Raw genomic sequence first — 114,823 nt, forward strand, 5'->3', positions numbered from 1 at the left:
GAGCACGGACGGACAGCAACACGAGTCAGGATTAACCCGAGGCATGCAGCGACTCAGAAGCGCTGCAGACATCATGCAGGAGGCTAAGGGGTGCAAACAGCAGGCTTGGGTAGTAAGACGAGGTTGGCTGGTTGAAGCCACCCCAGGTTGCTACGGTAGAAAGATCCGGTGACCTTTGGCAACAGTCAACCACTGGAATGCCTACTCTGACACACATGGGGTTGATACGATGGGATGTGGCTTGGTTTGTGTTTGTTTGTTACAAAGTAGCCCAGAGCCCCTAACTGCTGCTCAGGATTCCACAGGATGCACGTTGCTGCTTCGCCTCTGTGGAGCCAGAGATGGGCCTCAAGAGCATCTCCAGAATCCCTTGCCCACATCACACGGGGCTGAAAGTCCTCACATGCCAGTGTTTCCCTGAGAGATGCCACCAGATACGGTGCTGCTGGCTGGCCAAACAAACCCCTTCTGAATGAAACTAAGTATTGACCCCGACTGTCTACAAACCGCCATGCAGACACTCATCTGCTGACCCAGAAAGAGAAGCTGACTTCATGGTTTCTCCCTCCCCGTTGCAGGACTGGTAAGAGTCCGGGCCATGGCCCTCCCGGAACAGGCCCAGCATGCTGAACTCAATGAAGCAAATCCCATTATCTTCTGAATTGGAACACAGCCTTGCTAGGGAGCTGTAAGAGGGGGAACCCCCCAAAACAAACAAACATAAAAAAGGTCCACCCAGTGCATTCCCTCCCCCCACCCCACCCCAGCAACATGCTCTCAGTTAGTGCATCCAGTGGAATCACCTGGGAAGGTTCACAGTGAATTTTTTTCTCTTAAAAGCAATTTCGCTTGAACCTCATTTTGTGATGACAGTTTTAAGAGAACAGCGTGCACCTGGGAAATTTTGTTTCCTGCCCGGGGAAAAATGTTGCAGAAACTGTTGTGATGTTGAATACAGCTTACAAGGACAGCGCTGTGGGAAAAACTCAAGTGTACAAGTGGCTTTCTCATTTCAAAAAGGTAAAACGTAGACTAATGACAAACCTTGCTCTGGACGTCCCTTAACTTCACAAAGGGACAAAAATGTCCACTTGGAGTGTGCACTTGGAGTTCGTCCCAACTGGTCAGACTGTTCATCACGCTTTCTGTTTAGAGGTTCTTGAAAAATTTTGCAACAGTGTGCAACAAAAAAAAGACCTGATTTGTTGCAGATGGGGGCTGGTTTTGCACAATTACAATGCACCTGCTCACACAGCCATCTCCACGCACCAGTTTGGGACACAAAATAGCAATGCCTCTCTTACACCACACACCTTACTCTGTGCGACTTCTCTTTGTCTCTGCAAATGGAGAGGGACGTGATCGGACAGTGGTTTGCCGATGTAGAAGAGGTGAAGAACAACACAAGGGAGGTGCTGTCAGCCATCCCAACAAATGAGTTTGAAATATGTTTCCAAGAATGGAATTGCACATTTGACAAATGGATTAAGTGTAATGGAGTGTACTTTGAAGGTGATAAGGTTGTTTTGTAAAAAAAAAAAAAATCAAATACATAGCTTTGGGAAAACATTCTGGGTTTTGGGGGGCCACCCCCTCATGTCTGAGTCAGCATTTTCCATGTGGCATGAAAGAGGTTGGTAAAAAAGTAAATCCTAGCTGCATGCACGTTAGCTGTTGAAAAACTAAAGTGTACACTGGGCTGACACTCAAGCCCGTGAGCGAAAGAGCATTTTGATATAGACTGCGATGTGGAGGGGGCTTGAAGGTATCACACAGAGTGAAATAAATCCATCACAAAAGGGCAAGTACTGTTTGACTTTGATTATATAAAATGACAAGAAAGGACAAATCTATGGAAAACAGAGGGTTAGCAGGAGTAGCAGGGGAGTTGAAGGGCGGCTTCTTGCTTATGGAATGCCGAGTGGCGGCTCCCAGTGATGGAGACTTGCACTGATTAAGGTGGTTTGCACAGCTGTAAGAAATCGAATTGGCCTACTTGATAGATGCATTGTGATAGACGTAGTGTGATTGATGTATTGGTACTGACATACTTTTAAAGGCAATCGCTGAGGCTGAGGTTGCCCAAACATCTCACGGGATTTTTGGTTCCCTGGTTGGGGTTTTAAGGTCATGGTTTCATGGGACATCACCATTTGGTCTAAGAAGATGTTAAGTGTTTCTATTTTACTTTCTAGGTCACTGTGTAGTTCCTGGGGTCTTGAAAGCTTGCAAAAGGCAGTCAAGACACACCAATTGGTCTCTAGTTGCCTGGACAACGTAGGATGAAGGAGAGTGAGAAACTGGAGGGAGAAATTAATTGTACGACTAAATGCCTCCATGAATAACTTTTCCAGGAGACCGAACCAAAAGACAGGAGAGCTGCCGGGCAGAAATTTACATTCCATTGAAATCCAGGCTTTCTGGAGTCGTGGAGGCTAACTGAACCCTGGAATGATTGTCCTGAGACCACCTCTAACCCTTCAACCCTGAAGTCTACTTAAAACCAAACCACAGTTTAGCTTAACTAGTAAAAAGTAAGGTCTGCCTTGAGTATTGTGCTCATTTAAGAACGATCAATATGGAATAAAAATAACCACAGCACTTGGAATATTAGACAGGAACCTGTGGGGGCCGTGAGGGTATGCTCCCGGGGGAGGGACAGCTTGGAGAATAAGGGTGAAAGGACTAGCTAACAGCAAGAACGGGCTCAGCGTCCTGAATTGCTCAAGCAGACAGAGTTGGAGTTGGTGTGTGCTTTGCTCTACATTCTCTTAACAAAATAAACATTTGAAAAAACAAAATGTACTCACCTATTCCTGGCTCCAGGGCAGGATCGTGCAGGAGGAAGATGAGGCTGTCTGCTCCTCTGAGAAGCCCTGGTGGTGCAGTGGGTGACACGCTGAGCAGCTAACTGCAAGGTCAGCAGTTTGAACCCACCAGCTGCTCCGTGGGAAAAAGATGAGGCTGTCTGCTCCAGTAAAGATGGACGGTTTCAGAAACCCACAGGGGCAGTTCTATCCTGTCCATTAGGGTCAGGAGGAGTTGGAACCAACTCGGCGGCAGTGGCTTCATTGTTAGGGGGTCAGGTTTAGGGAGAAATGGAGAAAATGTTGCATTCAAAAGGACATTTTTGAGATGTGAGACTTTGGTGTGCTCCCCCCGCCCCTGGAATGAACCAAAATGTTGCTGCCACCATTAAGTTCTGGAAAGGGTCCTGGCAGTGAGAACAAAGAACAGGGCAGGAATTTTAAAAACGTCTCCAAGGCTGTGAGCGACGGCAAGGCTGATCCTCCGTGTGGGTCAGACCTTTCTGAGTCTAGAAGATCCTTTAAGCATCTAAGGCCTGGGCAGGCAGGGGAAATCTTACCATTTTTAAGTTTGGGGGGTGGGGGGTTGTTTTGTTTTGTTGTATTTTGAAATGTTTTCCTGTGCCTTGACATGCCCTTGCAGAACTTGCTCTTCAAGAGACAAACAGAAACTTTATCCCCATCTCCGGATAAAAACCACGTGGAAGTTGGTGAATTGATGCAGCCCCTCACTCATCAACTCTCTCATGATCCCATATCCCACACGTACAACAAGAATAAAAAGCTGACTATGCGGCGCTCTTGTGCATTCCCTGCACACGCCTGGCAGTAAGGATGCTGAGTAACTCCGGCCATGATAGTTGTATGTCAACTCGGCTGGCCCATGCTGCTCATTGGTTTGGCAGGTCTGTAATCAGTCTTGTGCAGCAGCTCTGCCCACGACGCCATTTGATCTGACTGCTGGATCCACTTCCACCTGTTGTTCTCTTCAATCACCATGTCGCCTTTTGGTTCTGCTGTGAGGACTTTCGCTTTATGTTGAGTTGTACACCATCAGTAAGTACTTCCAAGTCCTCTTCACTTTCAGTCAGCAAGGTTATGTCATCTGCACACGACAGGTTGTGAATGAGTCTTCCGTCAATCCCACTTTTTTTTCTTCAGGATTATTTACTCAGTATAAACAAGTATGGCTAAAACCCTGACACGTTCCCTAATTTTACACAGCTGTGTCCCCTTATTCTGTTGAAACCATTGCCATGGAACATTCAGCATGAACACCAAGTGCCCTGGGATTCCCACCGCCCCAATGTGACCCACAGTTGCCATCCACAGAACCAAATGCCTTTGCACGGTCAGTAAAACATGCAGACGCCCTCGGCTTTCACCAATGTCCATTTGGTGTCAGCAACGATGTCACAAGGACACCATCAGGGCGAGTGAAGGTGGCTTTGTTATCTCCCTTGCTTTTGCTAATCTCTGTTTTGACCAGGAAAGGTAGGGCAGAAAGGTGAAGACTAGTGGACTTTTTAAAGATCTTCTCATTAAGTTTGAATGTTGCTTTTTTTAAACTTTGTTGCTGTTGAGAATGCCATCGAGTCGATTCTGACCCTAAGCACAACAGAATTACTGCCAGTCATGCACCACGGTCTTTGGGTTGAGCCCCTGGAGCGCCTGGTAGCAAGTGCTGTGTCACACCATTGCCTGGAGGGCTTCCTCTTGCTCGCTGCCTCTCTACTGACCATGATGTCCTTCTCAGGGACTGGTCTCTCCTGACAAATAGCCCAAGTATGTGAGATGGACGAAGGCTTACCATCCTCGCCTCTAAAGAATGTTCCAGCAGTATTTATTCCAGACGGATGTATTTGTTCTTTTGGCAGTCCATGTTGCTTTCCGTATTCTTTGCCAGCCCCATTTATTTTATTTACTCTGGGTCTGGGTATCGAATTTGCCTCCCAAAGAACAGAGGCTTCAAAACAGTTCATCCAGGTGCGACACCTGCCACTGCAGAGAACTTGCATTCCCACCCCAGACAAACCGGATCCAAATCTACATGCCAACCAGTGATTCTTACAGACTGTGTACCTAAGAATTACCTGGGGATCATCTTTTTTAGAATACTTTTATTGGGGGCTCTTACATCTCTTATCACAATCCATATGTTCATCCAGTGTGTCAAGCACATTTGCACTTAAAAGTTAAGTTCTGACTCAGAGCATCTGGAGGTGGGAGCGCACGTTCTCGGCAGAGTGGGGAGGGCAAAACGGAATGAACTGGTTCAAAGTCCTGAGAGGAGACCAGCAAATCGAGCATCTCGGAGCCGTGAAGGCTCCGTGACTGTGACCAGGTCAGGGCACCCTTAGCCTCCTCTTCCTCTCACAGCTGTGGGAGGCTCACAGAGGATGGGCTCTTTCTGGAAGCCTCTCAGTAGGCCCCACTCCCCTACTGCTCTTCACAGATAGCCTCACTCACAAGGTAGAAATGCTGTTTGTTTGGGGGTTGAGGAGCTCAACCCGCACTTGTGCTGAAATGCAGCAACGCTATCTTAGCCTTTAAACCATTCTTTAAGACAATGGCAACACTTCCTTGCACAATGCCAGCGTCACGGCACGTTGACGGAAAGGGCTTCCGCAGCCCCTTGTCACAGAATCGTGGCTCTGCACAGACCCAGTGCAGACACAGCCCCTCGGCCCCAGCAGCTTTGGAACCAGCCAACCGGACCTGTGAGTTTTCAAGACACAGCAATTCATGCTGCACTTTGGCACGAGGACAACAAATAATAGTTTAACCACACAAAGGAGGCCACCTAGCTTGACTCTAGGCTGTACGTGTTCCGGGCTCTAGCAGGGCAACTCTACACCCAAACTCACTCAAGTGGACAGAGGGGTGTGGCGCAGCTTCTTGGCAGAAGAAAGGCACTGGGTAAACAGACTGTGGTCCAAGAGCAACAGAAATACTTTATGAATCTAATTACCAAAGCCTCGCTTTTCTTGCATTGTTTCTTGTTTTCTGCCTTCAGCTGCACTTGGCAGCCACTAAGTGGAAGGGAGGAAAGGCGGCTAAGAAATGCCAGCAATGGTTCAAGTTTGACTTCGTGGCCCATCAGTGTGGAGGCTGTGGGTGTGGGGCCAGCCCCGACTTCCACAGAGGCCTCGGCTTTGGGGGGAGCTCCCCCATTTACGATCAATCACAGCATGTCAACCAACCTGTGAGGGGCTTGGCTTGAGTGCTACTTGTTTCATCTCCGGTGCTTGGTTGCTCGTTTTCTGTAGTGTCTTTTGTTGTTCCTTTTTTCTTGGGGCTCACAAATGACTAAGCAAACCTAAACATGCAGGAGAAGTAACTCTAGGGAGACAGTAACTGGGTGGTTTCTTGGGGTGTGGCCGCAGAGGTTTGTAGGAAATGGGGAGCTAACAATGAGGAGTCCAGGAAGGCAGGCAATATCCTAAAAACTGATTATGGGATGCCAGCACATCTCTGCTCGGTGTCACTGAGCAACTGCATTGTCTGATGTGAGTTATCTGCCAATAAACCCATTTCAAGATGAACCAAAGTCAGTGCTGTCCAGTTGCTGCAACTTCCAGTGACCCTGCAGGGCAGAGTATGGCTGCTCCACTAGAGTTTCCGGGGCTGCCAATCGTTAAGGAAAACAGCCTCATCTTTCTCTCTTGGAGTGGTGGGCAGGTTCCAACTGTCCACCTGTGCCACCAGGACTGGCCCTTGAGATGGTATGAGCTGTCATTTTCTCATGGCAGCGTCCTGGACTGCGAAGCCCTCATTGCTTATTCCAGAATGCATCTGTTCCTGGTGCTTGCACTCCTCTAAGTCGGTGGTTTTCCCCGTGGTTGCAACCCCTTTGGGGGTCGAATGACTCTTCCACAGGGGTCACCCGATTCATAACAGTAGCAAAATGACAGTGATGAAGTAGCAAAGAAAATATTGTTATGGTTAGGGGGGTCACCACCACATGAGGAACTGTCTTAAAGGGTCGCAGCATTAGGAAGGTTGAGAACCACTGCTCTAAGTAGTGGGGGAGGAGGGGAGGATCACCCCACACACGCCACTTCATTTCCTGGAGGAGGACAGACAGGCAGTGCCCCCTCCCCACAAGGAGCGGGAAGAGCAGCGCCTTCCGGGTTCACATCTTAGCATAAGAAAGCGCCCCGCGTCATGAAAGAAATGAGGAGGAGGTCTTGCTTTGACACCAACTCATAGCATTTATTGACATTTCTGTTGAAAAGTCTAGGAAAGCGGTATAAACTGTAAACATGGAAATCAAGCACTCGCCTCAATTATCTTCAAAACTACAGCACATTAAAAAGGGAGTGCAGCTAACCAAAGGGGAGAGACGTAACCCACAGGTGGGGGGAAGGACTGACTGCTAAGTCATACGCCCCAAACTGAGACCTAAGTGCCCGTCTAAGACCAGCAAACCATGATTGTCAAGTTCAAGTTGCAGCATGGATGCCACTCTGAGCGCCATTTCCTGCGGTCACACTCATCAACCAAGGATGAGAGCTCAGGAGGAGTCAGAAGCCCAGGGACCTTGCTGGGGTCATGTCCAAGGGCAGGGTTTGCAGAGCAGCCTCCCCTGCGGGAGTCGTGCCTGACCAGTCCATGGCCCCCAGATGGTGGGCAGAGAGCAATGGATGAGAGAGCATCTATTTTCTTTCCTGAAACAAGTTCTCTGATGCAGGGAGCGAATGAGCAAGTGGAAGGTGGGGAACCCAAGCACCTTGCCCTCTTTACTCAGAACCACAGGAGCGGGAATGTCCCTGTGCTGTTCCAAGCTTGTACACTTTGGGAATTTGAGATGTGATGGGCATGAGGGAAGGTGATTTGGTCTGCTCCCCAGCCACCCACGAAGGTTCCCTGTAAGCAGGGACTGTGCAACTCCAGTCACTTGGCGCTTCTCTCTGCCCTCCAGCCCTCTCACTGTCTCAGTGACGAGCCCCGGCAGAGAACACTGAGAACCCTGCAAACTTACATACCCCGTGGGAAACAAACCTGGAAACCTCATCAAATGAAGACATTTGTGCCTCAACCTTTCTCACGGGTACTTATCTCGGTTTCACATTTCCAGAAGCACATACTACCCTGCTCTACAAACTTGGCTGCAGGCTGTTGTCAAGTGTCCTGTTACACACATACACACACACACACACACAAGTGCGCGTGGAATTGGGATTCGTACCGTGAAGTTTAGGGTTTCAAGTCTTTAAATACCGAGATGAGGAACAGTTTAAACAAAAATCACCTCCAGGAATGTTAGCAGAAGTCTGAAATGTGCCCACGTCCTCTTGAGTTTCACAAACACGTAACACCAGTGTCTCGTAGCAACGCCTCCCCGAGGCCCGGCGATCAGTTAGCATCTGGGGTGAAAGGGCTGTCCCACGGGAAGGAGCTTTGCTTCGGGCCGTCTGTCTGCGGGTGCAGAGCATTGTTGGCCCAACTGCAAATGGGACAGGTCTTGACAGCAGGCTCTGGGGCTTGACTTTGGAGACCTGTTCTAGAGGTAGATGTGATAGTGGAATCACTGCTTGGACTAATGTCAGTGCAGTAATGAAGGCCAGCAGCCTCCTGACCCCTGCCTGGAACAATCATCAGTTTGCATTCCAGCCAAGTCATATGGGCTGCGCCCAAGACTGGTCCAAAAGCGATTTTAAGAGAAGTGGATGTAATGATTAACTCCCACATGACTGCAAATGCAAATGCCGGTGCAGTGGCCCCTGGGACATCACTAAGAAAGCCCAGAGCCTGGACCCACCCAGGAAACAAAAGCTTGTTAAGCTTGAGCTTTTTATGCCCAAAGCCTCTGAGCTGTACCTGTGCTTAAATCACAGGCCTCCTGGCCTGAAGGCTCTAGGTGACAAGAACCCACACCTCACCACTGCCACCCAAACCCACACACACTAGAATTGGGCACACTCTGAGGAAAAAAACCCCAAAACATGGTGACTGTAGAGATGTGGAATGTGTTTACTTACAACTCACTATGGTCCACAAGAATGGGACGAGACCCAAGGCTGAGCTGACCACAGGCATGCTTGTCGTCAACTTCCAGACTCAACACTTGGTCCTTCGTCAGTCAGAGGCTCATCCCTTCCCTCCTCAGCTGGGACCTCTTCCTCACTGAACCTTCCTCACAGGCCTAATTGCCATCTCACTACTCACGGCCGTGTCTCCCCCCCTAGAAATCCCAGTGTGGTTTGGGACTCTGTCCCCAGATTGTGGCAGATCAGAAGCATGTCCACTTAGTGACAGTATCACCCAATCCCTTAATTGTCCTGGGTCTGTTCCCTGCCCCAACACCTGCTCCACCCAGTGTTCCCATCACTACTCAGGCAACTCCCATCTTCACTCAAGTAGCTTCTGAGGTTGACGTACCCCCAGCTTACCACTTCCCGATGTGCAATTTCCATCACTTTCTCTCACCAAGGACCCTACACGCTTGTGTCCGTTCAATAAATGCTACTGATGTTTACGTCTCTAGTTCCCTTCCTCGGCCACCTTTTTAAATACCCAGCTGTGCTATCTACTTAGATCCTGCACTCTGCTCTCCGAAAGCAATATCTGGGCTTGCTGATTTGTTTGGTTTCAGAAACAGCAGGTGATCAGCTTCAGGCAGATGCTGAGAAAAGGACGCTTTACAGGTAATAATGGGGACAGAAATGACTTCAAAGCAAAATGGGCAGGGGAGGGGGAGTCACACTGGGGTTTGCGTCCTACTCCAATGGCCTATAAGTGACCCTCTTCACTGGTAGATCACCATTCATCAGATCATCTGCCTCCGGGCATCAGCACAGATAATGCACTTCACTGAGCTTTCTGCTCTTCCAGTGTCTGTCCCACACACACTTACCCCATACTCTCACCCCTGTGGTACTGTGAGGCAGGCAGGCAGGCAGGCAGGTAGGTCCTCAGCCGGCTGATGGGAGAATGTAGCTCAGAAAGGGACCTAACATGCCAAACATCTTTCTCCAAAACCTCAACTCCAACACTTGGCTCATATTACCATGAGAACTTGTAAGGTGGGAGAAAGCATTACAGGCGATGTGGGCTCCAGGGCCACCCAAAATCAACACCCAGTCCTTTTTCTCGGCAGGCCATATTGCTAGTTTCTGGAGCCCTGCTTTGGTCTGGTGCTGTTCACCACACTGGCTGGGCCTGAGTTGGAGCAGGTAAAATGGCTTCAGAGGAAGCCAGGTGTGTCTGAGGGGCAGCAGGATTGTGGTGTTGGCAAGCTGGTGGACCGGCCCCCACCAAACCACCTGCTACCGGGGCTTTATCCCTGGGGGTCTTTGGTCTCGACAGCCTCTCTTCAGGTGTGTCTGTTCAGGTTCTCAAAGAACAAAGGCACAAGTAGAAGAGTAGAAGGCCTTCTCGCTCGCTGGGAAAGCATCAGCTGCCGTTGCTCTTAGACGTCCAAGAGAGGTCGCTCCTGCCGCACAGAGCAGGCTGTCGTGTACTCACTGTGCAGGGGGCGCTGAGCAGAGCGGGATGGGGAAGGGCTTTCACTGGGCCCACTGGTTGTGCCAGGATCTGGATTCACTGCAAGACGTTGGTGAGGCAATGCTGCTCGGGTGTCTGGAATTCTTGAGAGCATGTCCTGGTGTCTGCAACAGGCAGAGAGAATCCCACACATGGAGGAAGCTCTGGCGTTCAACCAAGAGCAAGAGAGGTCAGAAGTTCAACCCACATGGGCCTTTCCACCACCCTTTTTGGGGGACCCCTGAAGAGGACCTGAAAAAGCTTTATTCTTCAGTGGCCAGCATCCCTGGCTTTTAGGGACACAGAGGTGACAAATGGGTATGTTTTCATTCCCAGGGTCCGGCTCCCAAGAGCGGGAGACCATAACCCCAAAGAGTAGGCTTCATGGAGAAAGGGCTGCGGTGTGACTCTGGCACCCAGTGGTCCCACTTGGGTACCCAGTTTATCTGTGCCAGGGTTTTGTGCAACTTGATACAGACATACATGTCCTGGTGAATCTCAGCCTGGGGCTATCTCTGAATTCAAAGTGTGGTTTTAATGCATATAGTGCAGGGCTGGTTATGGAAATCTGGTAACTCACACGGCTACTCTTCTGGGTTAAAACTGAATGGTCTGCGGACAGGACACCCTCACTGTGATCTGGGCAGCGGGAGCACGTGCACTTTACACAGACCTGGCTATGGGTGGTCTCAGAGTCCCTATTCCATATCTCTCAATTCCCCCAGAGAGGCTGACCTTGACACACACACCCTCCCCCCACCCCACCGACAGAACTGAGCCCAGGGCCTGTGGCAACTGGAGCTGGTGTACTCAGACAAATCTCTGGGGACCTGGAGAAGGGTGACAAGTGTGAGGGCTCTTTGTAATTTTCCTCACCCTAGACTGTTCACTCCAGCCTCATTCATCCATGAGCAATTCCTCAGCAATACACAGAGATCGCTAGGCCCCGAGAAAGCCACACTCTCCAGCGCCGGCCGTGACATGAGATGCACCTGGAGGAGGTGCCATCTGTCCATGCCCAGTTCGTACACAGAAGATACAGTGAAGAACAGAAACCTAAACTCCAATATGTATTTTGAATAACCAAATAAATAGTCAGTTGCCCCCCCCCCCCAAAACCACCCAACCACATCTGGCATTTCCTTTCTGCTTTCCAGACCTCCCACAGAAAAAGCCGAAGCTCTGTTGTGAGGATGTGGCGATGGGCGGAAGGGCGACGGGCGGGGCCCGGGGAGCCGTAGCACCAGAAGAGAGGAGGAAGGAGAGAGGCTCCATGTGGGTGTCTCAGGCTCGCACAACCTATTGTTTTGGTTTCTCACTAGTAGCTTTTTTTAAAAAAAGGCCCAACAGTCTCAGGATTCTTCCTGTCGTGAATGTGACTATTAAAATAAGCTCCTACGGAGGAGTCAGGAGAGATCAAGCTGTTTATAAAACGTCGTTGATTCTCTTCTCAGAACACCGAGCAGCAGGTCAACACACACGCTGCCTGAGTCCCATCCTCCTGCGGACGCTCCACTCTCCCAGCCGACACCGTGGACACGGAGACCACACACTTGGCCGCAGTGCCAGCTCCGCAGTGACTCATTGCCTGGGAAGGGCCTGCTGGCCATGGGCCAAGCGTGCACTCATTTCCATGGAGCCCAAATGGCCCCCCACACGCCGACCTAGTCCCCAAGGTGCCACGAGCTGACACGATCCATGGTGTCCCCTGAAACGCGTGCTCTTCCTGGCAAACGGCCCGCAGGGACTGCCCCTCTCGGTCCTGCTTCCACAGGAAGCGGATATGCAGTGCGGCGCTCAGCCATGGAAGTTGTGCACGGCTGTCTGCTTCTGCGAGAGCCGCAGCAGCTCCTCGCGGATGGCTCTGATGAGGGAGGTGGAGGAGTGGCCGGGCTGCAGGTCCTCGGCGGAGCTGGTGGCGTAAGGCAGCCCGGGGCCCTGCAGGGTCCGGTGGGGCAGGTTCCCAGGTGGGGCAGAGGGCTCCCGGCCCGCAGTCCTTGGCACCTGAAAGAGTGGCGGAGAAGAATGTTCTTGGTATCCACGCACGTGAGTCCGAAAGATACTGCTTACGTGACTGTGCTTCTGTCTTAGGAGAAGGCAGGAGCATCAAGCTAAAGGAGCCCGCCAGCTCTCTCAACAGCTCTGCTCCCCCAGGGGCCCGAGATGGGTGTGTTTCTTGGGCTGGGGCGGGGGCTTGTTCAAGAGCATTAAACGAGCAGGAACCCTGGCGGCACGGTGGCTAAGTGCGTGGACACTAAGCATGAAGGTCAGAGGGTCTCTGAGGGGCAAAGATGAGGCAGTCTGCTTCGTAGTGCCAACTGTGGACAATCCTCTGGGTCATTCTCTCGGACCTCTGGGGTTACGAGGGGCTGGTCTGGGGGGCAACAATGGCTGGGCCGGGCCTTGTCTGTGTGTGTGCAGCAGAACCGTGATCTACAGACTTGTCAGCCTGTGGCTCTGCGAAGTCAACCACCAGGCTGTTTCAGATGCGCTTCTGATGGGTTTGAACTGCCAACCCTGGAGCAAGCCATCAAGCACTCAACCGCATCCAATGCCCACAGACAGAAAATGTGTGGAAAAGTGAAACTAAAAGATAATGGGATTTCCCCAGGAACTTTCTGAAGTCTGCTTGCTTTTGGTAAAGGCAGACGGACGGATGAAAGATCGAGTCACTGCATGGGGGGGGGGGGGGGATTTCTGGTCTTGGTACAACTGGCAAGCCCCTGTCTGCTGTGGGAAGTGGGGAGGGGCTGGGGCTCCCAGTCTTGTGGGAGAACAGGAAAGGGCTCCAAACTGGGAGAAGAGAGGCTGGGAGAAGAGGGCATGTGGGAGCTGGGTGAGGTGAGCGGTCATGACTCAGAGCCCCCAGAAAGACCAGCCCTGCCAGGACTCAGCATCAGGCCCCTCCCATGCCGGATGGGACGGGAGGGGATCTGTCACCAGCCCAGGGGAAGGAAACAGGGACAGAGTGCCCACCTTTCCTTGTGGAGGTTTTGAAGAGGGACAATACTCACAGCCTCTCTCCGTCCCGTGTCATCCTCTCCATACGCCATCCAGCCTGGTCCCCCGTACTGGCCGCTCCGGCCTGGCGGGACCTCCCCGGGCGGGGCACCAATCCTGCTGGCGAGTCCCACCTGCGTGAGCTGCTGGATCTGGGAGCCTGGAGGGGGACAGTGCAGGTTACATGGTCAGGAAAACCACCAGGTTGCCACTTCAGTCTGACCCCAAGTGCCATGCGCACCCTTCAAGCATGGTCCCCATTCTAACTGACCTGTCGACCAAGCAATTCCGAGTGTGTCTGAGTCCTGACCTATGGGGAACGGATCACCAGGCCAGTCTCTGGGGCCTGGAACTGACAACCTTTTGACTGGTAGCCAAGCTTCTCACTCAATTCATGCTACAGAGTGGATCTGACTCAGAGAAGAACTGTCCCTGTGGGTGTTTGAGTCTGGAACTCTTTATAGAAGCAGACAGTCTCATCGTTCTCCGAGGAGCTGCTCAAGGTTTGAACTTCTCACACTGTAGTTAGCAGGCCAGCTCCTCAATACAACACTCGCTCACTGCCATAAAGTTGATGGGACTCATAGTGACCCTACAGGACAGAATAGAACTGGCCCTGTAGGTTTCTGAGATTGCCCTTCTGTGAAGGAGTAGAAAGCCCTGTCTTTCTCCCATGGAGTGCTAGGTAATTTTGAACCAACAACCTTTCGGTTGGAAGCCCAACTTGTAATCACTGTGCCACCAGGCCTCCTTCACTACACCATTTGGGCTCCTGAGAATGCTAGCAGGGTCACCGAGCCTGGCGCTCCCAACGTCTAGACTGGGTATGGGGAACCTTTTCCCTTACCAAGAGCCATCTGGAAACTTGTAACATCATTTGTGGGTCACATAAAATCATCAACTTAAAAAGTAGCCTATTGTATTTGGTCAGATGTTTAGCTGAATCACCCCAAATGTGATGGCTGGAGCTGCTGCTCCTTGGTGAGGCGTGCTGTTAGGTGGTACTGATGATTTCTTGGGATGACATTCCCCACGCTGCCCTGGACCTCCACAGAAGTCCAGCCTGGCATAAGTCCACCATGTCAAACTGCCACAGAAGTCCACCCTGCCCTACACGGCTACAGAAGCCCACCCCCACAGAAGCCCATCCCACCCGGGACTGCCGCAGAAACCTAGCTCTAGCAGTCTAAAGAACAGCCTCCATCAATCAATCGGACACAGCCCAATCAGGAAGAGAGAAAACTCCCAACTCTGCCTCCATTTCCCTCTGTGGCTCCGTGTCCACCTCTTCTCTTCTCACAAGGACTCAAGTCACACCTGCTGATTAAGGCCCCGTCTACTCCAGCATGACCTCCCCTGAACCAGCTCCCTCTGCAGAGACCCTCTATCCAGCAAGGTGACCATGGCCACTAGTACTGGGGTGTGTCCTTGAACAGCTCAACACACAGCAGATGCAGCAGTGACTCAAGGGCAGCAACACCAGCCAGGGTCTCTGGCCAGAGCCATGAGCGCACTGGAGCCCACCAGTCACAGAAAACCAACCACTCTAAGGCTCCTCCGACTCACAGGGGCTGCCAGCCTGCTGGGCACAGGCAGAGCCCATCTTTGCAAAGCACAACATGTCAGTACAGCACCCCACCATCTACCCGGTCGGGGTCGCAGGCAAGGGCTGCACGCAGTGATGTGTCGTGCTCCGTTCCCCTCTCAACACAGGACAGCCTCCCCGGACATAGCCAAGGGCCCTAGCCAGTGGCCCCAGCTAAGTCCAGCTGAGCCCCACAGAACCCGCAATGTCAATCCGATTATTCCTGTGTTGCTGTAAATCATTACACTTTGGGGAAGAAGTCTAGCTACGTGACTTATGAGCCTTTGGTTTGGCCATGGAACTTCTGGGAACCTTTTCTCTCTGTCCCACCCAGAGAACAGCAGGATGGTGATAAATTAAGAAGACCTGCTGCTCCTACTCTGCCAAGTCCCGGCCCCTCATTCCTCCAGGGTGATGGGACAGTCCACCCCACGGGATGGATATTCCAGGATTGTGAGAAAGCCGGTCCATTCCAAGCTCACAGGAGGCACCGGGAAAACCCTCAAGCCACTATCTTCAACCACCCACAGGCCCTTTCTTTCACTTTTTAAATGTTTCAAGTTTTATTTAATATATTATTGCCATCCACTCATAATTTGGAATAGTTGTACAATTCACTCACTCATGTTTGGGATACTGCGCGCGCGCGCCTGTGTGTGTGTGTGTGTGTGTGTGTGTGTGTGTGTGTGTGTGTGTGTGAGAGAGAGAGAGAGAGAGAGAGAGAGACTACTGCTTCAATAAATGTCAACGCTTGATTTTCCACCATTATTCTGGGTTTCTCCGGAAAGGAAGGAGATGAGCTTCTGAGACGTGTCATCACCAAACCAAAGGCTCATAAACCAGGACGCCACCCTGCTTTCCAGAAGTGTAATGATTTACACCCACAAGGTCCAGCGTACCCTGAACCCATCGCCGTCGACTCCCCTCTGACCTACAGCAACCCTCTAGGGCAGAGTGGAACTGTCCCCGGGGGGTTCCGAGGCTGTACATCTTTATGGGCACAGGCTGCCTCATCTTTCTCCCATGAAGCATCTTGGGGATTCCAACCACTGACCTTTCAGACAGCAGCCCATCGCTTAGCCCATCAGCGTTGACACTGTAACAACACTGGCAGCTAATCCATCCTGGGGTTTCACCGTTACGTTCTCCCATGAAGAGCTGCACTGGTTACCCGCCAGTAAAAATGACCTTATTGTAATGCTGGGTGGGGGGAGGGGGTGTCTCAAATGGCCTCCCCTAGACAGGGGGGTGGGGGTGGGGGCAGGGCCTGGCCTGAGGGCCGTATAAGGCTTGTGGAATCAGCAATATCAGTTCACATCGCAGCCTTCACCAAAGAGCAGCGTTCCAGCTGTCATACTGCTAGATCACATTCACTCCCATCTAGGGGAAGCCGACTCACAGCGACCCTGCAGGACAGAGCGGGTCTTGCCATGTGTGCGTTTCTGTTCACGGAAGTGGAAAGCCCGTTTTCTCCCGAGGAGCGGCTGGTAGCTTCGCCCCAGGGCTCCAGCGAACGCCTTGGGAGTGCGTGCATTAAATGTGGGACCAGCATGGCCCGAGAATGAGGTTATACACATTGACATGGTTCTTCGCAGATAAAAAGGTTCCCCATGCTTGTCCAAGACCTCCACCACCAACCCTGCTCAGAAGGGACAACAGATTCAGGAGCATGAGGAAAGGGCAAGGGCAGACAAGCGGGAGACTTGACCCTGCGGGGTACAGTAGGGGGCGTGTCCTTGAGGTTCAGAAGCGGGAGGCTGGGTAAGACACAACAGTGGCACTGGCCTGAAGTGACAACACAAACCCCCATCCCCCTCCGGTCTGGGTCAGCCCCTGTGGGTTTCTCAGAAACCCAGAGGCCCGTTTACCCTGCCCTACAGGGTCGCGGTGAGTTGGCATGGACTCGATGGTAGTGGGTTTGGTTGGAGAACGACCAAAATGGGATGGACAAACTCGAAGTGAGCCCATGCTGGTGGGAAAATGGTGTGGTGGGCTCAGCGCCTGGGTCATCCCCTGACTGGGTCGGCCTGGGTCAGCCCTTGCAAGAGGCGCTCTTGGAAGCCAGCAGAGGACCTTTATAGACACTTGTCTAGAGGCCTCTGATGGGCTGATAAGGAGCCCTGGTGGAGTCGTGACTACGCAAGGCCAGCGGTTCCACAGCACTAACTGATCCACGGGAGAGACATGGTTTTCCACTCCCTTGAAGAGTGACAGTCTCGGAACCCTCCAAGGGCAGTTCTGCCCTGTCCTCTAGGCTCGCTGTGAGTTGGAATACAAGGAATTTAGTTTTTTTATGAATTGAATAGTGGGTCAACCCCCTGCCCCTCCCCCCAAGTTCACGTTCGCATGTCATCTTAGAAGTGACATACTAAGGAACAGTGTCACTGCAGATACGGTCGGCTGAGAAGAGCGCCTTCTGGAGGAGGGTGGCCCCGAAATCCAAGGACTGGTGTCTCTTAAGGAGATGTGCTCTGGGGAAAAGGCTGCGTGAAGGTGGCGGTAGGGGTGAAGCCATGGACGACTGGCCATCAGCCCCATGGCTGGCTCTGGGGGGTGAGCTGTGGCTGTGGCTCCAATCTGAAGCCTTCTAGTCTCCATGTAGCTCATCTCCTCTGCTGCCCAGTGAGTGGCACTTCGTCACGGCTGTCCCAAGGATCAAAGGATGCCTCATCAAGACACAGCCCCTCCAAGGGCCCGGGGGTCAGGTAGAGGCACACCTTGTGCTACAGCCCTTGGAATTACAGCACTTCCTAGGTGTGGCACTTTTCTCTCTCTCTCTGTTAACACATAGGAGTTTCTTGGCAACCCTGTGCCAAGCTGAGCCCACCACACCATTTTTCTACCAGCATGGGCTCACTTCAAGTTTGCCCATCCAATTTTGGTCATTCTCCAACCAAACTCACTGCCAACTCACCGCGACCCTGTAGGGCAGGGTAAACGGGCCTCTGTGGGTTTCTGAGAAACTGGAACTTCTCCAGGAGTAGTAAGCCTCATCATTCCCCCTAGGGCTGGCTGCTGGCTTTGAACTGCCGGCCTTGCAGTTAGCAGTCCAATGAATAACCACTCGCCACCAGGGTTCCTTCCAGGAGTCTACAGGGTCGTGCCAGTATCACAACAAAGAATGTTCTCCTTTTCCTAGTGGACAGTGGGTTTACACTGAATCCAAGATACCTTCAAGACTCACCTGTCACTGTGCCAGAAGTTGCCTTGGGGGTCTCAGCCATTACCAACCCTGTATCTCCATCCTAATCTCCACAGACACTGGGGTGCCTGCAGCGTCCTCCCTCAGACTGTAGACAAGACCACCAAGCCCCAGTCCATGTACCTGCAGTGCCCCCGACCGGCCGGGGCCGGGCCACTGAGGCTGCCTCCTCCGAGTAGATCCGAGCGGTGAAGGGCGCCTCAGCCTGGGGCTGTGAGGGCTCCGGGGGCCCCAGATCTGAGGGCGGCAGCAAACCAGGGCCAAAGCTCGGCCTGTGGACAGAGCATACCCACGTCAGCACTGCCCTGGACCTACCTTGGAGTTCATCAGGTTCTCAGCAACCCACAGAGGGGAAATAACGTGGGGCTGCCCTGCCTCAATTTCCCTCTTCTTCAGGACGCATGGATTACGTCTGGTCAACATGAGATCCTAGCATTCATGGAGCAACACTGCGCAGAGCTCTGCGGGATGGCAGATATGTGATTCCATTAAAGAGAAAGGAGCTGCTTTCATTTGCAGACTGAGCAGAGGCACGGGTGAAGTCTGCAGTTGCCATTGGATCGGTTCCGGCTCATAGCAACCTGATGCATGGCAGGAGGAAACACTGACCGGCCCTGCGTGATGCTTCCTAAGGCTGGCATTTCTGAGTCCACCCTTGAAGCTCCGTGTCAAGAGTCCACCTCCTTCTCACAAGAGAAAGTATGCTTGAGACCCCGGCTGCCGCCCCATCTTCTGAGGGGCTTCCTCTGTGTCTCGCACTGTCTACTTGACAACTTGCCAGTATGTCTTTTTCCAGATCGCTCTGATGGCACAGTGCTTAAGTACGTGGCTGCCAGCTGAAAGGTCATGGTTCAACCCTGCCAGATGCTGTGGGACAAGAGATGTGGCAGCCTGCCGCCTTAAAGATAGCAGCCTTGGAAACCCCATGGGCCCGTTCTATCGGCCCTCACGGGGTCACGATGAGTTGAAATTGGCTAGACAGTCACAAAGCATCTTCATGGTATTATCAGAATAGCTCTGACAGTACTCACTTGCTCAATGTCACTGCCACACCGTCGATGACAACCCACCATGTAATTCACTATGCCCAGCAGGGCTCCTTCTGACCATGCGACCCCGAAAAGGGTCTCAGGGAGCTTCGGGGATCTGGGGACTCTGCTTTTAAGAGCTGCCCTTTTAAAAGAATTAAAAAAAAAAAAAAGACACAGACTAGAGCCTATCACGGCTCTATGTCCATGAAAGTGAACCAGTAACTGAATGACTCGATCAGTTTGACATGAACATGGCTGGGCTTGCTATAGCGCCAAACTGATTTGACCGACCACCACTCCCTTTTCAGGAAAACTAGACTCTGTGCCCCTGGCGATGAAAAGCGATGGAGTGTACGCCATCATCCAGCATACAGTGTAGGCATCTTACAGGTCCCCCATCACTCCATGCCTCCCCCCAACAGGGGCGCTACCTCGGACTTTGGGAAGCACTGGCCTATCATGTCACTTTCTCTCTCGTATCTTTATATTTTGATGTGTCTCTTTGTAAACTAAATACAGCTTTGTTTTGTTTTAAATTCAACCTTTGTCTATTAGTTGGAATCTTGGATGGCTTACATTTAAGATGAGTACGTACACCATGGGACTTCAATCTCACCCATCTGTATGGATGTGCCTGTCCTCCCAATTCCTCTTCTCATTCCTTGCCTTCGTTTGGATGGATTATTTTTAAGCGTTATGAGGGATGTATATACGCAGAGGGATGCCAAAAATCCCTCATGGAAGCCAAGCACCACAAGTGCCCTGGGCAGAGGCCTGGGGGTTTCTCACAGTGATGCAGGGAGAGGAACATGCCTACGTGGAGGAAGTCTAAACAATGAAGGATGGCAGTGCTTTTGTCCCCTTCATGGGTTTCCATGGGGTCACTATGAAGGTGTTTGGTGTTTTCTCCCTTGGCTCAGTAAGGTCCTCCACCTCTTCATCAGAACCCTTTGTGGGCCTTCTTGGGGTCTGTCCCCAAGTCTCAGGCATCAGGAGAGACAGATGTTGATGCTTCTTTACCACAGAGGTTTCTCATGTCCCAGAGTCCCCTGGGGTCCAGCACAAATGTCGGGGCACCCATCAGTGATGTGGCCTCTGTTCTTGAGAGCCAGGGCTACACACTAAGGAAGTTTTCTTCAGTTCCTCAATTTCTTTCCTTTTTTTTTTTTTTTTGTAATATATTGTGTATTTGGTGGCAGTTGGGAGAGTAAACTAGTTTCCCAACCAACAGTTTGTACAAACAGGATCCGTGATGGGGATTGCTTTCCCCCAGAGAGTCAGTACTCTCCTCACTGCTGCTCTGGGCACCCCACTTCTGTTTGTCTGTATTCTCTGCCCCTTCCAGCTTTCTCATCTTTGCTTTTTAGGGAAATGTGTCCTCATGACCTTGTGCAATAAGCTGTTCTAAGGAATACGTTTCTCCGGGGTGTTATCTTATGGCCTCTCCTCTTGTTTGGCTCAAAGATGGTCCCCTGGAATGGCTTCAGTTCCGGTCAGAATGGCATCTTCGGGCCAGTCTTGGGGAGTCCTTCAGTCTCTTGTCAGAAAAGTAATTGTGGTTATTTTGGTGAATTTATTTACTTTTCGGTTTGACATTTTCCTCCCACGCTACCCAGGGCCCTCCGTCATGAGCCCAGTCTCACAGTGGAAGGTAGGGGTAGCCGGGCACCCTCTAGTTCTTCTAGTCTTGGGTCGTGGAGGCTGTGTGTGGTCATGTGGTCCATTAGTCCTCAGGATCAGGTACTCCCTGGGACTCCCTTCAGTCTTTGTTTTCCCTTCACTTTCTTTTTTTCCAGACAAGAGGAGACCAATTAGTATCTGAGGGGGCTTCAAAGTGTTCATGGAAAAATTCCATTACCTTTTCATTCAATTACTCCACTAACTTTTTGAAGCCTCCCTGTAATCTTAGATGGCCAGATGCACGCGTTGGAGACCCAGATGCTACTCTGCAGACTAGAATGTGGAACACTCTGCAGTGCCAATTGACATAGGTGCCCACTCTGCTCCAGGTGTGCTCTATTGTCTGCGGTGATGAGTGCACAGAACCTGCAACTGTGGATGTACACAGATCCTTAACCAACCCTCGATCTGCACCTGGGTGGCTCCCTTATAGCCTCCCACATCTCTTTAGAGTGTCTTCATCCACATGTGAGTTACTGCATGTTAAATACTATTGTTGTGGGCTGTCTACTGCAACAACAATTAAAACAGAGGGAGGGCGGGTGGAGCCGTCACCTGGCCACCTGACTTCACAAAGGGGAAGGAGAATCAAACTTCACATCCACCGAGGGCTGGTTCCTATGAGGCAGGGGTCAGATAAGCCTTCACCCTCCAGCCTTACCAATCATACACCAGCTGTCCCTCCCACAGCGTTGGACTTCTCAGCTGGGATCAATAATTCATTGTCATGGCCACACAGACCTTCCAGATCACACTCAAATTAGGGACGCTAGCAGCTTACAGGTCAGGATCAGAAGTACTCAGGACACAGTTCTTTGGTCAGGACAGCATCGGTCTGGCCTTTCCCAGCAATGTGACGAAGCTCTTCTAGCACTGCTGCTACCTGCTCAAAGGGCATTCCATCCACCATAAGCATCCCTCCAAAGGCTCGCAGCTCTGACTACAGCAAACCTAACTTCCCCATTAAGTGCCTAGAGGCGGCCCCCTCCAAAAACACCGCATGTACTCATGTATAAGCCATTTCCCAACACATTTTTAATGCAGGTTTTGCGGTAAAATTAGGTGTCTTGGCTGATATTCAGGTCGGCTTACACCCAGGTATATAAGCTAAGCTTCCTGGCTGGGGGGACTCAGTCTTACTTCCTGGGCCTCCTGGCTCTGGCTCTGGATTTTGCTGCTGCCTCTCCTCTGCTGCTTGTCTGCTGTCACCTGTTTCTGTCCCTGCATCAAGGAGGGTCAACGAGCGGGGATCTCGGAGTCCAAAGGACACATTCCACTCCTGGCTCTTCTTTCTCGATGCTAATGGGATTCTGCCTTCTGCTGCCAGCAGGGTGGCAATGAGCTAACACTCTAGATCTATTAGAATGGTTAGGAGGTACAACACTCACTGCACCAAGTCCCCCTTCTGCCACACTCCAGACTCCATTCCTGGCTTGTCATTCTTGATGGCCGTGAGCATCTCCCATTCAGCAGAGACAGTTCATTTTATAACCAGCAGGACGGTTAACTTGGCCGATCCACACATTAGAGCACCATTTTTACAAACATAAAACTGTTAACAGTCATTCACAACTGAATCGTATCATCCTATCAGCATCTTCCCCTGCCTTTTCTTACCCAGACCCATCAAGAGGAGCGGAAATACACCCAATCTGCACAGCCATACCCAGAGACTGGCTAAGAGAGCTACAGAACGTAATTCACTGCATTACAGCTACACTGTAACTACGTGGTAGTTACCCTAGCTTGCTGCTAGCAGCGGATTCCAACTCCAGGGCAGAGTAGAACTGCTCCCTAGGATTTGGGGAGTCCTGAATCTGTTGGTCACTATGTGTCGGCTCTGACTCCATGGCACTTAACAACAACAGTGTTCCCCACTGTGCATGTGCCCATTTGTTTACCCTCCATCCACTGAGAGGCGCTTAGGTTGTTGCCTCTGCCTTTTTGCTACTGCAAATAATGTGACCAAGAACACGGGTATGCATCTGTCTACGTGTGTGATGCCTCTTACTTCTTGAGGGTGTAGATCTAGGAGTGGATTGCTGGGCCATGCTATTCCCACCAGCAGTGTGTGCAAGTTCCAGTCTCCCCAATAGCCTTGCCAACATTTGTTATTTTCTGGTTTAGTTTGTTTGACTGCCATCATTGTCTGGGTGCCTATCTCTGTAACTTTGACTTGCATCTCTCTGCTGATGAAGGACCGGGAGCACCCCTTCATGTGTTCTGAGTGGCCTGCATGTCTTCCTTGGGGAAATGTCCATTCATTTCCTTGGCCCCCTTCTTTTGCTTCGCCCATTTATAAATTGGACTGTCGCTTGGCTGTTGAGTTTTGCTGTAATTTTTTAGAGATTAGACTCTCGTTGGATAAGTCACAGTCACTGTTCCACAAGCTACAAGTCCTCTCTCTTCACTCGTTGGAGAAGTCTTTTTGGTTCCGGGGGTCCCACTCGCCTGCTGCTGTCTGTGCATTTTAGTTATGTTTGGTCTTCTATCTGTGCCATGCCTCAAGGTCTCTAGCATTGTCCCTAGTTCCTTCTCTGAGATTTTTACATTTAGGTCTTTGCTTCATTTGAGTTGTTTTGTATATATGGTGTGAGGTATGGGTCCTGTATAGATAGTTTTTTTTTATTATTCTACCAATTGAGATTTAAATAGTCGTGTTGGGTTTATCCTATAAGTGACACCAGATCCTTAACTTATTATGGTCTAGCATAAAATAGTTCTCTGCACAGGACTCTTCACAGTCCACTGATGGGTAGTAGGGCAGCTCCACTCCACTGGCCTGCTCCTGATGACATACGTGCATGTGTTTGATAATTGCATGAGGAGATTATTTCCCCACACTGCTGCTCTTGGTGCTCTCGCGCGTCTCCACACTCCTCTCTGGGATCTCTTGCCTGCCCTTCGTCACTTTTGAGTGTGGTTGCAATTGGCCCTCTTGTGGAGATATCTCTACTTCAACCTCCTTCTTTTAAGACATTCCCACTGAATCCGCTGGATGTGGAATTCTAGATTGGCAGTATTTTCACTCGGCCTTACCAAGCCCGCCAGGGAAGCTCTGTAGGCTCAACTACCCCCAGGCATCTGCCTCTAGAGGAGGACTTATACCAGAAACTACATCAGACAGTGCCACAGTGGTGGCCACAAGAAGCAGTGAGGTGTGAGGGCACGATCCACAGCAGAGTGGGCACAGCTCATGTCTTCTGTCCCACACGAGTTCTGCTATCTCTTTTTTGTTCTCTTTTACGATTTACTTGGTGGTGGTGGCAGTGGTGTGAAAACACACGGCCAAGCCAACACACACCAATCCAGAGTTTCTGCAGGTACAAATCAGTGTGAGCAGCGGCAGTCTGAGTTGTGCCACCATGTCCAGCCTTCTTTTCTGGGCTGTTCCTTCTCCAGAACCAAACACGCACGGCTCCCCAGGCCCCTGGTGTTCTAACTGCTGTTTTAGTCTAATGTTCTGATTGCCATTGTTGCTTTGATGGCCCATCAAGATAGAGCTTAGGAAAGCACATGGCTCGGGGCTGACATTCTTTACTAGTTAAGTCAAACTATGGTTTGGTTTTAAGAAGACTTCATAGGGTACATTTTTGGGCTAAGGCTTAAATATTATCAGAGAAAAATCCTTTTTCTTAGCGGGGGGGTGGGGTGGATAATATCTTTGGTAACAACTCCACAGACGTAGCTTTCAGGGGTTCTGGAAGCAACACGTTCAGCCAAAGGGCTCACTGTGCTCAAGAAAGCCCAGACAATAGTTTTTATCAGGTGCAGAGCCCCCAGCAAGGTGGGCACTGCCAGTGAGGGATCCTGGTTGTCATTAGGGAAACCACCTGGTGACGTAGCTGACAGTCTTCTGGCTTATTGTACAGTGAACCAACCAAAGGGAAGAGGGCTGGTTTGTTAACCCTTGACTGCTCTGTGGAAATACTGGTTGGCTTCTCCTCTTGGTTTCTATCGACATATCTGTTCTTACTCTTCAAGGCCCCAGATTCCTGAATCTTGGCCCCAAATGCTTCACTACCCTGTTAGCACTCACTCACTTGCTCGCTCTCTCTCCACTTCTTTTCACAACTCCTCGGTTAGATCAGTGGTTCCCAAGTTTTCTTGGCCTAACGTCCCCTTTTCCAGGGGTGGGGGAAAGGTAGCTATTTAGCACCCTCCTGAAATGAATGATTTTTTCACTACAGCCTATAGTCCAGGATAAAGTGTAGGTATCTGCTTTTGCAGCTACCTCCCCCAACCCCCACATTGATCCAGCATCCTCCAGGAGCAGTATCACCCACTTTGGGAAACAGTGGTTCGATCAAGAGAACGAACATACAGCTCAGAAATGGTACCCAATTTGGACTAAGAAATGAGTCCACAGCTAGAACCAAGAGCAGCCCAGGGAAGGAAAAAGATAGAGCACATTTACACAGCAAAGCTTTACCTTGGCAGTGGACCTGACGGGGGAGTCATTCCATAGTCCTCATATCTCTGGAAGAAAAGAAGATTAATATTTAATATTGATTTGAAAGTGACAACAGCAAAATGGCAAAGTTGGGTTAGTAGGATCAGCTTTCCGGAGAGTTATTTTCTCATAAAACAAAATGAGCATGCGAGCAGGACAGTCTGTCATCGCGTAATACTAGAAGTTTCAGCTGAAAACACAAATGCACACAACTAATTTCTATACCTTCCTATCTTTTGGGTAATATAACAGAGCATGAATGGTAGACAGGTTTTCCCGCCTCCTCTGGCCTGCAGCCTCAGGGGTCTCTGCTAACAGGCAAGGCCTGGGTGCCCACTCTGACTCTGAATGCCGCTGCCAGCAGGCCCACAAGACCCAGGGAGTATCCCACAATGATTCAGGTCTTCAGGTTCAAGAGTCTCAACTATGCAAATGTGGTACCACGCTGAAGCAAAGAGAACTAGAGGCTCCAAGACACCATCAAGGTGAAGTGAGCGCCCTTACTCACTGAAGTTCTTCTGTTTCCAAAGAATCAAGCTCAAACTACTTCCTGTCCTGTTCCACAAGGTGTCCCCATATCCTCAACCAGCTCTTCTGACAGGAGCTAACTGAGTGGGTTTCTGTTCCCTGGTTGTAAAACAATATGGCACAAGACTTAAATCCATGGATTCTCCCCCAAACACACAAGGGATTCCTATTTCAGCATTTCTTTTCAGTGACCCAGAGTCATGACCTTGGCCTCAGACACACCAGCAGAACACTGCATCTAGGTGATTACTATCCAGATCCACCTGGGTTGGACCCATTGGGTGTCTGGGAGGGGTTCCCAGTTAAGATTGAAGTCTTCCTTGTTTCTTGGCCTGCTCTGATACCAGACCACTGGTTTCACAGCTGTCTGTGGACCAGCTGTTCCAAAGAAGAAAGACGAAGTTGTCCACGCCCATCAAGAGTTAGGGTCTCAGAGAGCCTATACAGGGTCATCATTGAGTGGAATCAACTCAGTGGCAGCAGGTTTGGTTTGGGTCTGAGGATGGGCTGAAGCAGTCCTTTGCGGGTACATCAACCCAGACCCACAAGGACACTCAAGAACAGGATTCACCACCTTAGTTTCATAGATGAAACGGACCCATAGGGTCATTTTCTCCCCCGAGCCTGCTCTGCCCCACTCAAATACCCACCGCAGGCTTGACCCTGCAAACTCAGCTCCGTGTGAGTGGAAAAGCACAGGCTTTGCAGTTAGACGCTGGCCACGCTACTTAGCATCCTGGGCTGATGTCCTTATGCCAGGGAGGAAACAGGACTCTCTGCCTCAGAGTCCTGACAGGTTTATAGGTAGGTAGGAAACCAGTCTCTGGTTACCTCACCTTCTGGCCAGCTCCTGGCCTGCTGGCCTCGGCAGAGCTGAGCTCCGTCAGGGAAGGGAAGTGAGCAGATGGGAGCAGGGCGTAGGAGGAAGAGGCCTTTGGGAACCTTCCCCCAGAAGAGAAATCTGAGACTGGATAAAGATTATTCACGATGGCTTCTGTGCTTTCTGTACAGGTGGGGTTACGGAAACGCATTCATATGCAGTCAAGCTAACCAAGCACACACAATCCAGGTGGTTTGGCTTTGCCCATAAGGGTTTTACCAGGCCCTTGGAGGCACAGTGGTTTGCCCGAAATGCCCCCGGTTCTGGCCCACCAGCTGCTCCAGGCATCTGCGCCTGTAAAGCAACAGCCTCGGAAACCCCACAGGGTGGCGAGGTGTTGGAATCGGCTCGATGGTAGTGTGTTTAGTAAGGGACCAGGTTAGCCTTTTGGATCTGCCTCAGAGGCACCACACAAGAAAGGCCTGGTGATCCATTTCCAAAAATTACAGCCATGAAACCAGCAGATGGGATGCGGTTCCACTGTCAGACGCAGGGGTCACCTGGAGTCTGAGTTAACTTGAGGACAAGTTTGGTTTGTGATTGTGTTTGAGCAAAGGATAAGCTAAAGTAGAACATGAACAACTGGCTGACCGCTCCTTTTTTTGTTACTCCTTTGCTAGAGATGAAGCACTGGGTTGAAGTACAGTTATTTACTGAGGGATCATTTTTCCATTTCTCTGTGACTCCAACTACACTAATCAGTTGGGTGTTGTTGTTGTAGTTGTTGTTAGGTGACAGAGATTCGATTCGGACTCACTGTGACCCTAGGTACAACAGAAACAACGTCTAGTCCCGCACCATCGTCACAATTGTTCCTGTGCTTGAGCCCACTGTTGCAGCCACCGGGTCAATCCAGCTCCTTGAGGGTCTCCTCTCTTTTGCTGCCCCTCCTCTTTACAGAGCACAATGTCCTCCACTAGGGACTGGTCTCTCCTAACAACATGTCCAAAGTATGTAAGATGAAGGAGCGCTCTGGCCGAACTTCTTCCAGACAGACCCGTTTATCTTTTGGCAGTCCACGGTAGCCTCAATATTCTTCTCCAGCACTGCAATTCAGATACATCAGTTCCTGTGTGGTCTTCCTTATTTTCACGTGCATGTGAGTCGGTGGAAAATACCACGGCTTGGTCAGGAGCACCTTAGTCCTCCAAGTAACATCCTTGCTTTCCAATCCTCTAAAGAGGTCTTGTGCAGCAGATACACCTAATGCAATGCATCCTTTGGTCTCTTGACTGCTGCTTCCGTGAGCACTGATTGTGGATCCAAGCAAGGCACAATCCTTGACAACTTCCACCTTTCCTCTGTTATCATCATGTTTGTTACCTATGGGTCCTGATCCTCATTATGTAGGTTTAGGTGGGTGGGACGGTGCAAAGCAGGTGTAAAAGGCTCTGAGGAGGGGCTGGTCAGCTTTGTCTTTCCTCTGAGTATAAGGGAGCCGTGCCAGAAGCAGAAACAGAGAGGATCCCGGGTCTATCACCAGCTGAAAATCCGTGAGATCCCTGTCTCAGGCAGCAGAGACAGCAGAGCAGAGGCCACGGCACGGAGAGCATGAGGCAGAGCACAGCAGCCACGCTGTGGAGATCAGGCGATGTTAAGACAGAACAGCAGGGTGGCTTCCTGGCCCACAAAGGCAGAGGACAAGGGACTGCATGACCCAGAAGCTGAGAACGAGAGAGGCCTAGCTGCTGGCTGAAAAGAGGTGCTGCTGTGGACCAGAGCGCATTACCCACCCTGACTTATGGTGACCCGCCGACCACCCTAACTGACCCGCAGTTGTGTGCACTGTCTGTGAGTTGGGTGGCCATTCCAGCACCGAGGAGCCCAGCAGAGAAGGAGAGTGCCGTGGGAGAACAGCTGGTGTCCAAAGAGCGTCAAGGAAGGATGGAGGGCGGAGGCATGCCTGACCTCTGCCTCGGGGCTGCAGGCCTTGGGCTGGTGTGGAGCTGGATTTCCTGTCTCCCTGTGGAAGCCGGGGTAGCTCAGAGCTGGCCCCACTCCAGTTCCTCGGTGACCCAGGGAAAGGACGAGGAGAATCAAAAAGAGAAAAGCAGGCACTTGCTTTCAACAGGTCACCGTTACGAAAGCGTTGGGGCAAAAGGCAACTGTAAGGACTGGGTCAGCTACACCCATGAAAAGCCCTTCTTAAGGTACCTGTCTTCCCAGTCAATCCAGATCTCGAGGCAGCAGAGAGAGAAGGACAAACCAGGTGGCTGCTGGGGCCTATTAGTCGGCCTGCAGGGAAGCTGCCAGACAGGAAGTTCTGCTTGCCACCTTGAGCGGGCCAAGGAGAACATGAGTGTCAACAAACCCTAAACAGCAGCTCACATGGTAGCAAGGACACCGCCTTCCTGTCCTCAGAGGAGGCAGAGCAGGGTGACAGGTTCCTCCCAGCCACAGCAGTTAAGTTTGCGGTCAACTCTCCCGCAGGCTTCGATGGCTGCAGAAAGGCCCAGACAGAAGCAAGGGTGCTGCTCTTCCACAGGCCAAAGTGTGACCGTGACCGTCACACCAGAGGGACGGCACGCACAAAGGCTGGCTCACAAGGCCGCCTACCCACCAGGGAACCGCTAGACCGTGGTGCTCACGGAAACCTCACTCTAACTTGAACGTGAGGCTAAGAGGCTTGTGGTCATGTGGCCTCTAGGACAGGGCAGTGGCCCACGGTGTTCCCCAGGCTGGCATCCTCACTCAAAGAGTCCACACGTCTTTCTTCCGTGGGGCTGCTGGGTGGGGTCACACCTCTGACCAGATTCTGGTGAGCCGTCAGCACTTGACCACTGTATCACCAGTTCAGGTGCTGGGTTTACCCACCTTCTCACAGAATCCTCTTCAACACCTGTGAACAGTGTTGTAACCAACCAGTGACTGCAACAGTGACACAACCTGTCCACGGCTCCTGCCCCAGTGACTGTGTCGTCAGCCCAGCGAGGAGGCGGAGCCACAGGAGGGCTCGTTCATTGCTGACGGCTCTTTCCGAAGCTAAACCTACAACCCAGCCAGTCCCCAAATGCAACGAGCAGCCGCAGCAGGTACCCCCGCTGCACCGCAGTCAGAGCAAAGCCTGCACCTTCTCCAGAGATGAAGCACTGTGGTGACGGCCCATTTCTCCATGATTCCCGCCAAATGATTGCGTGGTGGTGGTGATATTAGGTGCCCAGAGTGGGTTCCGACCCATAGTGACCTTATCTACAACAGAACAAAACACTGCCCGGTCCTGTGCAATCCTCAGAATTGAGCCTATGCCTGAGCCCATTGATGCAGCCACGGTGCCAATCCATCTCGAGAGCCTTCCTCTTTTTACCTGTGCCTCCACTTTACGGGGCACGATGTCCTTCTCCAGGCACTCCTGACAATATGTCCAAAGAACGGTGTGGCCAAGTCTTGCCATCTTGGCCTTAAGGAGCATTCTGCTGTCCTGGGTAAAGACAAATTAGAGTGAGTTCGTTGCCAGGAGTTCGAAGGGGGGCAGAAGGGAGGTGTGGTTTAGAGAGACTTAATCTGGAATTAGGAGAAAATAATGCTCGTGCTTCTTCTTGGGTTTGTTTGTTTGTTCTTTTCACATCTTAAGAAGGTACATCTGATGGGCGAGAACGGCCCGTTAAAATAAAGAAGAAAAGGATGGTGAAGGCAGATGAAATGCTAACACATCCCCTTCACAGGATGGCAATGTGGTCTCTGGACAGGGCGGTCCCTGCCCGGTGTGGTCCCCGGGGATCCATCCAGCTCCCAGGTGGCCCAGTCTGGGGCGTTGACGCCTTGGGCACAGCGTGTGCTGCACAGTCCTTGGGACATCGATGAGGTGTGGTTTGGCGGTTCCTCCAAGGTGCTCGCCCTGAGCCAGCCCGAGCCCCTAGTTCTTCCTCTAAGAAAAGATTCGAGCTGCACGAGAGGACTGCTTCCCGCACTCAGAAGTCACTTTTTGCCCAGGATTGCAGGTCACCCAGAGACTGCTGGAATCCAGAGCCTGTCTGGAAATGACTCACCCCACCCCTCGATTTTCAGCCAGACAATCGGGTCATGATGAGTCAGAATCCACTAGAAGGGCAACGCTCTTGGTTAGGTTTGGGGGTAAGAGGCAAGATAACGCTGGGAGGCACGCACACCTAAGAATCACCAAGCCCTTGAGATCCACAGGGCAGCATTCACCCAAGGGCAGAGTTCACAAAGGTCAGAAAGGAGGAGGAAGGGAAACAGAGGAGAGGAGGTGGGCACACACTCAACGACATGGACGAATGGCTCAATGGTCAACTCATCTGTTCTGTACACCTTCAGCAATTCCCAACACTGGGGTGTTTAAAGAGTGCGCTTGTTTTTCTAGGCGCCATCAGTGACACTTGAAATCACAGAGGCTCATCCAGCACGGTGAACCATGCTCCACAGGGTTTAGGAATAGGCTGCCAGGGCTTACTTTGGAGGCTTCTCAGGGCAGACTGGAACCTCCCACCTTTGCTCGCGGCAGCTGGGGGCCTTGGCTGTTTGCGCCACCAGGGCCTCCAGGAATCCACTTAGAAGAAGACCCTACAAACTAGTGCTTCATCAAGCCTTCGTTCTTATCACATGAGCCCTGGTGCGGCTCCACTCAGCAACAACACCCCACTCCCCCACCTGCCCAGCCTTGCCCCGGGAGGACTCACGCTGCACGCGTTGCTGGTCGTCTGGGCCGGGCTGTAGAAGGACCCCCACTGGGCAGCTCTCCTCTCTTCCCGGGAAGGGGTGCTGTTGGTGGGCAGCCCAGCGGGGGGCGCAGGGCATGGGCCCGCAGCACTGGCCGGCTGGCTGCTGGGGGCCACGAGGGCAAAGGCGTCATCCAGGAGGGAGTGCATGGTCTGGCGGGCCTCCTCGATGGACGGCCGGGGCGGGACGTACTGCGGGGCCAGGAAGGGGGGGCCGGGGTACCGCCCCAGCTCGGTCGAGGACGGAGTCTGGACTTCTGCCGGGAGGTCGGGATCAGACTGAGGGGACAACAGCAGAGGGAAGAGGCGTCAGGCACATGCTTCCCCAAACCCTGAGGATCAGAGCGGCTCTGAGCACACCTCACAGACATGGGGGAAAACAAAAAAGTACACTGTCTGGAAAAATGCAGCCACCTGGGATGCAGCAAGGCACCGGACACGCGTGTTTTTACCAAGCAGCCACGCAGACGTCTCACACGACAGACACGAAGACAACCTCGCTTTCCTTAGACTCGGGCCCCAGAAGGTAAGGCAGTCTGCAGGCTGCTTCAGTACAAGACATCACAGACCCCATGGCGTGCATGGGCACTGTGGCCTTACAGCTCTGTCAGAACTGTGGGCAGCAGAGGGGAACCCCACCCCAAACTGCCAGACTTACCAGCAGGACCCACTCTGCAGAAAAGAGCACTCCACCACTTAAACCTCAAGAAACTTCCTTGAGAATTCCAACACCACCGTTCTCTAGACAGAGCCTGCTCAGCAGCAGTGAGCGACCACCCTGAAGGGGTGGGGCAGGGGGACTGCTGCAAACCGCAGATCCCCCACCTAACAGCTCACTCCTGTGTACACGCCTTCCTGCCTGCTTCTCCACCGCCCTTATCCCCCAGGAGAGGCGCTACTACGTGACATTTCTCATCTCCCAGGCCTTCAAATCCCCACCCCCGGGGCTTGGTGTGACCCTGAAGAGTGGGAAAGTCTGCGAAGGAGAGACGTTTTCCCCTTGGGGGTTTTCAACAAGGATGTAGAGGACCCCAAGGTGGGGTCTGCAGTTTATGACTAGACACCGGAAGGATCCCCACCCTCTGCGGTCCCTGGGCTCCTTCAGGACCAAAGGAGGACGGCTGTGGTGCAAAGCGCAGCACCAAGCTAACAAGTGCCCGACTGAAGGACAAGGCGCCACACTGTGCGTGACACACCAGGAGAGCCAGGCCTCGAGCTGTGGGGCCAGGTATGAAGACCACAGAGGAGAATCAGGAGACGGCCCACGTAACAGCCGGCTGCACTGTGTGACAGACTTGGGTGATCAGAAAAAGGCTCTTCCACCAGGCCTGTGCAGAAGGAGCCACAGCCGGCTGGGGAGTGACAGGGAAGAAGGGGGGTCCCTGCTTATACACATCGGACTCTGGAAGCGGCCTCATGTGAGACGAACAAAGGAAGGAGGCCACTATCCTTAGGAGTCAAGGGGACAAGGACAGCCTTCCAGGGAGCTAGGCAGCTAGAGAGCGCAGGCCAAACGCCAGCTGCAGCAGAGCGCCATCCACCGTGTGGACGCCCTATGACATGTCCGTCTGGAAAGTAACTCTCCAACCACGCCGTCACGTCTCTCCACCAACAAGGGGTCTCGTGTGCAGACCCTCCAACTCTCCAGGATCACCCCAGTGCCCTTGAGCAGGCTGGAAGCCACAGTCGGGCTTTCGAACACGAATTCCTGGGAGACTAGTCTGGCTCCTTCAGCCCCTCATGGCGGGTTGGTGGTTAGGTCCAGCGTAGATTTGGTGCTTCGGCACGTCTGAGTATTGAGATGTCCCAAGGGGGCGTCACAAGAGGAGTGGAATATCATCTCCACTCGTCCACAAATGTTCTGAAGCCCACGTACCACCCGTCCACATGTGACGAATGACCCAGGTGGTCCAGTGTTAGAAATCACGGAGGAGCACCCACGTCATCGAGGTTTGTACAGTTTAGGGGGCAAGCACAGCCCTCTAGCAAGGCATGGCCGCCCAGGCAAGCTCTACAGTAAGTCACCTAGTCTGGCATAAATCCCGTAGTAAGCGTCTCCCTGGAAGTCTCTATGCACCTAGTGGAGCACCTTTTACTAATCGCCAGAGTTCTGTCACCCACTGTGGCCTGGAGTTGCCAGGGAATCGGTCACCTGCCTTCTTATTCTCCTCACAGAAGCTTCTGCAAGCTTCTCCCAGAAGCAGGTCTCCCCTGCAGGAGGGAAATCCCTGGACTGCCTCCCCCACCCCCCGGAGGGTGTCAGTTCACCCTCTTTCCACACCATTCTGCCGTCAGCTGCTCCCTGTGTCCTGGATTCCTCACGGCCTCCCAGTGGGATGGCAAGACCCTGCTCAGTGGGGTCTGTGGCCTCAGTCCTAATGCTACCGGTTCTGCCTTCACCGTTTGGAGATGCACTGTGCCCCGTTCATCTTGACAGCTGTTGAATTCCTTATTTCTTAGTTCTCATTAAGTCCGATCTTCTCCCCATAAAGTAATAATATGTGGAGATTAGCAGATGCTGTGTATTTTTAGTGGGGTGGGGTAGTAGTCAGAGATCAAGCACCATACAGAGCCCGCCGCCCAGGCTCCTGACCACAGTGCCCACAGACGCACCGGGCAGCCGAGGTAGGCCGAGTTGTGCACACCGGGGGGCCGTCTGTAGGTGCCGTCGCTGTCCGTGGTTATGAGCCTGTCCTTCTCAGCATCGGTGGGGCAGCCGTTGACCTGGTGCTTGCGTCGAAGCTTGGGAGAACGCTTGAGCCTCGAACTGTGGGGCACAGAGGCACATGGTCACAGGCAGACCCCGTCCTGCCCCAGCTCACCTACGAAACACTGAGCTTTCCATGCGCTTGGGGTGAGGGGTGGGGAAAGGTGTCTGTGCTCAGGGAGTACTGGGTCCACCTGGGCCAACTAACCACCGAGGACACCAGGCCACCAGCCATTTCAGCGCAATTTGGCAGAGGTGTCCAGAGCAGGGAGAGGGCTGGAGGGCTGGCCAGGACCTAGGCTGGGGAGGGGCGAGGGGTGGTGACACTATGCAGAGAGTCAAGGCTGCTGGAACAGGAAGTGCCGTCTGCCCGGTGGGTGACAATCGCTTGAAGAGCAGACTCTAAGGGGCAGTCACACTTTGTGCATGCTGGCCAAGAGCTGAGAAAGGCACCGAGGGGGACAGAGAGGAAAAGTAGATGGATGGGCAGGATGCACACACAGAATTCGGGTGGGGGCGGGGAGGACAGGGATAAAGAAGAGGGATCTGGGGAGGGGACTAGAAAGAAGGGGAGGGGAGAGGAAGAGTGGGCCCTGCTGACTTGAAGGAAGTGAAACACAGGAGACATGTCAGTGACCAGAAGCCTTGTTCCCCATCTTCTTCACCGGCCAACGGCCAGTGCCCCAGGAGCCAAGCAGTGCAGGGTGAGGGGTCTCCAAGCCTCAGGACCGTGGACCTACCTCTTCCTGGGCTCAATGAACACAGAAGGCACACTGGCTGTGGGGTCCAGGATCTTGTCGATCTGCATCTGCGCTCGCCGGTACACGCGGTGACGCTCCCGCGTGTCGCCCGAGGACAGGTCATCCACAGTGGGGAACTCGTAGTGCCCTCGGCGCTTGGCACGGAGCCGGATCTTGTTCCGGTGGTGCTCGATCTCTGATTTGTGCCGTAGCGCAGTCTGAATCTGCTCGGGGACGTAACAGAGGGGACCATGAGGCAGTACCTCCTCCCAACCCACCCAAAGCACACGCTCACTCCCCACATAGCATCTGTTCCAGGCCTGCTTCAGAGCTGGGCCTCCGGACACACTGGCTGCTGGGAGTTTCCCCTTCCCACTCAAGGTGACCCCAAGCCTGCAGGGTAGACCTGCAAGGCTGTGACCATTCTGAAGCAGCTCGCCAGGCCTGGCTCCCTGGGTGCCCTTGGAAGGGTTCGAACCACAAATCTTTAGGTTAAGAGGTTGGGCACAAACCATTTAAACTACCAGGAGCCCCTACCAAGAGCTCTGGTGGAGCATTAGGCTGCCAACCACAAGGTTAGTGGTTCAGACCCACCACCTGCTGCTTGGGAAAAAGATGAAACGGTCTGCTCTTCCATAAAGATTGACAGTCTCAGAGGCCCCATAAAGGATGAGTGTGAATGAACTTGATGGCAGTGGCTTTGGTTCTGGGGTGTTTCTAGGGACTCCTCAAAGGCAGGCCGGTCCGTTAGACATTAACAATGGCGTCTGCACAGTCAGGAAGCCACTCTGAACAGTTAGAGGCAGGACCCTCCTGAATGGAAGGTTCTCAGGCTAGCAGACCCAGAAGGGTCATCTCTGGCGACCCAGTGCAACCTCTAAGGTGGGAACAATTGTCCCTAGCTCCACCCTGGGCCCTTGTGTTTCCATCCTGAGCAGGCCAGGCATGGCTTCTCACAGAGACAGGTAAGTACCTCCTTGTTGATCTTGTTGGTCTCTGCCACACGGTCACCCGGCTTGGGAGGCTGGGCAGGGGGGGCTGGGATGGGCTGCATGGCAATCAGCTGGATCTTGCTGGGAACCCGGCGGCTGGGTTCTGCAGCATGGGCAATCCTGTCCACGTGCTCAAAGATGGACGCGGAGGAGTGCTGCTCAGGGGCCAGGGCTGGTGGGGGCGGCCCTGCTCAGGACAAGAAGCAGGAGAGTCATCAACAGAGGATTGTTCTTGACAGGATCCTTGGGGGATCGGGGAGACCCTACAAGGACACCCTACTGTGGGGACAGAGTACTGAAATCTCACTGGAAAAAAAGCCATCCAGACGACTCCAATTTAGAGTGATCTGTGTGTCCACAAAGAACTGTGCTTGCAATTTCTCTAGTGATTGAAATATCTTGAAGCCTCCAGAAGGTTTATGCAAATGAAGTGGCTCACAGAGGCGAGGGCCTAGATAGGGAGGGCAGCCCCTACCCCAGAAAGTGCCTCTTTAAGTCTGGATGCCAGTGAGGGCCCTGGGCAATGAGCTCTAGGGGCTTCCTCTTTCCCACATCCTTTGTGTGTGTGGCCCTACATCCAGCCCTCTCCTGCCTTCTCTGACTTGTCCTAGAGAAACTCGGGCATAGAGAGCAGTGGCGGCCAGCTGGTCAGAAGTGGGGGTGTCGTAGGGGCTCCTCAGCTTGCCAGGAGTCAGAGGAGGAGGGTCTTGTGTGCAGATGGTGTCAGAGGGGAATGGCGTTGACACTAAATTGATCTGAACTATCATGACATATACTGGAGCCCTGGTGGTGTAGGGGTTACGCACTGGCCCGCTAACCACAAGGCTGGCAGTTTGAAACCACTAGCTTGGGGTGAGAGACATGGGTTTCTGCTCTAGTAGAGTTATATTCTCAGAAACCCACAGGGGCAGCTCTACCCTGTACTACTGCTATTGGGGGGTCATGAGTCAGAATCAAGTCAATGGCAGTGAGTTTGGTTTGAGTTATCATATTTGGTATCAAAATAACTGGATCCCGTACCCTAACACGCCCTACCCACCCTCCCAGCCTCTGGTCGCCAAGGGAGGCCTGTGGTCTCAGAGCACGCGCCTCTCCTGGACACTTCAAAGCACAGAGGTTCATACACGACAAGGGGCTCCAGAGAGTTGGTGGGAAAATGAGATTATAAAATCACGGTGTCTTTTCACCAGCTTTTCAAAAGCTACCTCATATGTGTCCTCTGGAATCGAAAATTCTGCTGCACAAGATGTGCAAGATTCACCCACTGTAGCATGCCTCCAGAGACCACTTCTTTTATGGCTGAGCAAGGCCCCACACGTTGGCGAGAACACGCTGTGTCTATCCATTCAGCAGGCGGCGGGCGCTGGGGTTGTCCCCACCTTGCAGAGGCTGAGTTTGCTGCTGCTGCTGCTGCTGCACATGGTGGGCTTGGGCCTGCTTGAGTCCCCACTCCCAATGGCTCGGGGCACAGGTAGGCATCGCTTTTAAAGGAAGCCCAAAGCTTCATAACTTCAAATGTACGTGAGAAATAAGGGAGATAGGAGGGGGACTCAAACAGTTGTGTGAGTATGTAATATGTGGTAGTCACATAATCCGTTGTCAATTTGAGACTTAAGAGTGAAGGGGTGGAGTTGAGCCTGTCAATCAGGTTGCAGCTTGATGACCTCATTTGAAGGCACTAAGGAGATAAACAGCTCGCTGGAGGTGGAGCACACTGACTTCCTGGGGAAGGCATTCCTGTTGACAAGACACACGGAGCTACGCTAGGGCTCTAGAGCTGAGGAGCCACATGGAGACCCCCTGCCAAGGCTGAGATGCTTCTACCGCCACTGGATCCACAAGACTTTCCACCCACTGGCCTGTGATCTTCCTGCATTAAGCATCATTGCATGTGTTGCATGAGTCTGAAGAGGGCTTTGTAGATTGGTATCAGACATATAGGCTAATATCAGACTTATGGACTTGATCTGGACTAGACTGAAGTGTTTTCTCAATATTCAATTGCTCTTGTATATAAAGCTCTTTCTTATACACATATGAATGTCTGGATTTGTTTCTCTAGTCCACCCAGACTAACACAAAAGGCATGAATTTTTTTAAGCCCCCCTCACTGTATAAAGGGTTCTCCTCAGAGTAAAAAATATATACAATATATATGTGTGTGAGTAAGAACAATGTGAGGCCAAGCAATAGGAAATTTTTATGGACTATAAGTCAGTGATATTTAAGTTTACGTAGTTCCTGGTAACTGGCTCTGCCCTGAGTCAGTTCCATGTTCTCTATAGAAGGACGGTTAGGAGCTACGGCCATCTGAGGCCGGCTCTTCCTGGGCATCTCTCCCTGACCATGCCTTGGCACCGCACACTTTAGGCACTGTGCCTGAGGAGAGATCATTAGCTTCCACAGATAGGCTGGCCTTACAGAGTAACGGCAAGTGTCACAAAGGGTCACCCATTAAGCCACTGATACCTTGGGGGACATGGGAGGGGGGAGGATCATGTCCCGCTGAGGAGCAGCAACCTGGTGCCTGGCTGGCACATGACATGATGCCCTGCAAGGGTGACTGAGGGGCAGTCTATGGACTACGGGTGTCATAGTGCATCCATGCCAGGACATCCGTGATGACAGAGTACCCCAGGCTTCAAGATGCATGAGAGACAGACACTGTGCATGGGAACACAGAACCAGCTGCCCGAGTCTTCTGTGGTCCTAGCCCCACCCTCAGAAGTGCGGCTGTTGCTATGCCACCAGGCTGATTCCGACTCCCATCACCCTGTGTGGCAGAGCAGAACGGCTCCACAGGGTTTCTTAGCTTGTCATCCCTACGGAGAAGGACATCATGCTTGGTAAAGCACAGCATCAGCAGCAACGAAGAAGGCCCTCCGTGAGATGGGCTGACACAGTGGCTGCAAAGATGGGCTTGATCACAGCAAGGGCGTGAAGATGGCACAGGGCCAGACTGGGTTTCCTTCCGCTGGGGCGACCCCTATGAGTTGGCACACCGGTGTTTCCAGGAGCAGACCCCCAGGTCTTTCCTGAGGAGCTGCTAGGGGGTTCAAGTGGCCTACACTTCATTTCACAGCCGAGCGCTTAACCACTGTGTCATCAGGGCTCTTTTGCTCAAAGTGAACGTCTATTAAAAGAAGAAGGGGAACAGGTGGCAGATGTAAGAGTGGCTAGAATGTGAAGGCAGCCCAGAAAGAAAGACACCCCCCACCCCCACATTGTGTTGTCCGTCCTGGGAGTGAGGCCACCCAAGCTGCAGCCTGGGATGGGATGGCCCTGTCCTATCTCATCACCCCACTTGGTGGCTGTGGTAGTTGGAGGATTTTATGTCAAGCTGAATTTGTATGAAAGGGTATGGGTGGGGTGCAACCTGTCAATCAAGCTATAGCCTGATGATGCCAATTTGGGGGTGTGGCCTTCTTATAAGGAAGAGACTGGGAATCTCCTACTCTCTCTGCCCTCAACCTTCCAGCTTGTTGGCACTCTGCCTGCCTCCAGGGGTGGCCCCATGTGGATCGCCTGGCCCTGAGAGCTGCTGGCACCCGTCATGTTTCCACCGCTCTCGGATCCACACCAGCCATGATCTTCCTCATCCCACTTCGCCTTTCTGCATCACTGGGCTGCAGCTTCGTGAGACTGAAGAGGGACTTATGGGCTAGTACCAGACTTATAGACTTCAGTTGGACTTAGCTGGGATAGCCTCTGCTTTCTTAACAGAAAGCTCTTTCTTATAAATACATGAGTGCCGCTGGATTTCTCTAGATAACCCAGTGTAACACAGTGGCCACAGGCCCCCATTCGGTCATTCACCTGAGAAGCAGGGTACTCAGGCCCTTGGATGGCTTCCACTGAACAAAGGAGCTGAGTAAGGAGGGAGAGGGAGACGCTGGACAGAGGACGCCGACTCGATGTGCTGCTCGGTCATACAGGCATAGAAAGTCGGGCTGTTCCGACTTTCTGTTGCGCCTCGCACAAACACTGACAAAAGCTGGGTGAACACAGCCTCGGAAATCACGGGGACAGATGGATGAACTCTATGTAAGCGACGGCCATGGGGCTCACCTTCCCGCATTCTCACTCTTCTGTGGTGATGCGTGGAATCTGTCAGAGGTACATTGCCAGGCCTTTCTGCCTAATCTGTCTTAGTCCACCCTGGGGGACTTCTGCTTGGGAAAGAATCATGGGAGATAAAAGACTGGAGAACTCAGAGAATCCCAGGCGAGGTGATACTTGGGGAGAGTGGCAGGGAGGGGTGTGTGGGCAGCCTCACAGGGGGTGTTTCAAGAAGAGGAATCATGGATTCAGCACTGGGAGCTGTGTACACATCCACAATTTTTTTAAATTAAAACCCATGGAGCACAGCTGTGCTTTGACAGACGTGGGGGCACCGTGGGTTATTGTCGACAGAGGTCCTGGTGCTGTGTTGTCCGCAGCTAAAGCATCAGACATGAATGACGTCACCTGGCCACAGTCACGTGGGCTCAGAGCTCTGAGAAGCATGTCAGAAGCTCACTGACAAGGTCAGTGGTAAACTACTAAGGGGCTTCCTAAGGAGGTGGGCGCTGACCCCCCAGAGGGGCCTCTGAGACGCAGTGCCAGAGCAACTCTCAGCATAACCACAGAACACACCTGCAAGAGGGGGCACCTTGCAAGGCCTTCCCCCACGCAGACCACACTGGGCCGTGACCTGGGACCATCAACACACAACCAGTGGTCCAGCTCACAGAGGTCTGAGAAACGGTTCAGCACGTGAGTGATGTGGACCCTGAATGTCAGGAACGACGATGTCCACGGGGAGGTGGGAAAGAACCACTGACCGTTCTGGAGGCCTCGTGGGGGCCTGCTGTCGACGACCGCCACCGGGGGCTTGTCACCCACATCCCGCTCACTGGACTCCTCGCTGACAGTCGAGTCGGCATCCGAGGGAGAAATTCTGCAGGCACAAAGCAGGTTCCACGTGAGGGAGGAGGAAGGGCCGCATCCCGACGTTCACCACAGCCGTCTTCACCACGGCCCAAGGGGGAAGCCACCCACAGATCCCTCAACAGGCAAAATGCATGGCGCAGACACACCTGGAACAGCAGTTGGCCAGAAAGAGCAAGGAAGCCCTCATGCGTGCCACAACACGGGCCAATCCTGAAAACCTCCTGCCCCCAAGGGACGCACACTTTGTCATCTCATTGATAGGAAACAGGCAAATCCCCGGAAACCAGAGATGACTAGTGGTCACCCGGCGTCGGGAGAGGGCGGTCACTGCTCAGGGGGCAGTGAGCGCATGTGACACGAGTGGGGGTAGGATGCTTTGGAGGAAGGATGGCAAGAACGGAGCATGGCTTGGAGAACGCCCGACATCGCTCTGGAAAAAGCATGGGTTCAGTTCCAGACCACGGCAACTCCGCCAAGATCACATCCAAGTGGTCAAAGCATCAAATAGAGCTACCCTGGGCCAAAAAGAGTTACATTTACACTGTAGCCTGTTACTGAGCGCCCCGGTGGTGTCGAGGGGTTCACGCTGAGCTGCTAACTCTTCACGGAAGTAGAAAGCTTCATGTGAAACTCGTTAACGAGACAGTCTCAGAAACCCCAGATGAGGCAGAATCGACTCAGTGGAAGTGAGTTTGGAGGAGCCTGTTACATGAGCAACTGCAGAGACGGAAATGTTATCAGAATGGCCAAAATGTGGCAGAGACATAAATTGAGCCAACACACTGCTAGAAACTTCTAGGCACAGGGTGGCCACCAACCTTCAGTGTCTACAATGACGCGTAAAAAAGCGATGTATACCTGTCTTCCGGTCACTGATTGCTGAGTTGGCGTATTTTAGAATGCGTGCTGGCACCACCACCACTGAAAATTAACTTCTATTTTAAAAGAGAGAGACGAGAAGGCAGGAGGAAAGTCAGTCTGACTTAGAAGTGGAGGTCAGGTCCAGGCAGCAGTGAGCAAACAGCCCAGAACAAATCCTTTCACGACCCCTCCCAGGATCCCAATGACACCACAGGGTGCCCCCTGGAAGATCCACCCTATGGCCCCTAGGGAAAAGGCCCCACAGAATGCTAGCAGCACCTCCACGGGTCATGGGGGAGCAGCAGTCGGGAGCATGAGGAGCTGGGCAGAGAGGATGGGGTGCCAGGCCTGGCACAGGGTTGTCTGGGGCTGCAGGATCTTTGAAGGAGGGGCAAGTTGGGTCCAGTAATCATCCCAAGAGCTCCCTCCAAAGTTGCACCCCCAAACCACCTGCAGCCTTGGGGAGAAGCCTGTGCCCACAGGTCTAAGACAGTGACTACCCCCTAGATGGGCTGCCTGTCTCTAAAGCGAGAGTGCAGGGGACACAGGGGTGTCTCACTGACTCAGACTCATGGTGACTGCCTGTGATGGAGGACAACTGCCCACGGGTTTGCTGGGCTGTCATCTATGGGAGCCAACGCCCAGGTCTCTCTCCCTCAGTCACTGGGTGGGTTTGAACCAACAACCATTTGGTTAGCAGCTAAGTGTTTGCACAACCCGGGTTCCTACTCAAAAAAACAAACAAATTCAAACTCACTGCCACTGAGTCAATGCCAACCCCACAGGACAGGGTAGAACTGACTACTGTTTGCTTTGGAGAATAACTCTTCACAGGAGTAGAAAGTCTCCTCCTTCTTCCCAGGAGCGGCTCATGATATCGAACTGTTAACCTCGAGATTAGCAGCCCAACGCTTAACCCACTACACCGCAAGGGTTCCATGGGCTTCTTCTAGTTGCATTAAACCCACTGCCATCAAATCAAGTCTCACTCATAGCGACCCTCCCTAGGGTTTCCAAGCCTCATCTTTCTCCCATGAAACGGCTGGTGGTTTTGAACCACTGACCTCTGGACTAGCAGTCCAACGCTTCACCTGAGTGGGGACCCAGAGCTGCAACACCTTAGTGCAGGTTCTAACTCAGCCGGCACCTCTTCCCTCGGTATCCCTTCCCTCGGAGCTTCCCCGTGAAGTGCCAAGACTGCTGGTATCCCTGAGGGATGCCAAAGGATCATATTAACCAGGCAGATCACTGAGCTTCCGTGACTGAGAGAATAAGCCAGCCAGCAGGGAGAAAATCAGTTTGTAAAACTGTGCTAGCTTATTAAATATCCTCGTGTGGTTTCGTTTATTCTTAGCCTGGCAATTAAGAAAATGCCATCTCTGTGCCGAATTCATGTTCCCTTGTTGAAAATTAGGCACCGACAGGTATTAGAATCCTAGAAGTAAGCCACGCCCCGTCAGGGGATGCTGGTGATTAAGAGCCCAGGACATGGTTCTGAGGGGAGGCGACCACAGGCTTGGGCCTTCCGGGCAGAAAGTGGCCAGGCTTCAGTGCTTAGATGCACCGAGGCTGTGGTGGAGGTGTGGTGTCCACGCTCAAAGCAGAATGGTGCTGTCATCCCAAGTCACCAAGATGAAAAAGGCATTCTGAGCCAGGGAGTCCTTCTCCTGGGGTCAGAGGGTGCCCTTGTCATCCAGGCTTCTCAGTGCACTTGATTTTTATCCAAGACAAAACCCCACTGTCGCCAAGTTCCTTCCAATGGACAGCGACACTGAAGGAAAAAGCAGAACGGCCCCACAGGGTGTCCAAGGCTGTAGTCTTCACAGGAGCAGGCTGCCTCATCTTTCTCCCCGGGAGTGGCTGGTGGGTTCGAACCGCCAGCCTTTGAGTTAGCAGCTGGGCACTCAACCACTACGTTACCACAACTCCTCTGATTGCGAGTGATGTTTGCAGGAGAGAGCAGGGCAGGTAGAACAGCAGGATGTGGCACAGCCACGAACCGTCACCCACCATCACTGCACCGTCACCCAGGCACAAGGCTACTGGGTTATGACCTACAAAGAGCCTGGAGGAGCAGAACAAAACACAAGGTGTTTCAGTCGTCATTATCCGCCTGCATTAGAGGTGACTGACTAGGCCACGGTTGGGGATCAGGTACACTCGGTCCGCAAAGTGCCATCTTTGCTCTTTCACACTTTAAAGATGCCTGTGTGGCTTCTTTACACGGCCCAATGCAATGCATTCCCACTGCTGATTTCATGGGCATTGACCGTGGCTCCAAGTCAAGTAACATCTTTGACTATTTCTCTTTCTCCCCCCATTTATCGTGATGTTACATTGGTCCAGCTGGGAAGATTTATAAACCATAAAGCGGAGATGTATTGAGATGTAAACCACACTGAAGGTCATAATCTTTGGCCTTCACCAGTAAGTGTCTCAAGTCTACTTGGCTTTCAGGAAGCAAGGTTGTGTCATCTGCATATACACAGGTTGTTAATGAATTTTCCTCCAATCCTGATGCCGTGTTCTTCAACAAAGTCTGCTCTCTCACAATTATTTGCTTAGCCGACAAGCTAAGTATAGTGAGAGGATACAACCCTGACGCACCTTCCTGATGTCAGACATACAGCATTCCCCCGCTCTGTTCAAATGTGCAGCCTCCACGTGAGCACAATTACAGGTCCTAGAATTCGCATTCTTCACGGTGCTCTCCATGATTTCTTTTGATCCACAGAACCGAACGTCTCTGCAGTCAATGAGACACATGTCACCATCTTTCTGGTGTGCTCTGCTTCCAGCCAAGATCTACCTGGTGTTGGCAATTCCCGGGCAGCTCGGATTTCTTCCTTGAGTGCCATGGCTTCTAGATCATAACCACCTCTGGCGAGGGATGAGCATCCACGGTTCTCTTTGGTACAATGACTGGTACATTCCTTCTACCTACTTTTGGTGTTGCCTGCAATGCTCTGCACATCAAACCCTTCAGTGTTGAGGCGTGAGCTTTACCCTTCAAGTCCTAAAGCATGAGCATGTTCTCTTCTGAGGGTGCCCTCTGGAATCTTTCCTGTTCGGCTCTTTTTCTTCACCATCTCTCCCACTTGCTTTAGCAACTCGACATTTAGAAACTCTACGTTTCAGAGTTCCTTCTGACACTTGGTTTGATCTTTTCAGTAACCTTTTGTTTGTTTTAAAATAACCTTTGCATCCGTCGTGTATGATGGCCATGACGTGCTGTGTTGCCATTCGTGTTCAGTGCATGACGACACCCACCGAGCTTCTCCAGCATCGCTCTGCATCGAGGGGTACGTTGATTCCCGTGTATCCCATCTGGCGGGGTCCACGTCTAAGTCACCGTTCCTGTGGTCTGAAAACGGCATTTCTGGTGAACTGGTCCTGCAGAGCTCTCTCATGTGAGCCACCCTCACGTCTATCACCCATGTCATACTCCCACCTACCAATGGTCGCATTCCAATCTCAGTGTCAATGACTCCGGGCTACATGTCTGATCCACTGCACACTTTCAGATGCAAAGACGCCTTCTGTTTCTTTGTCTTTGGCATCAGCGGTCGGTGTGTACATTTGAACAATAGCTGCAGTAGCTGGCCTTCCTCGTGGGCATATACAGAGGTTCACTGACAGGATGGGTCTGAAACGTTCTTTTTGCTAACAAATGGGAGACCATTCATTCCCTCTTCACCTTCTCGATCCTGGCAAAATAGACTATATGCTTGCTTGGTTCAAATGGCCGACACGCGTCCATTTCAACTCACTAGGCTATCGGTCTGTATGCTTCCCATTTCCTTTCCGACAACTCCCAGTTTCCCTAGGTTTGTACTTTCAGGAATAACTTTCAGGTCCCAGTTATTACTGAGTGTTTTCACCTTTCTTCTTATTTTGACTCGTCCCCATCAGCACATGAAGATCCTGAAAACCGTACTCCTTTCACGTCATGAAATCTGATGCTACTTGGAGGAGGCAGCTCTTCCTCAGTCGTGTTTTGGATGCCTGGCAACACGAGGAACGTATCTTCCAGAACCATCTGCCAGTTGTCGGATCACGGTGACTCCACGTTGCTGTGGCGCTGGAAGCTAAGCCACCAGTACTATAAACACCAGCACACTGGACAGGTTCCTGTCAAGCTTTCAGACTAAGACGGACAAGGGGAGGACGTGGTGATCAACATCTGGCCAGCGAAAACCTTATGCACAGCAAGGGGACACTGTGGCCTGGCATTTTTAAGAAGTAATCAAAGCCATTCTGTGACTCAGGGTGACTCTGGGGAACCACTATCAGGTCCAAGGCTGCAGGCTCTGGACCGTTCTTACTGCCAGTCCTCCAGCAGCTGAACGCTGAGAGAAGCGCCCTACCTTCCTCTGTGACGGAGGCTCTTGGCAGGTGCCTTGGCCTGGGGGCTAGGCACATCTCCATTCTCAGAGGGCGGGGTGTGCTCCTTCACAGGTCCTGGCGGGGGCACTGGCTCGTGGATGATCAAGATGTCGTCCTTATTGTGCTGGCCCAGGTGCTGCTTGGCAAAATCGAAGCCCTTCACACTGGGAATCTGCAACTAGAACAGACACGCACACACACACAGGGTCAGGCCCGAGTCTCAAGCCAGAGAGGACTAGGGCTATGACTACTGGCCTCACACTGTCCCTGCACCTCACTGCCACCCCTCCAGGTGCCCCCACAACACCTGCTGTGTGGAACGGATTCTTCACACCTGAGCAGGAGGAACCACAAAATAAGGGCGCCGGCTGCTGTGGAGGGATGCTAACCTCGGTGTATCAGCCTAGAACTGGCCTCCATTGGGCTCACCGTGGCTGGTTGGGGAAATGGACTGTCAAGTCTATTTTCAGAGCCACCTCTGGATGAATGTGAGACTCAACCTCTGGGTTAACAGCAAGAGCACTAGGCATTTGCTCCGCCAGAAATAACCATCCCCAGAACCTCACTAACAGCCCCGTGGGCTGTCCCCAACAGATGGAGTCCCACAAGGTCATTCCAATTCACAGTGATCCTACAGAGGAGAGCCGGGCATCCCCCAGGGGGACTTCCAAGGCTGTCACCTCAATGGAAGCAGACTACCTCATCTACCTCCCACATAGCAACTGGTGGGTTCAAACCACCCACCCCTCAGCTTGCAGCTGAGTACTTTACCCACTGCACCTCAAGGGCTCTTTCACCCAGTGTCCAGACTGCCCAAAAACAAAGAACAGACATGCCTATGGAACACGGGTCGGGGCAGAAGGGCTGGGTCGTGCTGGTGCTCATCTGATGCACAGGATGTGTGAGAGCACTGGCCAACAAGATGAGTGCTCTCAGAGAAGTCCTGGTGGGCACCAGTTAAAACGTTCAGCTGCTAAATGAAAGGCCGGTGGTTCAAACCCTCCAACCACCCCAACAGAAAGATGTTGGCAGTCTGCTTCCATAAGGATGGAATCCTTGGAAACACCCCTCTGGGGCAGTCTGGAATCCACCACTTGTCTGCCAGGTGGTGGTATTTGTGGTGGCTTGCATGTTGCTGGGCTCCTAGAAACTAAGTCACTGGTATTTCAAATGCCAGCAGGGCCACTCAAAGTGAACAGGTTTCTGTAGATCTTCCAGACTAAGAACAGACAACGAACTAAGAAAAACTCAGCTCCCCACTTGGGAAAAAGAATTCCCTGGAAGCCTTGTGCATCCCTTGGAAGCATCATCAGATACTGAAAGCCTAACCAAGGAAGCAGAACATTGTCAGAGATAGTGCCGGCTGAGGGGGCCCTCGGGTCTGAGGGCACTTGAAATGTGACTGAAGGGGGGTTGGTTTCTCGAGTGGAGTCAACCATAGTGACGTGGGTCAGGTAAAGTCTGTGGGAGTGGAGCCTTCAGGATCTTCATTTACTGAAGGGGCGTAACTCAAGGTACAGAGAAACAGCTGTAAAAATCTTCTAATGAGCAGAACTGGGAACGTGTGAGGTATGAATTTAGGAAAATTAGAACTGGAACGCATGAAGATCGATGTCCACAGCTTTAGTGAGCTGAAATGGACCGGCATTGGCCATCTCCAATCAGAAAACCATATGAATTACTATGCCGGGAATAACTCAATCGAGAGGAATGTCAGGGCATTCACTGTCAGAAAGGATATTGCTAAATCTATCATGAAGTACAATGCTAGCTGATCGGATTATATCTGTCCGCCTACTGAAGGAATTCCAATCAATACAACTATTATTCAAATGTATGCACCGGCCACAAAAGCCAGTGATGAAGAAATTGAACAATTCTACCAATGACTTCAGTCACAAATGGATCCAACAGGCAATCAAGATGAATTGATAGTTATTGGTGATTGGAATGCAAAAGTTGGAAGCAGAAAGGAAGGAACAGCTGATGGGAAATATGGATTTGGTGATAGACATGAAGTCGCATGACAGAATTTTTCAAAATCAACGACTTTGTAGAAAATACCTTTTTAAAACAACACAAAAGGCTACTATACACATGGAATACACAGATGGACACACAGAAATCAAAACAACTGCAATGCGATGGATGTCCACTGGGCCTGCACTGTGGGCTCATGCAGAAGGACAGATGTGAGGACGGCCTGGGGCCGGGCAGTGTTTCCTTCTGTTGTGCACAGGGTCCCAGTAGGTGGGCGCAAACTCGATGGCACCTAACTACAACAACATGAGTCGCAACAGATGTGACAACAGTGAGCTTCATTTGGGGAGGAGGTTGGGGTGTAAAAATCATCTTCACTTGCTCACTGCCATCAAGTCAATTCAAACTTATAATGACCCTGTAGGATACTGTGGGTTTCTGAGGCTGTAAACTTTTATGGAAGCAGAAAGCCTTGTCTACTGCAACACTAAAAATTTAAGATGCACACAAACCCGATTTCTGCCAGCAGAGGGCGGCAAAACTCACTGCAAACAGCTTATGACAGGCGTAGCTTGGAAACCAGAGGGAGAGACAGACAACGCCAGTGTCTTCCAAGTTGATGAAAAGATCATGTTACAGGAGCGGGCAGCTCGCCTCCTGGGCAGGCTGGGCATGTAGCTACCCTGGCTCCCATCAATGTAGAGCCCTCCCTGCCCCCCTGCCGTCAGCCACAGCAGCTGCCGCCAAGGAGTCAATTCCAATTCACAGTGCCCATAGGGTTTCCCAGTAACAGATCTTTACAGAAGCAGAAAGCCTCCTCTTCCTCCCGTAGATAGGTTAGAACCGCCGACCCTCTGGTTGGCAGTGAACGCTTAACCCACTGTGGCACCAGACCTCATTCAGCAGCAGGCACAGGACACCATGACCTCCCGCCCCACAAGGTTCTTGCTGGGACTCCTCATATGCCACCACCCCAAGGAAACGGTCCTCACGCAGGACAGCGCTGACGGCGGGAGCCCTGCTAGTTAAGCGCGCAGCTGCTAACTGAAAGTTGGCCGCTGGGACCCCCAGCCCCGGGGCAGGAGAAGCCCCAGGTAGCTGTCACCATCCCTGATGATTGACAGTCTGGGAACACCTGCAGGGCCGCTGCCCTCTGCCTACAGGGTCACTGTGCATCAGAATCATCTCCCAGTAAGTAGGTTTGGGTTAGTTAGTTATTACAAGGAAGATTACGCAGATTTCCTACACACACTCGGGCGTGCACATACATACGCGCACGCACGCACACACACCACCTACACATACGTGTGCGTGCACGCACATATACACACACTTACACACATGGAGGAAGAACCGGGTGTAAAGGAAAACTGGCAAAGAACACCCATTCACATACCTACATTAAAATGCTTGCGGTGTGTACAACCAATTTGCATGGTTTCACTGCTGGGCAGACTGTCTGGTTAAGTGTGCTTCCAGCATGTGCCTGTGGGCTGAGGTTAGGGATGGACTCACACAGGGCTGTGAGAGCCTCCAGTGATGCACTTGGCAGCTGACCAAAAGGTTGGAAGTTCAAACCCACCCCAGGAACCACAGAAAGAGTCATCTCGACAGCAATGGATTTATGGTTATTAGTTTTTAAACTGCTTTAGCTTTGAAAAACTATCAGAGTTCACACACAGGTCAAACAGGCAGTCTCCCAATAGGCTCTCACAAAATAAATGGCAGCAGCACCCAGAATTCCTGGGAGTGCATTTCCTAGTAAAGCAGGGGGAGGGGAGGTGGAGCGAGCTTCAGTCAGCATCCCTTCGGCCCTCATAAGGTCGGGGGGGCTTTGGGGGGCCACCCGCAGGATTCTTGACCAGCCCTCACCAGCCCCGCCGAGACCCGAGCCGCTCACCTTCTGGCGCTGCTGGAGGTTGGCCACGGTGTCGGGCTGGAAGTCCAGCTTGTCCGTGCGGCAGAGTTTCCAGTAGAGGATGACCACGATCACCATGACAACGAGCACTGGAATGACCACACCCACGATGACCCACAGGTTGTTGCTCTGGGCCTCTGGGGAAGGCCTCTTCACCCTGTCTAAAGCTACAGGCAGGGGAGAAAAGGTTCCATGAGACCTGACCTCCACCGAGGCCCTCCCCTGGGGGCCAGGACCAGCAGGCTGCTTCCTTCTGTGTCATTTTGTGTAGGGAGCTTTTCATTTCTAAAGCGGCCACTTCGCTTCAAACGTCCTGCTGTGCAGTTGCGAGGTGGTGTCCACGCCAAGCCTTTCTCGTGAAAACACTCCTAAAGGCCAACAGTCCTTGAACTAACTACAAGCTTTTCTTTCTTGTGTTTTGGGTTTGTTTTTTTTGTTGTTGGTTTGTTGCTATTGTTGTTTTGTTGTATGTTGTTGCTTGTTTTTGCACTGTCCTGTTTTTGTGCATGTTATTATCTCCGCATGTCTGTCTAAATAAAATAGGCTGGATGAACAATCTGGAGGAGAAAAGAGTTCCAGGGGGACATGGGAGAGGGGGAGGTGGGGGGAAAGGTAGTGGTGTTAACAAACCCAGGGACAAGGGAACAAGCGATCCAAATCGGTGGTGAGGAGGGTGTAGGAGGCCTGGTAGAGCGTGATCAAGGGTAATGTAACAAAGAGGAATTACTGAAACCCAAATGAAGATTGAGTATGATAGTGGGACAAGAGGAAAGTCAAAGGAAATAGAGGAAAGAGCTAGGAGGCAAAGGGCATTTATAGAGGTCTACATAAAGGCATGTACATATGTAAATATATTTATATATGAGGATGGGGAAATACATCTATGTGCATATATTTAAAGGTTTAGTATTAAGGTAGAAGGAAATTGGACGTCCACTCAAGTACTCCCTCAATGCAGAATATTTTTTTATTAAATTGGCACTCTATGATGTTCACCTTCCCGACACAATAGCTGAAGACAAAGCGGGTGAATAAGCAAATGTGGTGAAGAAAGCTGATGGTGCCTGGCTATCAAAAGATATAGTGTCTGGGGTCTTAAAGGCTTGAAGGTAAAGAAGCGGCCATCTTGCTCAGAAGCAACAAAGCCCATACGGAAGAAGCACACCAGCCTGTGTGATAACGAGGTGTCGAAGGATAAGTTATGAGGCATCAAAGAACAAAAAAATCATATCATTGTGTGCTCACCTCCCTGATATGATCGCTGAAGATAAATGGGTGAATAAGCAAATGTGGTGAAGAAAGCTGATGGTGTCCAGCTATCAAAAGATAAAGCATTTAGGGTCTTAAAGGCTTGAAGGTAAAGAAGTGGCCATCTAGCTGGGAGACAACAGGGCCCACAAGAAAGAAGCACACCAGGTGTCGAAGGGGTCAGGTATCAGGCATCATCAGAACAAAAAATCTTACCATAGTGAATGAGGAGGGGAGTGCATAGTGGAGACCCAAAGCCCATTTGTAGGTCTTGGGGAGGAGACGAGTCAATCAGGGTGCCGGGTAGCAATGATGAAACATACAACTTTCCTCTAGTTCCTAAATGCTTCCCCCACCACCACCACTACTATCATGATCCCAATTCTACCTTACAAATATCGCTAGACTAGAGGATGTGCACTGGTACAGATAGTAACTGCAACCACAGGGAATCCAGGGTGGATGATCCCTTCAGGACCAGTGGTGTGAGTGGCAATACAGGGAGGATAGAGGGAGGGTGGGTTGGAAAGGGGGAACCAATTACAAGGATCTACGTTACCTCCTCCCTGGGGGATGGACAACAGAAAAGTGGATGAAGGGAGACGTCAGACAGGGCAAGATATGACAAAATATTAATTTATAAATTATCAAGGGTTCATGAGGGAGGGGGGAAGCGGGGAGGGAAGGAAAAAAATGAGGAGCCAATGCCAGGGGCTTAGGTGGAGAGCCAATGTTTTGAGAATGATGAGGGCAATGAATGTACAAATGTGCTTTACACAATGGATGTATGTATGGATTGTGATAAGAGTTGTATGAGCCCCTAATAAAATGATTTTTCAATAAAAGAAAAGGAAACAGCCTCTGAGCTGGACTCTGATCAACAGGAGGAGAGTCGGAGAACTGGACATCAAACGCCTACGGAATACAGACTTCCTGGACACACCGAGCCCGGAGAAACCTAATGCCGGGGAATCGTTTTTAACCCAGGAACAGGAAGGGCCCTGTAAAACCAACTTTACATGAGCAAGTCCAGCCTACCTACGCAGAGCACTTGCTCTGAGTCCAGCGCAGGGGAGTATAAGCTGACAACGTCCACCTGAAGCACGGATGACCACTGGAGGGGCAGGGCGGCCTGAATGGGGATGTGACAATGCGGGAAGAGACCTCGTGAAGGGGACACCTGCGGCGAAGGATGCACCAGTATCCCTGGGCTGCTTGTGTGAGACCTGGGAATGGATTTGGCTGGGTATCGGGGCCCCCCAAAATAATACAGTGCTGTTTTTAATATCCGTTAATGGTGATTTTAGAGAAACACCCTCTTCTCTGTGATTCCTGTTTCTGACTCCTACACACTGCAGGTCTAGGAATCGAGGAAGAGGGTTACCGCAGGAAGGGGGGCAGGAGTCAGGTATCGGCCAACCACAAAAGACTATCAGAACACCTCTTTCTACATCAGGGGGCGGTGTGAGGGTCCACAGGAGAGGGTGGTCAGGGTGCGGAATGAGGGCTCTTTGTGTTAAAAGGCCTTGGAGAGGTCAATGAGTCCAAAGGATTGGATGTATGTGTGCGTGTGTCCCACTGCTTCCTGTGTGACTCACCGCTATCCCCACCATGTGTGAAGCAGGTCACACCAGATTTGGGAATAAATGCTGAGCCTACACACCATCCTTTGTACATAAAACAAAGTTTCGAGAGAAGACTAGTCTGAGAGTAGGAGAGACACTAAAACCCTCACTGTGGAAACAGGATGACTCCTGGTGACCCCACCGTGTCAAAGTAGAACTGGCCTACAGGGGCTTCATCGGCTGGATTTGCACTGCCAGGCCTTTCTTCTGAGCTATTTCCAGATCGTCTGGGACCTCCCAGTCTTCTCATTAGCAGCTAATCATTGACCCACCCTGGACTCCAAACCAAGGAGCCCTGGTGGCACAGTGGTTACAGGCTGGGCTACTAATAGGTCAGCAGTCTGAAACCACCAGCCGCTCCCACCAGAGAAAGATGGGGCTTTCTCATCCTGTGAAGAGCTACAGTCGTACAAACTCACAAGGGCAGTTCTACCCTCCCCTGTGGATTCTCTGTGAGTCGGAAGCAACTTGGCAATAGTGTGTTTGGTTTGGTTTCTGGGGAGGGGGGACCCAAAGACAGTTGCCAATGAGTCCATTCCAACTCGTGACAAGCTCACCGTGTAGGAGCATGACAGGACTCCATTAGGGGTTGTCAGAGGCTGACCTTCCCTCTGAGGTGCCCCGGGTGGGCTCACACTGCCCACCTTTGGGTGAGCAGCCTTCTAACCGACCCAGGGCCTCCCAGGGTGGCAGAGCAGGACAATCCCTCCAGCGCCTCCCGACTACACTGAGCATCACACCTTGATGGCTGCTGCATGCTTCAAGAATGACCACAGTGAAACCCCCAAGAATGAAAGTCAGTGCCACAGACTCACTCTCTCTCTCTCTCTCTCTCTCTCTCTCTCTCTGAACCCCGGGGCCCAGGTCTTGCGGGCTTACGCTGGGCGATAGCGCCTCGGATCCGGTAGCCCAGGATGATGGCGGCTCTCTGGATGTCCATCCGGTTGATCAAGTCCGCAGCCCGGGAGGCGCTGAGCCTCTCGCCGTCCCGATCTTCAATGAAGTAAAGGAGCTGCACCGGGTGGTCGTCCCCCTCCAGCCTGGACACGTTGACCACCTTGGAGGCGAGAGGCACCTCAGAGGGCAGCAGGGCCCACATGCAGCAGGGCCCCAAACCCCGCCCATCTATCAGAACTGTACCCTCCCTTGCAGCTCTATGGGGCCCTTGGGAGCCCTGGTGGTACAGCAGGATAAATGCTGGCCCGCTAACCCAAGAGTTGGCAATTCAAAACCAATAGCCACTCGGAGGGAGAAAGGTGAGGCTGGCCACTCCCACAGAGACTCAGGAGCCTGCAGTGCTATTCCCTGCTGTCCTACAGGGTTGTCATGAGTCAGAACTGACCAACTGGACAGAGAGGTAGGTTGTTTTGGGTTTTGTTTTATATTGGGATCCCTGGCCCCTTACCGCGCAGTCAGAGCTGCTACTGAAAAAAGAATTCCCAGAGAGCAGCCCACCCATCATGATGGGCATCAGCAGCAGCTGACCCTGTGTGGACAGATACATCCTCAATCTAGGTCACTCCCCTGTCAGATCAACCTGAGTTTGCCACTCACTTCTGCGGAAAGGAGGGGATGGGGCTAGATGAGGGGCCGGGGGTTTGGGGCTAGAACAGGAGGTAGAAATAGGTTCTCTTCCAGGCTCCTCCCAGCTCAAGGATTGAGGTCTGTGAGGTCACTGGTCATACTGAGCGCCCACTAAGCAGAACACCCTGTCCCTCACTAAAAGGCACTGCTCTCCGACAGGAAAGTGAAGCCAGAGCTGAACCCCATAGCTGTGTCCCCTCAGGACACTCCCTGGGGACCCAGTAAGACTCTCTAGACACCGGTGAAAATACCGGGCTGCCACACAGAGCTGATCCCTAAGCCAGGAACCCCTGCACTGGGCTTTCCCAGGCCAGCAGCATTGCCTCTCAGTTCAGCCCACTTCCTCCCTCCCTCCCCTCATCGGTCCCTGACCCCCAAGTGGGGGGCGCACCTGGAGCAGGCTGCTGCTCGTGGCCTCGGTGGCCCTTCTCCACAGGCGCTGTCGGTGAAGCACCTCGCCGAGCAGCTGGGCCAGCTTGCGCTCCATCTCAGCCTGGAAGACCTCGCTCTGCAGCCGCTTCTCAGAAACGCCCAAGAGGACTGCGATCAGCAAACAGGACACACAGCCCTCAGAGCGGAGATGTGCACGTGCACGTGAGTGCGCAGGTACGTCCACGTGTCTTGGTGTACGTGAGTCATTGTATATACACACACAAGCACATGTGTGTGCATGCATGTGTGCATCGCCTGTATGCGCATGTGTGGCTTGTGCCTACATGGACATGTGCACATGCGTGTGTATGTATATATGCATGTATGTGGAAAAGGAAACTTAATCCAGACTGACTAGGAGAGAGGAGACGTTCATGGGGGACAGAGAGCTTGGGTGGAATAAGCAGGTGCCCAGTGGGGGAAGGGGAGGGCTTTCCTGGGTCCCATCTGCAGCTCCAGCTCCAAGTGCCAGAAGCAGGTGGCCAGAGCCGCAGACTCTTAGTACTGTGACAGCTCTGGAGTCCGGCTGACCATTCCTGAGGTCCCCTCTCATCTGCCTGTCTTTAGAGCAGAGGTTCTCAACCTGTGGGTCTCAGCCCCTTTGAGGGTCGAACAACCCTTTCACAGGGGTCGCCCAATTCATAACAGTAGCAAAATTACAGTTATGAAGTAACAACAAAAGTTAATTTTATGGTTGAGTGGGTCCTAATAAAGAGTTGAGGCATTAGGAAGCTTGAGAACCACTGCTCTAGAGGCTCTGAGAGTGTGCGCCCTGGCATCAAGCCTGCCTGCAGACAGCACCAACAGGCTGGCAACGGCGGGAGAGCCTGCAGTCAGCACCTGCTCTGGACAGGAAAGTCAAGCAGTAGAGGACCCCTCAGAAAGGCCGGTGACTTCGGCCAGGATCTCCTTTGGGAAATGACCACGAGCGTGCCATTTAACTCCAGGATTGTCCTCTGGAAATGAGGCCAGTGCGTCGGGTGGGACGGTCATAAGGCTGCTGTGTGGCAGGAAAGGGACACACCAGCAGCTCCATCACCCCCTGCAGGCCTGCCCCTTCACCAGCTGCTGCTCAGTCCTGCTGGGCACAGGGGAGTGTGCGACCCGCCTTCCCACTTTCCTATCAGGCTAGGAAGCCTTTATCCGAAGGCAGCGTTGCTCTGAATAGCTGGCCCAGGCCTCTGACTCACTCACAGAGTCTCCATCCTGGTCTTTCTAAAGCCAAATGGGAGATTTTAGGAAGAAAGAGACCCTGGCTTCTGATCACCACTCCGCCCTGGGTCAGGACACGGCTGGGGCCACCCAACGCAGTCTACACGCTGCATGGACTTGAAAGCTATGCCAGTTCTTTTGATGCCACAACGAAGCGGGGTGCCACCCACAGCCGACCTGGCCCCCCTTCCCACTGCTCAATGCCAAGAATCCAAGGTACACGCTGCCCTGAATTCAGATGTTGGGGGCAGGATTGTCATTGACCTCATTCCCCGGCACAGGCTTCTTAGGCTCAAGGACCCAAAAACCGTGTGGGGAGTTCCGCATACCTGTTCTGATCCAGGACGACTTCAGCAGCTGCGATAAGTTGAGCTGCGGGTACTGGAAGGCTAGAAGGAGGGAGGAGGAGGGAAGGAGGAAAATCTGTAAAAAACATGTTGGCAAGAGTCAGACAGGCAGGGTGTCAGGCCTCTGCATAAACAGGGACAGCACAAAGTGCTGGACAGAGGCGAGGGTGCGGGCAGAGCCATTCCTCAGCCTGACTGTCTCAGGAGGAAGAGGGAGGCCAGGGCAGCGGACAGCAGCTCCTGGACAGGCGGGCCCAGCCGAGATTTCTACCCGCTCACTGTTCCAGAAATGTGACACAACAGCAGTGCTACGTGCCCGGATGAAAGGCCAAACCCCACCTTACCCACCAGCCGATGTGAACACGTCAAAACATCACAAGCCAAGGTCAACTTGCCCACAGAGGGGGCTGTGCCTGCCCAGGGCTTCTGGAGGGGGCTGTCAGCCCAGGGGCCTTCTGCATCAGGGGAGGGGCTATGCACAAGAGGGTCACAGGTCAGGTTCCAGAGTTGATAAGGCATACACGAGGTAGGGGGATTGAGGGGGCTGGACCAGGTTGCTGAGCCCTGGGCAGAGTCTGGGTCCCAGAATCCCTGGGCTCTGGACGGAGGAGCTTGGGGGGACATAAAGCCACAAACAACCCACCCACCCCCAAAAAAAGGAAGGCAAAGAAAGGGTATCCTCAGGTCATCGCATGAACCCTCTACTGCCCACCGAGAGCAATTCCCTTTGAAGCTCTGGTTTCTGAACTGACTCTCACTGGGTTGCTGAGAGCCCGGGAGCTTCCCAGCAATAACTGAAAGCAAAGGGGCTGCTTGTTCTGCCTGCCTGGTCTGTGCCTGCCATCCCAGCACCCTGAGGCAGAAGAGGGACGTTCAGCCTGACCTGGCTGTCATTTGTAAACCAGGACTTGATCCCTGGCTGCTTTTCTGTGTTGCCAAGTCATCTGGCTAGTCCAGGCTGAAAAAGAATTTGAAGCTCTTTGCCTGCCTTCAACTCTGGAATGGATTCTTTCTCAAAAGAACAGCCTTACCAAATAATAATCACGGCCTGACAGAGGATCTACTCCAGATGCCACCAAATTCACCCATGGAAGAGTACACTGCTAATTAGAACTGCCATAGGGTGGTGTCATCACCACCATGGCATGTCCCATCCCTGGCCCCTGGCAATCACAGATCCGTTCTCCACCCCTATAGGTTTGCCTTTTCCAGAACGCATACACGCACGCACGCGTGTGTGCCTGAGCATGCATAGTTTCTAACAATGTTGAGCCCTCGAGTGGGTCCCTGTGCCCACCCTCACATTCAGGGTTAAGTTTGAGCCCATTGAGGCAGACGCGTGTCAATCCACCTCATTGAGGGTCCTCCTTTTTCACCGGCCCTCGACTTCACCCAGCACGATGCCCTTCTCCAGGGAACCGGTCCCTCCTGATGACGTGTTCAAAGGACCTGAGACACAGTGTGTCACGTAGTAACCGTGCTCCTCTGCGCTCTAAAAGGATTCAAAAGGATGGGGGTGGGGGTTTCGCACAACCTGGCTGACTCTGCAAAGCTGTAATTTTACCTGATTCACTCTAGGCTGCAGCCAGGTATGCCTTTTGAGAAAAAATGGTCCTCCCCATGCCCACAGCCCGCCTCGACTCCCCCGGCACTCACGCTCAGCGATCCGCAGCGTGGGGAAGCCCAGGTAGAAGCTGAACTCCACCACACTCAGGTTCCGGAGCAGCTCGCTCACTTCGGACCCGTTCAGAAACCCTTGCGCACTTCTGACAGCAAAGACGATGGTGACTGGGCCCCGGCGGGCGGCCATCCTTGAAGGCCCCATGGTGACATTCAAGATCTGAAAGAGGAGAGGTAATGTGAACTCTCCGAAATAAATGAAAAGGCTCGGCTGAAAGCTTGATGGCTATTTCTTCCTCACAACTTCCATCATTGATTTTTTTTTCCTGAAGAGGTTAAAGCTTTAAAAGGATAAGTGACTGGTTTTAGAGCCTGGTTCCCTTCTTTAATATTGTAAGTGAACTGAAAACGTTTCATATAAAAAGGGATGGAGTGCATGTTATCCAGCCCCTCCTCCATCCCTCAGCCACTGAAGTAACAATATGCTGGACCAAAGGGGATAAATCCAACTAAGAGTACGTAGGAAGAAGATCAGCAATTGCCAGGTGTGCAGGAGCCTGGGGGAGAAGGAAGCTGAGGAGGAAGAGGGGACCAAGACCCAAAACAAAGCCTGGAAAGACTGAACAGAATTGACAGCCCTTCTCACAGGGCGGCCCAGAGACGCCATAGCGGGAAATCGGAGGACAAAGTAGGTCACATATCTGTCATCGGTAGAATTAATTAAAAGACTCCTTGCCAAAGAACTGCTCCCTGATAAAGATGAGATCCTTGCCTGACAGGGACCTACAGGGGCGTGGCCATTCTGGTGCTCACAAGAGACAAGCCCTGCAGGCTCCGTGGGAGAAAGCTGTGGCCGCCTGTTTGCAGACACCCAGCGGGGCCCCTCTACTCGGCCTGTAGGGTCCCGCTGTGTCTCAGTCCACAGGAGGCTGCAGGGTTTCCAGTCGGAGATGTCCTAGGTGAGGCAACTCTGCCCTGTATTCAGCCGTTCTTACCTGCACTGTGATGTTATAGGTGCCCGGCTGGTACTTCCTCGCTTCCAAGAGTGCGACCACCAGGCCTCTCTCAATACGCTGGGTGAAGTTGCAGAAGCCGGTGTCCACGCTCTGAGGCACAAACTGCAGGACTGCAAAGAAGGAGAGGGCTGTGAACTGTGGAGGGGAAGAGGGGAGCTCAGACCCCACTCAGCTAGCTCCCCCACAGCATGGAAGCAAGGGAGGAGGAGGCAACCTGGTGTCCCGGGGTCTCACACTTGAAAACACGTTGGCACTCAAAGGGGTGAAAACCAACTGTGATCAGAGACTTGTGGTGCCGGAGTAAAACTGCCCCATGGAGCTGTCATCTGCAGGAAGCAGAGCTCCAGGGTGTCCATCAGAGGTGCCCCCAGCTGGACTGGAACTGCCAACCTTTGGGTTTGCAGCCAAGTGCAATAACCGTTAACACCACCAAGGATCCATGGGGGTGAAAGCAATTTACACAACTCAGAGTTGGCATTGACTTGATGGCAGGGAGTTGAGGACTTTTGGAATGAGATTATTTTTAAATGAGGGGCGAAAATGAACTTGATGCCAAAAAAAATACATAAGATCACAATTCCAGCATCTTAAGATGTCCCCATTCTGAGCACCACTTTGCAAGGGCTCTGAGGGCAGTGACAGCCCAACATCCATCTGCAGAGTCCGCACAGAGACTAAGCCTCCACAGAATCCTTTCCGAGCATTGACCAAGGATGTAGGCATCTGTGCCCTCAGGCAGAGCGCCCTGGACCGTGGGTTACCTCCATGGCTCTCCCGGCAGCCCAGGGAGGGGCAGTCCCCCTCGTCTGAGGACACCATATGGCAAAGCACTGGCTGATTTGGGGATAGTAGCCCAAATTCTATTTGCAGGGTCCCCAAATAGATTAAGTCCCTGTGCTGGGGCAGTACAGGGGCTCACATAGTCATGAGTCATGCTCTACCACTCTCGCTCTGGTTAGAGGGCCCTGGACCAGTCTCGTAAGCTCCTCCACCTAAAAGAATGTACATGACCCAATCACGGTCTCGTCCCTGTTTCTATCGTCCCACATGTAACCGAGATGTGCTGATCTGCCACTAGCCATGCTTCAGTGAGTTTTCTCTGCCCTCGCATGCCCTTCTGAGAGCTTTGTATCCCAGCAAACTGTTGGGCACCATTTTACCCTTGTGCTAATGGCCCCTCATCTAGATGGTGTGCCTGTGTCTTTGTACTGTCTTTGTCTCTCTCAGGACTTAAGAAATGTTCTCCTTACGTTATATATATGATGGCAACTCGTTAATTCATAATGATATTAAAGAATCAGTAGGGGCTGGTAGCATGCGGTGGTGGGGGTAAGATGAGGGATTATCATTAACGGGGTACCGGCAGGTATCTATTTGGGAGCCCTGGTGGCACAGTGGCTGCTCGCTGGGCTGCTAACCATAAGGTCAGCTGCTCCTTGGGAGAAAGACCGGCTGTTTGTTCCCATAAAGAGTTACAGTCTCAGAAACCCCCAGCTCAGGGCCAGGGAGAGATCCATAAACGCACAGTGTCGATGACAGCACAACACGGTGAAATCAACTGATTCACTGAACTGTACGCGCAACAATGGCTCACTCTTACTACATATATTTGCCCCAATAAAGCTTTCATAAAATTCCTTCACCATCAAGGGAAGCTGCGAAGGCATCAACTTACTCCTCTGAAAAATGACTGTAAAAGGAGAGAATCGGGCACTGGTTCTGCCTACATTTCAGGGCAACCAACCAGTCGACTCTTGAGAAATCTCCTTCATGGGAGTTTCAGCTGGTAAATGCAGAACAGCATGCTGGCGTCCTGGGCTGGGGGTCCATTCGGATTCATGGCAACTCCACGTGGCAGAACAGAACCACCCCATGCGGGACTGGTTGAGCTGCCAACTTTCAAAGAGAGAGGCAGTGACAAAGAGGAAGGCCCTCCATGAGATGGGCAGCACAGCGGCTGCAACACAGGCTCGAACACGGCAACGGCTGTGAGGACGGGCAGGACCGGGAAGTACTTCCTTCTGCTGGACGTGGAGTCGCTGCCCCTGACAACACCACTATCATCACCACCACCACCACCACCACAGACCTGTGTGGGAGCAGATGGCCAGGCCTCTGTCTCTCAGAGCCACGGGAGGGGTTCAAACTACTCACCCCTCTGGGTTCCAGCCTCCAATCTTTCAGCCAGAAGCCCAGAGCTTAACCACTGCATCCACCAGGCTCCTTGGAGAATGGCCAGTTTAGCAGGCCACTGCTTTGTAACGAGCTAGACTCTGAGACCACAGAGGGAGCGTGATGGAAAACTCTGCCAGGGCGGGGCAGGCTGTTTTCATCGGAACCATTGTGGCATCTGCCACGCGCTGCCACCAGATGTACATGCCTCCTGGCGACATCCACAGAACCACCCACGAGCTGTTCTAGCAAAGGCAAGCAGGCAAATGAAAGCTGTGCCTGCTAACCAGGCGCTTGTTACACCAAACGTCCTGCAAGGCAGGAAACGGTTCTAAACCTACATGGTCCAAGACAGGAACCACGAGTCACAGGTGGCCACTGGGCACGTTTGTGGGGCTGGATTCCAGAGTGTACTTGACGGTGATGAATTTTAAATGGAAAGATACACAGGTGACAGGTGGGTATCACACTGGCCAAGGCAACGCTGGCTGCTGCCATCCTCGGTGGATTCAGGGGGAGGCACCAGGCAACTGGCACCACCATGCGGCCACCAGCCACATGCAGACTGGGGAGGTGGCCCTGAAAGTTTCTGCCATTCGGACTGGAGATGAGGGATCATTATTCAACGCATGAGACTTGGTGGTGACTTCACAGTGAGCAACAATATATGCCAATGAATGTGATTTTTTCACCCCTGGTTAAGGATATTTAAATGAGGCAACCAGCGTGGTTACACGTTTTGGTTTCTCGTGCACAAAAACATTCTCTTTATAAGACACTGGCCCAGAGTTTCCCAGGGTAGGCACTGCTGCAGCACCTCCCTCCTCTGGGGGCAGGATGGCACTGTAGGACCCAGAGGGCACAGAGGCAAAAGCAGATACCTACACTTTGTCCTGGATCATGGGCTCAGATATACAAGTTTTTCATTGCTAGAGGCAGGGGGCGGCGAGCCATTTTTTTATCTGAAAAGGGAGCAGTAGACCAAATAAGTCTGGGGACCTGTGCCCGCAGCTACAAAATAAGAAGTCACATGATGAAAACAGTTGAAATGCAGGGAGAAGGATCAACCTGGGGCACACAGGCACAAAGCAAGCATAGTGAGGAGACCACAGGCCGCCTGAGAAAACTGAAAACACATTCTCTGTAAAGCACAATGTGAGTATTCAATGGGACTCTTCTAGCCATTCTAGCCAGTCTCTAACTCCCGCCCAGACTATGCCCTTGTCCTGCCTGAGTCTGGTAAGAAAGGGGGGGGGGGGGTGGGGAGGGCAGACACTGATAGACCTCACCTGTGAGTAACAGCAAACAGGATTCATTGCCATCAGCTGTGTATAAAATGAGCCCCGCCTGAGCAGCTCCCAATCACTGCCATCAGGTTGATGTCTGCTCATGACCCTAAAGGGCAGATAGAACTGCCCCTGTGAGTTTCTGAGACTGTAACTCTTTGTGAGAATAGAGAATCTTTCTCCAATGGAGCACCTGGTGGATTTCGAACTGCTGACCTTTTGGATTGGAGCCCAGTGAAATAAATCCTAATGCACCGGGGCTCCTCACTGTCTGAGAAGCAGGAGGGGAGTCTCTCACCAGCTTTGTAGCCTACTCACTCACATCCTGACTAAACCCTGTATACGTGAGCACTGTCTGTGAGTTCTGTGTGGCTTTTGCAATGAATTAAAGACTAAACAAAAAAGGTAGAGAATGTGTGACACAATCCAACAATAAAAGGAGATATGCCTATGGTGGATTTTTGTTTTTTAAACCGCACCAAAGTTTTTAAATCAATGAAACTTAAGATTCCCTTTACCAGTCTCCACCCTCGGTCCTCTCACCTGTCTGGACCTGGAACCTGGAGTCCGGCACAGAGAAGGAGGGCCTCAGGGCCAGGATGAGCGGGGTCCGGTCCCGCACTAGCTTGCTGCCAATGAGCACGTTGATGACCGAAACTGCCGTGTAGACCACGGGGCTGGAGGTTACCAGAAAGGTGAAGTCAGGGGAAATCTCATAGACCTACGGGAAAAGACACAAAGGAAGAAATGCTTGCAAGTATGAGACCCATCACCTTGAGGTCCATTGACACCGTGGCTGCAACCATGGGCTCGGACATAGGAACACTTGAGGACAGGGTCGCTATGGGTTGGGACCAACTCGAAAGCACCGAACAACAACAGCACAAGAGGGCCAAGAAGACCACACAACAGGTGTGCTGGGTGAAAAATAAATTAACACCTGAGGTTGGTTTTCAACGAGAGAGCCGCGCTTCTCAGGGGATCCACATTTTATGTCAGCTGTCCTTGTCTATTTCTACACTTGCCAAACTGCTCAAGAGCAGACAGTTACAGCTCCGAGAGAAGCAAGTGGCAGCAGGGGCTGATGAAAGCATTACTCACACTGAGTCTTGGGGAATCGAGACGCTTATTTTACTGAAAACAAATGGAAGGGTGCGCTCATGCCCCAGAGAGGCTCAGTCGCCAGAAGTAGAGGGGGCGCCACACAGGCAGTGCTAGTCTCTAGTAGCTCTGGTGGCTTGGTGGGTTAGGCATCTGGCTGCACAGCAGGATCAGGTATTCAAACTGAGGCTGTCTGCTCCTTTGAAAGTATAGTCTCAGAAGCTCTGAATAGGGTCCCTATGAGCCAGAATTAACTCGAGGGAAATGGGTGAGGGTTTGGTTTGGTTTGGGGTTAGTTAACCATGCTACAAAAGTAAAACAAAATAGATGATATGTATTTTCCCCCAAAAATCACTTCACTAGGACATTATGCAGACATCAGCATTGATTTTAAGATCTTTTCTTTCACCTGAACTATCGATCAGCAGAAAAGGGCATGAGCTACGTCACGCTGTTTTCCCCTACCCCTACGTCTTTGAAAGCCCACGTGTATTTCAAACTCAACGCACGTCTCACTCTGAAGGGTGGCATTTGGCCAGCCCAGTAGCCCCGCCTGGTTGGTAGCTCTCATGGGGACAGAGCAGGTGTAGAATAGAGCTTTCCTGAATTGAGCAAGCTGAAGAGGCCCTGGCATGGGTGCATCACACATCTGAATCCCACCTCTCCCTCAGTGGACGCACAGGAAAACACACACACCCTGCAGCTCACACACACAACCCGAGAGAGCAGTGGGAGGAAGTAAACCGGTTGTGGGGTCAATGTGGTACTCACTCTAAATCCAAATGTCTCCTCTCTGCCCTCACGTAAAGCTAGGGAAGAGAACCATCAACCCAAACTCTGCCCCCTCTGGTCTAAGACACCCCCAAACGAAACCAGAAAACACAATGCCTCTGGGAAGTTGACACCAACTCATGACCACCTCTCAAGGGTCCCGGAGCAGAACTGCCCCCTGGGGGCTTCTTGACTGCACAGTGCTAGGACTTTGCCCCACAGGGCTGCTGGGTGGGGCTGAACCACTAACCTTTACATTGGATGCTGAGAGCAAGCACTGGGCCCCAGCCAGGCTCCTTGGTCTTGAACCTCCCCCTTGCGTGTTCCAACTCTGCCAGCATAGCCTGACTGGTGGCTGAAACCCCACCTCCCTGGTCAGTCAAAGGAGGCTTCCCTGATGAAGTGATGTCTGAGTGGGGAGGGGATGAGCAGGTGTTGACCAGGCGAGCCAACGTAAGCGAGGGAGAGCATGAGGGAAATTCTAGTGGAATCTAGTGGAGCCCGGGCCTCCATGCCCCCATCCTGTTACACATAGATTTCCAGTGCCTCAGGGACTTGAGACGCCAGCCAACCCCGACCACCTGCCTGGGGACTCACTTACCTTGAGCTCCACAGCCCGGCTGAAGTGGACACGCAGCACCTCCTTGATGGACATGATGATGTACTCGTGCACAGCTCTTCGAGCCAGCACTGCAATTCAAGCCAAGCGCAAGGACATTAGTTTATCAGGAAGAACCTGGTCATCGCTGATCTCATCCTCGGGCTGATGTCCTCTAGCAGAGGTGTGACTGAATTCAGAATTGGTTTTAAAGCAAGGCCCGGAGGGAGCATTTTAACATTAGGTTTATGGGTCACATCATTCTGATCATCAACGAAAATTACACGAACCGCTTACATTTACCTCCTACCATTTATGCTGACTTCTACCAAATATATATCCAAATTCACTTTCTTCTCGGCCTTCGAATCTCAAAATGCTGTGTGGTCTACCTATTTCTATGGATACATGTCAATTTGATGAAAACATAAATTGAGTATGAATTCCAGTAATTTGGTTTCAGTCATAAAAGCATTACTTCAGTAATAAATATACATATGGTCAAAAGGCTTTTAGAAAGTAAACATGAAATACACAGTCGATGGACCAACCCAAGAAACTCTTACGATGTCAAACCCAGTATCTCAAATGTGGTATGTTAAATATTATAAATTTTATATTAACAAAGAGTATCATATAGTTTCATTTATAAGTTAACAATGTATAATTATGTTTGTTATTCTTTAAGTTGTTTTTAAAGAAAATTTGTGGTTTCGTTCATGTGTCAATGCGACGTGTGTCTGTAGAGACAGGTGTGTAAGAATGTCTGTGAACCTAGCATTAAGGACGGAATGGCTGCTAAGGACTTCCAGAGGGCCCTCGGTGGAGATGGGGAAGTTTGGAGGGACACAGCCATGGCATCTAGTCAGTTGGGACCCACCAGGGCATAGGAGCAGTTGGTTGTCAGTTTCATCTGGGCAAAGGCCAGGTCTTCTCTCAACTCCACCTTGTGAAGGTTTGAATTGTGTGTCCCCAAGAGCCAGGCTGAAGCCCTAACTCCTATACATGTAAAAGTGACCTGGTTGGCAAACAGGTCTTTGAAGGGTTACCAGTTAGGGCAGTGGTTCTCAACCTTCCTAATGCAGCGACCCTTTAATACAGTTCCTCACGTTGTGGTGACCCCCAACCATAAAATTATTTTCGTTCCTACTTCATAAACTGAAATTTTACTACTGCTATGAATCAGGCGACACCTGTGAAAGGGTTGTTCAATCCCCAAAGGGGTCACGATCCACAGGTTGAGAACCGCTGGGTTAGGGGAACAAGAGGTCACACTGGAGCAGGGTTGAGTCCTTAGGGGGATAAAGAGAAGAGACACAGCAGGGAGACAGGAAAAAAAGCCATGGGTCACAGTTGCAGCCTGGGAACACCAGTCAGCCCAGGAGCTGGGAGAGAGGCAGGGCAGAGGTCCTCCCTCAGAGACTCAACAGGGCTAAGGCCTTGCTCCAGCTGGGAGGTGATGGGCTTTGTCCTCATGGGCCCCGGAGTGGCAAAGCCAGATAGCTCAACTCAAGTCCAGACAACCACAAGAAAGCAAACATTGTGATGAAGGGCGCGTATGCATAAAAGTCATGTATGTGCACGCTACACTGCAGTCTATAGTGTTACAATAGCATGATAAAAAAGTTGAAGTGTCATAAGAATGACCAAAATGGGACACGGAGACAAAAGGTGGGTACTGCTGGAAAAATGGTGCCCACAGACAGGCTCGACATAGGGTGGCCCTGGGCCTTCAATGTGGTACAATGACGGGAAGGAAGCACAACAGAAGGGCAGTCGGTGCCTGTGCTGTGTCACTGCTACCTCGGTAACTGGCCCTTGATGACAAAACACCAGGTGTCAAAAAGCCCTGGGCAACGATAGTTGAAGAGACTCTAAGTGGTCACTCAACCAAACTAGTTAAGGTCATTCACTAGAAAAAAAAGGGCTTTACAAAGCCCTGAGTGGAGGGTGCTCTGCACTACTTGTGGAAAACAAGCTTTCCACAATGCCTATGTGTTCAAATTCAGTGTAGGAATTACATACTCCTTACAAAGAATTCTAGCTAGGCTCAGCCATTTTTCATATCTAAAAAAACTTTAGTAAAAAAATGTGCCACTTTGTGGAAACAATGTGTCCACGAACATCAGTTTCTATCATCTTGAGGCCAGAACTGGATGGTGCCCATTTGCCACTACAACTGCTCTGAAAAGGATCACATTGGAAGGTCCTGAATAGAATGGGAGAAATGTAGGACAAAACCCACCAGGCTTGCCGGCTGGGTAGAGACAGAAGAACCCCTGAGCCTATGGCCCTTCCCCATCAGGCCTAGAACAGAACACATCGCTATGTATGCATAATCAACCATTTAAAATCAAAAAGGCAGCATTTACCCAAGAACAGAGTTAGAAGGGAACAGGGAGGAAGTGGGATAGAGCAATTGTCCACAGAGGGGCTTGCAATGGGTGAGTTCAAGCTGAATGTTATGAATGGCTGAATGTAGAGCTACAATCTGCTCTGTAAAACTGTACCGAAGTCATAATAAAAAAGCTTTTAAAGAAAGAACATATCCTAACTTCTCCGTTGGGTAAGCTTACCTCAGCTCCCTTCGTGTCCCTACTTTCATTGCTTTCCTCTTTCATGAGCATCCCATAATGCAAAATTAGAAAAGGTTTGATACTACTTACTGTTCTGCTTCCCAATTCTGCCTTAATTTTTTTTTCTGCCTTAATTTCTAAAACCAGCTACAGAGGGTGGGGTAGAGAGGGGAAGCAGATTACAAGGATCTACATATAACCTTTTCCCTGGGGGATGAACAACAGAAAAGTGGGTGATGGGAGACATTGGACAGTGTACGATATGACAAAATAATAATTTATAAATGATCAAGGGCTCATGATGGAGGGGGGAGGGGGGAGCGGGGAGGGAGGAGGGAAAAATGAGGACCTGATGCCAGGGACTTACATGGAGAGCAAATGCTTTGAGAATGAAAAGGGTAACAAATGTACAAATGTGCTTTATACAATTGATGTATGTATTATGATAAATTGTATGAGTCCCCAATAAAATTATTTAAAAACGAAATTAAAACGTAGCTACAGAAGCCCTATGCTGCTTCCTTCTTAAGGATGACCACAAAAGGGCTGTGGGTATTGACACTGGGTAGCAGGTAAGTTTTCACAAGTCACAAGCAGAGGGCCCCACCAATCCTGAGGACTGTGGGGTTGGACTTCAAAAGTTCACGGGAAAATGGAATTAGAAGGCAATGGAATTTCCCCATTAACTTTACAAAGTTCGCTCATGCTCACCCTCCAAGAACTCTGCTTCCCCCACACACTTATTACAGCCCCCAAGAAAGCACAGCCCCATGAGCTGCCTGCACTGGAATGGAGGCTCTCAGACGGACAGGACCACGTCTTACTCATGGCTGTCCCTAAAAGCTTCTGGAAGCACCTCACACATACTAAGTCCTCAATGACTAATGTCATGAAGAAGAGGGTTACCTGTGCATGCCATCACATGGACCCTGGGTTTGTTAGATAGCTTAGCCTAGGGATTGGGAAGTCCATTGACACATGTCCAGGAGAGCCAGCATAGAACAAAGCTGGATTTTCCCCGCCGGTGGTCACGGATGGGCGTTACACCTGGAGCAGCCCACCTGGGCCAGGTGATTGCAATTCAGCCAATGGGACGGGCCTGGGGTCGTTCACCACGCCTCCCCTGGGAATCCTTGAAAAGGCAGGAACCGAGAGGGAGAGGGGTCTTGGCTTGTCTGGTCTTATTTCGGAGGAAACTTGAGAGATCTTTGCATGACCCTAAGCAGTCTCTGCCAGGCCGCAAGGTCAAAAGGAATCCTATGGGTGCCGAGTAAAACCTGAAGCTTCTTTTAACTCTCATTAAATTCACTTGGATCACGAGCCCGGCTTCGGCATGAATTCTTTCTCGTGTGGAGCCAAGGACCGAGGTTGGCATTTAGCCCAAAGAGAGAGACCTTACAGGTTCAGAGGGCTAAAACAACCCACACGACTATAGGGAAAACTCCTGCCCAGCTGGCTAGAAACTCAGGCTGCAGGCCGATGGTCACAGCTGCTCTCCCATCACCCCACCTCTCTTTCCTCAGGGGTCAAGGGATGTGTTCAGGCCACCTAAAGACAGAGTGGGCTTCCTTGAAAGGGAAGTGAGACCAACAGAAGACCGCAATATTGCAGTACCCTTAAACATTTACCCAGCTCTCCACTTAGCCCAACACAAAAGCCGACTTTGCTTCCCGACTGGGGTCTAAGGATCAGGGACACAGATGCCACCAAGAACTTTTTGGGCTTCTTTTACTCCTTGGATGTGTTCTGATGCCACTAATGCTTCTATGTGGTCGTTAGCAAGCTGCTGCTTAAATGCAGGGCTAGGTAGCCAACATGTGTGAATGTATTCAAATCTTTAAAAAAAACAAAAGCAGGAACAATAAAGTTTACTGAACCATGTATTCAAACCTTGACGATAACCCAATGAAGGTGGTGCCAGCACCATCCTGAATGAATACTTGAGAGAACTGAGAACGGGAGTGGGCAGGGGGGGGGGGGTTGTCACTGCCTACAGAATAGGAGGGAGACTCGAAGGGTTGGGGACTGCTACCAGGGACTGTGTGGCTCCAAAGCCTCCACTGCTAACCACTATGCATATGAGGGTCATTCAAAAAGTACTGCTGTTGGGTTGCAGTTCATACAGGCATTAGTTCATTCCAAACCAAGCATGTTTAAGTGCGTCTCTGCAATCCGTGGGCGGCTGAAGACAAGTCCTCTGGGTAATAAAACTAAAACATAAACTCACTGCCATCAAGTCGATTCAGCCTCACAGCGACCCTACAGAACAGGGCAGAACTGCCCCTGTAGGTTTCCAAGACTGTAAATCTTTACAGTAGAAAACCTCATCTTTCTCCCTCAGCGACACTGGTGGTTTCAAACTACTGACCTTGCTGTCAGCAGCCCAACATGTACCCCACCATGCCACCAGGGCTCCCCATGAATAATACACTTGTCTTAATCTCATTAGGGTGCCTTTAAGTGGCTCCCCCGGGAGATCTGCTGGGCTGGTTCAACTCCAGCAGACTGTCTCTGGGGATGTCAATGGGTCATCTTGACAGATTTTCTTAAAGGGCACAAGGGCAAGCCGGCGCCGGCAGCCGCTTGAAAGGAAGTTTACAGAAACTGGAAAACTGCAGTGTTGAGAAAAAGGCCAGGAAAGTTTTCTCTTTTTTTTGTTTTAAATCACAACAATGCACTTGCTAGTTCCCTAAGGATGGCCAGCGCTGTCCAGGGAGAATTTCACTGGGAAACTTGACCCCACCCCCATCCACTCCAGCCCTGCTCTTGACCCCTTCAGGTTTGTGTGCCCCAAACTCAAAGGACACTTCGGAGGAGCACAGTTGAGGTCCCCCATGAAGACCGAGAGGGCTGCGGTGATGGGAAAGGTTAGGGGGCGAAGGCTGCGCCTGTGACATCTGGAGACGCAGTCAGAGGAGGTGTTGAGAAGCAACAGCTTCGATAGTTTCATTCAGCGCGGGTCTCTGTGATTTGCAGGCAATACTTTGTGACTTGCCCACCTTCACCCCCCACCCCCCCAAACATTGTAAACGAGGGAGGAGTTTAAAAAACAACAACCTGCCACGGAGCCAGCTTCCCTGCGTGGCTCCCCTCGTGGGTGAGGGCAGAACCGTGCGCTCCGCGGGGCTTTCATCCCGGAACCTGCCCGGCCTCTTTGCCAAGGTGCCTCTGGCGGGACTCCAACCTCCACCCTTTCCGTTCGCAGCCCCATGCATCAGCCGCCTGAGCACCTCAGAAAGAGCATCCCAAACAAGCTGCAGAAGCGACTTTACGCAGGTGCCCTTACCAGCCGTGATCAGGTAGGCATCGGGCACGGTGATGTCACACACGAACGGCGGCCTGGTGGCGACGGCGGCTGGCGTGCGGAGCAGGGCTTCAGGCGTGGCGCTGGTCCCCGGGGGGAGGGCCGTGGGGCCCGAGTGCGGAGGCTGACCGGCAGGCCGGCCGCTCGGCGGGCCCGTGGCGTCCACAGGCGGGAGAGCGGCAGGTTCGGCGGAGCCGTTCACCTGGAAGTCCGTGGGCGCGAAGGACGGGCCCCCAAACGATGGCTCTGTGGCGGGAGGTGAGGGGGCGGCCTCAGAAACCAGTGAGGAGGGCACGTCTGCCGCTGGTGCCGTCCGGGTGGGCGCCGTGGCGGTCAGAGAGGGGAAGGCGGACGCGCGGCCATCTGTCTCGCTGACATCAACGTCCGGAAGCGCGGGAGTCACCAACAGGGACGGCAGGGCTGACGTGGGTGCAGGATGGGAGGCAGCCGGCGCTGATGGGAAGAGGGTGCCCGCCATGCCCAGGTCGGAGAGGCCCTGGGAAGCGGCGGGCGCCAGGGTGGGGCCCACAGACCCGGCGGGGAAGCGCGACAACTCGGAACGCCAGGCAGTCAACGAGGAAGTGGATGTCCAGAGAGTGTCCGGCGGGGCTGCTTCCGAGACGTCTAAAGATGCGGGCGGGGAACTCGACGGCGCGGGCGTTTCAAAGGAAGCAGGAGGGAGAGCGGACGCGTGGGAAAGCGGGTCCGCACTTGGCCAAAGCTGGGGAACTCCGAGGGGGGTGGAATTCGGAACCGGAACCGGAAGTGACGGCCGGCGGACCGCGGCAGAGGACGTCAGCGCAGCCCCGGGCGTGGGCGACGCCTGCGAGAGGGCCGCGGACAGATCGCTCGCCGCGACCGCGGACGAAGGCGCCGGCACTTCGGAGGCTGCGGGTGCCGCGCTGCTCAAGCCCAGCGGCGGCGTCGGGGAAAAGCTGGATGCAAAATCCCACAGACTTCCGGTGCCGCGTTGGGAAAAGCCGGGGGGCTCGGGGCCAGAGAGAAGCCACGATTCCGCGGAGGGAGCCAACCCTGAGGGAGCCAACGCGCTTGGGCTTGGGCCTGCGACCGGGGACATCGTGCTCTCCTCTGCGGCGGAGAAAGAGGCGCCAAGGAATCCGCTGCTGAGAGAAACCGCCGCGGCCGCCCGCGACGACGCGACCAGGCTTTCGCCCCCCCACGGGGAGCGGAAGGACGTCGCCTCGAGTGACAGGAGGGTGGCAGGGGGGTGGTCTGGGAGGAAAGGAGCGTGTGTGGTCGCGAGGCCACTCGCGTCCGCCGCCGCCGAGACGCCGCGGCTCCGTGCCGAGATGGCCCCGGCCGGCGAGGAGAGTGACGGCACGGGTCGGCGGGGGAAAGTCGTATCCAGTTCCGGAGGCTCTTCCTCAACCTCCGAGAAGTCCGCCGTCCCAGCGCTGCCCGGGGCAGGGAGGCTGCTGGCTTCCCACCCGGGGAAGGACAAGGACGGGGTCAAGGTCTCGGGGCCGTGGCCGGAGCCCGAGTCTGTCTCCAGGAGGCTCGAGGGCGGAGCTTGAGGCGGGGTGAACGGAGGGCAAGAAGCGGAGCGCGTGGGTTTCGAGGAAGGGGTGGGGCTCGGGACCGGAGTGCCAGCCAGGTGACTGGGGGCCGCCACGTGCCCGAGCAGCGGGGACGTTTCGGGCAGAAAGGAGTGGCCAGAGGCGTCAGCTGAGGGCGCAGAGAAGGGGTCAAATGCCAGGGGAGTGGCGGACCAGGTCGAACCCGTGCTGCCGCTGGAAGGCAGAGCCGCGCTGGCACCGTGAGAGGCGGGCGGGATCTGTGCCGAAACAAGGGCGCGCTGCAGCCCCGGCCTCGAAGCGGGGGTCGCTGCTGTTGGGTCGCTGTCGGCACTTGCTTGCAGAAGCTGCGTGGCCTCGGGGAGCGCTGGCCGCGGGGTCTCGAGGACTGGCGACGGGGAACTCCACCAGAGGGGTCCCATATCTTCCAGGGCCGAAGCCGCGTCCTCGGGCAAAGTGCTGCTTGCCCGATGCCCAAACGCGTCTGTGGGAGAAAGCACCAAATTCCTGCTCGGAGTTGGGAGCAAGCCCTGGGGAGTGGGAACGGTTGGCAGGGACGGAGGCGGGCTGGGGAGACCGGCATCTGTCAGGGGGAGCTGCGCGGCCGCGTGGCTGTGCAGCGAACTCGGGGGGAAGGATGGTGTCAGCACAGCTGCTGGCGTGTGTGGCGGCAGCCCCATGGAGCTGGGTGGACTGTCATCCTGTGTGATCGGGGGGAGCGTCCATGAAGTAGCCCATTGGACATCTGGCAAAAAGTTGTCCATCTCATCGTCGTCATCCGGGACCACCTCATTGCTCCCGGCCGACACATAACTGGCCGGGAAGACACTGGGGTGGGCCGTTTCCCCGTGGGGAGGGAAGGTGGTATACAGAGAGGCAGTAAGTGGTGGGTCCGTGGCTCGGGGGGTGCTGCTTGGCGGGGGCTCCGGAGCCGGTTCTGTTAAGGCCACATGTGCGGTGCTGAGCGGGGGGCTTCTCCCCAGCAAGTGCGACAAGGTGCCATGCAGCTCAGCGGAGGGCTGGTCCACTGCGGAGACAGAAGAAGTCCGTCACAATACACCCACAGCACTGGTGACACCCAGCTTCCCGGAGACAGAAGAAGTCCGTCACAATACACCCACAGCACTGGTGACACCCAGCTTCCCAGCAACATCTGCTTAGCCCGCAGTCAGGTAATGGGTGAGCAGGAAACAGCTAGAGCTGCCACTGGGTTCGTTTGTGCAGGTCTTCATCGACTTGGGTCTCACCTTTATGTGTATGTTGTATGTGTGTGACATGCAGCGTGTTTTTTGTGGGATGTGTGTAGTGTTTTGTGGGATGTGGGTGACAGGAATGAGTGTGTGGTATAAATGTGTGTACATTTGATGTGTGTGGTAGGAATGTATGTATGTGTGCAATGTGTGTGTGGTATGCATGTGTATAGTGTGTGCTTGTGGCACGTGTATGTGGTATGTTTTAGGGGTATGTGATGTGCTATGCAAATGCGGCATGTTTGTGGTATATGGGTCTATGGCTTGTGTGGTATGTGTTTGAGGGTGGGTATTTGTGCGTGTATGGTGTGTGCACACATGCATGTGTACATACTGACATACGTTTTTCTCTGTCTTCCTAATGACTCACACTAATGCTCACCGAACATGAGATACTAAAAAAAGCAGAGGCGCCTTGAGCCGTTTAGTCTAGCCTCATTTACCACCAGAGGTAAGAGAGGCTCAGAGGAGGACAACAGACCCATGACAGGGCCAGCCTGTCCAAGGTGAAGATGGACCAGGAAATGGGCTTCCCTTGATCTGAAGCAACTTTCAGTGGTCAAGAATAGCTGTCCTCTAGAAGAAACGCACTACTGCCCCCACCCAATTTACAACTAAAAATTGTCATTAAAAAAAGAAAGAAAAATAAACGTACAACCAGCAAAGAGTATTCTTAGACCCAGCATTAGAGGCCATCCACCCATGGGCATCAATCCAGTTCTTAACTCTCCTTGCCCCCCTCAAGCCTTCTCAATGACACTCTGGCCAAATAGCTGCCTACGTCCAAGGGCTTTTATCATTTGCCTATCACATTTCATGCGTGGCTGGAAGCAAACACGGTATTCACTACCTTGGGCAAAGCAGCCACGCTCTATTCTGTGGAAAAGGCTTCGCTGCTGCTCTCAACTCACTGCTATTGAGTCTGTGCTGACCCACAGCTACCTTACAAGTCAGTAGAACTGCCCCTCTGGATTTCTGAGACTCACTTTTTTTTTTTTACTCACTCTGTACAGGAGTAGAAAACCCCATCTTTCTCTGTAGGAGCAGTTCATGGTTTTGAACCACTGACCTTGTGGTTAGCAACCCAATACATGACCACTATGCCACCAGGGGCCATCACACTGCAATGATGTGTGAAAGGGCAGAGCTGCCCAGTTTTCTTCATTATAATCGTTAGAGGAGCTAATAATCACCAGGTCTTTCTTCCGCCAAACCCTGGGTGGGTTCTAATCGCCAACCTTTGTTAGCATCGGAGTGCTTAACCATTGCAACAACAGGGCTCCTTTTCTCAAAAACCAAACACACTGCCATTGGGTCTTGGTGACCCTAAAGGACAGGGTAGGGCACTCCCTGAGGATTTCCAAGGCTGTACCTTTTTATGGGAGTAGAGGCCCTGTCTAGCTCCCAAGGAGCTTCTAGTGGTTTCAAACTGCTGGCCTTGAGGTTAGCAGCCCAACACATCACCACTAGGCCTCCAGGGCTCCGTCTAGTAAAGATTAAAATGCTATAAGTGTACTTAAGAATAAGATCGTCCTTCTGTCAAAACAACACGGCATACAGGGCCAAAGCATACCCAAGGGCAAACCATTTTTCGGGTCTGTTTCAAAACTCGTCCACGCTTTGAAACATCAGGTCCGTGGCAGAATGGTTTGCTAGTGAACCAGAGACTGCCAGAGAGCAAGCAGGAAAGAGAAGTCCGCCGCAGTTTGCAGCGGAGGCCCTCCAAGTACCTGCAGCACATTAAAATGAAAGTGCCTCCCTCACAGCACAGGAACCAGGAGGGCAAGGTGGCCCTGAGAAGAAAACCGCCCGCCTGCAAGAGTCTGGTATCAGAAACTGCCTGCTGAGAGACGGGAGGAGTACCAGCAGGGTCAGGTCACCCGATAGGCTAGGTAAGCACAGGCTGCCTGTGTGTACTTACTCATCTGGGGGTAAGCAATTTCATAGTCTCCCGCATTGGGTTCTGCTACCAGGACTGGCCAGCATCTGTCTGCAGCCCCCCAGCCCTTTCTCACACAATCAAAGCCTCTTTTTAACACGATCCCCACTAGGGACACACGGAGGGCCCAGTCAGCAAGGTAAGTGTGGGCTTACTTGTGCTTAGCTATGAATCTGGAGTGCACTGCCTCGCGTGGGTTTCGTCACATTTCACTCCAGATTCCATAAGTAAGCACAAATAAGCCTTTGCTTACTGGGTACCAGACAGAGCAGCATTCCCCCCTCTCCCCCCCCCCTTGTTGGCTTCAGGAGAAAAGCCGCTCTTGGTGGATACCGCAGCTGAAACGCACAGGGAATGGTTTCTCTACTCCATTCAGGAAGCGGCTGAGAAACCCGGCTGAGCCTCAGTCTCAGCATAAAAGCTTCAGGGACTGGGATTTCAAGCCCTGGAGATCAATTTTCAAGCCCTCCGCATGGCCCCAACAGAGTGACAAGTCTCCCTTTAAGGAGAAAGGGGACTGGGGCGTTCCAGCACTTCTCAAGCATGCTCCTGTATGTAGACAGATCTTGGGGTATCCTGAGCCCCACCGCTCCCAGAGGACCTTTGGCTGTGGGTCTCCACCCACACTTTGTGTAGTAAGCGCTGAAGCCCTTGACACCACACCACACATAGCCCTGGGTCATGCATCCTCACCACCAGCCGGTCAGTGTCCTGTGGTGATTGGTGTGATGCTGGAAGCTAGGCCATCAGTATTTCAAATACCAGCAGGGCCACCCAAGGTGGACAGGTTTCTGCCAAGCTTCCAAACTGAGGCAGACTAGGAAGAAAGACCTGGTTCTCTACTTCTGAAAACAGCCAATGAAAGCCCAATGGATCAGAACAGAATGTGGTGGCAGCAATTGTACAAGTCTACTTGATATGATTGAACTATGGGATGATATGACGTATTAAGTTCCAAATAATAATAAAATAAAAAACGGAATATGGTTTCCATGGCTCCTTGTAATTCAGCACTGACTGGCCAAAGGCTCCCTGTGTCTCACCTGCCAGGCTCTGGCCGCAAGGCTGTTACCTACCAGGAGCAGGCCAGCCTCCGCTTTCCACAGCACCGCACTGACACAGGAATTCGGGAAGAGGATGAAGACGTTTGCAGAAACGGCTTAGACTCACACTAGCCAGACAACATGGTGTTCTCACTTACCTTGTCTAACTTTAAATTTAAGTTGCATTTTACAACCTGGCACTATTTCTGAGACACAGCAGCCCTTGGTGGCTTTGTGCCCAATTGATCCTCTAAGACCCAGGTCAGCCCCTCAGGCTGGAGATGAGTTCAAGCTGTTTCAGCTGACTTGCTCGAAATGTGAACTGGGGCAGAGCCCATGCCAAGGAGTTCTAAGCCGTAACTGTTCTTTCCATGCCACTAAGCAGTCCACCACTAACCCCTGAAGAATTGAAGAACAAGCTAGATGAGGGCAAAAAGCCAGCTAAATTAGGGGCCCATGAGCCTGTGTCATGGGCTGGGCTGTGACCTCTGAAGAGAGTTCCAGTCCGAACTCTTGGACCTGTGAATGTGGCCTTGTTTAGAAATAGGGTTCTTCCACGTGTTAATTAACAGCTAAATAGTTAGGCAATTAAGTTAATTACGTTCACTCACTGCCACTGTCATCCTGTCCATTCCGACTCTAACTCCTAGCAACCTAACAGAACAGAATAAATCTGTCCTTCTGGGTTTCTGAGACTCGATCTTTACTGGAACAGGCAGCCTCATCGTTCTCCTAGAAGCGGCTGGTGGATTTGAACCAACACATCTGTGGCTAGCAGCCCAATGCTTACACTGATCCATCCACTAGGGCTCCAATCACATTCACAAGAGGTCATCATTAGGCAAGTCCTGATCTGCTATGAGGTGGTGCAGTGGTTATGCGTTAGGCTGCAATCCGCATGGTCAGCAGTTTGAAACCTCCAGCAGCTCCTCAGATAAAGACTGGGTTTTCTACTCCTGTACACAGTTACAGTCTTGGAAACTCGCAAGGGGTGCTGGGAGTCGGCATTGACTGGATGGCAGGGAGTGAGAATCCGATATGAATGGTGTCCGTGGTAAAAACAAGTGAGGAACAGTTGGTGTCAGATTAGGGAGTATGGAAGCATGGCTGACCTCTGCCCTGTGGCCATTCGGAATCTCCTCCCTACAGAAGTCAGAGGAGGAGGTCAGATGTGGCCTCCATAGCATTTCCTCCTTGCTGTTACATTGAGGGACTGCAAGCAATGCCACGAAATAAAACGTGCGTAAACTGTCGATGGAACCAACTTGCTCTGTAAACTCTCACAGAAACCACAATTCTAAAAAAGAAATACCCCACCCTCCTTCCTTCTCCGAAAAAAAAAGGAAAAACAGATGTCAACTTGGCAGGGCCACTCTCAATGCTCCAGCAATGATGTGACGACATCATCCCCTCCCCTCTGATGGAATCTGATGTGAACAGTGGTAAGAGAATCAGGATGGGATGCAACAGTCCTGGTCAGATATAAGGAAGTTTCCCTAGGATGTGGCCTAGGACACCTCTTATCTTCTTGGAGAGAGAAGCCAACAGAGGGGGAGACCCACTTCTACCAGGAAAAAAGAACCAGGTGCAGAGACCATCCTTTGGGCCCAGGGAACCTGCTGTAGCCTGGAGACACAGGACACCTTCCTTTAGAGCCAGCACTTTGAAGTCAGGCTTCCGGCCTCCTCAACTGTAAGAGACAAATTTCTGTGCCTTAAAACCATCAATTTGTGGTATTTCTGTCATAGCAGCAGTAGGTAACTAAGACAATGAGATGTTCTCTTCAATTATCTTGAAACATGTTTAAAGGTTTGTCTTTCATATTTAAACTGCAACATGCCTGGGGGGGTGGGGTGTGTGTGTGTAGTGTGAGTATGTGAGTTTGCTGTGAATATATGAGTGTGAGAGTGTGTGTGTGTCTGTGTGTTGTCAGATGTGTGAACAACAGGATGGACGAAGGTGTCCCAGACCAATGACACTTGAAATGTGCTCCACGAACTTGCTGTTTGTGGTCTGCAAAGAGGCCAGATGTGCGAGCCAGCATGGAAATGCGAAAGATCCAACAAAAATGTCAGCTCACTAGATGGCACAATGTGTGAGGGGCAATTTACCCCCAGGTGCCGGCTCCTTTTGTTGTCTCCATGGAAACCAAGGGTCCACAGAGCAGCAACACTTGGAGGACCTGCTGGAGGAGACAGAGCTGTGGAGGACACAGAAAGGATAGGAAGAGAGGTAGTAGAAGACGGAAGATTCCAGGGCAGGGCCAGAAGGGAGCTGGCCTTTAACCCTCAGTCAGGGGAGAGGCTGTGAGGCGACCCACAGACACTGGTGAAACAGGGAACTCTGGTCAGAGGTGTCCTGTATAAGATGGCTTGTCCCTTCTGGAGAATGCAGCCAGGACATCCACTGAGGGTGGGGTGGCAGGCAGGGCAGGAGAGAGGAGATGGTGGCCTGGACATGGAGGAGCAGGGGAGGGGCATCGGGAGGCGAGGGACAGGGCTGCCTGGCCAGGCCCTTCCACAGGAGTGACATCTGAAATGGGGCCACATCAGGAACAAATCACAGCTCGGGGCTCCCTCCCGTTAGAATCTGGGACTTACACCAAGGACGCTCACCGTCAAGCTCATGGCACAGAAAAGGATCCACTAAGGCAGCAGTTCTCAACCTGTGGGTCCAGATCCCTTTGGGGGTCGAACGACCCTTTCACAGGGGCCGCCCAATTCATAACAGGAGCAAAATGACAGTTCTGAAGTAACAACAAAAATAATCTTATGGTCGGGGGGGTCCCCACCACATGAGGAACTGTATGAAAGGGTCTCGGCATGAGGAAGGTTGAGACCACCGCACGAAGGGCCAAGGAAAAGCAACTGATTGGGCGTTGCCAATCGTAAGACCACAACTGCACCCCTCCTCACGGGCGACATGGTTAGGTTCCAGAGTCGAGGCTGTTATACAAAGATAGGCATTTTGAGAAAATGAAGGATGAGCGCTTCAAATCCCACAAAACAATTACTACCTGTAACCTCGCGATTAATAGCCCAATGCTGACTCACTCTGCCACGAGGGCGCCTTAAGTGAGTGCATTTAAGCGGGGGTACTTAAAAACCTAAACTAGAGGTCGTCCTTGGGCATCCTTTCATTCTCAACTTATTTTTAAATCATTTTATTGGGGGCTCTTACAGCTATGAGAACAATCATACATCAATTGTATCATGTACATTTGTACCTATGCTTGTTGATATTTCTAAACATTTTCTGTTTGAGCCCTGGGTATCTATTAACTCCTCTTTTTGCCCTCCTTCCCCCATCCTCCCACCCTCGTGAACCTTTCATAACTTTCATATCTCACACCAACCGCTGTCTCCCTTTACCCACGTTTCTGCTGTTCTTCCCCATTTGAGGGGGGAAGGGTTGGGGTTATTTGTGGATCACTGTGATCGGTTCCCCCTTTTCTCCCTTTCGGGTTACGTCCCAGCCAACATTCAAATGCCTGAATTGCCATGTCCTCATCTTTCCAGCTGACTGTCGCGGCGGCAGAGCCTGCTGGAAACAAAGAGCCTGCCAGTCTCGGGGCGCATCCTGGTCTACCAGCTGCCTTTGAGTCAACAGCACCTCAGGGGGGCCCCATGGTGTGTCGGTGAGATCAGCAACCCTTGGGTGACTCCGGGTAGACGCAAACCTCCAACATTTTTAGTTAGCAGCTGAGCACGTTAACCGTTTGTACCACTGGGGACCCCATCATGGTCCAGCCCAAGTCATTAAGCTGAGTCTCCATCCCTGGACCTGCTAAATCAGCTCTGGGGTTTCTGAGAACTTCTACCCCACCTACATGTGTCGGTCCTCCATGTACAGAACTGAAATGGGACCCGAGCGCCTGCTGGGAGCTTTCCCAGGCTCCCCTGCCTTCTGCACCAATGGAAAGACGTGGGAATGCTACTAGGCGCTGCCTGTCTGCCTCCTGGAGGTTGGGAAGGTCCAGCTGGCCAAGACAAGGTCCCATCCAGGGTGCCCTGTCAACTCAGCAGCCTTTGGAGATTCACAGGAGGGAGTCCTGAGGAAGAGAGTGTAGCCCTGTCCCTCAAGAGCACAGATGGCTCTCCGTCAGGAGTCTGGCCAGGGAAGACCCTAGCTAGCCAAAGCTCTTCAGCATGGTCAGCTAAAATTCCAGCCAGTGGTGGAGACACTGGGGCCTGGGGCCCAAGAACACAGCACAAGGGGACACAACTGAGCCCAGATCTACCCCCAGCAGGCCCCATTCCCCTGGAGAAATCTCCGGTTATCAGTCAGGCCTTCACTTCCTATGCAGAGATGGGGCCGCAGATTACAACTGGTGCCATCACTAGTCCTCGGAGAGTACCACTCAGTAACTCAGATCCCATGGCTGCGGCAGATGGAACGGGGGCAACACTGCAATTCCAAGCTACAGGGCACAGGGCAGACATCAGTAGCGGTTTCACCAGGGGACATCTGCACCATTTCCTCCAGGAGGGGAGGGGAGGAGAGGACTGAAAGTTTGGTGTGAAGCAAAGCACAGAACGGAGTATACATGGGGAGACTCGGGGTTGGCCTTGGTTTTGGCTCTTCCCCAACCGGCACCACCATCCTTTACCAGCCTGGAAGGCCAGCCTGCCAGCACCCCTAGCCCCCAAAACCTACCACTCCCCATGCTCAACTCCCTCAGAACAAAGGCAGAAACCATTCTGAGTTGGCCATCTGCTTCTCCAAGAACACAATCCAAACCACAGCCCATAATAATGGGAAGGGGACACGGGGCGTCTGGAGATGATCTCCCGGGTCCGGTTGCTCCCTGAGGGCTGGAATGCCGTACATGCCAGTGACAAAGCATGAGGTGGCACTTTCCGTCCTGACCAGCAGCAACCAGTTTCCACACTAACACGGATGGACATCTGTCCCCAGTGCCAGGAGACACAGCTGCCACCCTAGTGGCTCCAATGACAACAGACCACAAACGGCTGAATTCCTTCACTGCGCTCTGACTCAGGCTGTGTGTTTTGCCAAGGAAGCAGAACGGCTACCAGAGAGAAGGGCCATGGCCACGGAGCGCCACAGCCTGGGCAGAGGTGCCAAGACTGGACCACCAGGAGGCACACCGTGGTGGCTCCACTTGGCTGGGGAGAAGACTAGAAAGCTTAGCCGAGGGTGTCAGGGTGGTAACAGGCAATGGGGAGCCACGGAATGTTCATGAAGTGGCCTCTCTCGGCGTTAGTCTGGTGGGGTGGCGAGACGCAGGCTGACGTGCGCACGCACGTACACACAGCAGATGGGAAGAAGAGTACGGGCACGGAGTAAGAAAGATGCTGAAACGTGACAGTGAGCACAATGTGTGGAGCAACAGGGAAAGGGGTCAAAGGTGACTTAGCATCCCGCACCCAACTGCTCAGTACACAACATCCACGTGAGGGTCACGAACTCAAGCTACTTATCCCGCCATCATGGTGAACGCTCCTGAAACCCACTAGACTTTCTACCCCACAAAGTGACACAGATTCTCTGTGCGCCCAGGGAAAGTGACAATAGGACAGGAAGCAGTGGCCACGGTGAGCAAACTAAGCCAATTTTCCAGAAGAGGCTAAAACTACAAAGAAGATGGTATTGAGACTTGAATATGTGGAGCTCAACTGCAGATCTAAGAGGATGTTGGCTATGAAGAGAGGAATTGGGAGGAGATACGAAGAAAAAGGGCCAGGTGATCCAGTTCTAAGCGCCATCATATTGTATTGACAAAACAAGAAAATGTTGATGTTACATAAATTAAAAACAAACCTCAAGACTAAGGACCAATCAGGATGCAAGAACAAGGACAAATAGGAAAACAGGATAAGGGCTGGGGTGAGCCAGTGGGGTCCTGCCACCTGACCCCTATAAAAGTCCATGGCGCACCCCTAGATGTCCTCATGTCCAGCTTTCTCAAATCATGAGGCGACCCGCTTTGTGACTGAAGTGTCCTTTGCTTATTAAATATTTGCTCCACTTAAAAAAAAAAAAAAGACTCAAGCCCACCAAAAGGATCCCCATACCAGAAAGCGGTGTGCTCCCTGTCTCTTCAGTCCTGAGGCCTCCTAAGTCAGGATCCTCAGGGCGCCTGTTCAAAGTCCAGCCTCCACGAGGGGTCAAGCGCTGTGCGTGGAACGGGCAGATGTTCCAAAACAGCAGACTGTGACCCCACACCTCGCTCCCTCTGAGTTTGGGTCAAGAGCTGGCAAAGCCCCAAGTGGCGGGAAGCATCCCTGGAATGTCCACATCTAGAGTCTTCATGGAAAGGGTGAGGGCCGAGCAGACAGGGCCCTTCCCGCAGAGCAATTCTGGTCATCAGTAGAGTGACCCAGAAGCTGTGTTCCCCACCTGCTATAGTTTATTGTGCCAGCCTGGTCGATAAACAAAAGCAGGATTAACTGAAGGGCAAAGGGATAAATGGCTCGGTGAGCCTCACCTTGCTTGTTCTGTGCCTCAGTTTAAAGGGGTACACTACCTGTGGGATGCCTAGCCTGTGGACTGTGTCGCTGTAAGTTGAGGTCCCTTTAAGCCCACACGATTGGAATGTTCATCTCTGGAGCTGGGGACCGACAGTTGATGACAGTTGGGGACCTGCCTTGCTGTTTGCTGCCTGGGTATATATAGCCCAGCTCTCTCTACAGAAGGGGACTGGCAACTGGCAGCTCTCAAGCCTTAAAGGACTGCTAGTGTCTCACTGCTTTATAATTTAACTGTTAATTTCTTGTATTATCTATCTATCTCTATATAATTTAATGGTTCATTTCTTGTATTACATATCTATCTTTAGAAATATATTTATATATAATTACTAGCAATCTGGTTTGTCTCTCTAGAGAACCCTGTCCAATACACCACCCCTGAGCTCTAGGGCCAAGGGCAGGTGTATTCCTGGTCATGGAAACCCAAGGTGACTGGTTCTCACCCCAGGGGCCACACCTCACCCTCAATCCTACAGCCAACTAAGGGGTTCTCCAATGGGCAAGTCTGATCAATCCATCTGGAAGGGGGAAGAGACTCTATAACCTTGTTCCTTTATTCTAAAATCCTTTGCAAGAAAAAAATTATTCCAGGGCTCTTAACTGCCGACAGATACTCAAAGTCCCCAGCTAACATGCAAGAATCCTCAAGTCCTGGTCACTGTCCACAGCCAGCCAGTCTCTCTGTCCTCAATGCGTCTGCAAAGGCAGAAGTTCCTCTGGCCCTCTTTCACCCTGACCCCTCGAATGCCTGAACCCAGAACCCCTTCTCCAGCTCACTGAAAACCCGACTCGTGCGGGTCTCAGAACGAGAACACTGCGATGTTCAGTTTGCTCATCTGTCTCCCCCAGGAAGGGTGGGCAGAATCTTCCATATCACCCACCCCTAGCCCCAAACCTGCCAGTCATGCATTAGCCGGCTGCAGGGAGACCACATTAACCAAGATGAACGCTCCTTGCCCCCCAGCCCCCACCCCTCGATACCTACACACACCACCATCCCTCTTCACAGGTTAGAAGTGGAAACAGCCTGTGATCATTAGGTTTTGTGTCACCCAGCTACACCTGTGAAAAGGCATAGGTGGAGTCCAACCTCTTCATCAGGACACAGCCTAATGGCTTCTCCTTGTGGGGGCAGGTTTTTTATAAGACCCTGTGGAGAATTGGTCCCTCTCTTGGCCCCCTCCTGTGTCTACCTTGTGGGGCCAACAGCCCATACGACCTGCCCACCTCCCAGGCCATGCTGCTGCTGACTTTGGATCCACATGACTCTTGCAACCACCGGCCTTTGAAAGCCAGATTTGACTCCTGCTCCGTTGGCTGGTAGTTGAGTGAGTCTGGAGGGGCCTCTGGCTAGCATCTGACCCATGGACTTGATTTGGACTGAACTGGGCTGCTTCCTCACTAATCGTGTCTTGAGCTAAAATTCTTTCTTATAGACAGGAGTGTCACTACACAGCAGAGACTCATGAATCGGGAAATGGCTAAGGAAGCCAGCAGGGAGCTGAGGATGGAGAGGAAGGCCAGGGACGATGATGGAGGAGGAGGTGATGTTTGAGCCCAGACTTGATGGGTGAAACAGCAAGAGAGAAAGACTGCAGGGCTGCTCCGAGCAGAGGGGGCGGCTGCGTGGCCCTGGGCAGGGGCGAGTCTGCGAGATCTGGACACAGCTGCTGTGGTTAGTGCAGTGCCATCCAGGTGAGGCTGGGCGCCCACGCCAGGTGAACCAGGAGTTTCTAGACCTCAAGGAAACCAACGTGGTGCTAACCTTCACCGAGATGATATCAGGGTCAATGAGGAAGACCCTGGGCCCTGGGGGTGGAGAGAGGACCCAGGCTCTCTGAAGTCAGAGGCCACCTGCAGTAGTCATTCCCGGTCAAGTGCAGTTACACATAGTCCTGAAGCCAAGTCAGTCAAGCACACAGATTCTTCCCACCGTAATTTATTTCCATTCACTGGCAACCGCTCCTGGGCTCCTTCCTCAGCCTGGGTAGTGATATAAAGAGGCCACTGATTAGCAATTACCCGTGGTGGCCTCTCTGAGAGTTCCTGTGACCCCGGGCGGAGGATGAACGCAACATTAGTGTAAATACTAATTTGCCAGGAAGCCAACTGGATCCAGCGGAGAGGAAAAAAACCAAAGGCAACCGAACTGCACCACCACCCTGGGGAGGGCCCCACAGTGGTTTCTTGGATAAAGCCCCACAGTGGTTTCTTGGATAAAGTAACATGTTGGCGGGGAGAGGAGGAAATGCCAAAATCGTCTCCAACATTGTCTCCTCACGCTTCGGGTCCAATGTCAGCATTCACAATTTTCATTTTGAATTTCTAGGCTTATACAGCAATCCAGACGCTAGAACCCATTGCCCACCGCCGTGGATTAAATTGTGTACCGCTGGCTTGGCAGTTCTGTAATGATGTAGTCCTCCTCTGTAATGTGATCTGCTGTGATCAGCCAATCAGGTATAGGGGGATCTTGGTAGACCTCAACACCCTTACTCAGGCCACAGCCCTATCCCATATTAAAAGCAGTTTCCCCCGAGACACAGCCCACATTGCCTTTTATCATATGAGATAAAAGGAGAGAGAATGGGGCAAAGAGGGAGGGACCTGCTCACCACTCAGAAAGAAGAGCTGAGAGCAGAGAGTGCCTTTTGGACAAGGGTCCGTGTTGAGAACCTCCTAGACCCAAAGAAAGACTGATGCCAAGACCTCTAAGAAATGCCAGGCCCACGACTGTTGAAAGGATGTCTCCTTCCCCCACAGCCAGCAGGGAGAGAGAGTGTCCTCCCTGGAGAATGAATCTGTCTGTTGATGCTGCTCACTGGTGATAACACCTGCTGAAAGCCGCACCAGACAACAGCCAGCCACCTCCGGCACTCCCTTCCCGACGCTCTCCTTCCTCTCCCCGCCACGATGCCCGGCAAATTTGTCAGTGAAGGAGATGCAATGTTGGGCCCCATTCATTTCACCAATGAACACCTTAGTGTCTCTAACGGGCATAAGCTTTTACTGCGCCAAACCGCAGTACCATTTCCCCCCAACAAAATTAAAGTAATCCCTTGTCATCTAGTTACCCGGTCCACACAGTCACAAAACACTTCCGTACACTGACCTTTCTTGAATCAGAATCCAAATAAACACTACCTGTTGCTTCGGTCAGCGTGTCCCCTAAGCCTCTTGTACTCCTTGAGTTTCTCCCTCTTTTTTTTTAAGTTAAGCTCTCAAGATTTATTTGTTGACGAGAAGTGGCCATCGGCCCGTGGAGAAAGTCCATGTTTTGTGTTTTGTCCCCATTTCCTCATAGCCTCATTGAGTTTGCTCCTGTACCTACCACACATTGTCTACAAACCCGCCTGGAGAAACTTGATTCGGTTTAACGCCAATCCATTTATCAAGAACACGTGTGAAACAGACAGACGGACACCCTTGGCTGCAACAATGGGCTCAAACAAAGCAATGACTGAGGACGGTGCAGGGCTGGGCTGTGTCTCGGAGCCATGAGGAATTCAAGGTGACTCGATGGCACCTGACCTCAACACGGTGCACACCTGCTGTATGACATCAGAAGGTGCTAGCACCTGGTTGTCCCCCTTTAGGGGACACTGAAATGTACAAGGAGGCTTAGGTGACACCAGTGCAGTCTCCCCTAAAAAGCCCCTCCTCACCCTTCCCCCTAATAACAAGGTGTCAGTGTGATCACTGATTATCCCATTAGGGAGGCTGGGCTGGTTCAAGAGGGTTTAATTAGGGGGTCCCACAGTGCAGAGCGATAATTATATAGAAAATCATCACCTCCAGTATCTGAAACCACCTCTGTGTGTTTGAGAACTTATTAGGGATGCAACATGAAGATGGAGAAAGAAAACAGATCAATTCCTGACTCTGCGAGGGTATTGAGAAAGAACCTACCTCTCTCTCTCTCTCTCTCTCTCTCTCTCTCTCTCTCTCTCTCTCTCTCTCTCTCTCTCTCTCACACACACACACACACACACACACACACACACACACACACACAGAGAGAGAGAAAGTAGAGTAGCTTAGGGAAATGACCATTGATGAAGGATGAAATGCAGATGGCAGACTATTTCCCCGGCAGCGTATTGATATTTTAGCCCCAAAGGAATCACTAACAGTAACACAAACACACGACAATTAGACCTGCTCTGCTTTCTCCCACAGCCCGCCCTCCCCGCTAGAGCTTTGGGAACACAGTGACCACGCACCGGTCCCACACTCACAAAGGGGCTAACCATCGGCGTGACACCTGGGAGGACAGAGCAGACACTCTCCCCCCACCTGACACCGCCGGGACTGATCCCAGAAGGTCCTGGGAAACGGCTCTCTGAATCACCAGGCCTCCCTCTGCCCACGTTTCCCCTCAAGTGAGGGGTCTGCAGCCCAGAGAGCAACAGGCAGCCCTGGAGCTTGCCCAGCGGCTGCACGGAACATCGGGAAAAAGACAGGCCCTTCAACTCCCGCAAAGGGCTAGTCTAGAGTTAGTCTCAGAAACCCGCAGGGGCAGTTCTACTCTGTCCCCTGGAGCTGCTATGAGTCAGCCTCGACTCAATGACAGTGAGTTTGGCTTTTGTTCGTTTTTGGTGACAGGGAAGGGGGTCCGTAAGATGAGGCTCCCAGGGAGGCAGAAGAACTGGGAAACGTTAAGCATATGTCAATAGGCACAAGTCAGTGCCACTGAATTCAAAGTGTGAGAAAGACTGAGTTGGCAAATGCTATGTCATATATATTGACTTTTTTTAACTTTAAGGGAGGTTTGAAAAAAACTAAAAGAAGCCTTTGAATTTTTTTTCAAAAGAAGGAAAAATGTTGTAATTTAGAAGACTGTAAGCAGGTGTCCAGGAGGAACCAGTTCCTGGAGGACATCATCTTGGTACAGACAGGGGTCAGCAAAGGGGGGTGGGGATGGATTGGAACAGTGGCTGCAACAATGGGCTCAAACGTGCCCCTGAATATGGGGATGGCGCAGGACTGTTCTGAGCTACCTGAGGGCGGAATGTACTCTGTGGCACCTAACACAGGCTCATGTCACTCCAAACCACCACTCTGGGCTCCACACCAGGGAGCACCCTCCATGACAACCCCTGGGCCGGGTGTCGCTCTTCCCCTGGCATCCCTGATGAAGAAATGAGCTATCTCCTTTAAGGTCCCACAACTAAGAAGTGGCAGGGGTCAGCACTTGAACCCTGGTCCCTCCAGGACCAAGACCTCTCCTTCACTGCTCTCTCAGCAGCAGGAACCTGAGCGTTCTCACGGGAATAGTCTACATTATGGTTCTTGCAGATGTGCGCACGAGTCTCCCTAATTGGCCAACAAACAATAACTCCACACGTTAAACACAGCTCCCCTGAGTCACACCCCAGCTGATCCAGGCAGGAAGCAGGAAGCAACACTTCAAAGGGCAACACACATTCTTCATTAAAACCAAAACAAATAAACTCACTGCCACCAAGCTGATTCTGACTCACAGCAACCTCTCGGACAGAGTAGAACCGCTCCATGGGGTTTCTAAGGCTGTCGATCTCATCTTCCTCCCAAGGAGTGGCGGGTGGGTTTGAACCGTTATAGTTAGCAGCCCACTCCATCATCGGGGCTCGGTCTTCACTAGTTGAGTTAAACTATTGTTTGGCTAGAAGAAGGCTTCTGGGGGATATTTCTGGTTTCAGGTTTAAAAATGCTCTCTGGGACAGTCGTTTCAGAGGTTCCTCCAGCTTCCATGACTCCATAAGGTCTGGATTCCCTGAGAATTTGAAATCCTGTTCTGTGTGTTCTACCTTTGATCCGAATTCTGCCATAGAATCTTGGATCAAAATGTTTGCTGACGGTGGCGGCCGGGACCATCCAGTCCCTCTGGTCTCAGGACAAAGGAGTCAAAAGGAGGGTGGGGACGCTGACCTAACCTGAAAAATGTATCCAATGCCACTGAATGGTGCAGACAGACACTGTTGAATCAGATAGAACAGCCAAGTGGAAGTAATGAAAATGCTGACATGTTTTGCTATGTATATTTTCTCTAAAATCACAGTATTTTTTTGTAAAGGTGAATTGGTGTACATTCTGCTTTGTACTTGTAGATTCACAACAAAAACAAAGCATTTCTTTTAAACCGTATCTGAGAATGTGAAAGCAGGAAGCCAGCTCCCATGGTCAACCTCCAGACATCCTCTGTACAAGAAACACTGTGGGGGAGCACCCAGTACCTTGGAGCAACCCCAAGGGACAGTGCAGCAGAGTATTCTCCCAGAAAAGGGTTCCCCCAGGCCTGGCGTCTGCTCACTGGCCTGGCAGCATTTTGCTCACCTGACCTGCAAGGCTGGGTCAGAAGCGAGAAAAATGACCTTGAAGTGTTTGCCTTTGAAAGTGTTTAAAACATGGCTGATTCTCAAGAGTCCTATAAAAGCCCAAAACCAAACCCTCGGCCATGGAGTGGATCCTGACTCACAACCACGCAGTAGGGCAGAGTGGAACTGCTGTCACGTCTTTGAGAGCAGACGGCCTCGCCTTTCCCCTTTGGGGCAGCGGCTGGTAGGTTGGACCCGCCGATCTTCTGCTTAGCAGCTGAGTGCTGTAGGAGAGCTTCAATTCTACGCCCCCCGGTTTGCAGGAGGCCAAGAGGACAGTGACAGTGCAAAGTCCCTAGAGAGAAGAAGCCGCCTCTGAATTCCTTCTGATCATTAACCAAGGATGGGGGTAATCTTGCCCTCCAGCAGAGAGACCTGAAAAGTAGATGACCCCCACTCTCTCCAGCCAGCCCAGGAAGGGCACTGTCTCTCTTAAGGGCTTGCCTGGGGGTGTCGTTCATGGAGATCACCATGTTGGGGACGGTGCAGGGGTCCACACAGCCATGAGTCAGCCCCTATCAGACTCACCACAACAGCATTGTCAGGAGGCCCTGGACAAAGCTCATCTCCCTAACAGTGTACCTGTCCCAATCATGGTCCCGCTTCTGCTTCTGTACCACCTCCCCCGCTGGTAACTACAGTGTACTGATCTGCCACCAATCACGAACTTGTGAAGTCTCTGTTCCCTGCTTTCCTTAACTAGTGTCCTGCCTGTGACTCCTCGGACACCATAATGCCCCCGCCCCCCGAGCTAATGGCCTCCTTTATTCAGATGATGTGTCTATCTCTTTGTGTTCTCTTTGTCTCTTTTTCAAAAATGTTCGGGGTGGGAATGAGGAGCTGATACCAAGGGCTCAAGTAGAAAGCAAATGATTTGAGAATGATGAGGGCAACAAATGTACAAATGTGCTGGACACAATGGATGGATGGATGGATTGGGTTAAGAGTTGTATGAACCTCCAATAAAATGATTTAAGTTTTTTTACAAAGGAGTTGTGTGAGCCCCAATAAAATTATTTACATTTTTAAAAGAATTGTATGAGCCCCCAATAAAATGATTTTTAATAGTTCTTCTTAAATTATATTAAAGATTAAGATTTTTTTTGTACCCTAAAACAGCACTAAACCACTAAGCCAACCCAGCTCTGTGGAATAGGAAGGGAGTTCAATAGTGTACTAACTCACAGAGACCAGTAGGTCCTCGGAGAACTGTGCCCTATGGACTTCAATCGCTGAGGTTTTGGATGTCGATTACCAGGGCTTCCTTCCAAGACAATGGGGGCTGGGAGAGGGGCGTGACCTTGTACTCCAACCTCAGTCTATCAGTTTTATGGATTGAATGGTGTCCACCTCCCCTAAATATGTGCTAAAAATCCTAACCTATGGCTCAAGAGCTTGGCAGGCAGTGGTCAAGCTAACTGAAAGGCTGGCAGTTCAAATGCACCAGCCTCTGCAGGGCACAGCTGTGGCAGCCTGCTTCTGTTCAGCCTCAGCAAGGCCGTGGGAGAAATCTCCTCCCGTTATGGGTGGGGGACTAGGAGTCAGAATAGACTGGAAGGCAACTGGTCTGTTCTTCTGTTTGCTCCTTTGTTTGAGCCCATTGTTGCAGCCACTGTGTCCATCCATCTTGTCAAAGGTGTTCCTCTTCTTTGCTGCCCCTCTACTTGACCAAGCAGGACATCTTCTCCAGAGACTGGTCTCTTCTGAGAACCTGCCCAAAGCACGTGAGACCAAGTCTCACCATCCTTGCCTCTAAGGAGCATTCTGGCTGTACTTCTTCCAAGACAGATGTGTTTCTTCTTTTGCCAGTCCATGGTACTTTCAGACATAAGAACAATTGTGAGGACTGCACAGGCCCGGGCAGTGTTCCTGTCTGTTGTACATCACGACGTAAGAGCTAGAGCCGTCTGTGGTGGTAAGGCCATTGCAGACTGGGCTTGCTTTGTTAAGTTAATGAGGCAGCATTAGTGTAGTGTGTCTCCAACCAAATACTTTTTTTTCATGGTGCATCTCTCCATTTATTATTATTATTTTTATTACTTTTTTAAAGATCATTTTATCGGGGGCTCTTGCAATTTTTGTTTTTTAATAAATCATTTTGTTGGGGGTTCTTACAGCCCTTATTCATACATGAATTGTATCATGCATATTTGTACATATGTTGCCATCATTATTTTCTAAGCATTTACTTTCTATTTGAGCCCTTGGTATCAGCGCCTCTTTTTTCCCTCCCTTCTCCTCCCCACCCTCATGACCCCTTGATAAACTATAAATGATTATTTTCATATCTTACTTCTGATTGTGATTGGGTGAAGGCTTTAGGAACAGATGATCAGTTTTACACTCAGCAGTTCATGTACCCTTTGTTTCAGCTCATCCACTGCAATCCCTTCAATGTGCAACATCTATTCCACTTCCTCGGTTTCCTGTTTCTACCCTACACTTTGTTCTTGGGTAGATGCTGCTCTTTTGATCTTAAATGGTTGATTATTCTAACCCTGGGTGTGTGTGTACATGCCCACTAGAGTGTTGCACACTAGAGTATTGCATGTAGTTTCAGGCATGAAAGGTGAATAAAGACCATAGTTTGGATGTTCTACTGGTCTCAGTCTAACCAACAAGCCCGGTCTCTTTTATGATTGTGAGTTCTGTTCCACATTGTCTTCCTATTCTAAGTAGGGTCTCCTCGTATGATCCTTTTCAGAGCAGTTGGTAAGGGAGCTGGGCACCATCCAGTTCTTCTGGTCTCAAGGTTGTGGAGGATGATGTCTGCAAGCTCCATTAGTCCATGGGACTAACGGTTTCTATGTGTCTTTCATTAAATAGATCCCTTTTGAGACATACAAAGAACAGATCAAGCAAGGAAGCCAGCAGATAAGATGAGGGAATGTGGGAAACAGAACGATTTCTCCCAAGTTATCGCCTCCAAATAAATGCCAAACTTAGCTGCTTGCTACACATGGTAAATGACTGTACACTTGGAGATCAACAAAAGTAGGACAGAGGTCATTCTCCCTAAGGATTACAAGCCATCTAGAGCAATCAGACTGTATAGTCTGTCCCACCCTAAGTAGGGCCCACTCTCTTCTGAGAAGGATAGATTGTTTCCCTGAAGGAAAGCCCAGGGAGGTCAAGGCCATTCAAGGATGACCAAGGTTAGGCCGCCATCATGAATCTAGGGTGCGCCCTTCCTGTCACAGGAAAACCCTAGTCCCTCCCCTTCTTATTATATGTACACCCCTGGCTCATCCCCTTCCTGTTACACTTATGCCCATTGTACATCCCCTTCCTATTGCTTTTATTGCCTATTGTACAACCCCTTCCGGTGACATATGTCTTTACCTGTAATTAGGGGGTATGCATGCCCCCAAAGATATATAAGCCTTGGTTAGCAATAAATTGCCCTCCTCTCTCCTACCCTCTCGGCCTTTGTTGTGCTCTGGCCTGGCTGTTGAGATCATGGCCATCCTGGAGGTGGACATGCTACTATGAAATGTGTCTGACTTCCTTATTCTACTCTCTCCCATCTCTCCCAATTACTCTATGACTTTACTATAATCTTTATCTTAACCGTACAATTGAGCTTACTGAACCCGTGATTAGTTGTGGGGAAGAAGGATGTCTTGCCCCATGAAGCTCACCACAATCTCCAGGAATAGAAGTATCCTCTGCCATATTCATTCATTCATTCCAAATGCTGAGCAATAGTCCAAGAAGCTGCACTATGTATATGAAGACGTACACAGCACCAGCATTAAGAAGACACGTAACAACACAACCTGCGAGATGCAGATGGCACGACCTTGCCTGCTAAAAGCAAGGAAGCCATAAAGCAGTTACTGATGAAGATCAAGGACTACACAGCCTTCAGCATGGCTTACAACTCCTCACAACTGAACCAGCAAACAATATCACATTAAAGAAAAGACTGACATACATGGTCATGGCTTTCATGTTACTTGGATCCACAACCTGTGTCCAGGGGAGCAGCAGTCAAGACATCAAACTTATTGCATCATGCAAATCACCTGCCATAAGAGCCTCTCATTTTCTAAAACCTCAAAGACGTCACTTTGAGGTATGCTACAGTGTGCCTGTCCCGAGCCATGACATCTTCAGCTGCCTCATCGACATGTGCGAGCTGGACAATGAATGAGGAGGACGGAGAAGAACTGATGCACCTGAACTAGGGTCTTGGTGAAGACTCCAATAGCCCACAGTTGGCCAGAACAGACAAACCTGTCTTGCAGTCAGTAACAACCAGAGAGTCCTTAAAGTGAGGAGGCAAGACTTTTGTCTCACATATTTTTTTGACACGTTACCCAGAGGGACCCATCCCTGGTGAAAAGGAGGGTCGGTGAAAAAAGAGGAACAGCCTCATGGAGATGGGGTGACAGTTGCTCCATCCCTGGTCTCATCCACAGCGACGACGGTGAGGCTGGCACAGGACCAGCTAGAATTTCCTTGTTGTACAGGGGGTTGCTATGACTCCGTGGGGCGTGACACGACCAATGCCAGTGGCCTAGATCAGGACTTCTAGCCTCCTACACTGCGAGGAAACAAATTTCTGTTTGGGTATTTCTGTTGTGTCAGCACCTGTTGTTAGGTGCCATCGGGTCCCTTACAACCCTCAGCAGCCCTAAGTAACACAGAACAAAACACCGCCCCGTCCTGCACCCGCCTCACGATGCTTCTGTGCCTGAGCCCATCGCTGCAGCCACTGCGTCAACCCATCCTGTGAGGGGCTTCCTCTGCTTCGCTGCTGGCCAAGTGCACTGTGCCTCCTCGTCAGGCCTCCGGATGATGATGGCAACAAATGTACAAATGTGCTCGACCCACACGGAAGGACAACCAAGCCCACTGCCCGCAAGCAAATTCTGACTCATAGTGACCCTGTAAAGAGAGGGCAGAACTGTCCGCCACCCCCATGAGTTTCCAAAACTACAAATCTTCACAGGAGCAGACAGCCACATCTTTCTCCCAAGGAGCGGCTGGTGGATGTGAACCGGTGACCTTGCGGTTAGCAGCCCAACATTGAAGCTACTGAGCCCCAGGGTTCCTTAAAAGCAAGGTGCAGGGATATAATATCTAATCTTCTCGCTCTGACCATGCCAATGACAACAGTGACCCCAGAGGGTTTACTTGGTACCAGGATGGTTTAGGGTAACGCTCAGAGAACTCCCCCAAGTCCTCTAAGGCAACTACTGTGCTCACTGTTCATGGAAGCGACAGAAAGCCCAGGGGGCCTGGTAGCCTACCCAGCCCTCTCAAAGGGGCTGTCGCGGCTGCTGGGGCTGCAGTCCCGCCATCCTCGCCTCCGGGAGCATTCCAGGACTGGTGAGCTTGGCACAGACGTGTTCTGAGGGCCCCCTGCCCCCCTGCATCCTCAGCAGCCTTGCACAGCCAGCTCCCCTCCCCCACCGGCTCAGCGTCTCAAAGCAGCCTGAGCAACCAGTCCATCTGCGACTTGGTCACTGCACTGACTGAATGGCCCCTGTCTTCTTGGAGCCGAATCACTGTTTCGGGCTGCTGTTTAAGACACTGTGCTCTCCCTGCTGCGGGGCCGGGAACCTCCAAGAGAAGGGGCCTTTAAGTCAGGCGCACAGGGCAGCTTCAGTCAGCTCTCAACCCCCTGCTGCCAGGCACAATCCCTGCCCTGCCCCGGCAGGCGGAAGACAGGCTCCACAGACCCAGGATCCTGGAACACAGGAGCTCTATCCAGAGCAAGAAAAGCAAAGCCCTAGCAGCATCCCCACCACCCCCCATCTGTCAGTCTGTGGTGGCGCTCACGTGTGGCTGGGATGGAAGCTGTGCCATCAGTATTTCAAATACCAGCGGGGTCACCCACGGCACACAGGCTTCAATTCAGGGTAGCTTCCAAACGAAGACAGACTAGGAAGAAAGGCCTGGCAGTATTTTCTCCAATTCACCATCGAGACTCCAACAGCTCGTACGGAGTACTGTCTGCTCGAGTGTTGAAAACGAGCCCCCGGGGTGGGAAGACACCCAGTGGCTGCAAGAGGGGATGGGAGTGGAGGTGAGGACGGCGCGGGGACAGGCATCGTCTCCTCCTGCCCTGCGTGCATCGACATGGACTGGAGCCAAGCGGAGTGCCTAGAGCTGCACGGCAGCCTCGAGTAAATGCAGCAAGAATCAGGCTTACGGAGACCCACGGGCCGGCCACACATCACGCAACCCGGATGTCCGAGCCATAGGCCTGGACTCTAAAGACCAGCCACAGCCCTGCCGCAGGGGCAGCCAATGTCACTCCCACCAAACCACCTTTTCCTGATGGGTCTGGGTGGGAGGAGGTGCGGGGAGGCACTGATCGGATTCTGTTGTGAGTGGCTGTTAAGAGGTTTCATTAAGAGTACCATCTGGTACATATACAATGAGCCAGCTGAGAAGCCAGGCAAGAATCTCACTACCAGCAAGCACCAGGAATGGGGCGCGTCCTCTGGATCCTAAGATCCCTGCGCAGTGACCCCTGCTGGATCAGCAGACAGCTCTGACACCAGAGGAGTGACTGAGGAGCAGCAGCAGCACCAGGGGCCAGAGCATGAGAAGGAGCAGTGGACTTCCCAGCCCCCGAGCACGTGAAGCTGAGTGCTTGGGGACAGGAGGCTGGCTCGTGGAGTGGGGTGCTTCTGGGCACTGGATTGGGTGGCTGGGTTTTGCTGACCACGGAGTTGGAGCTCAGTGCCTTTGGGCTGAGACTTCGCAGCAGAGTGGATTCTTAGCAGACCTGAGAGAACTTAGAAACATGTCCTGAGTGAACACCCCTATGCTAAGCATTTCCCGCCAGCCTGGTAAGCTGTTAACGGCCTTAATAAACCCCCAGCCGCGAGGGTGTCTGTGTCCACTGCAAGGAAAGAGTGAGGCCGACAGCAGAGGGTGCTGTGTGCATGAGCGAACACCTCCTCATCACTGAACACTCCGGAGGGGACGGAGTGTTTAAAACAAAAAACAAAACTCACTCCCACAGAGTCTATGCCAACTCAAAGTGACCCTATAGGACAGGGCAGAACTGCCCCTGTGGGTTTCTGATCTGAGGCTATAACTCTTTTTTTTTTTTTTTTTAAAGAGACGAGGTCTCGCTATGTTGCCCAGGCTGGAGTACAGTGACTATTCACAGGCGCGATCCCACTACTGATCAGCACGGGAGTTTTGACCTGCTCCGTTTCCGACCTGGGCCGGTTCACCCCTCCTTAGGCAACCTGGTGGCCCCCCGCTCCCGGGAGGTCACCATATTGATGCCGAACTTAGTGCGGACACCCGATCGGCATAGCGCACTGCAGCCCAGAACTCCTGGACTCAAGCGATCCTCCAGCCTCAGCCTCCCGAGTAGCTGGGACTACAGGCGCGCGCCACCACGCCCGGCGAGGCTATAACTCTTTACTGGAGTAGAGAGCCTACTCTGGTACTCGTAGCGGCTGAGGGTTTCAAACTGTGGACCTTGCTGTTAGCAACCCAATGTATAACCACTGCACCACCAGAGTCCAGCGCCACACAGACACGGCTCTGTGGAAGCCATGGCACAAGAAATGCGCAAAAGCGCGCAAAAGCAAATTGCCCTAGCAACACAAGTCCCCACTGCCGTGGTTTCTATACAGCGGGGATCGGTATGGGACCAGGCGGCACAGGCTCACTCACAGAATGTGTCCCAGGCTGGGGAGCCGGATCGGCATGCCCTGGGGGCTTAGAAGGGCAGGTAACCTGTTCTCGACCTTGATGCTGCTGCATGGAGTCTGAGGAAATCAGTGGCCCACACTTACCGTAAGGAGCTCTGGTGGTGCAGTGGGTTAAGCATTGGGCTGCTCACCCCAAGGTCAGCAGCTCAAACTCAGCCACCTCTCTGCGGGAGAAAGCTGAGGCTGCCTGATTTGTAAAGATTTACAGCAGGGGTGGGGAACCTTTTTTCTGCCAAGGCCCATTTGGATATTTCTACTGGTCAAACTGGTCAAACATTGAATTAACTCACCCCTAATGAGCCCTAGTGGTGCAGTGGTTACACACCGGGATGCAAACTGCAAGGTCAGCAGTTCAAAACTACTAGCTGTCCTCAGAGAACATGTCGCTATAGGACTTGCTACTCCTGTAAAGAGTTACAGTCTCAGAAACTCAGAGGGGCACTTCTACCCTGTCCTATTGGGTCTCATCGGCTGGATGGCAGTTGTGGGATACAGAAAAATTTCTCCCAAGTTGTCTCCCCCAAATATAAGGTCAGAGGTTATTCTCCCTATCAGCCACCTAGAGCAGACATTATAGTCTGTCTCACCCTATAGGACCCACTCCCTTCTGATAAGGGTAGTGGATTGTTCCCTTGAAGGAGAGCCCAAAGGCAAGGTCGAGCCCACTCAAGGACAACCAAGGTTAGACTGCCATATTGAGCCTACAGTCTGCCCATTTTGTCACATGTGTACCCCTAATCCCTCCCCTCCCTATTGGGTGTACATCCCTAGCTCATCCCCTTCCTGTCACATGTATGCCTATTGTACATCCCCTTCCTGTGACATATGTGGTTACCTATAATCACCCCCTACGTTGGTTAGAAATAAAGAGCAGGTGCTCTCTTCCCACCCCCAACCTTAACCCCACCCCAGTCCTCCCACTCTCTGCTCGGGCCTGGCTGCTGAGATCATGGCTGTTCTGGAGGTGAGCATGCTACCAGAAAATGTGTCTGACTCTTTTATTTTACCTTCTCTTCTCTCTCTCTTATTCTCTATGACTTCACTATAATCTTTGTATCTCAATACCGTACAACTGCGCCCACTGGACCCATGATAGTTGAGGGGCTGGTTCCCCCACAGGCAGTGAGTGAGGCTGTGGTGGCTGGAAGCCTTCCCTGGTGATGTGTGGTTAGCTGGTATTGACTTCACCAGCCTTATTTGCCCCTCAGGCCAGACGCTCCCATCCCTGGTTGACAGTCTTGGGAACCCTAAAAGCAAGTTCTCCTCTGCCCCATGGGGTCTCTACACATCAGAATCCACAGCAGTGGGGTTTATGAGTTGTGGTATGATATGTGTGCCTTTCTGTAAATGTATGTTTGTTTTGTAAAGGTGCAAATAAAAGGTAAAGTTATAAAATGTAAAAAACCGACTCTACAAAAAGATTACCAAACGGTGTGAAAGTCACTCACTCCACCAGCCCATAAGGGCCCATTGGCTACAACCTCGCCTCCACAGGCCCTTCTGACTCAGGGCACCCACGAGTGTGCCCCGTGGAACTGTCTCCACAGCGCTTTCAGCAAACAGCTGTGCTATCAGGTGCCAATCACCAAGCCTCACTTCCCAGGAGCCTCTGGGTGGACTCAAACTGCCGGCCTTTTGGTTCACCATTCACACCGCCCAGGGTCTTCCCGGCCTTCCAAGGCTTCGAGGGCAAATGGATGTTTCCTGAGCTTTCATCTGTGCGGTAGCCATGACATCTGGACCTTAAAGTCTGTTTTAAAGGTCTGGGAGGATGCGAGGTTGTCATGCCCCCCCCCAGTGGAGTCCCCCTACAAAGGGCATATCTCCCCTACACTGGCCCTGGGCCCTGCATAAGGCCAGGGCCACCAGCCCCTGCCTCTCCACCATCACTTGGTCCCCTGGGAATGAAACCCCATACGCATCAGATACCCAAACCTGATAACCTGCCTTCTCGGCAGAATTATCAGCATCATGCGACCCGAGAGCCTTGCCACCTTCACCCTCATCAGAACCCCCTCCTCGCTCCCCTCCCCACCCATACCCACATCCTTTCCTCTCCAGTATGTACCTGCTGACAGTGTCAGAAGGGGTGACACCCAAAGGCCAACTACACAAACTCTGTGCTGGATTTCAGCAGAAATGTACCTTTTTTATATATTGAAAACAACCCCGTGGTTGTAACATAAAACATTTTGCATGTCCACTTACATGTGTCACTATAGCGACATGGTAAAACTCAATGCTGATTTATTTTCTGAACCTTGTAATGCGCTCTGCTGAGCAGATGACCTGTGACGAAGGACGTAGCATCAGGGTTGGAGGAAGACTCATTAACAACCTGATACACAGATGGCACAGCCTTGCTCGCTGAAAGCCAAGAGGAACTGAAGCACTTGCTGATGAAGATCAAAACTCCTCACAACCAGACCCGTAAGCAATAATGACCCATGAAGAAAAGACTGAAGTTATGAAGATTTCATTTTACTGGGGCCACAATCAACACCGTGGGAGCAGCAGTCAGACATCAATGTATAAGAAAGGGGGGGTGGAGGGAGGTCCACTGGGCAGAGCATTTGTTGTACGCACTCTTCCTGCTAAGAGACCATCCAACAGCTCACTCTGAGTTAGTGCACCCAGTGGCGTCGCCTGGGAAGGTTCTCTCTGGTCACAATGAATTTTTTCGTAAAAGCCGTTTCCCTCGAACCTCATGTTTTTTGTGATGGCCTATTTAAGAGAACACACAGCATGTGGCTGTGTAATTTTATTTCCTGCTCAGGGAAAATGCTGCAGAAAATGTTGTGATATTGAACACAGCTTACAAGAACAGCACTATGGAAAAAACTCAAGTGTATGAGTGGTTTTCTCATTTCAAAAAAGTGGAAATATTGATTAATGATAACCCTAGTTCTGGGCATCTGTCAACTTTCTGAACAGACAAAACTGTTGACTCATAATGCATCTGGAGTTCATTCTACCAGGTCAGACTATTAATCAAGTTTCCTATTTAGAGGTTCTGAAAAGACAGTATAACAGTGTACGACAAAAAGGTCTAATTTGTGGCAGATGGAAGCCTGGTTTTGCCACCATGACAATGCACCTGTTCACCCAGCCATCTCAGTGTGGCACTTTTGGGCAAAAAAACAGCATGCCTCTCTTGCCCCACACACCTGACTCACCTGACCTCATTCCTTGTGCCTTCTTTGTGTTTCCGTGAATGAAGAGAGGCATGAAAGGACAGTGATTTCATGACAAAGAGGTGAAGAAAAAAATGAGGGAGGTGCTGTCAGCCATCTAAACAGATGAGTTTGAAAACTGTTTCCAAGAATGGAATCGCATATTTGACAAATGTATGAAGTAGTACTTTGAAGGTGATAAGGTTGTTTGTTTGTTTCAATTAATACGTAGTTTTGAAAAAAATGTTACAGGGTAAAGAAGTCTCTTTGAGAAACTAAATGCTTGACCCATGCCATGTGTTTTTGATTGTTTCTTATGTGTGGGAAAGCAGGACAATAAATAGAGAATGAAGAACTGATGCCTTTGAATTCTGGTGTTGGTAAGGAATACAGAATATACCAAGGAAGAAACAAACCTTGGAAAGGCTGGAAGGTAAACAAGCAGCCATCTAGCTGAGAAGCACAACAGCCAGAGTGATCACAAGGTGCTGAAAGGATCAGTTATCAAGCATCAAAGAACAAAAAATCATATCGTTGTGTGCTCACCTCCCCAATACAATCACTGAAGATAAAGTGGGTGTATAAGCAAAAGTGGTGAAGAAAGCTGATGGTGCCTGGCAATCAAAAGATATAGCATCTAGGGTCTTAAAGGCTTGAAGGTAAACAAGCGGCCATTTAGCTCAGAATCAACAAAGCCCATAAGAAGCACACCAGCCTGTGTGATCACAAGGTATCAAAGGGATGAGGTATCAGGCATCAAAGAAGAAAAAAAAATCATATCATTATAAATGAGGGGGGAGTGTGGAGTGGGGACCAAAAGCCCATCTGTAGGCAACTGGACATCCCCTTTCGGAAGGGTTGAGGGGAGGAGATGAGACAGTTAGGGTGCAGTGTAGCAACGATGAAACATACAACTTTCCTCTAGTACCTAAATGCTTAGTCCCCACCCACTATCATGATCCCAATTCTACCTTACAAATCTGGCTAGACCAGAGGATATACACCAACAGATAGGAACTGGAAACACAGGGAATCTAGAGCAGATAATCCCTTCAGGACCAGTGGTGAGAATGGTGATACCAGGAGGGTGTAGGATGGAGGGGTAACCAATTACAGGGATCTACGTATAACCTACTCCCTGGGGGATGGACAACAGAAAAGTGGGAGACGTTGGGCAGTGTAAGAAATGACAAAATAATAATTTATAAATAATCAAGGGTTCATGAGAGAGAGGGGAACAGGGAGGGAGGGGGAAAAATGAGGAGCCAATGTCAGGAACTTACGTGGAGAGCAAATGTTTTGAGAATGAAGAAGGTAATGAATGTACAAATGTGCTTTATACAACTGATGTATGTATGGATTGTGATAAGAGTTGTATGAGCCCCCCAAAAATGATTAAAAACAAAGAAACAAACAAACCTTGGAAGAAGTACAGCCAGAATGCTCCTTAGAAGTGAGGCTGGAGAGACTTTTGTCTCATGAACTTTGGACGTGTTATCAGGACCAGTCCAGTCCCTGGAGAACCTCATGCATGGAACGATAGGTCAGGGGAAAAGAGGAAGTCCCTCTAGCAGATGGGCTGACAATAGTGGCTGCAGCAATAGGCTCACCTATAACAAGCTGAGGGTGACACAGGACCAGGCAGCGCTTCCTTCTGTTGTACATTAGGTTACTATGAGTTGACACCAACTCCACAGCACCTAACAACAACAAAGCACTCCAGACTGAGCTGTCATTGCTCCCTTGTGAGATTACAGAACCAGCTTTTCCCGAAGATCAGCAACTAATTAAATTAAGCACACATTTCACAGCGTCACGGCTTGTCTCCCACAGCATTCCACAGCTTTTTAACAAGGTTTGATAATTCATTCAATACTCACAGATGAGGATCATGATTATGGGGCTTATTAGGGAAGTTAACAGGTTACAATTCAGATGTGCCATGCTCAGCGTATAGTTCAGTCAGGACAGTTTCTTCTCTGCTGTGCTCACAGGCAAGCCTCTCTCTGGCCCTCAGCTTCTTGACCTGGCCTCTGACCTACTCAGGCAATATTACAGAGCTGTTTTAGGGCTGCCAATAAATGCCCCGAGGGTATGCCACTCTGCCGTAAGCCTCACTTTCTGGTTCCGTGAGTCAGCAAACTCAGCTCCCCCAATAAGTTGGGGGGAGGGAGAGAACTCCCCTCCACAAGTCAGCCGCCTGCCCCAAAACACTAGGCTTTACTGGCTCTGTGGGCTGGGACATCCACTGCTCTGTTGCATGCTCTAGGTTCTGCTGCTGCTGCTGCTGCTGCTGCTGCTACTCATCTGCCATCACAGCTGCCTGCTGGGTCAAGGTTCAGTGTAGGGGGCTCTCGGGGTCCAAAGCACATGCTCTATCCCTGGCTTGTCTCTCTAGCTAATAGTGAGATTCCCCTTCCTTTTTCACAGATGGCCAATTTTATAATAGGCAATCCTTCACAGGATTCATGTTCAAAACCACCATCTACTCTGAGGGAGAAAGATTGAGGCTTCCTGTTTCCATACAAGATGGATTTACAGCCTTAGAAACCCACAGGGGCTGTGCTCTGTCCTACAGGGTAGCTAAGTGTCAGAATGGACTCAATAGCAGCAGGCTGGTTACCCCATCAGAGAGGGCAGACAATGACAGCTGAACAGCCATAGGACTGCTGTTTGAAGCTAGAGCTGGGAGGTCTGATGATATGCAAGAGGCCCCCAAAGCCAGGAGAGTGATCTGGATCTCCAAGTCTTCCCGAAACGCATTCACGAGGGAAAAGGGTCAAGAGTTGGGATCCAGGCTGAGGAAGGAAGTCCTAGGCTCTGTAATGTAGTTCATGGGTCCAAAGAGAGGACAGAGGATGGAGGTCACTACAGACTGGTGCTCACTCACTGATTCTTTTTCTAAATCTTTCCTTCCCCCGGTCATCTGCTCCGGGACTCCAACACTCAGGAGTGTCCTCTGTGCCAGGTTCTGAGGAAACAAAGCCAGGACTGGCACAGTGTGTCCCTTGGGGAGCCTGGTCCTGGGCCATCGTCACAAGGATTGGAGTGTTTCAGTCCATTGTTGGCAGCCACTGTGGACATGAGTGCCTTCCATCGTAGGGGCCCAGCCCCAGATACACCACACATAAGCAGGACCCTCTTGGACCTTCCTGCCCAGCACCACTATCCCTGAATGCCTGCAAAACTACACAGTGCAGAAGAATCACCCACCCAAGAAACACCACCCTTACGTCATAGGGACTCCAGGGCAGAGGAGAACTTCCCCTTTGGGTTTCTGTGGCTGTAAATCTTTATGGGAACCGACAGCCTCATCTTTCTCCTCTGGGAACAATTGGTGGGTTGGAACCGTCATCCAAGTTCCTGGCTCAGAGAATCACAATCGATCATGATTGTTGTAAAGCCGTGACATTATGTTATATAACAATAGAAAACTGAAGCTATGCTCTCCTTAAGCCAAAAACAAAAAGACACTCAATGTCATTGAGCCAATGCAGATTCATAGTGACCTTCTAGGACACTGTGCCCTGTGAGTTCCGGATGGTAAGTCTTCACAAGAGTAGAAAACCCCTTATCCCAAGGAGCAGCTGGTGCTTTCAAACTGTTGAGCTTGAAGTTAGCTCAACTCGTAAGCACGATGCCACGAGGGCTCCCCCAAACCTACTCCATCTGAGGGCCCAGCTTAAAACAAAATCACACACACACACACACACATACACACACAGCTCTTGGGCCCAACATCTGCTCAGGTTCCGCCCACTTCGTACACCAAGACCTCACTTCACCACACTCACGGCACCGAAAGCTGGAGCCGCCCTGCGCACAGCAAGTCCGTCGTGTCCATTTCCCAACAGTTTCCTGTGCTCCCTGCCTGTCTGTGGACCTCGTTTTGGCCATTCTCTAGATATTTCCATCACGCAAATACACCTGGACTAGACAGCAAAACCCAAACCCACTGCCCTCGAGTTGATTCTGACTCCCGGCGACCCTGTGGAGGGATTCTGAGTCTGTTCATCTGTCCAAGAGCTAGCAGCCTCTTCTTGCTCTCTCACAGCTGCCGGTGGGTTTGAACCGCTGACCGTGCTGTTAGCAGCACTCTACAAACCTAACTTTGACCGGCACTGGGACACCAAACCCCTCACAGGTTCGCTCCCTTGCCATCCTCCCTCTCCTGCAGCGCTCCGGAACCAAGCCCGCAACCCCGCGAGGAGTGCCCGCGGGCTGGGAGTTACACAGGTGCAGGACCTGCCCCTCTCAGCGGGCTGATGTCAGTGTGCCCACGCTGAGCACGGGGCACAGGGCTGAGTGCTGAGTAAGCGGATACCCGGATCGCATGCACGCATGAGCCTCCGGACAAGAGTCTTTGAGGGCGCACCCCCCGGCTCAGGCAAACCCAGGGCAAGGGGAAAACAACACAGGACCCAGGTGAGCAGGACGTCCAGAGGGGTACAGAACAAGGGAAGGATCCAGGGGGAAAGGAAGGGCAAGGTGGGGGGATCAGAATCCACCAGGAAAGCCCCACCCCATGCCACCCTCAGGGTCTGGGGGAGACGTGCAGGTGACCCCCCCCAAGAGGTACTGTTTTCGACTCGGAGGCCTGGAGAGGCTATCAGTGGGTAAAGTCATTGTTCCCTGTGACAGAAGAGCAGGGAGGCTTCTGGGTCATGTTCAGATGGTTAAACTTGAAGCAGCCCGTCCAGGCAAGGGGCTAAAAAGACCCCTGGGGGCGCAAAACAAAAAGGGGGGTGTGTGTGACAGCCTGAGGCACCACCGGATGGATTTGAAACCAAGTACTTCCTTCCAGACACCAACTGCCTCCCACCAAAATCCCAAAGTGAAGACGGAATTGATTTTGGACCCAGGACACACTGCAAATTTATTAACAAGGAGGATGTATTGCGACCACACTCGGGCCGCCAACCACAAGCTCACAGAACCCACAGGGAGGGGGTGACAGAGACAGGGCGGCCACGGCCACAGTGAGAAAACGTCACCCGGCACAGAGAGAAAGATTATCATTGTGCGATTTTCCACTGGGGGAAACTTTTATTTTTAATGTGCTGGAATGAAATTAAAAAAAGGAACCCTGGTTCCCTGGTTCAAAGCCCCCAGCTGCTCCGCTGGAGAAAGACGAAGCTTTCTGCTCCTACAAAGAGCTACAGACTCGGAAACCCACAGGGGCAGGTCTACCCTGTCTTGGAGGGTTGCTCTCAGTGGGACTGACTGACCGCAGTGAGGTTGGTTTTGAGGATTGGGAATGAAACGGAACGCTGTCTGCCCAGGCTGGCGTAGCTTCGGCAGGCCTGTTGGACCAGCATTAGGAGTGCCTGCACATTTTAGGCCGGGCCCTTCGTGAGGACTCCTGGCTCAGACACTGCTGGGAGTGGCCCCTGCAGTGGAGGAAAAGATAACCACCAGCCGCTCCAAGAGAGAAAGACGAGGTTTTCTACTCCCATAAAGTCTCGTTGTGTGCTATGTGGATTAAGTGCCAATAAAACTGGTTTTGGGGAGCGGGGAGGGAAGGGAAAAAATGAGGAGCTGATACCAAGGGCTCAAGTAGAAAGCAAATGTTTTGAAAATGATAAGGGCAATGAATGTACAAATGTGCTTGACACACAATGGATGGATGGATGGATTGTGATAAGAATTGTATGAGCCCCCAATAAAATGATTTTTTAAAATATCTAATGCAAAAAAAAAATTTAAAGAATGACAGTTTCAGAAACCCAAGGGGGAGGGGAGGTAAAAGGTGAGGTGAGATAAAGAAGTCCTCCAGAGGCCCAGGAGGCCCACAGAGAGGCCAGGACAACAAAGCCAGTGCGGAGGCTGGGACTGCTGTGCGACCTCCGGTCACTGCCTGCCCTCCTGATCTGACCTGGCTGATCTACACAAACACCTCTCCATCCTCACCTGTCACCTGCCCAGCTCCCTGGTCCCTCACCTGGCCTGTGTTCCTGCCCCTTGGACAAATGTGCACTTCCTCTGTCTCCCAGCTAGTGCTCACCCGACGCGGACAGACACCTGTTTGCTTCAGCAGCCCCAGCTCCCAGTTCTTCTGCACCCCTGGGGCAGTCCCTGCTGCCCTGAATCCTGCACGGATCGGTTCAGGGGAAGCTTAAGACACTCAGCTCTCTAGAAATGCCTCTGGAGGCAGCCAGACATCACCAGCTGGGTCCAGCCCTATGCCACCCTTGTCCTTCCCATCCAGCAGGGCCAGCTGACTCCCCACCAACTGGGTAGCAACCAACCACCTTTCAAATGCCCCCGAGTGCCACAGGAAGATGTCTAGCTACCTGGTCTCAGCACACATCTGACACAATTATTAAAATGGAGATTCCAGTTCAGCAGCCAGGCTGAGGGCACCTGAGAGTGCCTTTCTTACAAGTTCCGGGTGATGCCAGTGTTGCTGGCCCAAGACCACCTCATCCCACCAGCACCCACCTGTCCCCTGTGCTCTGCCAGGTCCCCCTCAAGCTTGCTGCTCCCTGAATATGTATGCGGCTCCTTCTTTGAAAGCTCCCCCGGCCCTCACTCAGGCAGCCCCGCTCGTGCCTGGAGAAGGACATGATGCCTGGGACAGAAGAAGGTCAGTGAAGGGGAGAAGACCCGCCACGAGATGGGCTGACCCTCTGGGGCTGCCACAACGGGCTGAGACGGCAATGGTGAGCCTGGAGCAGCCTGGGCCACATTTCATTCTGGTATGCAGCGTCGCTATGAGCCGGAACTGACTCAAAGGCACCTAACAACAATGCTGTCGACAACCTGGCTCCACAGTGAGTCAACCCACCATGCCCAGAACCATGGATGCCGAGGGCTCCATCCCGACAGGTCCAAGGAAGAGGCAAGAAGACAGAGAGAAGCAAGGAGAACGTGCCTGAAGCTCCACAAGCCTGAAATCACCGGCCCGACTCCAGGGGCCATGAGCCTCCGAGCTGCCCAGCCTTCACAAGGTGTGCCAGCTGACAGCCCAGAAGTTACAGAACCTCTGTCCTCCTCACCAGGCTGTGGGCCACCCAGGGCTGCAAGAGGCATGCAGAGAGCTGCCCACTGGCTTCTTCCCAAGCCAGTCCTTCCAGCTTCCACTGGGCCCCTGCCACTGCCTGGCAGTCCTTCGCCCTCCTCATCCGATCTCTCTGGAGACCAGTTGTGTCTTCCCAAGCTCCCAAATCCAGCCTAGAGTTGGCCTCCCCTCAACAGATTTCCTGGTTGACCGTCCTCCAGGAATAGTCAGTCATTCCCCACATGCCTGTCCCCAGAGCCTACCTCCTCTCCCTCCTTCTGCTTTCTTCCTCTCCACAACCAACCCGTCCACTCTGGGGGAAAATCTGCTACCCGAGGCCTCTTCAAAGTTCTATAAAGTTGTCACTTTGATGATGGAGTCTGGTGCATCTGACACCGAGCCACGGTCTGCACCACCACACACACACGAGAAGAATCGATGCATACAGCCCGTGGTGTTAGCGATGAAGATCAACAATCCCATGGACTGCCAGACCAATGGACAAAGGGGTCCTAGAAGATCTACAACCAGAGTGCGCCTCAGATGTGCGGGTGGAAAGACTGCATCGTGCTGACCTTGGCCATGTCGGCAGAAAAGACCAACCGCTAGGAAAGGACGTCAGTCGCGCTTGGTAAAGTCGAGGCTGAGCGAAAGGAAGGGAGACCCTCGATGTGATGACCGTGCCCTTTTTGAAAAGGAGGCATGGTGGTGCTGGTCTAGCACTTGACTGCTAACAAAACTCGGGTAGCTCGGACTCATCACAGGCTCCGAGGGAGGAAGGCCAGGCCATCTGCCCCCACCACCGAGATCACAATGTGTGTCCTGGAGTCGATTCTGACTCAGCGAGAGAACTGCCCTGCAGGGTTCAAAGCCACCAGCCGCTGCTCGTCGGAGTAGAGTCACAGACTCAGAAACCCAGTGGGGCAGTTCTACTCTGTCCTGTCGGGGGTGTTGCTGTGAGTTGAAGCCACTCAACGGAGGCAGGTTTTGGAACTCCTTTACAGCAGTGGTTCTCAACCTGTGGGTCGCGACCCCTTTGGGGGTCAAATGACCCTTTCACAGGGGTCACCCAATTCATAACAGCGGCAAAATGACAGTGGTGAAGTAGCAACGAAAATAATTTTATGGTTGGGGTGGTCACCACAACCTGAGGAACTGTATGAAAGGGTCGCGGCATTAGGAAGGCTGAGAACCGCTGCTTTGCAGGAAGATACTCTGGTGGCAGAGTTAAGCACTCAGCTACCAGCCGGAAGGTGGGCCGTTGGAACCCAGAATTTCTCTTCAGGAGAAAGAGCTAATAATCTGCTTCCATAGAAGTTACAGACTAAGAAGGCCTGGGGGACAGGTCCACTGTGCCCAATAAGGTTCACTGTGCCCAATGACTCAGGACCAACTCAACAGGTACAGGCCATCTTCACGGGCCAGGTCCCGCGGGGTTTGTCCCATGGGGCTGCTGGGGTGCTCAGATGCCAACCTCTCAGTCAGCAGCAGGGTACTTAACCACCAGCAGCGCCCCTCCCTTAAAAGCACACCCCACACCAAACTTCTTGCTATCAAGGCACAAAGCACAACAAATGTGCACCTTAAAATGATCTGCATAAACAGCACATTGAGTAAGCTAAACTTCCACATGCCACAAACACGAACGCAGTAAAAACAGCTTCGAAAGTAAAGAAAGAAAACCACAAACTTTGCTAATCAAAGCAACCAGCAAAATGATACAAATTTAAGAGAAAACCCATTGATGCAAATTTAAAAGAAAACCCATTGGAAGAGTGGAAATAGAAGCGCAAACACTTGGTATAAAAAAAAATCATTGGTATGAGGAGGCCTCGAGAAGAGCAGTCCAAACCACCAAACACCAGGCTGCCTGCTCCCGTAATTCACAATAAAAAGTTTTAAAAAAGAACTATACTCTTGGAAACTCAAAGGTGCCTCTGTGTTCTGTAAAACCCAATCAACCAGAATGGCAATACCGGGAGGGTGGAGCGAAGGTGGGGTCCAAAGGGGGAACCAATTACAAGAATCTGCACAGAATCTCCTCTCTGGGAGACGGACAACAGAAAAGTGGGTGAAGGGAGACACCGGACAGTGTAAGATATGACACAATAATAATTTATAAATTATCAAGGGTTCATGAGTGAAGGGGGAGAGGAGGAGGGGGGAAATGAGGAGCTGATACCAAGGGCTCAAGTAGAAAGCAAATGTTTTGAGATTGATGATGGTAACAAATGTACAAATGTGCTTGACAAAATGGAGGGATGGATTGTGATAATAGTTGTATGAGCCCCCAATAAAATGATTTAAAAATTTTAAATCCAGTCAATTCCACCTCACAGCAACCCTATAGGACAGGGTAGGTCGGTCCCCTTTGGGTTTCAGAGACCATAAATCTTTAAGGGAACAGACGGATTATTCAGCTCTCTCCCAAGGTGTGGCTGGTGGATTTGAACTGCAACCTTTTCGTTAGCAGCCCAGCACTTAACCCCCTGTACCACCAGGGCCACTTCCAAATCAAGCATAAAGTATTGCAACTTAGTTCCAACAACATGGGGCAGTCAAGACCAAACTTGGAAATTTAAAAAGGCTGGAGGGGGGAGTGCATGGAAGAGGCATAGCCAAGAAGCTGAACAAGATAGAAACAAACTAGAAATCAATTCAGTGTAGAAATTTCTACAAAGACTGAACCAAGGGGGAAAAGTGGAAGGTGGGTGAGTCCCATCTAACTGTCCATTCAGGCTAAGGAAGCAGAGGAACCTGAGGACAGGTTTCCAGAGGAACTGCTGCCAACAGCTCACCATTTTCTCAGGAGCACTTTCTTAGAGTCACCTCAACAAGGCTCAAGAACCCTGCTCCGCTGATGGGTCCCAATGGCCCAGGGTAGGCATCAGGCAGACAACTGGCACCTAGTGCGTCTCTGAGCAGTGGCTGCCTGCTCTCTCAGGGGTCCACCACAGGAGACGCTCTCCTTCAGGGCCTTCCAGAAGTACATCGGGGGCCACCCTTGGAGGTTGGCCTGGGTCCCATCTGTACCTGCCTATGCTCTGCTCCTATTGGCCGCTTCTGGAAAGATGGTAGAGGCTTTGTCACTTCCTGGTCTCCAAGGAAGGAGCCCTCCCAGCAACCCTGTAAGACGGGGTTCCCTAGTGGATTCCCAAGACTGTGTATCTCGATGAGAGTAGAAAGCCTTGTCTTTCTCCCTCAGAGAGGCTGGTGGTTCCGAACTGCAGACCTTGAGGTGAGCAGCCCCGTGCCTAAACCCACTGCGCTGCCAGGGCTCCCTGTCAGACACCTGTGGAGCCTTTGTCACAGCATCTGCAAAATGGGGGTCGTAAACCAGATAGCTGGACCTCGTGTAAAAATGCAGCACCTGGAAGCCTGGAAGCATCTGCAAAGGGAGACCATTTGTTTCTGGGTCCATGCATCCCAGAAGTACCATGGACTCTTTGTTGACCCAGGGTCCCTTCAACATGACCCAGCTCTGAGAATCCTCTGGACGCCCAGGACTGGTGCACAGGGCTGCTTGCACCCCCTACCACAGCTCACACTGCCCTGACCCCGCCCCCCTGGCCTAGCCCCTGGGGCACAGGGTTCCCTCAAGGGAAGAGCTCTGGGATGTCAGCAGGTCAGCAGGTGACCATGAACCAAGCAGGCAGCGACCTAAGCAAGCGCCTTCCTTCTCTCTTGAACAGGATGGGCCCACACTCTCCAAGTGCCTCCCTTGATAGCTGGTTACAACTCCCACAGAAAGGGCCCAATGACACCTCCCCATGTCCCAAGGCAGGCTTTCAACCCCTCCCCAGGGGGGAAAGAAGCAGCATGCCACGCACTGTGGGTTTTGTTCTGCATGGGGTCCACCCTCGGAGGGGCCACCTCACCTTTACCAGTCGGCCCCACAGAGGTCAAGTGTGTGAGCTGGCCAGGGCACTGGCCTGTGGTGGCCGCCAGAGGCAGTCCCAGACCAATGGTCGCCCTCTGTGTCAGCCCAGGGTGGACAGCGAGCATTTCCGAGGGTCCCTATGAAGTACACCTATCTCCACGACAGAACCCACCCACAGACGCCGTAACAAACGCAGCCCCGGCCTCCGGCTCCGCGCTGGGCAGTGGGCGCCAAGTTGCGTCGACCATAAAGCGCCCTTCTCCTTCCCCAGCCTGACACTTGGATCACACACAGTATCTGCACACTCCCATTGTACTCCGCAGCCTGTGCAGAAGAGATTCGCCGTTTCCCCGGGAAGACCCCGGGCCGCGGGGGGAGGGGGCGCTCGCCGGGCGATTTTCTTGGGCTGCTCTTTGTGTCCCGGTGCACGGGGTTGGAGGACCCGGCCGGTCGGTTCCGGGGTGCAGAGTTGCTGGGGGGCAATGCCAGGGTGTTGGAAGGCACCCCTTCGCCCCGACAATGAAGTAGCGCGGACCACGTTCAGGCCCCGCACAATCCCGGCGCCTGCGTTCTGCGGGGGGCGCCCGCGCCGGCGGCGGGGAGGGCTCGGGCCCCGCGATGGAGGCTCGGCCGCCCGCTGGGCGCCCTCTTGCATCCGCGATGGGGCTGGCCCCCACCTCCAGGCGCTGGGCCCCGGGAAGGGAAGGGGCTGCAGGCGCGGGCCGCGGGGAAGAGGCAGGGGCCCGGGGGTCCCCGGCTTACCTGGCGTGCACGCGGCCGGCCGGGCCAGCAGCAGCAGCATCGGAAGCAGCCAGAGGCCGGCCGGCAGCAGCGCCGGGCGGCGGGCGGCCGGGCCGGGGGGCTCCAGGGCCGGCGCGACCCCGCCGCGGCTCCCCGCCGCCATGGCCGCGCCTGCTGGGCGCCGCGCCGACTCGCCGCTCGCACTCGGCCCGGGACGCGGGGCTGCGGCGGGGTCGGGCCGGAACCGGGCAGGCCGCCCGCCCGCCGCCTCGCAGCGCCCTCCGCTGAGCGGCCCGGAGCGCGGGGCGCGGCGAGCTCCCCCTCCCGGCCGCGGCGCGCACCGCCCGGACCGCCCTCGCGCCGGCCCCGGGACCGCCCCCGGACCGCCCCCGAGACGGGCGGGGTCCCCGGAGCCGCGGTGGCGGCGCGCCTGCGCCCACGGGCTGGGGGCTCCTCGAGGGGAGGTGCAGCGGACGGCGGCTTCTGGGCCCTGAACTGGGCGCTGAGGCCAGCGGGGCCCCCAGGCCCGCACCCAGCGGGCGCTCAAAGCCGCGCGGCAGGCCCTTTCGGGGATGTGCATGGCTGGGGACCCGCGTTTGGGATTGGAGCTGCCGAGAGAGTTGAAGGGCAGCTCCACTGGGTGCTCAGCCCCCATCGGAAGGGCTGCTGGGGCATCGGCGTTTCTGGGTGCTCTAGCCCCGCGGCAGCGCTTGTTACCAGCACCCAAAGGTGTGGGTGCGGGAGCTTGCCTCGTTTTCCAGAAAACCGTGGTGGACAGTGGCAAAGTGGGTCACCCGCTAGGGCACTAAGACCGCTGTGGTCATACCATCTAGTTCCGTGCCAGCCTGCAAGTTCCAGCTAAAATGGAAAGAGAACCAGTGAGGACTCTCCTTCAGAGTAAGACGGGGACCACACTCCCGTAAGCCCCTGCCAGTAGCACAGAAGACGGTGAATAAAAGTTACAGATAACTTGGCCATCCCCAGCTAGAGGTCAGCTGCTGTCAGCAATTGATCTTCCTCCAGGTTCCAGCTCACAAGCTCTAGGGCAGAACTCACCTTTGCCTGTCCATGGATATCTGGTCCCTGGCAGCTGACCTGAGACTAGACACAAACAAACGAAAAACACCTCCACTGAGTTCATTTGAACTCATAGCCGCTCTGGAACAGCGTAGAACTGCCCCTCTTAGGGCTCTGCAGGGGTAGCTGCCTCCTATCTCTTCCCCAAGTTACTGGGGAGTTCCAACAACCCACCTTGCAGTTGGCAACTGAGCACTTAACCAACTTAACCTTGCACTTGGCACCTGAGCTCCTTGGCCAGAGGTCAGAGACCTCCTAGTCAGACTTCTCTTGGTCCTTTGGATTTCCTGTGCAAACACCCCGTTCATTCAGCCGCAGATGGCCCCTGGGGTGATCAGGGACTGCCCTAAGGTGGCATCTTTGATGACTATGTTTTGCCTCCCAGCAAAATGAAGAACTCCCCCAAATGGGGGTTGCCCCAGCTGGAGATGTCCCCTGGGGCCAGCAGCCCTCTTGGTGTGCTTGTTGATCTGAGCAAAGTCTGGGCTCCCTGGGAGCTTTGGGGAAACTCTGTCCTCTGCTGGTACCCTCATGTCGGGGCACAGGGTTTCCTCTCCCTTCTCAGGCAGCACACCGAGAGTGGGATGTTGGCCCAGCCCCTTAGGAATGGTTTGGCATCCATGGGGATTGAAATGTCCCTGGCCACTAAGTCTCGCTGGAAAGTGAGATCCCCGAACTCTATAGCCTCCTGAGCATAAATGGCTTGAAACTGAACTCGGCCTCTGTCGGGATGGAGGGCATCAGGCCTCAGCTCTAGGCTGGAAGGCGTGAAAGAGGGGTGTGTATGTGGGGGTGTGTCTGGATATACATGTGCTTCTCCATGGATATGTGCACCTTTGGAGGTCAAAGGACGCTTTCACAGGGGTCGCCTAAGACCATCGGAAAACACGTTTCCCGATGGTCTTAGGAACCGAGACACCACTCCTCTATCCATCCGTCTCCAGGCGGGTCTGCCCACATGCAGATACGCTGATCTGCTGAGAAAGAAACTATCTCAACCTTTGCACTGATGTTGACTTTTTATGCAGACTGTCGTAACATGTAGCAATGTAGTTTACTGTTGTTACATTAAGACCGGTACACCATGCTTCAAGACAAAATTTCATTTATTTGTAATTAGAAATAAATATTTTACAACATATAATTACATATTGTTTTGAAATTAATCACCGTGCTTTAATTATGTTCAATTTGTAACAATGAAAATATATCCTGCATATCAGATATTTACATGATAATTCATAACGGTAGCCAAATTACAGTTACAAAGTAGCAACAAAAATAATTATATGGTTGGGGGTCACCACCACATGAGGAACTGTATGAAAGGGTCAGGGCACTAGGAAGGTTGAGAATCACTGCCTTAGGCTGTTCGTACGAAATCACGCAGCAGATAAACCTAGCAAACACTTCTGAACACCCGCTAGAAAGGAGCGAACAAACCCGTGGTCATCAAGTCCTTTCCAGCTCATGCTGGCCGCAAGGCAGGTGGCTGCCAAGGCCTCATCCTCACAGAGGGGACAGCCTCGTCTGGGGGTGAGGGGGTCCAGTGAGCAGCCAAGTACTTAACCAGTGTGCCCCAAGGGTCCTTCTCCTGAGGAAACGGAGAGAATAGAGTTTAAAGACTTTTCCTCTCATTCGGCCTTTATTTTATAGATGATTTTTTTTAATTCTACCCAGTCAGGGAGCTGTGTTATTTCCCTGGGGCTTAGCCCAACTAGAATTCTCGTCTCAGGAGTGCCAGTTAGGGCTCTCAGTCTCTGGGCCCGGGGTAAATTAGCGGCTTGGGGAGAGAGGGAGAATGGAGAACGTCGGCTTTCCTCTCCTGTGGGTCAATCCCTAAGGAGACACTTAACCTTGAGGAGCCCTGGTGGCGCAAGGACGAAGCTCTCAGCTGCGGCTGAAA

At 52.1% G+C, this 114,823-nt stretch overlaps 1 protein-coding gene across 2 annotated transcripts; it reads right to left on the reverse strand.

Moving 5' to 3' along the window:
* Nucleotides 1-7,013: 7,013 nt before the first annotated feature.
* On the reverse strand, nt 7,014-112,057 carry KIAA1549 (KIAA1549 ortholog). Of its 2 annotated transcripts, XR_012786134.1 has the most exons (21): nt 111,862-112,057; nt 70,721-73,300; nt 64,862-64,950; nt 62,932-63,109; nt 58,910-59,040; nt 57,951-58,134; nt 56,277-56,336; nt 54,695-54,843; nt 53,599-53,776; nt 49,829-50,013; nt 45,930-46,126; nt 40,593-40,708; nt 35,751-35,956; nt 34,778-35,001; nt 33,944-34,097; nt 31,292-31,609; nt 25,226-25,272; nt 18,206-18,354; nt 13,310-13,455; nt 11,172-12,299; nt 7,014-10,420 (listed from the first exon to the last, which is right to left on the reverse strand). XR_012786134.1 is itself a non-coding variant. In XM_075558719.1 (20 exons), the coding sequence occupies exons 1-20, from the start codon at nt 112,001-112,003 to the stop codon at nt 12,093-12,095; spliced, it is 5,640 nt and encodes a 1,879-aa protein (XP_075414834.1). In that variant the 5' UTR covers nt 112,004-112,057; the 3' UTR covers nt 7,014-12,092. The 2 variants fall into 2 exon arrangements, 1 of the variants encoding a protein (XP_075414834.1); XM_075558719.1 differs by having other exon boundaries at nt 7,014-12,299.
* Nucleotides 112,058-114,823: the final 2,766 nt, after the last annotated feature.

Source organism: Tenrec ecaudatus, chromosome 9 (assembly GCF_050624435.1).
Source record: "Tenrec ecaudatus isolate mTenEca1 chromosome 9, mTenEca1.hap1, whole genome shotgun sequence".
NCBI lineage: Eukaryota > Metazoa > Chordata > Mammalia > Afrosoricida > Tenrecidae > Tenrec > Tenrec ecaudatus.

Excerpts from the sequence above, each read along its gene's own strand:
- KIAA1549 (XM_075558719.1), bottom strand. The coding sequence starts at position 112,003 with ATGGCGGCGGGGAGCCGCGGCGGGGTCGCGCCGGCCCTGGAGCCCCCC. Across the intron at positions 58,135-58,909 it reads CCTATAACATCACAGTGCAG|ATCTTGAATGTCACCATGGG; the intron begins GTAAGAACGGCT and ends CTCCTCTTTCAG. Across the intron at positions 31,610-33,943 it reads CGGCCTACCTCGGCTGCCCG|TCTGATCCCGACCTCCCGGC; the intron begins GTGCGTCTGTGG and ends TTGTCCCCTCAG.